The sequence below is a fragment of the Adiantum capillus-veneris genome, chromosome 18 (genome assembly GCF_014529385.1).
Source record: "Adiantum capillus-veneris isolate H3 chromosome 18, ASM1452938v2, whole genome shotgun sequence".
Taxonomy (NCBI): Eukaryota; Viridiplantae; Streptophyta; class Polypodiopsida; order Polypodiales; family Pteridaceae; genus Adiantum; species Adiantum capillus-veneris.
In genome coordinates, this window is record NC_140948.1 from 38,032,624 (window position 1) to 38,176,802 (window position 144,179).

Here is a 144,179-nt window from a genome sequence, read left to right on the forward strand (position 1 = left end):
AGGGTGCATGTGGTTGTTGCAGCCATGGAGAGCTTGGAAAAGGGTTTGTAAAGAGAGAAAATCACTTTTAGCTATAGAATAGGTTTGGAAAGACTTTGGAGGGTGGAAAATGATGTTTTGAAATTTTTTGAAAAAATTTAATTTTTTGGAATTTTTTAGTGCACGTTTTTGACTTTTAGAGGTCAAAAATACTTTTTTGACCATGAAACAGGTTAGGGGACCTTTTAAGGAGGGAAAACTTGAAATTTGAAATCTTTTGAAATTTTGAAATTTTTTGAAATTTTGAATTTTTTAGTGTATTTTTAAATCCGAGCCAAAAAGTGGGGGAAAAAAGGTCAAAGTGGTCCCCCCCCCCCCCCCCCCCCCCCCCCCTTTCCCCTGGCCACCTCCCTTACCTTCTCACTAGGTAAGAGGCCATTAAGAGGTGTAAGGTTACCTTGTCCCCCTACTTTTTTGAGGGTATAGAGTGTGTTCACCACCCTCTTCCTATTGGCTGGCCTCTAATTAACCTTAATCCCAAAGGGCCCCTAGAGGGTTCATATTTTTCCTAATGAGTGGCACAAAACAATAGTAGATTATGGAAAAAAGTTGCATACAGCTTGGGTAATACTTTCAAAAAGGGTTTTTAAGATTTTGTCGTGGGCAGATAAAAGATGAGGTTATGAAGCAGACTTTTACATGGGCTAGGTAATTGTTACAAAAAGTTTAGATGCAAGTGCAGTGACAAAATTGGGTTAAGATACTCGACGTGATTGACGAAGCTTTTCCATCCTGTGTCTTCGCGCATAGGCTTGATAAGGTAGATCAATGTGAAGTGGCTGTAGCCGAAGACCCTGTAATACTGCCCCACCTTCCCATAGGATAGAGCGCAAATGATCCTCTGCAATTTTCTGTTGAAGCTCCCAATGTTTCCTAACCTGCTTTGCTTGTTGAGCTTCCGTTCGACGTTGTCTAGCAACATCTCTCTCTGCTTGAGGTTGTAATTTTCTTTTCTCCCTTTCAAGTCGCTTCTCTTCCTTTGCTCCAGCCACCTCCTCTTTCTTGAAATGTTTGGCTTTCATACTCTCAATGTATTGTGCAGATGTGAGAATCAAACTATTCGTGTAATCTACAAATGGCTCGCGATTGATTTGTCGAATGCAAACCTTTGTAGGCGGCACCCTTAGAATGTCAACAATCCGACTGTTCTCTTTGTCTGATGGTTGAGTTGTTAGAGGTGATGTATTGGCATTTGGAATTTGATTGCAATGATTTAATGTTTGTTGTGTTCCTCCCAATGCTGCTTGTGTTGGGTGTGATGTTGATGGGGTTGAAACATCATGTTGGCCTTGATTAGAGTTCTGCAATCCCTGTTGCATGCTAGCTGTGAACACTTGTGTTGAAGCTGGCGTTTGTGGCCTTACTACATATGCCCTGGCTGGTTTTGGTGTTTGAAAATTGAGCAGGCTGCTTTCTCTTGGTGTTGCTGCTTGCATTTCATCCCTGCTTTCTAGACCACATACATCATCTTCCAAAAGCTGAGTAAATGGAAAAGCTTCAGGAGTGTGCTCATGTTGTGAAGACATGCTTTCCTCATAGTGACCAACCATTCCGTTCAATGCTTCAACAGTTTCATTTTCGTTTGAGATATGTTGGTTATCAAGTTGTGCATACATACTTTCTTCAAATTGATTAGCCATTCAGTTCAAAACTTCAATTGCTTCCTCTTCATTTGAGACATGCTCGGGAGTAGTTGGTACTCGAGATAAAATCTCCTCAGCAACAAAACATGTGTTTTCAGCCAGATTTATGTGGTTGCATGGCATTCCTTCAAACTTTACAGCAATAGGATCGAGAGGCCAAATTCCTGCAGCCCGAAACAAGGCTTTGATGTTACCCTCCGTGAAAGACAATTGCATAGCCTTTGCGATGATTGTAGCTAATTCTTGCTTGGTGGCTTGCTTGGATGATGCCTTTTGTTGCCAAATGTCCCTCTCCTTCCTAAACTGAACTTTTAAAGATTTAAATACAGAAACATCTAAAGGTTGAAGCTTGTGAGAGGTGTGTGCCGGTAAAGTGACTATATCTATGCCTGAATTAAATGCTTTAGAGACAACCTCGAGTGATATATGACTTCCGTGACCATCCAAAATGAGAAGATGTCTATGATCTCTCCCAAACCTTATAGATATTGAATTTTTGAAGTGTTCCAGCCATGCTTGGAACAACTGGCCTGTCATCCAAGCCTTCTTCACATTTTTGAATGTAGTTACCATTCGGTCGTTGACCTTTGAAAATGTAGTACGAAGGAATTGCATGGCCTACATTAAAATGACAGCGATACTCAAGTGTGATTCATCAAAATAATATTCTTTGAGATTATTATATATAAAAGGATGGGTTAAGAAGTTACTTGCTGCATTTACACAGCAAAGAACAGTCACCCATTCCCTTGAATCACATGTGATGCTGTAGACTACCTTCGTGCCTTTCTTTGCTAGAACTTTCATCCCCTTGTCACGCGAGCCTTGGAATCCTGTCTCATCAGCATTCCATATGTGGGTCGGTGGATAGTTATTCTCTACATAAAGTTTGTGGAGGTTGTCATGAAAAGATCTTACAATCTCTGGTCTAAATCGGGTGGCCCTTGATTGATCCAAACCCTCCAAAACACGAAAAACAAGCTTTGGGTGAACTCTCCCACCAACTTTTGCCAGGTATTCCATTAGAAAATAATGTATGTCTAGTCTGGCATATTTCAGCTACTTTCAATTTAGCATCTAAAACGGAGACGCCATGACCCATCTCACACTTGAGAAAGATCCATTGTAGCAAAGCAGACTCCTCTTCTGCCGTTAATTGTGTCGGTGGCCCTTTTTTCTTTGAATGAGTCCGTCCCTCCTCCCAATTTAAGATCGTTGTTCTGCTCATTCCAAATTGGAGCGAGCATTGTTGCAAGGAAAGACCATTTTCTCTAGTTTTCAATGCCTTGGCCATGTCTTGTTCCGTCCAAGATAGATTGGTGCGTTTTTTACTTTTTGTTGTTGTGGCTTCTACATCCTCGGGGATATGTTGAGAAGTTGAGGGAGGAGTTGCAAGCTGGTGTTCTGCTTGAGGTTTGGGTTTGGGTTTGGGAAATGAAGGTTTAGCTTGAATAGCAAGTGGAGGGTTTCTTGATGACTTCTTCACTCTTGAAGAGCGCTTTCTTAATGTTTCAGCTCTATTCTCATTGTTTTGATCTAGCTCTCCAGATGACACTAACCGCAAGCACCATTTAGAGATTTGTTTGGATAGTCTTCTCGTTTGTGGTTGCTGTGGTAATAGCATCTTCTGTCTTGATTTCCCCATGTACGCTGCATACACGATGTATCTAGATTAGGTATAAGTAATAAGTGTCCTAAGTAAGCATCATTGAATCTTTTGTTGGGTAGTGAGAACCATGTTTGAGGATATTCTACCTTTTCAATAGTCAGCCTTGAAAGTCGGAAAGTAGATTAGAGTACTCTTTAACTGAGAACTTCTTCGCTTTGGTGGCGGTTTGGGAGCGCTTTTCTCTGGACTTTTGACCTTCGGAGCTGTGTTTGATGAGGATGGTTTTGGACTAATGAAGGGAGGCTTCTTTCTTGGTATTTTGCACAAAATTATGGGAAGTACGTGTACCTTGCCACAACAACATACACGACCACCATTTTTGTGCAACAATAGAGATGTGCAAAGCAATCCTTCGAGTTGTGGATGTTGCTCTATTAAGTAAGCCTTGCACTCACAAGGCGATGTAGATGCCATCTTGGTATTTGAAGCATACTGCACTTTGGTCCTTTTGAATATTTGCAGATACAACAACAACACACGGGCAAAGTGGTACACCTAAGAATGAGGGTACTGATGTCTATGTGTTTGAGGGCGCTCTTTGTGTGAGGGTGATGATGTCTGTGTATTTGGTGCACCTGGGAATGAAGAAGGTGATCTATGCTTCAATGCTTGTAGGAGGTCGTATGTGTGAGAAGGTGTTTTCTGCTTCAATGCCTGCAAGAGGTGATCCGTGTTGGAGTGCTCTGGTAACGAAACAAAGTCGTTTATGGCTAAGTGACCTTTTATAGTTGTTTGTTGTAATGCTTTCTTGCTGAGGTGATTTTGGAGGGAAAGCTGGTTGATTTGGGATTGATCGCATTTTCTTTTGAAGGCTATTCTGCGTTTAATGTACATGGCTGGTTATGATAAAATATCGACCTGTGTGGATTCTATTGATTGCTGATCACGTCCTTGTTGAGTGCAGGTGCAGGTGATAATAATAACTGGAAGAGGCTTGCTAGCTGTAATGACTGGCAGAGGTGTGAAAGCGGACACAAAATCTGGTTCTAGTACAGTGAAGGGCGTGTCGAGGGCCTCGGTTGTTTGTTTTGATTTATGAACTTCTTCTCAAGGCTTTTTGAAATCCACGTTGTAATCTCGTTCTTTTACTGGAACATTCTCTTAATTTTTTTAATCTATTATAGTCCCTTAAAAATGTTACATCACTGGTACCTATTCCCCTATTGGCCCCCTTACCCTAAGCTCACTTGATGAAAACTCACTTGGAGAATGGAAATAAGCTCACTTGATGAAAACTCTATTTTAGAATGGTGGACGGCTTGTCTCATAGGGATCCCCCATACGCCATCTAAAAGTGCCATTGGAGGGCCCTTTACTTGCCTAACCAGTGCCCCATACCTTCGAATGCTTGCAACTTTGTAGCATAGAACTCATCCCTACTCTTTCGTTGGAGGGTGCCTCAACCACCCCAGTCTATTGAAATGCCTTTATAACAAAGTGCTACGGTTAACGTCTGTGATGTTGTGTGTACATTCTTGTTGCGCGTTGAGTCTACCAATAGTAGCCTCCGCATAACAAGAGTCGTCTGGTCGACCTAAATATTAAGTCCAACCAGGTAACCTTATACCTAGGGAAATGGGTACAATTTACATTCATAAGCATAGTTTCCCTCCCTGATATCATGAGATGCATGCAAATGTGGTGGTTAAGCCACTACAATGCACTGAATTAAAGCATGCTCATTGTGTAAGTGCTAAATCGCAATCTGGAGGGTAAAAAATGGAGTTGGTTGGGTGTCACAAAAAAGTGAAATTTTCATCACAACGCACTGTTGTAAGAGCTTGACGATGTTTTTGAAATCGTTAATGTAGAGAAGGTATTGAGTCATACTATAGACAGAGAACAGTGAGAGTCAAGCTTGCACAAGAGCAAGAAAAAGATTTCCACAACATCACAATCATTGCGCTTCCAAACTACTATCATTCTTGTTTTGGGACAAATGCATGATCAATGATTCTGCTTCTTCCTTCTATCGAGGTTTTTTTACTCCCTAACTTCATGTAGTGCACAACTTCAAGACCTAAATCATGAACTTTTTTTTATTCATTTCATTGCCTTAAATTTCACATGTGGCAAAGTCACCAAGCTTATATTAGAGGCTACTTTCTAGTGAATCAATTGCACTTCTCTGCTCTTCTAACATTTAATGGCCTAGTAACTTCTGTGAGCGGAAAATAGCATAAACATAGTGAGCATTTCATTAGAATAGATTCCTAACGATCATAGCAAGAGTGCTTGGATGGAGAGAGCAACAAAAAGCATAACACCTAGTTAGATAGGCATGAACAATACTCCAAAAGAGAGAGAAATTAAGTTATTGACAACAATTGAGGACCAGATTTTCCCCCTCCAAAAGGCTTTTGTATTATAGGTTTTCCCCATCAAAGGAGACATTTTACAATACAATACTTTGTGTTCCTTCAATAACTTGCTGGTGCAATGAAGATGGAAGCTTCAAGCACCATGCACACACTTATAAAACACAACATCAATTCCCTCACGGTCTCAGACCCAAGACCTCACACACCTTCATAGATGGTGAGAGCTAGCGGAGTATGAGAGTAGATTGAGAGGAAGAAGGAGTATTCTTACGAGAAAGAAGTATATCTCCTCACATAATCACTCATAAAAGCTTAGCATAGCTTAGTAATTAGCATGGGAGAGGAGATGAGCGTGCATTGGAGCTTGGCTCTTGGTTGGATTTGCATCACAAAGCCAAGAGTTGTTGGTGCAGGCATCCCTTCTCACGAGCTTGGAGTAGATGATGAGCTTTCCATTAAAGCTTGAGAAGGACAGAGAGAGAGAGAGAGAGAGAGTCCTCTTGCTTCCACATGAGATTGTGTGAGTGTGTATGTGATAATGCCTTCCCAAAATCAGTCCCCCTCTCTGTCTTGGTCAACCCCTCTTGGATTTTACTCATGCTCGCACCCCATTGTACCCTGCAAAGCTTAGCCAATGATAATTGAGAAGCATAAGTGAGAGCCTTTTGACATGTGTCCCCCTTTCCCCTTTTGTGAGAGCTTAAGGAATTTAATTAATGCAATTAAACTCTCATTGGACACCTTTGTTTTCTGGCCAATAGGAATCGTGCAAGCCATTGGGCCGCTGAATGCTCATTGGACCCCTTGGGAGACTGTCCAATAGTCTACTAGAGAGCTTTATTATGTTGGTTCCTTTATCAAGTGTTTTAAAATGAATTAAACTAAATGTACTCTAGCCTAATTCTCATTGGTCCACCTCTATGGCCATCCAATAGGATTTGAGTGCACCTTGGGGGCAACTAGGCTAGGGAGCTGACATGTGTCCCCTATTCCCTTTGTGTAAAGGGAGCCTGTGTGAGTGTGTGTGTGTGTGTGTGTGTGTGTGTGTGTGTGTTTCTCTCTCATCCCCTACTTACAGGGCTCACCCCCTCCTCTTTAGGAGTCTTTGAAGACTTTTTGCACACTACAAAGCATCCAATTTTCCTAAGGAATGACCATTGGACTAAACCTTTGAATTTTGGAACCTTCGCATTTTGGAAGTCTTAATGGGTTGAATTAGATATTGGTTATTATGACATTACCTCTCTTTTAAAATCATAGTCGTCCTCGACTATGGGGTAGAGAAGATAAAGCCTATTCATTAGTCCTTTTTCTAGCGGGTAGAGGATCCCTATCTTACCCTACAACATTGTTCCAGAATGGATGACTAATCCATTTGGCACTTGAGAGCCTAAGCTGCCGCAAGCATGTCTACGCATTAGTCCTATCAATCTTTCATAGTAGAGTGACAAGCTCTACTTGGTGTTTGGAAGATGTCGTTTTCACAAACTTGATTCTAAGCATGCATACTACTTAACATTTGTGCACAATAAAGAAAAAGAGAGTCTTATAAGACAAAAAGTTTGCTCATTTTAAACATTTTTACATTTGCTTACTCTAGGGAAGCATTGTAAGCATTGATGAGGTTTAGGTTATCCTTTAATTGTATGCCTTGCATCCATCTAGCATCTTCAAAAGGATAGTTCTTAAACTTAATAAGATACCGTCGAATAATCTTACCGCCTCTCAATACCTTGTCTTCATGTCGGAGAATGGACTCGGGTTGCATTACCTCTTCTTGGTCCTCGATCTCCGGTGGGACTTCAATAGTTGGTTCTTGAGGTGGCTCTCCTTTGTAAGGCTTTAGTAGACTCACATGAAAAGCATTGTGTATGAGCCAATGACTGGGCAACTTGAGTTGATAGGCCATGTCATTTGATTGGTCTAGGATCTGGAAGGGACCATAGTACCTTTTTGCTAACTTAGCATAGTACTTTTGGTGTCCTTTAGGATTCTTGCCCATCGTGTGCCTGAATCGAACCTTGGGAAATTTAAGCAAGACCCAATCATTTTCTTTCAAGACTTGGGCTCTTCTGTGCTTATAAGAAGCAGCCTTTTGCCTTTGCTGTGAGATAGAGATAGCATCCTTAATCTTTTGGAAAGATTAAACTGCTTCATGATGGAAGCTCTTAAATCTTTCTATGTTGGTGGAGCTTCACCGTTTGCCCGTAGGCTAGACCACCATTACCTGGCGGATTTTTGAGAATGCATAGCTACATGGCGTAGCTTAGAGGACTCCGTGAAGCCCTCATCTCCAAACGCCACATCGAATTGCTGGATGAAAGCCAAGACTTTGTCCGTAGCACCAAAGGTGCCATCGTAAGTAAGGAAAGAGATGTTCTTTCCTCCCTCTTTGAACTTCTTGAGCTTGGACGACCTCTTCCACGTGGAATATGATTTCCTCTTGCCTCTTCTTTTTGGTGGTTCAAAGGTGCACCATCACTTTCTTCAAAAGATGAAGAATTTGGGGAAGATGGAGAAGAGGGTTACCTCTTTCTCGCCTTTTTCTTGCCTTGGTCCTCCTTGTCTGCACCATCACTTTCTTCATAAGAGGAAGAGGATGAAGAAGATGGAGAAGAGGGCGACCTCTTTCTCGCACTTTTCTTCTCTTGTTTTTTATCATCCCTCTTTGAATTATGGTGTGGAGAGGTGTGCGATGGTCATCTCCGTTTAGGAGGTGATGGAGAGCGTTTTGCCCACCGTCTTCGTGGAGCAATCTCCGTCGAGGTGGCAGGAGACTCATTTCTTTCTTCTTCTTTTGGTGGGGTCTCTTGAGTTCTCCTTTGGGAAGGAGATGCATCATCAAGGAGTAAATTTTTGAGCCTCTCGTATGGATCCTCTTCTTCTTCCCGAATCGGAGAGAGACCTCTTTTGGAAGTCTCACAAGGAGGCTTCCTAGGTACTCTCTCTTCTTGGTGGGGAGTTTGGAGAATCCCATGAGCACAAGTTGCTGCTGCACTTCACTCTGGAGAGATGGATTGCCCATGGCTTGTTGAAGCCTAGAAACAAGGTAGTTAACAAGCATAGGGGCATCATTAGTAGCCTGCTCATTAGCAAAATCAAAGCTATCAACATTAATTTCACTCTCTTTACTATTGCTAGTCATTCTAACAACTTTTAGGTGTAAACTTTTTTAGGTGTACTTTGGCACTTCAAGCCCTAGTTGCTACTCCTCTTTACTTCTTTAGAAAATCACTCAAGCTCCTATACCCGTAGCTCGAATATCATTAATTGCAAGGAATAGAAGAGAGGGTCTTTCAACACCAAAAAAGTACCGGCTCCTATCAAGCTTCTAATAGCTCAATAGTGGTTATAAGCCGTAGGCAAGCCCCGTAGGACTCCACTATTAAGACCATAGCTCTCGACGTTGATGCCCCATTATCTGCATGAAGCAGGCGCGCTGCAAGCTGAAAAATCCCTATTCTACTTACTTAATTGCAATTAATAATACCAACCATTTATAGCTAGCTTGACGACCTCCCTTCTTGAGCAAGAAAATAGAAACATTGTGCTGCAATACCAATGTAACATTTAAGGTCCTAGTAACTTGTGTGTAGCGGAAAATAGCATAAACATAGTGAGCATTTCATTAGAATAGATTCCTAACGAGCATAGCAAGAGTGCTTGTAAGGAGAGAGCAACAAAAAGCATAACACCTAGTTAGATAGGCATGAGTAATACTTCAAAAGAGAGAGGAATTAAGCTATTGACAAATAGTTGAGGACCGGATTTCCCTCCAAAAGGCTTTGTATTATAGGTTTTCCCCATCAAAGGAGACATTTTACAATACAATACTTTGTGTTCCTTCAATAACTTGTTGGTGCAATGAAGATGGAAGCTTCAAGCATCATGCACACACTTATAAAACACAACATCAATTCCCTCATGGTCTTAGACCCAAGGCCTCACACACCTTCGAAGATGGTGAGAGCTAGCAGGGTATGAGAGTAGATTGAGAGGATGAAGGAGTATTCTTACGAGAAAGAAGTATATCTCCTCACATAATCACTTATAAAAGCTTATCATAGCTTAGTAATTAGCATGGGAGAGGATATGAGCATGCATTGGAGCTTGGCTCTTGGTTGGATTTGCATCACAAAGCCAAGAGTTGTTGGTATAGGCCTCCCTTCTCACAAGCTTGGAGTAGATGATGAGCTTTCCATTAAATCTTGAGGGAGGGAGAGAGACAGAGACAGAGAGAGAGAGAGAGAGAGAGAGAGAGAGAGAGAGAGAGAGAGAGAGAGAGTTTTCTTGCTTCCACATGAGATTGTGTGAGTGCGTATGTGATAATTACTTCCCAAAATCAGCCCTCTCTCTCTCTCTTGGTCGACCCCTCTTGGATTTTACTCATGTTGGCACCCCATTAGACCCTGCAAAGCTTAGCCAATGTTAATTGAGAAGCATAAGTGATAGCCTTTTGAGATGTGTCCCCCTTTCCCCTTTTGTGAGAGCTTTAGATATTTAATTAATGCAATTAAACTCTCATTGGAGCCCTTTGTCTTCTAGCCAATAGGAATCAGGCAAGCCATTGGGCTCTTGAATGCTTATTAGACCCCTTGGGAGACTGTCCAATAGTCTTCTAATGAGCTTAATTTCTATTGGTTCTCTTATCAAGTGTTTTAAAATGAATTAAACTAAATGTACTCTAGCCTAATTCTCATTGGTCCACCTCTATGGCCATTCAATAGGATTTGAGTGCACCTTGGGGGCAACTGGGCTAGGGAGCTGACATGTGTCCCCTATTCCCTTTGTGTAAAGGGAGCCTGTGAGTGTGTGTGTGTGTGTGTGTGTGTGTGTGTGTGTGTGTGTTTCTCTCTCATTCCCTACTTACAGGGCTCGCCCCCTCCTCTTTAGGGGTCTTTGAAGACTTTTCGCACACTACAAAGCATCCAATTTTCCTAAGGAATGACCATTGGACTTAACCTTTGAAATTTAGAACCTTAGCATTTTGGAAGTCTTAATGGGCTTAACCTTAAGTCTTTGAAGCCCATTGCTTGCACATTGCTCTTCTGCAAATGGTCCCTCTTTGGACCTCTGTTTTTCCTCCTTTGGATCCCTATTGTGACCAGTCTGCTAGCCTTACCAATAATCTAGCCTTTTCTCCCCTGGTACTTCCCTATATTAAATGATCAGTTTAACGTGAGAAAATCATTTAGGAGAATTAGATATTAGTTATTATGACAGCTCTTGGCATAGCTTAACCCTAATCTTTATATCTCTAACCCTAACCCTAACACCATAGTTAAGCTAAGGATTCACCCTCCATATCCTAATGCTAACCATTGGCAATTAGGGAGTACGCTTCTGAATCAACTAACCCATCAAGTGGTATGAGAGCCGACAATTCACACCTAGGCTTAATTAACCTCTCCCTCTCCCTAATCACTAGCATTGCTAATTAAACTTGGGCACGTTCTTGGCAATACCAATGAGCCACTACCCTTCTTGATTAGTGAGCTTTTGATTAGAGACTTTTCAATGATTGTGTGTGTGTGTGTGTGTGTGTGTGTGTGTGTACATAATTTTCTATGTGCTATAGTGTCCACTTTCGACTGATTTTGTATTAGCATTGCTATCATTGTATTATCTAATTGCTTTTTCATTTTATGTGTGTGCATAGTACTCATCAAGACCATTTCGTAGAGCTATTGAATGCTGACATTGCTTGTGATTTGACACTTGAATTGTGTGGCCAAAACATCATTGCTTCAAGCTTCCTTTTGACTACTCAATCACCGATTTTTGGTGTCATTAGAGCTCCATTAGCCACTCTCTAACTTTAGGTGTGTATGTATGTCTGCACATTGTGAAGCCCCGCATAAGAAAGTTTATTTTCAAAGACCTCACGTGCAAAGTTATAAGACCTCTTGGCTAGCTCTCCAAATATACAGCTTTGACCTTCAAGGTCGTGTGGTCAAGCTCTCAAATTTTAGCTTGTGGGCTCATAGGCGGACAAATCCATGTTGTGATTTGATTGTGTAACCCGTTCGAGTCCACCAAGCACTGATTCATGCGCCAACCCTTTGCCTATCTACCAAGTAGCAATAAATTTAAGCTCATATTCCCCTAGCGGGTCTGCAAGCAACAGCTCATGTGCCATTATATTCTAACCTCGCACCCGGATGCCCAATTGCATGAGCTCTATTTTAACCTTTGGTCGGGTGTGTAGCACCTGTTCTTGCAAGGACCCTTGGCGGATATCCATGATCTCAATGCTAAGGGCATATTCCTGCCTGCTACAAAACCTTGAGCCCAAAAGGCCCTCAACACAATAGAGAACCTTGTCCCATGAGCCTTATGACTCAAAGCCTCCAAGGCACACCCAAAGCTTCAAGGTAAATCAACAAAATCTTTAAAAAAGAGCTTTCCAAGCCTCTAAGGGCATCCCCGTTTTTGTGAAATATATGTAATATTTGTGCACAAAAGCACAGTTCCATCACATGAAGCTCACATTACAATGTATGTATACATATGTGTCTTTGAGGATATTCTTATGATTGTGCCAATCCATGTAAAGGGACTAAACACTGCCACTAATTGTGGTAAGACCTTCCCTATAAGACCCACACACATGAGCATGAGTACACACACAAGTATACAAAATGACATGTATGTGTGTTTTGCATCATTAGCCATGAAGGTTGCACCTTCAACATGATGATCAAGACATGAAGATGAAGATGACAAATGACAACATGAAGATGACAACACATGAAGTCAATCATGTGAAGATGAGAAGACAACAACGAATGACAAGAACAACAAGATGAAGACAATTTTGAAGGGGATGCACATGAATACCGATAAAAAGCGTTATGGATGCGCCAAGTGCTAGGGAGTCTTACCGTAACCTGAGCAAGATTTGTCGAGCAATGAGAAACCTGAGTAAGTAGCAAAGTTCATGATCCACAACAACAATCGACACTACAATTTTAATGCAAGATTTGTCGAGCAATGAGAAACCTAAGCAAGTAGCAAAGTTATTTTACAAGTATGCAAACCATGTCATGATCCACAAAAACAATCAACACTATAATCGATCAATCTTATGCAATTCAACAATGCTCCTACATCTACAAAGTTTCTAAACTATATCAATAGACAATTGTCATATCCTATATCCAAAAAAGAGAGATTTTTTTAAGAATTGTAAGATAAAAAGTGGAATATTGATGCAAAATAGAGAGTAGCATGTTGTGCCTTTTCAACAACAACAACAAAAAATGTTATAGTTTTCTCTAGTGACTATGAAGAGTCACACTCATCATCACTAAAGACATTGCGCCTCTGACACTTCTCTTGGATGTCAAAACCGTATCGTTCATCGTCCACCATGGTTTTTGCAATCCCTTTGGCATAAACAAGCAACACACTTCCATACAAAAAGAAAAAGATAAAACTCACAATCCACATGTAAGCAATACAAAACGTACATCATAGAAACAAGAAATCTAAAATTGAAATTGTTGTTTAAATCATTACATAATTCCTAGATAATGAACAATGATAGAAAAGTGACAGAATATCATACAAGTACAATGGGAACATAATTTAGAGAGCAAAAGGAAGAGTAAGGTGGAGTCTCACTAGTCATCGTAAAGGGGTTGACACGCAAAGGCATGCCACCCACATCATCAACATCAAGAGAGGTGGAAGCCCCCTCGTTCTCTACTTTTTAGGACGAAGTAATGGTTGCACATAATCTGAAATCAAAGCATCATCACTATCAATCGTTGCACACACCCGCCCTGTACTTAAGCATGTTGCCAATACTAGAGTTGTACCACATCCCAACTCCAAACAAATACCTCCATGCCTACAAAGAAGCTCCACAAAACATGCAACAAAAGAATGACTTCGTTGAAGGCCACCGTGCCATGGCTCCCCTAATGATGATCTCGCTTGAGAGGACTCTGGAAGGTGGTGCATCATGTAAGAGTCAAAAGGATTCATGCCAGGTCAATTGAATAGTGGGATGCTCTCAACCACAAAGCAAGGTGGTTGCATGCCAACCCTATGCACCATAAGTAGGAGAGAACATTGACACTACACCACAACATAGACAATAAGAACAATAACACTCAACACACCAAATGAGAAACAAACAAGTTAGTATATAGAAGATCATTACCTCAATCTGACCACCAAAGCTATTGCCATACCCGTAAGCTCCATAATGGAGGACCGCAATGCGACGATGAATAGCCATCTCTGATGCACGAAAAAATATCTCAACCCAGCCAATGGTATCTCCTACGAGGGACTCTCAAAACTAATATAAAAAACACACAACCAAAAAATAAACAAGTATTGTATAGAAAATATGATGGTAGCACAAACCTCCCATAGAGACCATGATCAACAACCACCCAGAGTTTGACAAAGTCGAATATGCAAGTTGTATGCCAGCACGAACATGATCATCACTACAAATGTCCCAAAGGGTTACAACAGAGGAGGCTAAGTGGGAACCACCAAAGGGAAGATCCAAAAAAATGAAATCAGTAGCCCATGCGATTGTCCTCCCACCACGCACGCATAAGCTCCCATCCGAGCATGTAGATGCCATGTGCTCATGGACAAGGGTCCATGCGGAATGTAAAATCTCAACCTTAAATTCGGCATCAATGGCAATGTAGTCCCCCAGAAATGGCCATGCATCGTGAGTCAGACAACGATGACAAAGAAGGCAAGGGAATCTCAACGATGTAAACAAAAGAAACCGTTTTCTTTACAACAATCTTCCCCAGAGCTACTGCGACACAAGAGGTCTAACAAAATGACTAACACTAATAAATGAACAAAACAAACCACTACATAGCAAGTGATAGCTCACCAAGATCTTGGTACATGTTCTCATCCATCCTAGTGTCAACAATCACCTCCTTTTCCTTGCGGGATGTATTTGTAGCTTAGAAAATGTAAAATAACTCAAAATTACCAAAATGAAAAACAAATAATGTAAGAGTTTAAAGCTCTTCAACCAATTATGTTTGAGATTTTTTAAGGTAACCATTTACCAGAAATCATCTCATCTACTCCAAGATGAGGAGGAGGCACATCGGATGTGGCATTAGCTCTCATAGTGTTGTGAATCTCTCTCTCTCTCTCTCTCTCTCTCTCTCTCTCTCTCTCTCTCTCTCTCTCTCTCTCTCTCTCTCTCTCTCTCTCTCTCTCTCTCTCTCTCTCTTGCCAAAACATGCCCAGTAGCCATGTCTATCCACCATGGGCATGTCTCCATCTCCGAAGTAGTGAGCTTATGCATGGAAGGGCATTCTTCCCTAGCAGATAGCTGCACCCATTGCTATGCTAAGAATGGGATTCCTGGAAGAAAGCCTTTGCCAACCAAGAATAATAGAAATCTAAAACAAAAATATAAAATAACATCACTATAACCTCCATAATTAGCTAAAGCTAGTTGATGCTAGTATGATGAGCCCACCTATAGGCTAGTCATTGAGATGCCATGTGAACTGTGTCCACTCTCTTCAAAGTTTGCTTGTCAACATCTTTTGTCTTAGCTTCAAGAGAGGTTTCCAAAGGATAAAGATAGGGACGTGCTTCAAACTTGAGCTCCTCAAAGTAAGAGGCAAGAGATCAGTCATGGGGCAACAAAATACCACTAGCAATGTCCTCCCCACAAACTTTGTGGCCCTGTCAAAAATTCTTTGAAGAAGGCCCTCTCTACGAATCCAACTACATAACAAACAATAAGAGAAAAAATTAAAATAATCGCATCTTGCAATTCCATCTCAAATATTGTCAAAAATCAACGCAGCCTTACTTACATGCGATACACATGATCACCTTTCTTTAAACCATAAGATACTCTTGTGATCTTGTCTGCCTTGAGCAAATAAACCCATAATAGCTTGCTCAAAACAGGAGCATCATGCATAGCAATCAAGTTCGGTTTCTCAAGCATAGCCCAACTATCACGACCCCACTTGAGTGCAAGAACTTGAACCATCCAATCCAGTCCAAGGTTCGGATCAACAATATTTAACAACTTTCATTTGTTAGTGATACAAAGAAACCAAGCTTTAATAAATATTATCACTATGCGTAAAACACATAAACAAATACATTGCAACCACCTTTCCAACACGCTCTCCATATTTGAGTGCTAAATCATTTTGAATCTTCTCCTCCTCCTTTTTAAGTTTTTCATTTGTCATTGTCTGCCTAGCATGATCTCTTTTTTTGGCTCAATTACTTGCACATTTGCACCTTTACCACATACTTACAAATATATAGTTTGTACAAAAACAAAATATAATGGTTTTAAAAAATCAAGCTAGGGATACTTACAGCATATAAGAGCTTTCCCAAGTATTGACAATTCAGTGGATACCAAGGCTCCACACCCTTTGAGTATCGCACTCATGTAGCAATCAACTTTTGATCTTTCTTTGGAAGCCTCTTCACATAGGCTTCATAATCAGCTGCACAAATGTGGGAGCAGTTGACAATCTTATCCCTAAGATGAGTGACAACTAGGGCATGTGTGTTCATGCTATGCCAAGTTTATATAGAACACATACCAAGTCAAAAAAACATAAAAAGACATTATATAGAAAGTCATGAAACTTACAAATTCATTCTTTGCAAGCTACTAAGTAGAGCTATCTCTTGCACTCGTGTAGGATCAATAACTGTACAAAGGATATTGCAATGTTTCTCTTGATTAGAGGAGAATCTCTCTTTAATAGCAGCCATCCAAGCGACTGTTGTTATGTGGTTGCCCTCCAACACATATAACAAGTTATTAGAGAGAACTTGAAGATTAGGTCTTTTAGAAAGCTCTATCTCAAACTCTTTCTGTATATCAACCCATATTGGGTCCCATGATGAAAGAAGGTCCTCTACAAAATACATAAGCACATACAAAAAAGAACACTTACCAAAGTAGAAAAATGAAATACTTGTCACATAAGCTTTCTCCTTCTTACAATTCCAAATTGAAACAATGAAAGCTCATTTTCCTTGCATATAGCCCTCCTTTGCAAAAGCATCTTTCAATCCACTAACATCATCCCTTAAACCTCTCACCCTTGCATAGGGCATCAATCGCATAAAGGATTTGGTAAACAATCAAAACAATTGAAAATGCGAGTAGATTGAAGAATATCTTGTCCTCAATGCATATAGAGCTTGTGCTCATCCCCCGACTCTGTGTCTACTGCTACTTCATCTCTTACGACATATGGCACTATTTGTAAGCATGCCTCTTGTGGAGCAAGAGACTCATCAACTTCATGTATGGAGCCAAGCCCCAAGTCTTGACTTTGCATCTCCTCCTCTTGTGTCTCAAAGCCTTCTGTCATATCAGTGACACAGACTGCACTTATTTGATCACTGCTTTCTAAAATACTTGAAGCTTGATTTGAAGAAGGTCATCTTCCTCTCCGACCTCGTCCACGAGTAGAAGGATCAGCATAACACAACAAAAACCAATTTTCTTACTTCACTGCAATACCAAACCAACTTCACTTCAATTTAAAAAATTTAAAAAAACTAACTCAGAAATTCCTTCTAGCCAACCATGTTGGCAATATCTATGCTTCCTTGGATGTCTTGAAGGAGCTAAACAATTCTAGCAAGTGTTGACCAAATTTAAAAACAATCTCGTGTGTTATCACAGTGGTTCGTTTTTTATTTTCAGTAATGATTCAAAAACTTTTGAGAATCATGGCCCATCAGTAGCTATAATTTCATTGATTTTATAGTTCTTAAAAAATCAGGAGAAAAATTTTCTTGTAGCCATCCATGCCAGCATGGATGGATACAGATAGTTTGTAAGGGTAACCTAATGATTAAGCAAGAATACCACTCTCATGATAATAGTGCCTCTTCTCATGTTTCGGCCAAGAAACCAGCTCTTCATTATCATACTCAACTTAATATGGAAGCAACAGCAGTAGCTCTGTCATCCCTGATCAGTCACAACCTGCCTTGTACTATTGCAAAACTACCATGAGATCGACCCCCATTTGCAATAGCTATGCAAACTAGAGCACTATTAGCAACGAAGATAAGATTAGCACCATTATCACCATGTTGTTCATGCAGTAAGCTATTTTTGGGATGCTTATTGCCATGTTGTTCATCAACAAGCTATTTTGGGATGCTTATTGCCGTGTTGTTCATGCAGCAAGATATCAAGGTAAGTGCCACTCAATTTTAGCACTTCAGACTCTTGTTACCATGTGAAAGGAAGCCACTATTAAAGATGTTTCCTTTACTTGCAAAGGGTGCCATTGAGGATTTCAAAATACCTGAAAGAGATGATCCGACTCATCCAGAGTTCCAGCCTGCTTGGCGTTTTGCAAATGGGATGTTTGGTCTAGTTCTTTCCTTTGGACTTCTCCTCACAGGATCAAGGAGTAGGCAGGCTCACGCATGGCACTACGAAGTAGGCATGCATATGTGCTATCTGTGTTTTGGCTTGCTTCATGTAAATTGAAAGACTATTTGTCATCACAAGTGAAAGCTTATACTAACGGGCAAAGGGATCTTGTAATGATAAGCTTGGTTTTTTGTTTTTATCAGTTTGGCTAAGAGCACTAATAGCGGATTATGGTATGCCAATCATGGTACTTGTTTGGACCGGAATATCATATGCACCCCCACAGGGTATGTGCCTATTGGCATCCCTCGACACCTTTACAGCCCAAACCCATGGTCCCCTAGTGCAACCCAAAACTGGACAGTAATCAAGGTAGGCATCCAAATGAGTATATATGGAGGCATCCTCCTTGTCAAGAGTGATATCTGTATAGGGTTGAGCATATTAGTGGTGACAATATGTCATCTTGTTGTGGCACGAAGAAGCTAGTGCATGTAACTCTTATGTGGGTACATGCGATCATGGAACTGCAGTAGCTGGGTGTTATGAGAAGGCCTACACTCCTTAACGCGATTTTCTAAGATTTTACTTACCAAATTCTTTTGGCTTAGGAAAAATAACTTCATGTAGCCATCCACGACGGCATGGATTTCTACAGGTGGTTTGCAAAGCTATCAAGAGCACGCCATGCTTAGTTTTCAGGACACGCTCACCTCACCCACCCAACTCCAGTCATTGGATTCCAGCCACCAAGAGGCATGTCATCCGGCTCATACAGCCATGCTGTGGTGTTGTGCACTAGCACTCACACTGTGCTATTGAAGTAGGCGGCTCTTGCTCGCCACCGCTATCTTCACCAGATCAGGTTCCAAACATGTATAAAACCTGTGCTAGGTGGGTGAATGAAATGAAGATCCGAAAGCTTTGACAAGCTGCCACCACCATTGCTATCTCCCCTCGCACCGCCACCAAGATATTTTTGCTCATAAACTCCTCATAATCGCCCCACAGGAGCTTGCAGTAGTGACCTGCAAGGACTTTTGAGCGACCTACTACTACTACTACATCACACTTCAATTAAACCCACCTTAGCGAATAGCTAAAGCTGCATTAGAAACATGGTCATGCACAATAACCTGAAAAGTATGTTAAAAAATTTGCATGTAGTCATCCACGCCGGCACCGATGACCACAAATAGTTTTCAAAGGTACCTTGGAGGAGGTTTCTACGCAGATGATAACTCCCACCTTGCCATGAAGAAGCTTAAACGATGCCGTTAGATGCAGTCAAGATCTTGGTGGAGTGCAAACCATAGGAGCTTGTGATTTTGAGACAAGGCAAGCGTAGAAGGCTTGTACCAATGCAATCGTCAAAGAACAAACAAAGGGCATGCTTGCAAGTAATGTTGAATAATGCTAGGATTGCAGATGACGCATTAGTATTGGGATTAAACTTTGGAATTAAGGGTTTTGCAAGAGGTTAGGAAGGATGCATCATAAAATGAGTTAGCCTGAGAAGCAAGATGGTCCATGATATGGGAAAATCAAAAGTTTCTTCTGGAGATTTGCGCAGGAGAAATGCAGGGCAGACGGTTGGGTTTTAGGAGGGTAGGTGAAAATTGCCATTATTGTATAGTAATGACAGAGCAAGTTTTTGTTTGGACAATTCAGTAAAAACATTTTTAAATATTTGATCTCACTTTGTAAAAATTTCATATAGTGAGAATCATTCTTTTAGAATATATTTAAGAAAACCATGATTGGTGAGTATGAGTACATGAACGTGCGAACTTCCTTAGGTGGCTTGTAGTTATGACTATAATTTCAAGTAAAAAATCTAGAAGAAACTTACAAATTTGATTCAACCCGTTGTAGCAATTTGTACACTAGCACTGCTTCCCTGTCGTTTGTATCAATATTTCTAAAATTCTGCTCGTCACACTATTAACCCATGGGGAGATGCATTATAGTTTTTGGGCCACAACATGGACATAAGCTAGTGCTAATTTTTGAAAGTACATTTTATTCACTAGCAGTTGCTTCTGTGCAAGAACATTTTGAGCTTCATGATGCCAATTTCTATCTTCGACCACTAACATTATCTGGACTGCAAGGAAACTTGGAAGCTACAATATCAAATGATGGTGAGATAACTTTTAGGCTTGATCATGGGCTGCACCAGTTCTACAAGGTAGATGTTAGAAGTGACGATCAAATTGGTGCAGACATCGATAAAGTTGCTCAAGACAAGACAGACAAGAATGGAGAGCATTTTAATGATGATCTACACAAAGTAGATCACTCAAAGATCAATGCAAGTGTGATTGACATGATTAAGTACATGCCATTGCAAAGCAATTTATATATTGCACTCCATCAAGCCAAGAAGGTGGTCCAGATTGATGAGCTCCTAGCTAAATATGACGGCTACATTGCGTTTGAATTGCCACTAGCTGGTGATTCTTCAGGTATGAGTGGTATGGAGCAAAGACATGATAGTCACATGTGGATAGAGTACATCACTTGTAGTAGTGATAGCTTTAGTGGTGTTGCTAGATTTAGCAGAAGCTCTAGGAATTTGTGTTGCATTAACATTGATTGTCCATTTTATTTGCGCTTAAATATGTCCAATGAGTCTCACTAGCGAGGTCGGCTTGTTAAATCATGTCCTAAAGGATTGGTCTCCTCTCCATATCGCATATTGACATGCACTCACTGTGGACAAATGCCAGAATGTGTCTCTACACGTCCTGTAGTTATTTACTATTGTTTGCCAAGAGATAAGCACCATTGTACTAGGTGTGATTTGCATCTTGGAGAACATAATCATCCATGTTCAGAGGGAGGAGTTGTACGATTGAGAGTCACATAGATGAAATGTTGCTTGATCGTGCAAGTCGAGATCCTTTGGTGACTACCAAGGTGACTGCCAAACAGTTGGAGCGAGCCACTACTCATGATATTATCATGAAAAAGCTTATTGGAGCCGGTTCAATGGCAAGAGGTGTGCTTGAAGATTTGGAGTTTCCTGAATTCTTGGACAGTAGGACTCCCCTTTCAAATAAAAAGAGAGTAGAGAGAAGTTTGGAGTGTGCAAAAAGATCAAACAATACCACTACAAAGGGTATTGAGGCAGTGCTTGACCTTGAAAGCAATTGCAAATATCCTTTTATCCATAATGTCCTCTTCCCAGGTCAATTAATTGATAAGGTGCAGCCCCATGTATTTAAAATATCTGCTAAAGGACCTGGCAGTGGAGTTCATTTAGTGAATTGGATGCACCCTAGAGGCAATTTGGAGCAAATGTGGGTGCACTTTGATCATGTCCATCGTGTTCAAGGATGGACGACTATGTCAGCCCATGTCTATGACCCTTACGTACGAGAGCTGCTCACCATTGCAACTGCTGAGTTTACTATGGAAAATAAATATGCTCAGATTGAATTTTTGAAGATGCTAAATAATGTGGTTAAGGGACAAGGTTTGATAAACCAGAATTCAGAGGATTCATGGAAGATGAAGCAAGTGCCAAATGGATTGTTGTCTGTACATTTATTTTGGAGGACCAAAGAAATCTATTCCAAACAAAGAGAGATCATGTTTGTTCCATTGAGAGCAAACTATGGTTTGACATACTGCCAAGTGCATCCGTCCAGCATTTCAAGAGGAACACAAGATTTTGTGCCGCAAATGGAGAATTGCACCAATAGAGAATGCGGCTAAGGATTGTAAGGGAGAGCTTAGGAGATTTTGGAAAACAAGAATGGTCATTGAAGGGAAGGTTCCTTCATTGGAGACATGGTTGGCTTGGTGGGATGTACGAGTCCTCATTGGAGAGAAATATTTGTATCGCAAGATGTTGAAGGTACCTTTGTCCCTAACACAAACTTGTCTGAATTAAACATGCTAGTATGCATGCCTCTATTGGTTACAAGGGTCACATAAGTTTGTATGAGGTCGCATGTGCATATATGGCTTCAGTTGTGCTTCAAAGTGTGAAATATAATGCCTATTTAAAAGGTGTTGGTAGCTCCATTGGTCTTGGCATTAAAGACTTGGTAGATCGCTTCATGAACCGACCTTCATCTGCTGCAACAGCGGCGGGGCAGGAAATAAATTAGTTGACTTGACACACTCTTCAATGCATGAAATGGGTTTCAATAGTCTTGAAATGAATAGAACTATACTTCAAGAAAAGTGTATTATAAGAAGGAGGCCAAGTATTGCTCATGCAAATATTATCTTGGAGGAGGATAGCCACCGGCCAAAATATGTTACAGTGACAACTTCAATTGGTGACAACTTCAACACACAAAATCCTTCAAGGAATGTCCTGTATCCAGAGGTAACTGTAGCAAAGTCAATTTGGGCAATAAGAAGAACAGGACCCGGGTGAAAGATGACTTTGGTGTCAAAAGATGGAGATCATTGTGGGAGGTTCATTAATGATTGTTCTATGGATGTCAAAAATGGGATGCTAGCTCCTTGCTTATGGGATCGCAAGAAATATCCTCAATCTGGTTAAAACCCACGAGGGCTCGTAGAAGGGTTCATTTGGTTTTGTAACTCCAATAACATGCACACTTGGAAGGTTCACAACATAGTTGAAGGGCCACCTAGTCCAACTCTTAGTGTTTGGGTGGTCGCAGAGGGCACAAATTTGCAACATCAAGAGGTAACCCAATTGCAAGCCAATGGTTTTGTTTTGCAAGGAGGAGCAACTTTAGCAACAAGAATTCATGAAACAATTGTATTGAACCAAAGAGTTGCTAGCGGCATACGTCCCAAATTCAAAGATGGCAAGATTGTGAAGAGGAGATCACAATTAACAATGGAATCTCATGGCAAGATTGAAGTGGGTAGAACCATGGCAGCAGAGTTGGTGCAAGAGGTCATTGTGGTTTTGCAATGAAACACATGTTTTCTATGTTAAGACTGTGGGGTCAAGTGCAAAGTGAGTAACATACTCTCTAACAATGTCAGATTTTCCTAGATGTACTTGCGAGGATTTTCAAAATCAAGAAAGCAAACTCCTTGTATATATGCCATGTAAGCACATTTACTTTATATATTTTTTGCAAGTCCATGGCCTTGACCCTCACGCTCATGAGTTCATGCATCAGGTTGCTCTAACAAAAATAGATCATTAGTAATGTTAATCGAACGCCATATTCAAAAATCCTTTTAAAACAACCAACTACTACAAAAAAAAATGCCAAAAATAGGTTGCAGCAAAAGGCTCGCCACCAACCTTAGAAGTGGTGCATTATTTATGTAGGGTTATTAATAGTATGCAACATTCCTAATTGAAATAGATCTGAAATTTCAGTTTTTCCAAACAAGGATGGTATTTTTTCAAACCAAAAAAGGAACCACCATTTTGGCCTCACTCCGTATTGCAAAAGCTACCATAATCAATCGTTAAGATACTGAGAGAGACACATTTTTTTAAAAATCCATTTGTAAATAATAAGTCAGCATGCAGTCAATGACCCTAACTCACAAAATGAAAGAGAAGACAAGATTCAAGGCTAAGTGAGGGGAAATCACCCTCACCTCTCTTTAAATAGAAGTAGGAAGCACCCATCACCATCCACACCACTCAAGGCCCTTTGGCTCGGGATCCGGATGAGATCTGTAGATGCAAAGACTAGAGAGTGAAGCGTAGCATTCCAACCAAGTCACTGCTACAAGGGAGCCAGAGAGAGCGAGCATAGCCCACGCGACAGCGAGGGGGGGGGGGGCAGAGAGAGAGAGAGAGAGAGAGAGAGAGAGAGAGAGAGAGAGAGAGAGAGAGAGAGAGAGAGAGAGAGAGAGAGAGAGAGAGAGAGAGGGATATTTTTAAGTTTTGCAGAGCTGATTGTGAAAGGTCTAGGAGACTGTGATGCCGGATCCACCACCCTATGTATAGACTGTCTCCTAGCCCTAGACATAATACGGATCCCCAATCCACACTGGTTTAGTCCGAGCCCTTGGCTCAGGTCCCTGACCCCCTAGGTCGAGCCTTGCTCCTTAGGATCCTTGTCCTGACATTGCTCCCCCCTTGGAGAAGCATTTTTGTCCTCGAAAACAAGAGTGGCATCCTTCATGGATCTAGCTGTTCGCTTGACCAGAACACGGTTCAATAGGAGGTTCAATAAAACCAATACTAATATCTTGATTTTTCACATTGTTGTCCATTTGCAATTGTCAAGAGTTACCGGCTCCTAGAGTGTGTAAAATCCTTTTAGAACACAGACGAGCAGGCTAAACGAGTTATCACAACAAAGATGTACCCAAAAGAGTACCTCTTTTCACTTTTAATAAAAGTATCTGACTGATGTAACTTATCAGCAAAATATAAGTCCTTGACTTGCTCTCAATTTTCATCAATAGGCAACCCCACCATAACTAGTGTTCAAGGTTGAGAACCTAACTTACACATGAAAAGACTAAACCTACTTGCAAACATGCTTTAACTTATGGTAAGCAAACTCCAAGAAGAGCAATAAATGCTTATTAATTGGATTGCTTGGTTCTAATGTACGCACTTTGCATATCCCTTAGCACAAAATTACACTTTGTAATCTGCCTATGTCCTTGGATATTGACAGTGCTGAGTTCCCCCATGGTTTACAGACAGTCTTCCGAGATGATTGGTAAACGGGGATCACAAGATCATATAACATTGCTGAGCAAACAACAACGTCCTGAAGAACCATCTAGGTAAACTTGAAAGATCCGCATGCACCCAAACTGAGCCATGACCTTTATTGGTGATTTGTAGACCCAAAAGGAATCTCATAGAGATACTGCACATAGAGTGCAAAATGCTTCATAAGCAACCAATGTGATGAATATGCATGCCGTTCCAAATCAGCCTTTGCCAAACACTAGGGCCCATAACACCTAGTGTGCATGCTTTTAGCAAAATACAGATCCGAACCTGTATATCCATGATTATCCTTGCCAATACTCTTAGCATCTATGTACATATCTTTTTCCCTGAACCTAAAGTAGATTTGCCTTTCAGGGAATTTAACATTGGCAGCCATGCAATCAAACCATGGTGCCCCTAGGATTACATCCTTGAGATCCTTCTTGTCCACATAGCTTTGGACATGGAGCCTCAATTTCCCAATTAAGGGAGTGACTGAGGCTTCTTGCCCCTTGAAAGCACCATCGGTAGGTAGGACATCTCCCATCTCATAGGCTTGGATGCCTAGCTTGGTGGCCAGCTCTGTGGATATGAAATTGTGAGTAGAACTAGGGTCAAAGAGAATAAAAGCATCATGTTCTCTTACCTTTCCCCAAGCATGGCATAGAGGAGATCCTTTGTGATGAGCATCCTCTTCTTGAATTTCGACCAAGGTAGCTCTAGGAGGCTCATTACGTGTATTCTTGTGGGGGCAAGCACGATACGCATGCCCTTGCTCCCCACACTTGAAATGACGGTTATCTTTTCGATAACGCTCTAGCTCTTTAGGAGAGATTTTATTTTTGCCTTTATAAACTCCCTTCTCCTTAGCTTTGTTGTTGTTGGCGTTGCCTTTCGGCGACTTTTGGATGTTGTCCTTCCCCTTAGGCTCGTTATGATCCTTGTTTTCCATGGGCTTAAGATTTCTCTTAGCCCCTTGTTGGAAGTTGATTCATGAAGCCACCATGGTATGGTGTACGACCGCAGATACTCTGCCATATCCTCGGTTAAACCCGCACAAAATTGTAGTTTTTTCTCTCTAAAATCCATCTTTTTGAAGACAGTGGCTTTGAGATGTAAATCCCAAAACTTGTCTACATATTTGTGAATCGATTCGTAGGGGGAGAGCTTCAAGCTTCACCATTTGGTGAGTACTTTGTCTTTGGCATAGATAGCCAAAAACTGCTCATAATGGAAGCTCTTAAAGCTTTCCATGTTTGTGGAGCTTCACCGTTTGCTTGTAGGCAAGACCACCATTGCCTTACGGACTTTTGAAAATGCATAGCTACATGATGTAGCTTAGAGGACTCCATGAAGCCCTCATCTCCAAAACGCCGCATCGAATTGTTGAATAAAGGCCAAGACTTTGTCCGTAGCCCCAAAAGTACCATTGTAGGTGAGGAAAGAGATGTTCTTTTTTCCCTCTTTGAACTGGTTGAGCTTGGACAACCTCTTCCAGGTGGCATAGGATTTCCTATGGCCTCTAATTTTAGGTGGTTCAAGAGCTATACAATCACTTTCTTCAAAAGAGGAAGAATATGAGGAGGATGGAGAAGAGGGTGGCCTCTTTCTCGCCTTTTTCTTCCCTTATTCCTCCTTGTCTGCACCATCACTTTCTTTAGAAGAGGAAGAGGGTGAAGAAGATGGAGAAGAGGGTGACCTCTTTCTCACCTTTTTCTTCTCTTGTTTTCTCTCGTCCCTCTTTGAATTATGGTTTAGAGAAGTATGCAATGGTCTTCTCCGTTTAGGGGGTGTTGGAGAGCGTTTTGCCTGCCATCTTTGTGGAGCCATCTCCGCCAAGGTGGCAGGAGATTCACTTCTTTCTCGTTCTTTCGGTGGGTCTCAAACGATTGCTCACTCCAAAAGAATCATCTATGAGTTTCTTATGTGAAGTTGCAGAATTTCCTATCTACGGCTTGAAACGTCACCAAAAGACTGTCAACCATTGAAACCAGTTGGAGATTATGCTCTTAAAAGTTGTATGAACCAACCGGGTAAGCTTAAAGATGCATTTGAGGTAAATTTTCAAGAGTTTGCAAAAACTCAGATTATTTACATTTTCTTGAGAATTTAAGCCAAATTAAGTTTTGACTTGACTAAGAGGCTTAAAACATGTCACAAAAAGACTGACCGTTGAAAGAATTACAAAAAGTGTTCATTTAAGGCCAAAAGTATACAATCGCAATTATTTACTTTTAGCTCAAAATTGACCAAGGTTGATACCAGAGACTCTGCATGATTACAAACATCTTTTGTGAAGGCTCATAGAATTTGGATCACAAAACACACCAAAAACTTGATAAAAACTGAAATTTGTATTGATTGTCGACAAATTGAGTTTGACTTGGTAAATCTTGGTCAAATTCGGTGAAACTTGACTCGGAGGCTTAGTTTAAAGTGTTTAACATGTGTCTATGCTGAGATGATAAAAAATAAGCTAAAATTTACTAGAAGTAAATAATTACGAGTATTTACTTTTATCCAATTTTCTAACTTTTTTGGCCAACCAAGCATACCATAAGTTCTATCATGTTGTATTGAGCACACATATCAATTTTGGTAAGATTTAGATCTATAAAGTGAAAATTGTGGTCAGATTTATAAAGTCGATCTGTAGACACTAAACAGTTGATAACTTGGACAGATCTTATTCAAACTCGGTAAAACTTGTCTAGAGACTACGACAAGATGTTTATATGGCAAAACAATTCTAAAAAGTGAGAAAAACTAAGAAAAGTAAATAATCTTATTATTTAGTTTTGAGCCCCAGAGACAAGATTTTAGACTTTCGAGCTTGTACGGTGTTAGAACAACATAATACAAGGCCACTGGTCAAGTTTGGATTCCATAAGGTCCAAATTGGTACATGTTAACTTAGTTTTTAGGTTGCAGATTAGTCCTTTAGCTCTTTGCAAGGGTAGAATTTGAAAGTCTCATTTATTGACTCACTTAGCTCAGATTGAGGTGATATACATAGACCAATCACAATAGTTAGCAAAAATTGTACAGTCTTTAAAAGAAAACAACTGACTTTGTTAAAACTAACACAAAACCAGGTTGCAGGCAAAGAATTGAGAGATTGACAGGAGTTGAATTTAAGTCAAGTGGAAAAACAGATAACAATTCAATCCACCGGTAAGTACTCTATCCAGGGCTTAACAAGTTTATATGAACCTTAGATTTGGTCGTACACTAGCAAATCAAAACATATTTGGAGAGACCGCTAGTGGGTATCCACCAAAGAGATCGTGAATCAAGGTGATCACTTAGGCACTATCTTTGGAGAAGTCTCAGACATTTATTCAGACTCAACATCTGAAATGTATTCCTATTCGACTCAGTCAGGAACCGGAACAACAGTGCAATATAAGCACACACTCACCTTTTATAAAACTAATGTCCATGGAGCTGAGGTTTACCTGGATCCTAATGAAGAGTATGCCATTCACATTGATGACCATGACATAGAGTTTGAAGAGGAAATCAGGGCAAATAAACAAGGAAAAATGTATATAGATAAAAACAAGAATCGGTATGTAAAAGTTGAAAATCCTGATGTGATAAACAAATGGGGGTTAGAAGTGAATACAATAATTTCGGATATGGCAGCAAAAGAAGATCCACTGACTTTAGAATTCGAGGAATACGATCAAGTTGATCTGAAACCTTTGAAACGGCTTAGCATTGATAATCCTAGGATCGAAGTCTATTGTTGGGAGGATAAGAACGTGAAGGATCTCTCATGGACCTCTCATGCCAAAGCAGGGCGGTTAACACCCATGAAGATCATCTATATCTTCAAAATCAAAGACAAGGGTTCAACAGATCTACCATCTTACCTATTTAGGGATTGTTATAACAATAACTTTGTTATGATGAATCCTTTGAGGAGGTAGAACAGACTAGATGCCAAGGGTACTCTATAAGATATTGGATACAGGGACAGGGACCTGATCTTATTCCAAGAGAGTAACTCCGCAAGAGATCTTTTGGAGCAATGTTAAAAAAATCCGAACGTAATTTGTCGCGAAAAAAATCAAGTGACATTAAAGCCAATCCAAGGCTACAAGAGTCACTATTTCCAACATATTGGTTTGAAGGACTCGAAACAGGACCAACTGCCAGAAGAGTTGGAGCTGATCCAAAACAGACATGTCAATCCAGTTGATTTTCAAAAATGGATCAAAAAATACAGTGGACTGGGGATCCATATGACCACTTAGCTAACTTCAAGCAAGTGCTAAGAGTAGAATGCATATTTGATTTTCACACTCAATTTGAGGGATTTAGAATGACTTTAGAATGAAAAGCTTTGGCATGGTCCAAAACATTCCACCAGGGTCAATCATGGATTTAAATATAGTAGCTCAGGCATTTGTACTTGCATGTTCCAAAACTCGGATCAAACATAATATGGTAGCCCAAATCTATAGCTTCAAATAGAAACAAGGTGATTCTGTTAGGGATTGTGTAGCTAGGATGAAGCAATACATTGCAAGATGTCCAGAATTATAAATACCAGCAGAAGAAAGATTAGTGTCATTGTTTCTAGAAGTATTGCTCAACGAAGAACTTCATGCTATACTGTATAACAAGAAGCATGTGACCCTAGAAGAGTGTGTATCAGATGCTATTGACTTGGGAGACAATTGTGATATTTTCAATGAAGAAGATGTCCCTAAAGATACTCAGAGTGAGAAAATAGCATCCACTAAACCAACACAAGTGGGAATGGCTGCTATAGCACCGCTTACAGCAATAGAAGACATGCTCAAAAGGATGAATGAAATGATGAATAATATGCAAAAAGCACCTACGAGAGGACCAGGGCAAGGGATACCTCAACAGGGACAACAAATTAGGCCACAAAAATGGTGTGCTATTGAGGGTGAATGGACCATTCATGAGACCAATGAGTGCTATTACTGACCAAAGTATGATGGAAATGTTCAATATGTACCTATGAGACCATAAGGACAACCCATGTACAAATATCAGCCTAATATGGCCCTAGCACAAAGACCACCGATGGGTATGAAAAGACCACAACCAGTGTTGGGTAAACAACCTCCATATTCTGGACATAATGCAGTGCCTGTAAAGTACATGCATTCAGAAGGAGTCATGGATGAACAAGCACTAGTGCCTGTTACACCTTATGTTGAGCCAAGCCCATCTACAATAATGGTAGAAGGAGAGTGGTATAATTCACATCCACCTTCAATGGAAGAACCTGTGACTTATGCTACACCATAGCTTACACCAATGTACTTTGTAGCTAATCAAGGTGTTAGACCCCCAATGGTAAGACCCATGATTAAGCCAAGGACTGGAAACTGCCATAATTGTGGTGCAGATGATCACTGGAAAAATGAATGTCCAAAACCTGACAAGAACATTAAGGCGGTTGAAGCTTTTTGTACACAATGTTTCAAAAAAGGAGGACGCTTCCCCGAAGACTGTCCAAAAAATCCATTAAACAAAGGAAAAACAATGGTAAATGTAGTCCAAGTGCTATCTAGTAGCTCTTTGGAAAGTGAACCTATTGTTCCAATCAAGGTGATCACTAAAGCCCAAGCTATAAAAAAAAGAAACATAACTCCTCTGATGAATCAGAGAATACCAAAAACTCCTCTCAAAAGACCAAGAAAAGGGTATGAGATGAGAAAACAGAAACAAAAGGATGAAATTGAGGAAAAAGCCAAGAAACTATTCCATGAGAAAATGAAAGGAAATAAAACTGAAATCAAGGAAACCACAATAAAATCTGGAGGATCAATTTTGGTAGATAATTTTTTTTGAGTCCTTCAATGCAGCCTTGAAAGCTTTCCAAGCGGAACTTAAAGCAGGGCCAAAACATGGAAAACAAAAGGAAAAAATGTCCTTTTCTAGATATGGAAGCAGCTAAGCTTGAAGCTTATCAAAATTTTGTAAGAATTACTCAAGAGATGCTGGAAAGACAAAAACCCAAGCTTGAGAGTATGGCAAAACCTAAGGAGCTTGTGGTAGAAACCAATAAAGAGAAATCCGAAGTGGTGATAGAACCCCACCTTGAAACTAAAGAGTAAAACTCATAGTGCGTGACAATGAAGATGCTTTAGATGGAATTTCATTTGTGGAGGAAGACTGGCCAGGACATTTATGGGAAAAAGTAAGAGAGATTAATGATGGGAGCATAACTTTGAAATCAGCTCCTATAGAGGAAGTTTGGTTAGACAATTTACCTCCTGATATGGATATTGATATACAATCCTTGTATGGGGATTGCGGCTCTGAAGCATCAAGAATGTCTAAACCGATGACTATAAAAACACTACCCTCTTACTTAGGACGAGTCCATAGTGTGTAAAACCACTCAAATACAAAGAGCGGAACAAACCCTAGAGGTAGAGAACATCCATTCAATCATGTCAACACCCATTCAATGTACTCTTACCTTGGGAGAACTGAATCGGACCATATTTATGGAATGATTTACAGAAAACTCTAGAGAAGGTGGGGATAATAGGGCTAATCGCAAAAAATTTGGGTAATTTAAAACATGAAATGGATAACAAAGAGATTAGATCCATCCCCATGAACAAAGTCAGAGAACACTTCGAAGGGGAAGAAGGAAACGCAACCCTTTTGGTGAGATATTATGATGTAGAAACCATGGCAATACTTGACAGTGGAGCCGGCATAGCCATAGCCACAAAAACAGTATGGTAATCATGGGGAAGATCAGTCATTAGACAAACTTGAATGAAATTACAATTGGCGAATGGACACATAGAAAAACCCCTAGGACTGCTTGAAAAAGTGATAGTTAGTTCCTGTGAAATTGATTATCAACATACTTTTGCGATAGTGGACTTTGGAAAGAAACTTAATTATTATGAAATCATCTTGGGAAGGCCATTCATGCGGCAAGTACAACTCATTCAAGATTGGGGAAACAATTACCTGTACTTGAAGCAAGTGGGATCAATCACAAGGGTTAATATGAAAGATCAGACTTATAGTGATGTAATGGAAACACCCATTCAAGAATGTATCTTAGAAAGGGGATTGCACAAATGAAGCATTTGTACTTGAACCCTTTCCAGAGCATTTGTTTGAGCCATTTGAATGGACTCAAATTTTGGCAAGAATGGATGTATGTGTGAATATGTCGATGCCTACTCAATTTTGCAATGAGGATGGTTATGACATAATTCCCATAGAAATAATCTCAACCATTCACATTGAAGATGAAATTCAGGAACCCAAGGACTTACTGAAAGCTCAGCAAATCTTTTTAGACCTATTATGATGCTACTGATGAGTTTGAAGAACATTCAGCTACATCTAATGATTCTGGGTCAGAAAAAGAACATGTGAGATCATAAAAGGAGGAGAGATTTTTTTTTTTTGACTTTCCAAACCAAAAAACAAGAAGACAAAAATGGTATAGAAGAAAAAGAGACACAAAAAACTTGAAATCTATACCTATGCCATCAATTTCTAGTAGAACATAGTTTTTCATGCAGATTGTGTGAAAGATAAAATCACCGATAGATATCCTTCATACAACAAGCAAGGAACAACAAAAACATCAAGGAAAATGAGAAAAGAAACTCAATCAAAACCTAAGCACCAGGATGACGAATCATCCATGACACGAGTTGTTGAACGAAAGAAAAAATATCAAGAGTTGAAGAAAACTCTAAAGGAGATGTATACCATTGAAATGGAAACAATCGAGGAAGAGAGTAAAGATGTAATGAGTGTCCCATCCCATTACAAGAAATATACCCTCCAAGACCGAAAGATCATAATCGAGCAACCTGTAAGGGAATTAGGAAAACAAGGCAAGTCATATGAAGGACCTGAAAATGCAAAGAAAATAGATCCAGCCAAACCAGGAGAAGAGTCTAGACTTGCCTACATTGCGAATGACTTAACTGAAGAAGAAGAAGAGCTATTGCTAAGCTTACTGAAAGAATACCTAGACACCTTTGCTTGGTCTTATAAAGATCTCAAGAATATTGATCGAGAAATTTGTCAACATTCCATACCTATGAGAGATGATGCAAAACCAAGTAGACAACGCCCATATACTTATAATGAAACAAAGAAGAGATAGAAAAGCTCAAGGAAGCTGAATTCATTTATGAAATTGAACACACAAATTGGGTGTTTCCAATTGTGGTGGTACCCAAGAAAAATGGAAAATTAAGTGTGTGTCAATCTCAAAAAAGTGAATGCAGCCACCATTTAAGACAACTACCCTCTTCCAATCACCGAGCATGTTTTAGAATGAGTTGCAGGAAAAGAAGCATACAGCTTTTTAAACGGATTTTTAGGGTACAATCAACTTTTGGTTGATCCCAAAGATCAACATAAAACAGCCTTTGCAACTGAATGGGGTATTTTTGCCTATAGGGTTATGCCTTTTGGGTCAACTAATGCTCCTTCCACCTTTTAAAGATTAATGAGCCATGCTTTCAAAGAATATCTTAAGAATTTCTTGGAAGTATATATGGATGATTTATGTGTACATTCATCAATCCGAGTTGATCATTTTGAACATCTCAAAAAGGTATTCGAAAAATGTAAAGTTTATAGATTTGCTTAAATCCTAAGTGCACATTTATGGGCAGACAAGGAAAAGTTCTTGGACATATAGTGTCTAAAAACGGCATAGCGACCGATATGGATGAAATTCATGCTATTGTTGAATTGCCGAGACAAACAACAATCAAAGGGGTTCAAGCTTTCATGGGACATTGTGGATATTACAAACGATTTATTTACATGTATGTTATAATCGCAAAACCCATGTATGGTCTGATTACACTCTTTGCATGGAGTGATGAGTGTGAAGAATCCTTCATGAAGCTTAAATAAGCTCTCACTTCAGCCCCAATATTGAAAGCACCAGATAGGAATAAGATATTCCATATACATGTTGATGCTTCCAATTTTTGCATTGGGTGTATATTAGCGCAACCAGGAGACGAAAATTTTGATTTTGCCATTTCTTATGCTAGTAGACAGCTGAATGTGGCAGAGAAAAACTACACAACCACCGAAAGAGGAGGATTAGGGATGATCTAAGTTGTAAAAAAGTATAGACATTACATGTTAGCCAACAATTTTCTGTTCTTTGTGGACCCAAGCTTTATTGTACTTGATCATCAAGCCATGCAACACAGGGAGAATAGTGAGATGGTTCACCATTCTTTTGGAATTTGATTTCATTGTAGTTGTGCAAAAGGGTACCACACACCAAAGAGCAGATCATTTATCAAGGATTATTTCAGGAGAACCTCCAAATGGATAGACGATGATCTACCAGATACATATGTGTTCTCCATGGAAATGATACCATGTGGGTCAGAAAATATGGGTTCATTGATGACCATAGCTCAAGTGGGTTCTCAAATACCACTTCCTATTACACTAGGACTAATTGGGCAATCGGCTATGTATCAATTATTAACTGGAAGGCTATACAAAAGAAATCGAGATGGAATATTACTTTTGTGTATTAATCCTGAGGAGAAAACCTCAATACCTAAGTCAAGCTCACATTAGCATAGTAGGACTTCACTTTGCGAAAGACCAAACTTTGCAAGACTTGGAGTATTTTGGCCAACCATGAGAAGAGATGTTCACTCATTTGTAAAAAATTGTCTTCAATGACAGAAACAAACATCCATACCTCATGTGACATTATTCCAAATCTCACTAGTTCCTAAGTGGAGTAAATATATAGTTACTTACTTATGAAGCAATAGATATCCACAAGATATGGACTACCACTAGAAATTGCCAGTGATAGGGGAACTCATTTTCTCGATGAGGTAATTGAGTATCTGCTGAATGAATTTATGGTCATCCATAACAAATCCGCTCCATATCATCCACAAGCAAATGGGCATGCTGAGCACATGAATAAAATTCTTAGCTTGGTATTGACTAAAGTGGTTATGCCAGGAAATACAGTGCTTCCCCTAGAGATTTGTGTGGCATAGGCCCACATAAATCGCTATGAACCAAATTCATAGGGTTTTCCAACTTTCGACATAATGGCAAGGAAAATTGTGTAGTTTGCTTGCCATAGATACAATGCTCGCATAAATTGAAATCAGAATAGTTTAACACAGGCAAGTAGCCCAAACGTTGAAGGATTTTCATTCCTTTTTGGCTCATATGTCCTAGCCGGCTATGCCACAACTCAGTGGAAGGCTACTCGCCCACATAGATAGAACTCTGTAAAGAGTACAATGAACCAGATTTGTGGTCTTTTACGACAACCAAATTTTCCTCATGCACCATCTAAGAACCATTGCCAATAACAATAGTATAGCCTAGAGCATCAAGCTGACCAACTGACACCAAACTCTTAATCAGTGTAGGAACATGTCTGACTCCACGAAGCATAAATTTAGTGTCATTCATCGTGCATAACTTGACATCTCCCATACCGCATATATTAAGCTGATAGGAATCTCCAACCTTGATTGAACCATGCATAACATCATATGTGGAGAACCATTCCCTATGGGGAGTAACATGGAAACTGGCACCTAAATCGATGATCCAATTCTGTGCATAACACTCATCAAGAGCCAATAACGCATCAAGAGTCAAATCAAAAGTGAAAACAAGCACACCTGATGGCAGTTGCATGCTAGGAATGACTTCTAGAGGTGGACATTCAACAACATTGATCTCCTCTATCCTTACACTGCTCTTTGGAGCTTCAAACTTCACAATAGATTTTCTCTTTCATGCTACAAAACACGACAATCTTTCTTTAAATGGCCTTTCTTGCCAATGGCGATAATGGCCACTTGCCATATATGCATCTCCATGCCCACCATTATCAAAGGATTGACGTCTAATCTCTTCAGTGAGAAATGCACTACTAACATAATCAAATTTTAGTTTACCGCTTGGTGAGGAGTTATCAATCGCAGTATTGAAAGTATTCCAAAAAGAAGGCAACGATCATAATAAGAAAATGGCCTTCGTTCATCATCAAAACTAAGTCCTTTCGATGTCAGCAGAGAAAAGATGCTATTGAACTCATTCAAGTGTGCACTAACACAGCTACCTTTTGTCATATTCAAACACATAAGTTTCTTTATCATGGTGGAAGCACTTTTTCCATCCCAAGCTCTACATAGAGAGTCCCAAAGCTCTCTTGCTATAGTTTTGTCCATAATCGTGAAGAATATGGTCTTGCCAAGCTATACTCTAATCGTGGCCATATCGCGGGCATCCAACTCTTTCCACTGATCATCAGTCTAAGCATTCTCTCTACGCTCTTTCAATGGCACTACCATGCCCTCGTTGACCAAGACATCAAGCATACGTTGCTTCCAAATTGTAAAATTTGTGCCATCAAACTTCTTTATGTAGTAGTCTTCCCTTTTCGAAGCACTACTAACAATCATAACTGAAGGGAAAATGACCAAAGATTTATGGCAAAAAGTGATGGGAGATTTTTGACAAAGGTTCCCCTAGAATGGGAGCAAAAACGCAAGACAAAGTGTAGTAACATCACTTGCTGTAAGCACTCAAATGTGCCAAGAATGCATATGGTTGACTGGCGGGAAAAATTCGGCAGAGTCTCCTCTGTACGAGGAGAAAAATCTCAAACCCAACAGGACAAAAGCAACACATAAACTAACAAAAGCAACCACTAGCATAAAACTGACGTAACAAATTGTCATGTGACCAATCAACACGGCGTCAAAAGTAAAAGTGTCCGTCTAGAGACATGGCCTATGGCAAGGATATAAAAAAAAGGGATACTCCAGCAACTTGTATCACCAAAAGTGTCTCAACATTCGAGAACACCCCAACTCAAGAAAACCTCACACAAACGACCCTCCAAAAGCTAAGTAGACTAAAGACTAGCCACAGTTTCAGAAAGGGCTCTTATGGACCGAGTGTCAGAAATGACCGAGAAAACTGTCAAAATTACCAAAAAATGGCTCCACACGAAGTACAATAGGCAGTAATTGCAACTGAATGTACATGAGGAATCGCACACAAACAAGCACCAAAAAACTATTGCATGTAGTAAACAAATGCCTGCGATGATATCCGCTCTCAAAAGAGCTCAACAACACTGTGTGTGCTCAAGAAAGTAAGCATCTGTCAATGCATGACCATCAACGTAGAAACTGGTGCCAAAATGACTACCAAGAGAGCCTGTGAAGGCGTTGTACCTGTGTGTGTCTCAATACCTGTAAGCTGGGTGTATGTGGGCTCAAAAGCCCCCCTATAAACGTGCGTGTCGGTGTAGACTATGCAAGTCAATGCTAATTTCTGCCGTTGGACGAAAATATGCTAGTCAAGTAGTTTCCAAAAGATCAAAGCCGAAACTATGCCATAAAGCAAAATTGATGCGCTTGATGCCGATGCCAGGTGTCACTCCTATATGATAGAGGTACCTCACCTGCGCATGTCATGAACACAATCGTCCACGGGAAAGCCGATGTCGGGTGAAAATGCTCGAGAAAATTGCCAATGATGTTAGGCCGATGTCGATTTTGTAAAAACCGATGTCGATGCCAAAAACCGAGTGTATCCGATATGGAGACGATGTCAAAGTTGAATGTGCACATGCACTCTGTGTGTGTCGATGTCGGAGCTGGAGAAGTCGGACTCGATGTTGGAGAGTTCGGAGTCGGAGATGTCGATGTCGGAGAAGCCCACACACACAAGTTGTGTGGTAATCTCCCTCTCTCCCTCTCTCTCTCTCTCTCTCTCTCTCTCTCTCGCTCGTCGGGTGTGTGTGAACAAGGGGCCGGACTGTGGAGCCGATGATGTGGAAAGAGGGGGTGTGAAGTCATCCTAAGGTAGGGACATTTAAAAAATATATATTCAATGTTCAGTCGAATAAATTTTTATGTCGAAAAAATAGCTGATGTTGATTGATTTTGTGTGTGTGTGTGTGTGTGTGTGTGTGTAAGCACACAACACTCCTTTGATCTATTGAGCTCGGCTCTGCCCGGCCTTACACACAAATTGCTGCTTATCGATTTGCTCTTCGACATGCCTGCAGACTCGATGTGTGTGTGTGTGTGTGTGTGTATGTGTAACCACACACCCAATCACTGTGCCCAATTTCGAGCTGCAATGCCGACGATGAGGTGCAATAGGAGTCTGGTTCTCTCCAGTGATGCTTCGACCAACACTATTGCCTTGCTATGTGTCGGTTTCTTGTTCATCTCAATTTCCTTGCTCTGTTCGTGAGTTCTTTAAAGGTTCCATAGAAGCCTTTTTACACTCCCCAAAAGGTCCTTTGCTTTCAAATTCTTCAAGGCTTGCTCACGGTTTGCACTTGCTCGATTCTACCTGCACTGCCACGATCTGCTTGCTTACTTGCACTGTATGCACTCCTCGACTACTGCAAAGAAAATCTGTTGAGCTACCTGTTGAGATTCCTTTCTTGCTTAGATTGCTTGCACACGCGATGATGGGCAGGGGTCGGGGCTCAGGATTGGAAGACGGCTCTGATACTAGTTGAAGGGGCTCAAGCCCCGTGTGCGTGCATGCAAGGAAGGGGGAAGGAGAAGAAGAAGGAGATTTTGGGGGAAACACGCAACTGTAGTATGAGCATGTTTCTCTTTATTCTTTAGTATAAGAGATATAAAGGGTTAGTTGAGTTAGTGTATGTAGGGAGATTTCACGCGGGTCACGATTGTGGCCTTTACCCAACAAGGAGCCCACCATACTGGCATGCCATGCATGCATATCATGCAAATAGTGTGACAAGCCCTTGGCTTCAATGACGGTCTCAACAATTTGAGCCGATGACATATGTGCCTTGTACGATTTGTATTGGTATGGATACATCTCAATTGGTCATTACCAACCATAAATGTGAGCTTATATCTTGTTATTGTCCATTTACTAAACCCGTGTGCCATTATCCTTAATCCCAAGTCAATGGATAACACTTTGGCACATAATAGAAGCCTTGCTTTGCTTTATGTCTATCAAAGAACTTTGCTTTGCACAACAGAGAAATCTTTGTCAAATGAACAAAAAAACAAGTAGAACTTGGAAAGTGGCTAACCTTGTCGCCCTTGTAAGAGCAATTGCCTTCACTTGAATTTGGCTCATAGCCATGTATGCTGAGAAATTTAGTTCTACTGGATGTGCCCCGCATGCCATCGTGGCTTGTTCTTAATGACCTCCAAGAAAAAAATATGGTAGACATGTTGCCAAGTTTCCCCAAGTTCTTATGCTAATAGCATATTCCAAACTTTGGAAGCTTACATGAAATATGTCCTAAAGGCAAGCTTTTCTTCACATAAGTTCAATGAAAAGGTGAGACAGAACACAACATGAGTGCTCATAGCTAACAAGTGCTCATGTTGATACACAAATGCCAAAGCAAATGAGAGTCGACATTGTCGATCTTTCATAGAGAAACGGCCTTGCCAAGATCTATAGTAATAATGGAACTTTGCCACCTTGGTTGTATAACTCCGATGCATGGAACATACCAAAAAAACACTGTCGTTGGTTGCATGCATTAGGTGTGCCATGGGGAAAAACCCTTACAAACATGGGAGGGGTGCCCTAATGTGAACCAAAAGAAAACTCCTCCATGGCGGCCGCTTGCAGACAGTGCAAAGAGAGAACGAGGCATAACACCCTGTGTACCGAGTTCTATGTTTCTTGCATGTGATGAGGCAACAATTGCTTTGCGTACCTCGTACATGATTTGTATGAGCACTAGGATGGCGCCCTTACAGCATGCAACCCACCTTTCCCCTTGCCTTCCTCCATCCTTAAGGTAAGAGAGAGAGAGAGAGAGATAATGAGAGGGAGGGAGAAGATCCATGCCTGGAAGTCGCTTGCCCTACAAAACACTAGGAATGTATGTGATTTGGATTCAAAACACTTGGCTTCTATGGAAAGCCACATAAGAAAGCTCCAAGCTTCTTTGAAGAGCATTAGTTTTATTTCAAAATTTTTTAGACTTTGTAGTAAGCTTCAAAGGAAATGATGATTTTCTAAGCTTAAGTATGGAATCAAATAAAGAAAACTTGACCAAATTTTTCTTGAATATTCTTTTAAGCACTTCTAGTCATTCCCATGAAAGGGGTGAAGGCCTCTTGATGATAATTAGGATCCAAAATAGCACTTCTTAAAACTTTACTTCCATATTGTCCATGAGGGATGTATATTGTGAGTGGGCCTTTCTCATAAGAGTTTTAGCCCAATCGAACTTGGAATCAACATTAATATTAATATTGTGGTGATTGCTTTTCACGATATATACATTACACACTCGATTTTTTATTTCATATTAAGCTTTTATTCATTATCTAGGAATTTAATTTTGGTGGCAATTTCTTGATCGGGATAGTGATGCTTTTTATAAGAGAAGCTTTTGTCATGTGGTGTCACAACTCTATTGGATTATTATAAAATTAGAGGTTTGTGGACAAGGTAGAGGTGATTTGCAAACCATGCAATGACCCGATTTCAAACCCTAGAATACTTTGATATGCATGACCGAATGGGATGTCAATTTGGAAGGTTCCATACTTGCAGTAAAACCATACCAGTAAAAAAAGAAGGCCCTAGGCTGGGTTGAGAGGGGAGATGAGGCAAGGCATTGTGTCTGCTCTTGTCTTGCTATGCATGCATCCCTCTGGTTCACACCATAGCAACACATGAGGGACGAGTGCTCACTTGATTAGCTTAGAGGAACTTGCTGTGCCAGTGGAGTGACGAATCATGGAAAAGTAGGGGATTACTTTTGACATGAGAGGAGGGTAATAAGAGGAGTGTCCTCTTGAACGTGGTACAACGCTCGTATGCACTCACCAAGTTGCCTTCGCATCATCTGAACCGAACGTTAGCTTGGCAAGGGCCCAAACATGTAATTCTTGAACTTGATAAAGGCCTCAAAATGTGCTGTTCAACTTGAGTGTCGCTAAATGTAGTCCAAAGGAGGTAGCTTGGTTGGTTGAGTACTCGATTGCAGTGACCCGGGTAATTGGGTTTGATTGCGATCAGGCGACCCTCTGTGCTGATAAGGACGTTTGTTTCGTCTTACACGAGATCTATGCGATTGGAATGGGAAAAAAAAGTGTCGCTAAATGTTCTCTTCAACTTGAATGTCGGTAAATGTTTTCCCGTGTTATAAAGAGGTTAAGACTAATTTGCCTGGTTGCTCACTGTTGCCGTGTTTACCCCCGAGAGCGTTTAGGTTCTCGAGGCGTTCACGCACATCAAGCTTCTCTCTCTCTCTCTCTCTCTCTCTCTCTCTGCGCACAACCCTCACGAACTTGCTCTGTGTTGCAATAAACGCAACACATGACCATATGCTTCTCCTCCTCCAAACCCACACACACTTTTCAGCATCACTTGACCCTCGTCCTTGAAGAAACAAGCAAGCTTGCTGTTGCGGGGAGGCTTAAATGGATTTAAATGAGCTCCCAACAGAGGAGCGCGAGACTGCTGTGGAGACTGCGCGTCGGGTAATCGCTCAGCCATCTTCACTTTTCGCTCGTCTAACAGCAGAATTTTGTTCCCTGGTCCGTTCATAATGCGGATGTGAATTTTACAGGAACGCGAAGAGCGGCGCATGAAGATGTTACAAAAGCGGAAGGCAAGTGCGCTCACAGACCCCGTTCTTCCTTCCCCTGACTTCAACAGTAACAGCAGACCCGTAGACCGAGTCAGGAGCTACAAAATCTCACTTCCCAAGTTACCTGAAGGTACAACACTGCCACATTTCTTAAAGCCCATGCGTTGAACCCGTTTTCAGTTTTATGTATGCTGAAAATCTGTAATGTGGTTTACAAAGTTTGAGGAGTTGTTTTAGGCAGATGAAAACCAAGAAACTAGTGCAAAGGAAGTTTTGGTTCATTCATATTGTTTACCTCTTCACAAATACTTCATTTGCTCCTTGAAACAAAAGCATTTTCTTCTGCATCTCTGGAGCCTGACTCCCTCAGCCAATTAACTTGGCATCAGGTAGCTTCCTTGCATTGTTGTCATCATGAAGTTCCTTGCATGCTTGCCCATTGAGCCTCTTGTGTAGCTGTTGCGGGGTGCCTATCATTCGGAAGTTGCTAAGTTCCTCTCTCCGTTGGAGGTGGCCATGGGACTTTTTTATATATCTGGGAACACCCTCTACCTTTGTGGACACACCAACCCCCCAATCGCCGTAAGCCTTCAATTGGCCTCATTGTTGATATCATTGGGCTTTCCCTAGGAAGACTCTTGTGAGCTTTGTCGAGCGGTTCATGGACAAAAAGCTTGGAGCTTGCAATTTGGAAGATTGTGCTGCACTCTTGAAAGTCAATTTTTGACAACGTGCATGTTGAGTTAGCCACAATGGATCTTACAATTGTGCACCACTCACTGAATCATTGCAAGTCGAAATTCAAGCTTACACAGGACTCGTGGATTTCATATCATGAAGTTACCTGTATGTTCTTCCGGACACCTTGATTTTATAAAAACCTTGGAACTTTGGATGTCCGAAAGAAGTAGATCACCCTCTCACCATGTGGCAAGATCATCACTTTGAATATGAAGCTAAAATTATATGATTTTTTAGCATGCAAAAGCTTCTTAAGACCCTTTTTGACAATCTTCCAACAACTTTCTTTCACGATTCACATTACATATTAAGTAATAACTATAATACAAAAAGAAAAATTCTTTCTAGCTTAAGGCATGTGCCACAAAGTGATGACGTGTCAGGCCAAAATACCCAGTGAGTCAGATCCCATATCCCAGACTAGACTGTACGGATCCTGGTATAGTGTGGCAATAATCACGTTGTTACAGGCTTGGACACTCTAAGCGAGAAATCAATAGCAACATACGAACAAAATGTGCAAAATCACTGAACTTGTGAGAGAGAGAGAGAGAGAGAGAGAGAGAGAGAGAGAGAGAGAGAGAGAGAGAGAGAGAGAGAAATGAAATGTAATGTAATTTTAACGTCTTCAAAAGGCCAAAATGACCTATGAGACCAAAAGGTTACATGTGGTGAATCTTATACCAGGTCTGGGTACAAAAATTACAAAGAATTGAAAAGAAAATAGTGGGTAGGGGTGGGGTGAAAGCTGACAAAGGGAATACAAAGGGTGAGCTGATACAATGGAGCTCTTTGACAGTTGAGGCATCATATACATATACATCAGTATCCGGGACGGCTCCTATGTCGTGCCAGTATAGTATGGATCCTTTGTCGCAATCTGCGTCGATATCGAGAGGGCCCCCTCATCCGTGGGCGACGGGACCGCCCCAACTCTATTGCCCGATCAAGCTCTGGTGCCTCTGGTGTTGTTATGTTGTGGTGGCTGCTCGAACTCTGTTTGTGACTGAAAGAAATCTGTAATCTTCTGCTATTGCACTGGATCTCTCTCATTGTGCCCCTCTTCAAGAGGTCCTCTCTCTGTTTGCGAATCTCCAGTAAGTATAATCCGAGGCATCTTTGATCCTGGTATCTCATGACTCTAGAAAGTGGCCCAAAACCCTCTCTGAATAGACAGTGAAAGCGGCCTCGTATCTCATAGTATACAGTGTAGTGACTTATGTAATGTAGCTCTGTCTCTGGCTCTATTTGGCACACTTGACAAATCCTGGACTCAGCGGGTACTCCTCTAAATCTGCCTGTCTCGATCTCTTGCTGATGTGAGGATGTGCGTATCTGACCAATAGCACATCGTATCCCATGGGATAGATGAGTATCCATGTATCCTGGTTTGATCACAAAACCATCCTCCGTGAGTTGGAGAAGATGCTCTATAGAAATTCATCTTCGTACCTAGCTCATGTGTAGGTTGTATCCCTGTCCTCTTCGTATCCAACTGGATCAAGTCCTGTCTGATGAGCCTGGTAATCTCTGCCCTAGTGAGGGAGATGGAGGGTGCATCTAGAGTACTGAAATTGGGGTAGCAGGTCCATACTAAAGCCATGTAACTGAAACCAAGATGCCATCTCCGCATACCAACATGATCTATCTCCCTGTAATGCCAGCTGTCGGAAAGACTCTAGTGCTAATTGAGCATATCAGTCTCTAGGGAGAGCCCAAGTGTTATGCATAAATGAAACTGATCGAGTGAGTGCCTCCACTACCAATGGAGGAGCAGCGAGCTCCGCCCTAACAATGTCATGTGGTACTGAGGCCTTGGCCCTAATCATCCGAGAAATCATAGGCACCAAGGGCTTCTCCATACATCTCCATCCATTAGTACTGCCAGCTTTGCTATGATGATCAATTGAGGGCCCCCATATCTCTACTCCGTACAGCATGGCCGAAGTGACCAAAGTGTCAAAGAGCCAAAGCTTTGTCCGAGGTTCCTGGAACTGAACCTGTGAACATATCCTCTCAAGTCTCCCAATGCTGCATAGACTCTGGTCAATCGCGTATCTGCTGCACACCTCAGGGAAAATACTGGACCACTGAAAACCGCCCCAAGATAAGTGTATGTATCTACGTACTCCACAGTCTCTCGACCATATGTAAAAGTGGGGGCGGACCTTCTTACCCACTGCGCCATGGTGTTAAACACCATTACCTTGGTCTTACCAAGGTTCACATACAATCCACTGTCCCGTGCAAATACATGCAATGCATCCAAATGACGCTGCATCCCCTCTGAAGAATCGGAGATCAGCACAATATTATCATCATATAATAGCAACGGAATCCATGTCCTTGCAAGTTGAGCACCTCTATCACCCTTTGTATGTACATAATCTGAAAACTCATCTACATATATCCCAAAGAGAGTTGGAGATAGGGGACAACCCTGCTTCACCCCAATGGTGGAGTGAACCATGTCGGACATGCCCTGAGTAATGCGTACCTGTCCTACCACTGTCCTATATAAAGCTAAGATCCCCCAGATCAGCTTTGTGGGCACCCCCATGTCTTGCAATCTGCGTATGAGTCTGGCTCGTGGCACTGTATCAAAGGCTTTGCAGAAATCCACAAAGCTACAATATATCCTTCTGCCATGGTGTCTACCCTCCTCAATAATGGCTCTGAGTGTCAAAATCTGGTCAAGAGTGGAGAAACCTCTCCTGAACCTTGCTTGTCCTGCTGCCCGTATGCCCTCTCTCTCTGCCCATCCACTCAACTCATGCTCAAGAATTGATGCATATAGCCTAGCCAGAGTGTGACCAACCATGATGGTTTGGTAATTCCCGGGAAGCATAGGATCTTGTAACAGACTTGGACACTCCAAGTCAAGAATCAACCGCGACAGCACCAAATAACCACTTCAAAACAATTCACATATCACAATAGATTTGCACTGGCCCGGCGGAGTTCCGTGCCTAGAGATATTGGCCCAAAGACTGGCGTCCCTCTTTTTATATTAATGAGTTCAAAGTACAAGAGAGTGGGTCGGGATTCAGTCTCAGACTCTGCGTCCAGATGCCCTGAGAAGTGAGGCCCTCACCACTAAGTAAAAGGTTACAAGGGACGCCCAAAAGCAGAGCCCCAAAAGCTTGAAAGCAAAAGCAGATTCTCTCTCTCTCTCTCTCTCTCAATGAGAGTCAGTAAAAAGCAAGTTCTCTTTTTCTCTCTCTTTCTCCCAAATTATAGCAAAAAGCTGAGATTTGTGTCGCTTAAAATTTCAAAAAAAAAAAAAAGAACAAAATATTTTTTTTTTAGCCTCCGCGATTTCCGGAAATTAGGGTTTTTGGCAAAAATTAGGGTTTGCAGGAATTTTAGGGTTTTCGGCAGAAATTAGGGTTTTTGTTGTCCGTCACGTCATCACTTTGTGACATACCCCCCTCTTGAAAGCATTGTAATCGACCGCAATTACGCCTGCAAAACCGACAAAAGCCATAGACCGTCTTAGCAGACACTGACTGTTAGTACCTATGTACTAGGAACACACATCTAGCACGTGTACAAAATCGACAGTCACATCACACGACATCACAGGACATCACCAGACATCACAGGACATCACATAACATTCAACATTCATTCGGATCTTAGAGCATGATTTATCGGCAATGTAGCTAGCAATCACATCTAGGTCCAATCGGGACCTCATCGATGTCCGATTGACTAACCCCTATTGCAACCATGTCTATTCGAGATCAAGTAGACCAAAATGTTGCAGTCATTTTGTCTATCAGTTCCTGCACTCAAAAGAAGTGAAGAAACAAATCAGTATCATTATCAGGAATTCCATTTCATAAAGTCATCCAACAGAATACTGTTAGCTCTCAGTATCCTGAAGCTCAAAGAGACATCAATGACTTTAGTATCAAAATCAAGGCATCTGTTGACAAAGGAGCGGAGTAACTCCCCTCTTGTGCATCCCACTGCACCAGATCTTCGGCCAAGCTGAATTTCTGGGTTCCGTTTGGAGTAGACTATGCTAAACCAAAACATCGAGGTAAAGTTTCACAATCCGAGGGGTATCTGCTACGTCCTCCTCCTCCATCCACTTCACATCAAATGCAGGAAAGTTCTTGAACTTAACCAAGAACCGCCTTCAGACTTTACCTTTCTTCGTATCGTTATGTGCCAAAACCTGTTCAGGAACAAGGATCTCCTCGTTTTCTTCCACTTCGGGTTGCTCATCAGGCTCACCATCATCAAGCACATCACCCTTAACGGGTTTCAAGAGACTCACATGCAATGCATTGTGAATCCTCCAAGCATCTGGCAGTTTCAATCGGAAGGAGACATCATTTATCTTGTCAGTGATCTGGAAAGGTCTGTAGTATCGCATACTAAGCTTTGGAAAAAGCCTCTCCTTTCCCTTTTTCGTTCGTAGGCGTGCCTTCTCAAAATGTACGAGCACCCAATCATCTTCCTTCAATTTCAAATCGCGACGATGGAGATCCGTTGCCTTTTTTTGTCGTTCTTGAGACTCCTGCAAAGTCTTGCGAACCGGCAAAAGCCGTATCCAAATCTCGCGAATATTCATCCGCTTCAAATATCTAATCTTTCGTGCTCAGGAAGGATGGAACCTTCGCAGTACTTTCAACAATCTCAAATGGCGCCTTCCCCGTCGAAGAGTGTATCGTGTTATTGTAGGCAAATTCCACCAAGGTAAGTATCTTTCCCATTGAGCCTTCTGATCCGAGATACAAGACTTCAATAAATCTAAAACCATTGAATTGGCAATCTCAGATTGTCCGTCAGCCTACAAGTGGAACGATGACGAGAACTGCAACTGCGTGCCAATGTTCTCCCAAATTGCCTTCCAAAACAAACTCATAAATCTGGGGTCTCTGTCTGAGACAATCGTCTCAGACGTGCCATGTAATCGGAAAATCATCGTGATCATTCTGTGTTCTCGGGAGATCAAAAATGAAATCCATTTCAATACTTTTCCAGGGGCGGGTGGGTATGGGTAAAGGCTTTAACAATCCCTGTGCCTTATGCCTGTCTGTAAGGTGCAGCGGAATGAATGTTGTATTTTCTCAAGATTAGTGATCTTTATTGCTCGAGGTTCCTTTTAGTTCTTAGGGAAAGAGAGAGCTTTCCGTCTTGTAGAGTGCTGTGGTCACGAACAAAGTGAGTGGATATTGTGTGTGCAAGTGAATGAGACTGAGAGAAGGAGAGAGAAGAGATACGACACCCGAGAGGTTGTAAAACCCTCTTCCGAAGGCCCCCCTCTCGTTGGTGAGAGTGGTCTACTTTGATTGCACAAAGGTGTACAATGCGTTTGCAATGGACTGAGGCAAGTTGGACTATGCCGATGACGACGACGGTGATGACGATGGCGACTTGATGGCTGAAATCTGAGATCCTTTATTTGCTGATTTTGGGGACTGTTTCGGTGGCTGAAAATGACTGTTTTGGCTGCGTTTTTATGGCTGAAAATGGGGGAGCATTTGCAACCAACTTTGGGGTGGTTCTGCTACTGTGCATGTGGCTGAAAACGCTGTGGATCTGAGGCGGTTTAGGGCTGAAAACTAAAACGCTGGCTGGTTCTGCCTCCTTGGCAAAACGCTGGCCTGATCTGAATCTGCAAATAAAAAACGCTGAATTGGCTGCTTGGGAAAAACGCTAGCAATGCTAATGAATTCTGGTGGCGTTTTTGCATGAGAAAACGTTGGCTGAAGTGGGGTGAGGAATCGCTAGGTAATGGCTGATCTGGCGATGGCTGGGGATAGCAAAAACGCTAATGCTGCTGGGTTCTGTCGCGGGAAAAACATTGAGGGTGATGGGAGGTATGGCGATGGGGGGTCATGAGGGGGGGTACTGCTGAGAAGTTGCCTGTTGAGCGGGAAGCTCCTGTTACCTCTTCTCCCAGAAAGTGCCAACTTGGGTTTGCTTATATATTAACTTAGCAAAATTGCCCTACCTACTTTTGTTGGAAAGTCACTTAAAAATAATAAGTGAAAATACCAATAAATAGGAAAATAGGCTAAATGCATTGGAAAATTCCCCTAACTGATGCTAATGGATTCTGATGGGAATTCCGATGATCATGTTGTGTGCAACCGGAGGATATGCATCTATGCTAAGTGACTGGGCATGCACGGTCTACGAATAGACTCACAAAAGTGCCAGATCACTGCTAATCTAGACTTGACTTGACTTGACTAAACCCTGCTGTGGTGTAGCTTGTCCACGGACACATAGGGTTGGGATGTGTCACGTGACACTGTCAAAGTTGACCTTCTGGCATACTGAGCAATTGCGCACAAACTCTTCCACATCCTTTTTGAGTCTCGGCCAAAAAGTATCTCTTCATGGTGGTAGCAATGCCGCGGTGACTCGTAAAAGGTGGACAGTGGCATTCAGTCATAACCTTTTCCCTCAACGGTTGTGTAACGCACAACATAGTCTTTTTCATCAAGTAGCCTTCCCAAAGAGAGTATTTAGCTACTGTCTCCCCATCCTGTATCCGTGTGAAAATATCTGCAAAATCTGTATCTGTGGCATATTGATTGACCATATCCTCGAAGCTCCTATGATGTATCGTGGAAATAGCCAGATCCAACGGCTTCTGAGACGAAGTATCTGCCACCACATTCTTCTGTCCCTGCTCATGGACAATCTGGATGTGAAACTGTGACAAGATGTTCGCCCACCGCATCTGATTTTCCGAAAGCTGCTTCTGTGACAAGAAGTAGCGCAAACTCTGATGGTCTGTAAATACAGTAAAATCCGCTCCGAGTAGGTAGTGCCGCCACTGAGTAAGAGCATGGATCACTGCCAAAAGCTCTTTCTCATATATCTGTGCTGTCATCTCTGGCCTAGAGAACAATCGGTTCTCGTAAGCAATGACATGGCCTTCTTGCATCAAGACTGCACCCAGACTACGACCACAAGCATCACAAAATACTTCAAATGACTTCTGCAAGTCCAGCAAAGTCAAATCTGGTCCTATAGTCAATTTCTCTTTCAATGTCTGAAAGGCAGTCACCTCTGTGGATCCCCACGAGAAAGGGACTCCTTTCTGTGTCAAGATATGCAAAGGGGAAGCAACCTCTGCAAACTTTCGTATGAACCGCCTGTAGTACGAACACAGTCCCAAGAAGCTTCCAACTTCATGGACATTCTTCAAATCGGGCCAATCAGGTATAGTCTCTATCTTGGCCGAATCCACTTGCACTCCTGCTGCTGAGACAAAGTATCCCAAAAAAAAGTGTATCTCTGAGGCAGATGATCTCTGTGTTCTGCCTCATTCTTGGAAAAAACAATAATGTCATCAAAGAAAGTGCCAACAAATAGCTTGTACTCTCGAAAAATCCTGTCCATCATCCGGTTAAATGTCGCAGGAGCATTGGTTAAGCCAAAAGGCATCACGAAAAACTCAAATAACCCAAAAGTCGTCCGAAAGGCTGTCTTGTAGACGTCTCCCGGCACGATTCGGATCTGATGATATCCACTCTTCAAGTCAATCCTGCTAAAGCACGAGGATCCGTGTAACCTGTCGAGTATCTCATCGATCCTAGGAATCGGAAATCTGTTCTTGCTGGTGATTTTGTTGAGAGCGCTATAATCGATGCACATGCTCCAAGATCCGTCTTTCTTCAAATCCAACAACAGTGGAGAGCAATACGGTGAAGTATTATGCTGGACAAGACCCTTTTCCAAGAGGTCTTTCACTGGGTTCATAATCTTTTCATTCTGTACTCGGCTCACACGGTAAGGTGGCCGGTTCGGTGGTGTGCTTCCAGGTATCGGCTCAATGGTATGATCTTCAGGCCCTCTAAACAGCAATCGGCATGAGTGTGGAGAAAAATCTTGGCGTTCTTTTGATCAAGTCAAAACATATTCAACCTTTATCCATCGTTCAGTTCTCTCCCAAAAGAGTGAGTAAGAAACTGAAGTTCATCAAGTACAATCTCTAAGCCCTTCATTTATCAAAGTCGCTTTCTCGGCCTGGTAGTCAACCACAGCGTAGTTCTTGTGGTACCAAGGGATCCTGAGTAGAACGTCACTCGCTTGCCCTGAACACCCGTGTCATTGCAAACGAAGTTTGCCAATGCTCGGTGTAATGGCAACATCCCATCTGGGTGCCAGTCGAGCTACCTATGCTTGTGTTGTCAGTCTGTCGGGCGTAATTCCAAATCGAGCCGCCAATTCCAAGTGAAAAGAAGTTGGCCTTGGCTCCTGCAAAAGAGCTTCCTGATCCTTCACTTTGCCCCAAAAAGCGGCAAAGTTTGTACTTTCATTCATTTGATTCGGTGCAAGTCCCACACCATGTGGTACCAGTTCTGCTTTTCTATCTGCCTTTTCTGCCACGTTCCTCAGCTGCTCTCGAACTCTCAGGCCTGTCGTCGTCTTATCATTCTGTTCTTTCGGTGCCTGTTTAGGGCACTTCGCGGAGATATGTCCATGTTCCCCGCATCCAAAGCACTTCCCCTCTCTGATGAAGCGAGCTCTTTCCTCAGGAGTAAGCTTGGGTTGTGCATCCTTTTTCTCTGGGTTGCTCTTTTTCCTTCTACTTTCATTCCCAGAAGTCTGTTTGGCTCGTTGTGTCATGGCCTCATCTGTGGGGTAGGTCAGACTGCCGAAGTGAATGGCAAAGCCCCGCTTCGCACGACTCATCAACTCCTGAATAAAAGTTGACTTCTGTTCTAAGCAGTGATCTCGGATCTCTGTAGGTAGACCCAAGGTAAACCGCTCAATCTGTTCTCTGAACGAGATCTTCTTGAATGAAGAGGCGGGTAGAAAAGAGCTCCAGAATCTTTCACAATAAGCATTGATTGTATCTTTCTTGGTCATCCGAAGATGGTTCCAAGCAGCTCGTACATCTCGTTCATATTCTTGCGTCAACCAAGAAGAAATAAAAAGCTTCTTAAATTTCAGCCATTTAACTGGCGCAGTCTTGTTTAAGAGAAGAGTGGACCACCAAGTACGAGCATTCCCCTTAAAGTAAGAGGTAGCTCTCCGAATCTTGGAGTGCTCTGAATAGCGTCCTCCCGCGAAAGCGATGTCAAATTGTTGTATAAAAGACAAAGCCTTCGAAGCATCTGAGTATCCTGAGAAAGTATCAAACTTGATCGAGTTGCCACCTTCCTTAAACTCTCGGACTTTCTTGCTTTTATCTTCGAGAAAGTCATACTGGTTGGCTTTGTAAAAATTCTTCTTGTTCGCATAAAAGTTTCTGTCATAGGAATCTGAGCCGTCTGTAGACGAGTCCTCAGTAGAACTTTTAGTCTCTGGGCGAGATTTAGCCTTCTTTGTCTTTCTCTTGCTCTTTCCGAAGCGTTGCTTCTTGCTTCGCTTTTTACCTTTTCTGTCTTCTTTGCTCGAATCCGAGGAGCTAGAAGAACTGTCAGAAGCAGAAGAAGAAGAACAATTGGGTACTCCTTCAAATCGAACACGCTTCTTCTGTTTCTTTGCCTTGTCAAAAGTCGATTGACGACCCAAAAATCCCGGGAAGTCAGTGCCTTTCTTCTGCTTTTTGCCATGCTTTTTGGCTTTCTTCTGTGCGTCAAAAAGCTGAGCAATCTGTGTATCAACCACCTCTTCTAGTTCCTTCTCTGAATATTGTTTGGGATCAGAAGGTTTCTTGAAAGCAGATTTCGGGGGGGTGGTGTAGTGGTTTTCTGCCACTGCTCATGGACTTCTTGAAAAGAAGTCTCGCTCATGTATTTTGCAAATTTCGGGTCCTTCGCGAAATTGAGCATCATCTTCATTGCATCGCCGATCAATTGGCGACACTCCATCTCTCTTTGCTCAGCCTGAGTAGGCCGAAGCGGGCCATACTCTGTCAAAATCTTCGTTGTGATCCCTGCCCGCATCTCCAGATGCAGAGAGAGTTGATTGATCCTTGCGTGAAGCCATAGGTGCCGCGGAAAAAAAATTGGGGATCGGATTTCCCGTAGAAGAGAAATCGGCCGTACTCTGATACCACTGTAACAGACTTGGACACTCAAAGTCAAGAATCAACCGCGACAGCACCAAATAACCACTTCAAAACAATTCACAGATCACAATAGATTTGCACTGGCCCGGGGGAGTTCCGTGCCTAGAGATATTGGCCCCAAAGACTGCCGCCCCTTTCGGTATTTCTTTTTATATTAATAAGTTCAAAGTACAAGAGAGTGGGTGTCATCAGGAGGTGTATTTTTCCTGTTGCCTTTCGTAAATAAGTATTAGATATATTTATTTTATTTTTACTTGTTTGTCCCAAAACCCTTGAAAAGGTGCAAGTGGACATTGCATGGCCAGTGTGAAATGGCTGCAGCCAAATGGGTTTCTCACATCGGGGATCTAGGCAGGTCAGACAGGGACTGCCCGGGCCAATTAGCACTGAATTCTGATGAGTATGGAAGCTCGTGTGCGCCAAACTGGAATTTGGGCCACTCGTCAAGTCACTGCAACTTTATAAGTTGAAAGGGAGATGGTGGTCAAATGGTAGTCTTCAATGATGGTCAGGAGACCGATAGGGACGCCATGGAAGCATCTCCTAAAATTTAGGGAACTGCTATTTTTGACCAGAAAATGTGTTCGCGTCATTAGCTCTGGAATGACAAGGGGAACATTTTATTGCTCTGCTGCCAAGTCAACTGACGCACCAGTTGAGATATTTTTACCAGGGAAAGCCCAAACTCGGAAACTGGGCGACGTGTCAGCCTGTGAGCGATTCTGCCACTCTGGGAGGCAAAAACGAGCTGCATATCAACAAAGGGGGCGCCATTTTCAGCCTCAGGTGGATTGTAGCAGGTACAGAAGCTATGGAATGCTTACCTTGCCCTCTATGCACAGTATGGTGACGGGAGTGATGCCCCGCACGCTACATGCTGCTCTCTTTCTCCCCTACGTACAGTATGTTATGCCCCACTAGTGGGCTTCTCATTTGACCTATGTACAGTTCTTGGGGTTTATGCACGTTTGCCAAGGCAAGAGCCTTCTGAACAGGAACCGGATTAGCTAATTGCTAATCCCCCACAGGTACGCACAGTTCCATCACGAAAGATTGCGAGTTTGGAGAGTTTTCTTGCGTGAAAACTCGTCCAATTCACAGGGGAACTGTCCCATTGCGTGCGGGAGCCCTTGGGACACGCGTAGGCGTGTTCGCTCCGCTAAAAACGATCCGAAACAGGGAATTACAGCCTGCTGTGTTTTTCTGCAGGTTTAGGGTTTCGCACCTAAACTGCAAGGGAACATCGGGGGAGCCTCGTGAGAGCCTTGGGATGCGTGTACAGGCTTTTGGGCTCCCGGCAGTGAAAAACAGAGAATTACAGCCCGCTGAATTTCTGTGACAGCTCACCAGAAAGCTTCCAGATATCGAGGGAATCCGTCCTAGACAGGTTGTTTTGACCTACAGGGGTTTTTGTGCCGTTATGTTGTCGAAATCCGGTCGAAAACTTGCGCTTTCAGCCCTCGCCAGGTTTGGACAGCTTTGTGAAAGCTTGTGCTAAGTGGTCGGATCGTCTACCTTAATTTGAATAAAGAAATACCGAAAGGGGCGCCAGTCTTTGGGGCCTACAGGGTGTCGGTCTCTTGTGTGCAGTGACATTCTAGTCGCTGGACGCAACTGTGTTCTCTTCCCTGCTCAGTGCTCTGTGTAACGTTAACAGGTAATTGAAATAGTACTGCCCTCTACGTTGTACGGGCCAGTTATATGGTTCCATCGACGGGATAGTCACTTTTTCTTCAAAAAGTGCAGCGTGGATTGTTGTGGGTGAAAGCAACACAGAGCTTGTCGATATGGCAGAGAAGAGAGACCAAGTACCAGAAGAGGGATCTTCCTCACATGGCACAGAGAAAATTCCTTCAACTCTTCAAGAAGAGGACAGGTTGTTTAGAACTCAACTGCGTTGTTGCATGGACATGTTTCAGCAGTTGGCTAACAACCCAAGGATGCAGGAATTCTTACAGGCTCCAACACAGGGTTTTCAGCCTCCTACTGTAACTAAGTCAGACTTTGTAAATAATTAATTTATTTACGAGATCAGAATCATCTAATTAGTTGTGTGCACACCAGAATAGACCTAGCAGCTCTAAGGCCTCAGGTGAGCCTAAATGCGGGCCACAACACCTTAGAGGGACCTTAGCAAAAATTACCCTGAAGCCCTAGTGATTGGGAAATCGGGTCTTCAGAAAGGGGTAAGCAGTAGCCTCAGATTTTAGGCTTAGGAAAAATACGCGCGTCAGTACAAGCACATGAATGAGATGGGGTCCTTAGAACAGTGACCCTAAGGCTTATAAAGCTAATAAAGCCTTAGGGTAAGTTTCGTTAAATTAAATTGAACGGTCCGTGCCCGGGCAGGCGGCCGGACAAGTGTGAACAGGTAAAGGCGGTGCAGTGCAAGTGCGGCATTGCACCGGCAGACCTTTGGTGTTCTCATAAAAGAATCATTGGTAGCATTTGTTAGTTAGTTGCACATTTTTAATTAATGAGCTAGAAGTTTTTAAAGTCAAAAGTTGAATGGTTTTTAAGTTTTTAAAGTAAGTGTGCCAAGTGGCACACTTACCAATGCAAACTAACTCTCTCACTCTCACCCTCACCCTCTCTCTCTTCCTAGCGCCCCCTCTCCCTGATGGCTATTTAGGAGCCCCCCTCCCCCATTTTCAGGGCTGGCAGTGCACCTACCCCCCCTAATGTGAGCATGCTCTACGCGGTGGAGCCCTCCATTGAAGCTTGAGAGCAGCCTCTTGCGACAAATGTGGTAGCCTTGTGCTCCCATTGTCAAGAACAAGGGATCTCACAGTCATAGACACCTTCTGGTGAAGTTTCATCGCGAGAAGCTGCCGTAGACGCTCTCTTAGCTGAGTGCGGCTGCTGTAATTCTCTGTTTTCAACCCCTAATCACCTCGATTAGGGCTGTTTTCAGCAGATCAGCCATAGAAATTCTCTTCTCTCTCCTTATCCTAAGTCTACATCAAGTTTGGCACGATTCCATCGCGAAGAAGACCTCTGTTTCGGCGTAGGGGTGTGAACAGGTAAGAATTTCAGGTTATGTGCAGAAAATTACAACAAGCATGTGTGTGTGCATTTTGCTTGTTTCTCTATTGTGTTCGATGCATGAATGAATGAGCATGAAGGCAACACATAAGGGAAGATGGACTCTCCTCTGTGAGAGCTTCCGATGAGCTGTTTTGGAAGATAGACTCTCTTTTCGAGAGCTTCCAACCAGTCTCGCAGAAGAGGGAAATCCCCTAAGCAGAAAGAAAGTGGAAACACTTTCTCAGTCAGTAGTCGGAACAGAACAGAAGAAAGAATAGAGGACGGGCGTATGCCCCGTTCCTGTGCTTGTAAAGATTCTCCCTTAGTAATAAAGATATTCTCTTTATGGGGGGGGGACCAACCCATCTTCTGGTCCCCAATGGAGTGTCAAGTTTTCTCTCTCCCTCTAATTCTCTTGAGTATTTGAAGTGCAATTAAACGTCAGTTTACGCTTCCGTATTTTTGTGACAGTGGTATCAGAGCAAGGTCCTCTCTCTCTTCCCGAAGGGATTGACGACTCTTGGCAGACTGCAGAAATGGGAGGACTCGAGATAGAGTTCTCTCTCCTTCAACAACAGGTGGAAGAGTTGGAGAAAGCTCTCTCCCATCCAGAAGTCCAAAAGATTCTCCATACTCTTGAAAAAGGGAAGGAGAAAATGCCGATGGGGTCGGCAGAAATTCCGCAGAACCCAAAGGCGCCACAACCAAGAAAAGATCCTTTGATTGGAATTTCCCGCATGCACGAGAGGCAGAAGAAATCTCCAGAACGTCATGTGCGGTTTAATCCAAAAGTTCAAGAGCAGGATCCCCCTGATTCCCCTGAGTTCTCTTTCATGAAGGATCTGGAAGACATAGTTTCTCCGGAAGACATGTTTCTCGACGATCCGTCGCAGCAAGAAGTACATTCAAGGGAAAGGACTCCTGTCCCCAAGGAGTCTAAGCATAGAAAGAAGGAGCACCATAAGAAGAAGCACCACAAGCAGAAAACATTCAAGTCGGGAGATAGAGATGTGAAATTCGACACCTACAATGGACGGCGTGATAATGACAAAGCTTTGGCTTTCATCCGCCAATTTGAAGTTGCATTTGCTGAAGGGAATTTTAAAGAAAGATCCAAGCTTCGCCATGTTAGTTTGTACCTGAAAGGCACCGCGAGCAATTGGTGGTTAACCCTTATCCTGGAAGATCGCAAACCCCAAGATTGGACCGCTTTCAAGGAGGAGTTCTACGCACAGTTCCTTCCTCCAGACTATGAGGAAGAGGTAAAGAAAGAATGGGATCGACTTTCACAGTCCGAGAACGAAACTGTTCCACGCTATGTGGATAGGTTTTGGGACGTGCTCTTGAAAGTCACTCCATTCAAGAAGATTGACGATTCGGAGAAGATGCGCAAGTTTGAAGCAGGTTTGCATGAAGCCTTGCAAAAGGCTATGAAGCTTTACCCTCGAGGTAACTTGTAGATACTTATGGAATCAGTCCGCATAGTTGATGGAATACATGACAAGGGTACTCCCAGGAAGATGGAGCAAAGCACTTACCATGCTAAGCAGAAGGCTCTCCATGAGCAGCCTACCTCTTCTACTTCTTCTCAAAAGAAGAAAAGAACCGCCTCCGAAGTAGAAGCAAAGCCAAATCAGCCCAAGAAAGGGAGATATCTCTCTCCTGTTGAGTTGCGAACATACATTAGTGAAGGAAGATTCTTCAAGTGCGGACAAGTTGGTCATATGAAGGGTGACTGTCCTACCAAACCTCCACAACCACCCTCTTCCAATGCAGTCCCAGATGTACAGGGAAATACAACCGAGGATGGAAAAGAAAGAGCTCTTCTCAATGCATGGGGTAGTATCAACAACCAGCGGGCTCTTATTTTGTTTGACCCTGGTAGTACAGACAACTTCATCTCTACCAAGCTAGCTGACGACCTGAACTTGCAGCCCAATCGTTTTGGAGTCTCTATTCAAGCGCAATCTGCTTTCAAAGGGCAGAACTCAAACTCTACTCCAATCATAGGGAAGTTAATTCTAAAGGTCGACGACTACAAGGATCAAGAGTCTTTCTTACTAGCTTCACTTGAAGGATGCGATGTTATCTTGGGAATGCCTTGGCCCTACAAGATGCATCCCATTCCTGACTATGTTCAGAAAACCTTATCTTTTGCTCATAAAGGAAAGGAGTATCTTGTACTTGCAGATGCAGGTGATTGGCGTATTCCTATCACCAATCACATTGCCATCAAGAAAGAAATGAAAAAGTGTGTTTCAACGTACTTGATTTTTGCAAGAAAGAGAGATGTGTCTGTTTCACAACTTTCTTCCTCTTTAGAGCAAAAAAGACTTAAGTTAATAGAAAGATATAAAGATTGTTTTGCAGATGAACTTCCAAATGAACTCCCACCTTCGCGACCTGAGGATCATACAATTGATTTGATCCCAGGAAGTTCTCCTCCAAATCAGCCCCCTTATCGAGTTAGTCTAATGCAGCAAGAGGAAATTCTCAAGCAGGTTAACGAACTTTTGGAGAAGGGCTTAATAAGGCCTAGTACTTCTCCATATTGTTCACCTGTCTTGCTAGTACAGAAAAAGGATGGCACATTCCGCATGTGCATAGACTATAGATCTCTAAACAAGATCACAATCAAGAATCGATTTCCAATCCCTCGGATTGACGACATTCTTGATAAGTTACAAGGAGCCAGTGTCTTTAGTCGTATAGACTTGAAGAGCGGTTATCATCAAATCAGCATAGCTCCTCAGGATGTGCATAAGATTTCATTTAGAACAACCTTCGGGTTGTATGAATTTCTAGTGATGCCTTTTGGGCTCACTAATGCACCAGCTACATTCAACAGAATGATGGATAGAATCTTCCACTCATACAGAAGCTTTACAGGCGTTTTCTTTGATGACGTCTTAATCTTCTCAGAGACGGAAGACGAACACTATAAGCATCTCGCCTTAGTGTTTGAAGAATTACGCAAACACAAATTATTTGTGAATGCTAAGAAGAGCGAGTTCTTTCTAAAAGAAATCCACTATTTGGGCCATATAGTATCTCACAACCAGGTGAGAATGGACCCTGATAAGATTCAAGCAGTTGTAGAATGGCCTACGCCAACTACAGTACATGATGTACGAAGTTTCCTTGGCCTTTGTTCTTATTATCGGCGTTTCATTCGAGCTTTTTCCGCGATAGCAGGTCCCCTCCATGACCTGACAAAGAAGCGGATTCCATTCCATTGGGGGTCTGGACAAAAACAAGCTTTCGAAAAGCTTAAGTATCTACTCAGTCACGAATCTGTTCTCACCGTCCCTGATCTTCGCAAACCTTTCGAGGTATACTGCGATGCATCTGGAGATTGTGTAGGAGCAGTTTTGAACCAAGAGGGTCACGCGATAGCCTATGAAAGTCGGCGCCTTAAAGATGCAGAGTTGCATGCCTCCATATACGAAAAAGAGCTAATGGTAGTAATTCATGCTCTTTCCATTTGGAAACACTATCTATTAGGAGCTGATTTTATTATCAAGACTAATCATCAAAGTCTTCGCTACTTTCTCACACAGAGAAAGTTATCAGAAAAGCAGATGAGATGGGCCAACTTTCTTTCAATGTTTCATTTTCAGATTTTACACACTTCTGGAACAAAGAATGCAGTTGCAGATGCTCTCTCTAGGCGTCCAAAGATCAATGCACTAACAACAATTTATCATGAGGAACTAGAATCTCTCAGCGAGATGTATCCTCAAGATCCAGACTTCGCCACAATTTGGGCAGATCTTCAAGCTGGTCACTCAAAGCCACCTTATTCTATCAGGGATAATACACTCTATCGTCAACAAGCAATAAGCATAGCTCAGCCCTTACGACAAAAGGTGATGGATGAAGCACATAATTCTCTTTATGCCGGGCATCGGGGAATTGCTTCCACCACTAGTGCCCTCGAAAGGTATTTCTTTTGGCCAACACTCCGTGCGGACATTGAAAAATATGTACGTGAGCGTTTAGTCTGCCAAAAGGTAAAATATGACAGACATAAAGTTTATGGCAAGCTTCAGCCGCTCCCTGTGCCTAACACGCCATGGGAAAGTATTGCCATGGATTTTATTACGGATCTTCCTCGATCCAAGAATGGAAATGATGTAATCTGGACTATTGTAGACAGATTCAGTAAGCAAGCCCATTTTCTTCCAGTAAAGAAGACGATCAAAGCTGATCACATGGCTAGAATATTTCTAGCTCAGATTTTTAAACACCATGGATTGCCAAAGACTATTGTCAACGATAGAGATCCCCGCATGACTAGTCTATTTTGGCAGGCATTGTTTGAAAACTTGGGAACTAAGCTTGATTTTTCATCAGCTTATCACCCTCAAACAGATGGTCAAAGCGAAATCGCTAATGCCACTGTTTTAGATCTCCTCAAGTGCTATGTTTCGGAACGACAATCCGATTGGGAACAGTACTTACCAATAGTTGAGTTTGCGTATAATAATACCATACATTCCTCAACTGGTAAAGCCCCCTTCGAAATTATTTACGGGAAGGTACTCTTACTTCCTATTATGGTGACCAAAGAAAACATCTTTGCTGCAGATGAATTTGTGCGCAATATTGATATTGCCCATCAACAAGTAAAGCAAGCGATTCTTCGTACTCAAGAGCAACAGAAGAGAAAAGCAGACAAGCACAGAAGGAATCTCAATCTTGAAAAAGGACAATATGTCCTGCTTCGGTTTGAGAAAGCTAGATTGAAAAAGCGGGTCGGCAAAGGGAAAGTTGTCAAACTTTCCCATAGATTCTACGGCCCTTTCAAAATTACAGATAAAGTCAATGATGTGACTTTCAGATTGGATTTGCCTTCTAACTGGCGCATCCACAATGCTTTTCATGTCAGTCTCCTCCGACCATATGTTGGACCTTCTCCAGTGGCGCCCGTACAAGAAGATCCTCCAGAAGTCGAAGAGAGTGAGGAAATCCTTCAACCTGAACAGATAATACACCACTCGGAGAGACAACTCAAGTCGGAGAGTCTACATCGAAAGTATTTAGTCAAGTTCAAGAATTACACTCCTTTAGATGCAAAGTGGATGACTGAGTCCGATCTTAAGGACTACCCTGACATCTTGCACAGTTATGTTGACGCTCTACAGTTGAGGTCAACTGTTTAGAACCAAGAGGGATGTAACTAAGTCAGACTTTGTAAATAATTAATTTATTTACGAGAACTGAATCATCTAATTAGTTGTGTGCACACCAGAATAGACCTAGCAGTTCTAAGGCCTCAGGTGAGCCTAAATGCGGACCACAACACCTCAGAGGGACCTTAGCAGAAATTACCCTGAAGCCCTAGTGATTGGGAAATCGGGTCTTGAGAAAGGGGTAAGCAGTAGCCTCAGATTTTAGGCTCAGGAAAAATACGCGCGTCAGTACAAGCACATGAATGAGATGGGGTCCTTAGAACAGTGACCCTAAGGCTAATAAAGCTAATAAAGCCTTAGGGTAAGTTTCGTTAAATTAAATTTAACGGTCCGTGCTCGGGCAGGCGGCCGGACAAGTGTGAACAGGTAAAGGCGGTGCAGTGCAAGTGCGGCATTGCGCCGGCAGACCTTTGGTGTTCTCATAAAAGAATCATTGGTAGCATTTGTTAGTTAGTTGCACATTTTTAATTAATGAGCTATAAGTTTTTAAAATCAAAAGCTGAATGGTTTTTAAGTTTTTAAAGTAAGTGTGCCAAGTGGCACACTTACCAATGCAAACTAACTCTCTCTCACTCTCATTCTCACCCTCTCTCTCTTCCTAGCGCCCCCTCTCCCTGATGGCTATTTAGGAGCCCCCCTCCCCTATTTTCAGGGCTGGCAGTGCACCTACCCCCCCTAATGTGAGCGTGCTCTACGCGGTGGAGCCCTCCATTGAAGCTTGAGAGCAGTCCCTTGCGACAAATGTGGTAGCCTTGTGCTCCCATTGTCAAGAACAAGGGATCTCACAGTCATAGACACCTTCTGGTGAAGTTTCATCGCGAGAAGCTGCCGTAGACGCTCTCTTAGCTGAGTGCGGCTGCTGTAATTCTCTGTTTTCAGCCCCTAATCACCTCGATTAGGGCTGTTTTCAGCAGATCAGCCATAGAAATTCTCTTCTCTCTCCTTATCCTAAGTCTACATCAAGTTTGGCGCGATTCCATCGCGAAGAAGACCTCTGTTTCGGTGTAGGGGTGTGCACAGGTAAGAATTTCAGGTTATGTGCAGAAAATTACAGCAAGCATGTGCGTGTGCATTTTGCTTGTTTCTCTTTTGTGTTCGATGCATGAATGAATGAGCATGAAGGCAACACATAAGGGAAGATGGACTCTCCTCTGTGAGAGCTTCCGATGAGCTGTTTTGGAAGATAGACTCTCTTTTCGAGAGCTTCCAACCAGTCTCGCAGAAGAGGGAAATCCCCTAAGCAGAAAGAAAGTGGAAACACTTTCTCAGTCAGTAGTCGGAACAGAACAGAAGAAAGAATAGAGGACGGGCGTATGCCCCGTTCCTGTGCTTGTAAAGATTCTCCCTTAGTAATAAAGATATTCTCTTTATGGGGGGGGACCAGCCCATCTTCTGGTCCCCAATGGAGTGTCAAGTTTTCTCTCTCCCTCTAAGTATTTGAAGTGCAATTAAACGTCAGTTTATGCTTCCGTATTTTTGTGACACCTACACAGGGCATGGCTGAGCCGTTGCAGGAAAAGGAGATTTCCAATGCGCAAAGGACTCATGATGCTCGAGAGAAAGCCCATGTGGTTGAGCAACTAGCGGTGTCCAATGATCCAAAGCAACTTGCTTTAGCTGGACAGGAACCGTTTGTGAATGGTCAAGGGAGCAATGAACAGGCTATGCGTCAGACCCTTCCATTACCTAATACTTATCCTTGTTATTTTGGAGGTGGTTCAGTGTTTCAAGCTATGGCTGGACCTTCCACAGGTTATATGCCAGGGAATGTGTTCGGGACAATGCAAACAGGCATGGGTAACCCTATGTACGCGAACATGGGTGTCCAACCAGGTTTTCAGGGTGCATATAGTCAGTTTCGAGTGCCTGGAACACAATTTGGTATGGCTGGTTTTTCACAGCCATACGTACAAAATGCAGATATGACAGGGAAAACAGTTGATGCGAGTGCTGGAATGAACACTCATGGAGCACCACTGTTACAGGCACCTGTTTATGATAATGTGGCTCCTTTGAGTCAGCTCAAGGATTACAAGGAAGGTGGGCAAGGAGTGAAGTTTGAAACTTTCAGAGGAACTGAGGACCAATTAAAGGTTTTGACCTTTATACTGCAGTTCGATGCAGCTTATGCTGGAGGCAACTTCACGGAATCTTCAAAGATACGCAAGGCTGCCACTTTCTTGAAAGGGAATGCGCTTCAATGGTGGACCGCATTGTTGAACCAAGGTCAAGCCCCAACAACGCGGGTCCATTTCAAACAACTTTTTGCGCCTGCATGGTTGACAAACACTTTTGAAGTGGATGTAATGACAGAATGGCACGAGTTGAATGCTAAACAGTGTGCGAATTTGGAAGAGTACAATAAACAGTTTTGGGCCGCACTGTTGCCAGTCACCTCTTACAGGTTTGTGCCATTGTCAGAATAGATTGAGAAGTACTGTTGCGGATTGCCCAAGAAAATCAGGGACTACTACACAAAGACTACTGTCATGAATATTTTTCAGTTGATAGAGAATGCAAGAGTGGCCAGCAATCTGTCGAAGGGAGATTCCGATGGATTTAATAGCCACAAGAAAGGGTCCCAGGGCAAACAGTTTTCAGCCAAGGGCAATGTTGCAGCAAAGCCTTCTGAGCCTCCCACAAAGAAGCCCTCCACGAAGAAGCTGATACATCCAAGAAGCAGTCTAAATCTTCTTCGGAACGAGGACAAGGACAAAAAAGGCATTTTTTTGGCAAAACTTTTCAAGAAAGGAAAGCTCTTAGGGAGGCCAAGAAATGCTACATTTGTGAACAGGAAGGACACTTTGCAAATGAGTGCCCACAGAAGAAGTCACAGGATAAGGATGACAAGTCAGACCATAAAGGGAAGAAGCCAAAGCCGAGTGCATGACTTGTTCCAGATTTGGTTGGAGATCAGCCAAACACAGATGCCACGGAGCTGTGCAGAGCTTGGAGCAAAGTTAGAGACCAGACAGTGCTGGTTTTCTTTGATCCAAGAGCCCGTGCAAATTTCATATCACCAGAATTGGCATCAAAGTTGGGCATTCGTGCAGAGGAGACGGGTATGACAGGCGAAGCAGGTTTGGCATGCCCAAGACATTCAGAGCCTGTTACTCCCATTCTGGGAAAGCTTCGTCTGCACATTCAGAGCTATGTGGATGCAGAAGAATTTCATATTATGCCGCTTGAGGGCTGTGATGTGTTATTGGGTATCCCATGGTGTTACAGGTTGCATGCTATGGTGGATACTTACAACAAAAAGATTACCCTTGTACATAGAGGAAAGACTCATGTCCTTGATGTAAAGCTTAAAGGCGAGTCTGTTCCAGTTGTTTCTGCTTCTGCTATTTCATCTGTAATAAAGAATCATCTTTCTGCGTACTTGATCTTTGCAAAAGAAGTACCTCAAGTTGTATCTAATTTGTCTACCTTAGATAAAGATAGGTCAACTTTTTTGAGTGGTTTCAGTGATTTTTTTTCGGACTCTTTGCCAGGGGAGTTACCTCCTGAGAGACCTGAGGATCATACTATAGATCTTGTGCCAGGTTCTAGTCCACCGAATAGACCACCATACAGGGTTAGTGCAGCCCAGCAGAAAGAGATTATGGGTCAGGTCAACGAGCTTTTAGAGAAGGGGCTGATTCAGCCCAGTTCATCCCCTTTTTGTTCGCCTGTACTCTTAGTGCAGAAGAAGGATGGTTCATGGCACATGTGCATTGACTATCGCGCCTTGAATAAGAATACTATCAAGAACAGGTTCCCCATACCGAGGATAGATGACATTCTTCATCGGCTTGAGGGAGCGTCATTGTTTACAAGAATAGACCTAAAGAGCGGGTATCATCAGATACGCATTAGACCGGAAGATGTCCATTAGACTGCGTTTAGGACAACATTTGGTCTCTATGAGTTTCTTGTCATGCCATTTGGTCTCACAAATGCTCCTGCCACATTTAATAGAATGATGGACAGAATTTTTAGACCACATAGAAACTTCGTGGGTACCTTCTTTGATGACATGATTGTCTACTCAAAGTCTGAAGAGGAGCATAGGGATCACTTGACTGCAGTTTTCAATGAGTTACGTAAGAACAGGCTACTCATTAATGCGAAGAAGAGTGAATTCTTTTTGCAAGAGATTCACTTCCTTGGGCACATTGTTTCAAAGGATGGGGTACGCATGGATCCCGCTAAAGTGGAAGCAATTAGGTCATGGCCAGACTTGAAGTCCGTACATGACATTCGAAGCTTTCTAGGCTTATGTTCCTATTACAGGAGGTTCATCCGAAATTTTGCTGAGATTGCTTCTCCACTCCATGCACTGCAAGGAGAAGGAGTTACTTTCAAGTGGACAGCCAAGGAAATTTTAGCGTTCAAACACTTGAAAGAGAAGCTGACTTTAGATCCGGTAATTATTTTGCCAGATCTTTCTAAACCTTTTGTGGTTCAATGTGATGCGTGTGGCCATAGTCTTGGTGCAGTTCTAATGCAGAATGGCCGAGTAGTCGCATATGAGAGCAGAATTCTTTTGAAGACTGAAAGGAACTTGCAAGTCTATGAGAAAGAATTGCTGGCAATAATTCATGCTCTCACTAGTTGGAAACACTATTTGCCAGGGGTTGATTTTGTTGTCCAAACGGATCATCAAACCTTGCGATATTTTCTTACACAGACGAAGTTGTCTAAGAAGCACATGCGATGGGCAAACATCTTGTCAATGTTCCATTTTCAGATTGTGCATGTGCAAGGGAAAAAGAACGTGGTGGCTGATGCGTTGTCACGAAAGCCCCAAATTTCAGCAGTGTCAATTCCGTACCATTGTGAAGTAGACGAAATGAAGACACAATATGCTGAAGATTTAGATTTTGCAAGGATCTATGACCAGCTTGTTGATGGGCAACATCATGAGCACTATATGCTTAAGAATGACTTTCTCATGATGCATGGAAAGTTATGCGTTACTAAACAATTACGGCCAAAGATTTTGATGGAAAGTCATGCTCCACCTTATGCTGGGCATCGTGGAATTGATGCGACAGTGAAAGGGGTTGAGGCATTCTTCTATTGGCCAGCTTTGCGTCAAGATGTTGACACATTTGTAAGATCATGCTTAGTATGTCAAAAAGTCAAATTTGACAGACAAAAGCAACCGGGATTGTTGCAGCCATTGCCGATCCCTGATAGGCCATGGGAAAGTATAGCAATGGACTTTATCTTTGATCTTCCAAGGACGCAAACAGGAAATGATGGGATTTGGACTATCATTTGTAGGTTCAGTAAGCAGGCCCATTTCATTCCTGTTAGGAAGAAGATAAAGCCAGAACACATGGTCAAGATATTCATGAGCAATATCTTTAAATATCATGGGATGCCTCAGTCAATTGTCAGTGACAGGGATCCACGTATGACGAGTCTTTTCTGGAAGGCATTGTTTGAGAACATGGGCACTACGCTCAAGTTCTCTTCTTCGTTTCATCCGCAAACTGATGGACAATCAGAAGAGGCAAATTCTACTGTCTTGGACCTGCTCAAATGTTATGTCTCAGAGCACAAGGCAACTTGGGAACACCATCTCCCATTGGTTGAATATGCCTACAATAACACTGTGCATACGTCAACAGGTAAGGCACCATTTGAGATAGTGGAAGGAGGAAAGAAAGTCCCGCCCATTTTGCAGACTAAGGACAAGATATTTGAGGCAGACAAGTATGTGCAAGATATGGATGAAACATACAGGAAGATAAAGATTGCTCTTGAGAAGACTCAGGCTAAGCAAAAGAAAGGTGCTGATCGTCACCGTCGTGAACTTGTATTTTCACTTGGTGATCGGGTACTTTTGCGCTTTGAAAAGGCCAGGTTAAGGAAAAGGAAAGGCAAGGAACGCTTGTTTCCTAAGCTCAGTATGCGATATTATGGTCCTTTTCAGATTTCAGAAAAGATCAGCGATGTAGCTTACAGGTTAAAGCTACCAGAAGGCTGGAAAATACATAATGCTTTTCATGTCAGCCTTCTGAGGCCCTTTGTTGGTGATGTGCCAGAGAATATGCTTGATGAGGAACAATCCGAAGTGGAAGAATTGGATGAAATCCTTGTTCCTGAACAGATATTGACACATAAAGAAAGAAAGGTTAGAGGAAAAGTTACAAGACGCTATTTGGTGAAGTTCAAGAACTATCCATCGTTAGATGCCAAATGGATGGAAGAGTCTGAATTGTTTGATTCACCTCGGCTATTGCAATTGTATCTTGAAGCCTTTCAAATGGAACCCACAGCGACTTGATGCAGCCTTTTTGGAGCAAGGCAAGGGCATGGTTCATGATGCTCAAGAGAGTAGTTAAGCAATTGTATCTACTCTTTCCATACAGAATTTAGCTAGAGAAGTTTGTGCTCAAGAGTACACTAGAAGACTTCTATGCTTGATATATGTGTCGTAGCCAGGTTGGTGGGATTGTTTAATCGTCCAACGCTACATTTCCGGAAGCATGTATATCTTGGATTCCCATCATAGAATATATGTGATATCAGGAGATATCTGCATGTATTATTGGCATGCAAGCGAGGTCGCTTGCAATATTTCAAGGGTGGGGTGTGTCACCAGGAGGTGTATTTTTCCTGTTGCCTTCCGTAAATAAGTATTAGATATATTTATTTTATTTTTACTTGTTTGTCCCAAAACCCTTAAAAAGGTGCAAGTGGACATTGCATGGCCAGTGTGAAACGGCTGCAGCCAAATGGGTTTCTCACATCGGGGATCTAGGCCGGTCAGACAGGGACTGCTCGGGCCAGTTAGCATTGAATTCTGATGAGTATGGAAGCTCGTGTGCGCCAAACTGGAATTTGGGCCACTCGTCAAGTCACTGCAACGTCAAGTCACTGCAACTTTATAAGTTGAAAGGGGCCAGTAAATTAACCCACATTGTAGATGGTGGTCAAATGGTAGTCTTCAATGATGGTCAGGAGACCGATAGGGACGCCATGGAAGCATCTCCTAAAATTTAGGGAACTGCTATTTTTGACCGGAAAATGTGTTCGCGTCATTAGCTCTGGAATGACAAGGGGAACATTTTATTGCTCTGCTGCCAAGTCAACTGACGCACCAGTTGAGATATTTTTACCAGGGAAAGCCCAAACTCGGAAACTGGGCGACGTGTCAGCCTGTGAGCGATTCTGCCACTCTGGGAGGCAAAAACGAGCTGCATATCAACAAAGGGGGTGCCATTTTCAGCCTCAGGTGGATTGTAGCAGGTACAGAAGCTATGGAATGCTTACCTTGCCCTCTATGCACAGTATGGTGACGGGAGTGATGCCCCGCACGCTACATACTGCTCTCTTTCTCCCCTACGTACAGTATGTTATGCCCCACTAGTGGGCTTCTCATTTGACCTATGTACAGTTCTTGGGGTTTATGCACGTTTGCCAAGGCAAGAGCCTTCTGAACAGGAACGGGATTAGCTAATTGCTAATCCCCCACAGGTACGCACAGTTCCATCACGAAAGATTGCGAGTTTGGAGAGTTTTCTTGCGTGAAAACTCGTCCAATTCACAGGGGAACTGTCCCATTGCGTGCGGGAGCCCTTGGGACACGCATAGGCGTGTTCGCTCCGCTAAAAACGATCCGAAACAGGGAATTACAGCCTGCTGTGTTTTTCTGCAGGTTTAGGGTTTCGCACCTAAACTGCAAGGGAACATCGGGGGAGCTTCGTGAGAGCCTTGGGATGCGTGTACAGGCTTTTGGGCTCCCGGCAGTGAAAAACAGAGAATTACAGCCCGCTGAATTTCTGTGACAGCTCACCAGAAAGCTTCCAGATATCGAGGGAATCCGTCCTAGACAGGTGTTTTTGACCTACAGGGGTTTTTGCGCCGTTATGTTGTCGAAATCCGGTCGAAAACCTGCGCTTTCAGCCCTCGCCAGGTTTGGACAGCTTTGTGAAAGCTTGTGCTAAGTGGTCGGATCGTCTACCTTAATTTGAATAAAGAAATACCGAAAGGGGTGCCAATCTTTGTGGCCTACAGGGTGTCGGTCTCTTGTGTGCAGTGACATTCTAGTCGCTGGACGCAACTGTGTTCTCTTTCCCTTCTCAGTGCTCTGTGTAAAGTTAACAGGTAATTGAAATAGTACCGCCCTCTACGTTGTACGGGCTGGTTATAGTGGGTCGGGATTCACTCTCAGACTTTGCGTCCAGATGCCCTGAGAAGTGAGGCCCTCACCACTAATTTAAAGGTTACAAGGGATGCCCAAAAGCAGAGCCCCAAAAGCTTGAAAGCAAAAGCAAATTCTCTCTCTTTGTCAATGAGAGTCAGTAAAAAGCAAGTTCTCTTTTTCTCTCTCTTTCTCCCAAATCATAGCAAAAAGCTGAGATTTGTGTCGCTCAAAATTTCCAAAAAAAATAAAAAATAATTTTTTTTTCCAGCCTCCGCGATTTCCGGAAATTAGGCATGTATTAGGGTTTCCCTGAGACTTGGAGTATGTCCACTATTGTGCCTATCTTCAAGTCGGGAGATCTGTCACAAAGTGATGACGTGGCGGACATCAAAAACCCTAAATTTTGCCAAAAACCCTAAAATTCCTGCAAACCCTAATTTCTGCAAACATATCTCTGGCATGGACGAAGTGCTTTGCTACTAGACCATCATGATCCTGTGCTCTTCCTGTCTTCATCTTGTCAATGGCTTTCCTTACCCTCTCAGTAGTAAAGAAAGTACATGTTTCTGGGCATGCCTCTGGAGGGTCAAGCAAAGGTGGCTGCCTTAATGCTGTATAGAGAGATGTAGCATATTCCTCCCATATCTTTTTTGAAGTGATGGCTGGTGGTAGAGAGTGCTCATTGAAAAGCCTCCATGCCTCACTAGAGTCTTGACTCATAAATAGCTGATACAGATCACGCTCTAATTGAGATAGGTAAGCCCAGCTTTTCTGCACTCGTCTGTCCTTTCATGTTTCCACCGCGTCCTGAGAGGAGACTCAATGGCCTCACACCATCTCGAGTGAATCTTATCAATTGGGTAATTCTTTAGGTGTTTCGCAAATCTCGGGCCTCTGGAATACTTGATCAACCTTTTCACACACGTGTCAGTCATCTTGCAGTTAACGCATATACTTCGCTTTGGCAAACTTCTCCGTCGAATTTTTTTTTGCCCAAATCTTCATTCTTTTCTTCTGTTCCCGCGTTGGATTTCGACTCTTCTTTGCCTTCCTGTTGAGAGGTGCTATCTCTCTCAGGTTCTCCACGAGAACCCATGTGTAATCTGGGTTTCTTTATGGCTTATGCCCCAGAGTGATGAAGATGGGATCGCGCCCGATGCGCGATGAAGTAAGGGTGGGAGTGCGTAATAATTCCGGGGTCGGGGCACGGAGATTCTTCAATAACAATTTCCAAAGTGCCCAAGTGCAATGTCTGCTCTTTGATAGGACCGGTGTGCTTTGAGAAAAGCACACCCCTAATGCTCCGATACCACTGTTATAGTCTTGGACTTCCCAAGTTAGAAATTTGGCACGACGTACGAGAGAATCCCTTTAATACTTCACAACTTTAAAATTTGAGTCAACATGGCCCGGCGTGGTTCTGTGCCCAGAGATTGGCATCATTTTGTTAGAGTCTCATAGGTCACTTTGGCCTTTTAAAGACGTTATACAACATTTCATTTCTCTGTGTGTGCGTATGTACGCAACAATCTCTTTTTGGTTTCAGTGTTTCAAATTGGGGTATTCCTTCTTGTGTTTGCTGCCGTTCTTCTTTGCAACCGGATTCTCTCTGTACACTTGTTTTCCGTCTAAATATGTCCTCCGGTGTTCTGAACCTGTGGTGACGGTAGAGAAGGGCCACAAACTCTACCCCTAGCTGACTGAAGTGTTACCCACGGGCATTTCAACAATGCAGATGCAGATGAAGAGAGATGAGGTTCTGGCTACATCTACTTATGTAGAGACCATCACGGAGAAAGGTTAGAGGAGAGTTTATGGCAAGCATATGGAACAATAAAGTTACCCTACTCGTCAGGTCAGAGCTTTGAAGGTGATTTGTACAGAAAGAAATTAGTTCCTTACGCATGCTGGAAGGATTTTTGAAGCGTCTGTTTATTCCCTTTTTTGGAAGTACGTTGTTTGTCATGTGTCAAATTTGAATGAATCAATGAAGCTTTGGTGTGACTATGTGTCTCTTGAATGGGATTTCTATTTCATGTTACAGGATGGGTAGAGTGTCCGCGGAGTGGGCAGGCGATTCATGGTCTTATACCTTCCAAAGTACCACTTGGAGCTCATTTTAATGAAGTCGTAGAAGCGGGCAAACGATATTCTGTTAGAAATGCTACTCAGCAATTACGGGCAAGGGGTAAAGAGGTCTGTTGACTGGATATGTGATGATGTTATATGCGTCAACAGGTAGGAAAGGCATTTTGCATCTTGATGAGGGTCTCTCTTTTGTAGGTGGGAATGGTAATTGACCTAACTAATACTACAAGATATTATCAAGCATCAGAATGGAGAGATCAAGGAGGCATCAAGTACGTGAAGGTACTGAAGTAGGAGTAAACATGTGACATGGTTTTCTCATTTATTTTTGCATTCAAGCTTGTAAGTGTTTTATGCAGATACCATGTAGAGGGCGAAATGAGGTTCCAGATAATGCGTCAGTCAATATTTTCGTGTTTGAGGTGTCTACTTAGCATTTCCTGACTATGACTCTTTTAAAAGTTTCTTCTGTAGTGATTGTGATGATTTAAAGATTAGTCCTCTCCATTTTTTCAGGTCATGCATTTCATGAACGTACAGAGATCAAGTAACACCAATAAACATATCTTGGTGCATTGCACGCATGGCTTCAACCGGACTGGCTATATGATTGTGCATTATTTAAAGAGGTGTCAGCCGGGCATGACTGTGGAACAGGTATCCTCAAGGTCGTCTGTAAGCAAGTGAAATAGGGTCCAGTATTTTGGCTGTTATTTCTCATGCTTGCATGTGCTTGTAATTTACAGGTTATCGCTCAGGCAGTCCTTTTCTAATTTCTGGCTGCATATGACATACATCTGTAATGCTTATTGCACATAAGGAGAAACTGTGCACTTTTGTTATGAAGTGGGCTCTGTAGTTTTCATGAAACTCATTACTTTGCATATTGGGCTGGAATGTGATTCAATCTTAAATAATGACCGTCGTCCGTAGCTGAGAACAGTGAACTAGTAATTATAGCATGTCTGGCATTTTCAGGGCTGGATTTTTGAGGACATATCCCGAAATTTATCAACTCAGAACCACTCTTGTAAGCACTTATTTATTATTCCAAAGTCTTTAGTCCAAGAAAGGTTACATATATTGTGGAAGAGCCAATCTATAGAGATTGTTTTCAAAAGCCTTCCCCTCATTGTGGCAAGGACAAAGACAAAGCAAAGGCCAACCATGTAGGCACTCCCTCCTATGCTAAGGAATATTCAGATTCAAATATATTGTTTCACCTGATTACTCAAAAGTAGAATCGACCCCCAATTTTCTCTCATAGGTATAGCAACTAAACCTCCCAATTGTGGACACGTATAGTCAGCCACCAATCACTGGTTGTGTGGAGGCCAAGTGCTTATAATCGTTGTACTCTTACCACTTTAAATTGATGCAAGTTTCTAGTGTTTCTATCAACATGAATGGCTCTCGTTTTCCCCAGGGCCCAGATAGCGTCAACAAAACCTTCGAGAAAAAAAGTACGGAAAGTTCTCATTCAAAGCAACTATCCAGGCCATATTGATTGAGGAGTTTCTGAGATTCCCTGTGCTTGATAGGAGAACTCAACTGGCATTGTTGCATCACTGCATCCATCTGATCAGGCATAGACAATCCATCTCTAAAAAGGTGGTCCTAGCGAACATCTGATTTAGAGCAAGAATCCCCTCAACACACTGACTTTTTCTCTCTAAAAGATTCTCTCTCTGGACTCTAGAGCAACGTTTCTCTCTCTAGAACAGGCTGAGATATTCTTCTTTAAATCTGTCAGCTCTGTAGAGCAGAGCCCACTTTCTCTCTAAACTTATTCCAAACTTCTTATTTGATTGAACAAATCTTCAATTCCGATGCAATTTTTCACGATGAAACTCTTCCAATGTTGACATAGGTTGAGGAGAGTGCTTCCACATGATCTCCTTCGAAGTGGGATGGCTGAAATTGCAAGAAAAGTGGTGAAAAACAGGGATTTAGTGATATAATGGACCGTTTTGATAAAAATCTGCTCTGGCTATGTAGATAAGCGGCGTAGGATGATGACAAGAGGCTCTCCCAAGGTAGATATGGCTATGGAAAGCTTCAAAGTGCAGAAAAATCGAGTTTTCTGCCTTCTATGAAGGTACGTAGTAGGAATTCCAAACCATAATTTCCAAAATTATGGGTATTTTTAATGTACATATCATAAACTCACTCAACACAGTACTATCAGCCCGTCAACATGCCCAAAATCTCAGAGAGAAATTGGTCGACTCTGTTCTCTTCTTGGCGATCTCCGACGAAGGAGTGGAGCGGCTCCCCTCTTGTGTAGCACGCAGTGCAGTGCACCGCACCAAACTCAACCCGCTAATTTGAGGTGGACTTCTTTAACAGACTTGGGCACCCCAAGTCGGGAATTTGGTACGACACACGAGAGAAACACTTAAAAATACTTCACACTTTAATCACAGTTCAATTGAGTCCACACAGCCCGATGTAGTCTCGTGCCCAGGGAGATTGACCGCAAAGACTGGCGCTCCTTTCGGTAGTTACTTTTATATTAATGCTTGAGCAAAGTTACAATGCCTGCGGGTCCTCTCTGCTCTGAAGCTCATCAACAATCTGAGCTAGAGATTAAAAGGTTTCAAGAGACTCACATGAAAAGCATTGTGAATCTTCCAAGTGTCTGGCAACTTGAGTCTGAAGGGTACATCATTTATCTTTTCTTGAATCTGGATAGGGCCATAATACCTCATGCTGAGCTTTGGCAAAAGCCGCTCCTTCCCTTTCTTTTCCTCAGGCGTGCCTTCTCAAAGCGTAAGAGCACCCAATCATCTTCCTTCAACTGTAAGTCCGTGTATGTTAATCTGCTGTCTTCTTATGACGTGCTTGAGACTTCTCTAGAGCCTCGCGAACCTTGGCAAAAGCAGTGTCCAAATCTCTTGTGTACTGATCCGCTTGCAAAATCTTGCCTTTGGTGCTTAGAAATGGAGGAACCTTCTTAGCACCTTCGATTACCTCAAATGGCGCCTTCCCCGTCGAAGAGCGAACTGTGTTGTTGTAGGAAAATTCCACCAAAGGCAACCACTTTTCCCGTTGAGTCTTCTGATCCGAAATGTAAGACTTCAATAAATCCAAAACCGCTGAATTGATTATCTCAGATTGCCCATCCGTTTGTGGGTGGAATGAGGATGAAAATTGCAACCGCGTGCCAATGTTCTCCCAGATTGCTCTCCAAAACAAACTCGTGAATCGGGGATCTTTGTCCGAGACTATCGACTGAGGCATGCCATGTAACCGAAAAATGTGAGAGAGGAATAGTCTCGCCAAATGGTCAGGCTTGACTGTCTTCTTTACTGGAATAAAGTGAGCTTGCTTGCTAAATCTGTCAATGACTGTCCAAATGCCATTGTGCCCACTTTGGGTCTTGAGAAGATAAAAAATGAAATCCATAGCAATGCTTTTATAGGGGTGGGAGGGAATGGGTAATGGCTGTAGAAGTCTTGGTGCCTTATGCCTGTCAAACTTTACCTTTTGGCATACTAGGTAACTGCGAACAAAGTCTTCCACATCCTTTTTGAGCCTCGGCCAGTAAAAGTAATGCCCAACACCCTTCAAGGTGGTATCTATGTCGTGGTGGCTTGAAAAGGGTGGACTGTGGCACTTTGTCAAAACTTTTTGCCTTAACGGCTGTGTAACACACAACATTGTTCTACGCATCAAATAGCCGTCCTGTATAGAATAGCGTGTAACTGTCTCCTTGTTATGTATCCGATTAAAGATGTCTACAAAGTCAGGATTTGTGGCGTATTGATCTACCATATCTTGGAAGTTTCGATGATGGATCGCGAAAATAGCGAGAACCAAGGGCTTCTAAGACAATGCATTTGCCACTAAGTTCTTCTGTCCGTGTACATGGACTATCTAGAAATGAAACCGTGACAATATGTTAGTCCACCTGATGTGTTTTTCCGAAAGCTGTGTCTGCGACAAGTAGCGTAAACTTTGATGATCTGCCAAGACTGAAAATTTCAAAATCAGCTCCGAGTAAATAGTGTCGCCACTGTGTGAGAGCATGGATAATTGCCAATAGCTCTTTCTCATGTCTGTGCTACCATCTCTGGACGTGAAAACGTCCTGCTCTGCAATAACATGGCCTTCTTGCATTAAAACGCTCAGAGACTACGACCACAAGCATCACAATAAACTTCAAATGGCTTTTGCAAGTCTGGCAAGGTCGACGTTGGTCCGGTAGTTAATTTCTCTTTGAGATTCTGAAAAGCGGTAATCTCTATCGATCCCCAAGTGAAAGGGACTCCTTTCTGAGTTAGTAAATGCGAAGGAGAAGCTATCTCTACAAATTTTCTAATGAACCACCGATAATAAGAGCATAAGCCCAGAAAGCTTCGAACTTCATGAACATTCTTTAAGTCAAGTCAATCGCGAATGGTCTCAATTTTGGCTGGGTCCATGTGTACTCCTTCGGTTGAGACGATGTGTCCCAAGAAATGTATGTCGAGAAAGAAAAATTCACTCTTCTTCACGTTGATAACCAATCTATGCTTCCCCAATGCTTGAAAGACCTGTAGCAGATGATGTTTGTGCTTTGCTTCATTCTTGGAGAAAACTATAATATTGTCAAAGAAAGTGCCCACAAAAGATCGATACTCTCTGAAAATCCTATCCATCATTCGATTGAATATTGCTGGAGTATTCGTGAGTCCAAAAGGCATAACCAAATATTTGTACAAACCAAAAGTTGTCCAGAAAGCTGTCTTGTAGACATCCCCCGGAGCAATTCGAATCTGATGATATCCACTCTTCAGATTAATTGTGCTAAAACAAGAGGATCCCTGTAGTCTGTCGAGTATATCATTGATCCTTGGAATAGGGAATCTGTTCTTGATGGTGATTTTATTGAGAGCTCTATAGTCAATGCACATCCTCCAAGATCCGTCTTTCTTTAATACTAGCAACACTAGAGAGCAGAAAGGTGAATTGCTAGGTTGGATGAGACCCTTCTCAAGAAGCTCTTTTACTTGGTTCGTTATCTCTTCATTTTGGGCTCTACTAGCTCGATAAGGCGATTGATTTGGTTGGTGTACTTTCGGTAATCAAATCAAGCGTGTGGTCCTGAAGATGAGGTGGAGGTAACTCGCCTAGTACTCCTTCAGAGATCGTTGCCTTCAGAGAAACGATTAGCCTGTGTGTGCAGAAATTCTTGTCGTTCTTTTTCCAGACATAAATGATCGTTGTTCATCATTTAGTTCTTTCAAGAAGATTGAGTAAACAAAAAAATTGGATTTCTTTGATTTGGAAATGGCCGAAGCCGATACAAGTGGGCCGGACTCGCCCTTCAATTTTACATCAAGTATAATTCTTTGCCGTTCTCATTCTTCAAAGTCGCTTTCTTGGCCCTATAATCAACCACAACATTGTTCTTGTGGAACCAAGGGATTCCTAGGAGGATGTCACACCCTTCCAAAGGCATGATGTAAAAGTCCTTTTGCCCTAGATACCCTTGACAATGCAAACAAAGTTTGCCAATGACAAGTGTATTGGCAACATCTCGTCCGATGCCACTACAACAGTCTCTGCCCATGGCCCTTGTCACCAGTGTGTGACTACTATCTATCCTTTTTGTTGATTTCTTTCTTATTATCTATTTACTTTCACTTTTTGGAAACACCCCTCGGGAAATCTAACTGCCCTGCATTGCATAGCTAGTGTGGAACTGTCCAGAGGGAGTCCAGGCCTGAGGGCAAGAGAGCACTAAGGTTGGACAAGGACTATGGTTAGCCAAGTGGGGTCATTGACTAGCCAAAGTGGAATCCTTTGCTACAGAGGCTACATTTCAGTTTTGGATGTGGCCGCAGTGTACAAAGAGGGTCGGATGACCTAGAAAGATACAATGGCAGCATCTCCTAAAATTTAGGGAACTGCTATTTTGGGACCTGAAAATGTGTTGGCGTCATTACCTCCGGAATGACAAAGGGAACATTTTCTTACTCTGCCGTGAAGTCAACTGGGCAACCGGTTGGGATATTTTTAGGCGGCAACCCCGAAACGGGAAAATGCTTGTAAATGTGCCAAGTGGCACATTTTGGTGCACTTGCCTTATGCAACAAGAAGTGGCGCTGAATTTGAAGAGGGGAGAGCCTCATTTTCAGTTTTGTCACAGGTTAAGAGCTATGGAGTGCTTGCTTTCCCTCTTATGCACAGTGCGGTGCCAGGAGTGATGCCCTGCACGCTACGCACTGCCCTCTCTCTCCGCTTTGGCAGTATGTTATGCCCCTCTAGTGGGCTCTTCATTTGACCAATGTACAGTTGTGTGGGTTCATGCGCGATTGCCGAGGCAAGAGCCTCTTGCATAGGTACTGGATTAGCTAGCGGCTAATCCCCCCGCAGGTACAGGTGAATTCGGAGAGGTTTCACGCCAGAAATCTCGTCCGATTCAAAGGTCAAGTAGCCCTACAGGTGCGGGAGCTCGAGGACTTGCTAGGGATGCGACCGGCACGCGGAAACAGTGAATTACAGCCTGCTGTGTATTTTTGCAGGTTTAGGGTTTTGGCCCTAAACGGACCCTAATACCCCCAGGAGGTTCGGGGACGCAAGGGGACCGCTGTACAGGCGATCTGGCGCATTTTCAGGGCTGAAAACAGAGAATTCAGCGTGCTGCAGATTCTCGCCAGGTTTGGCAAAGTGCCCGTATGCGTCGGGAAAGTCATCCAATGCGTGGGAATACTGACTGTGAAAGGTTCTAGTACAGTTATGCTGCCGAAATCGGGCTGGAACAGTGGAAATTCAGCCGAGTTTGTGCGGGGCAGCTTGTAGGGAACCTCAACGTTTATTCCCTCTTTTTAACAATAAAGAAATACCGAAAGGGGCGCTTAAGTTAGGGGCCAATCTGGTGTCTGTCTACTCATACAGGTGCAATCTAGCAGCCTGTATCCCTCTCCCCTTTGTGGTGTCTTGAAAGTACAGGTAAAATAGACGACTAATAATGGGTGAAAGCTAAATCAAGGTTTAAAGTAAAGTCTACCGCCCTTTTTGGATTGAACAGGCCGGTTACATGGTTCCATCGACGGGACTAAATCACTTTTTCCCATAGAAGTGAGCCTTGGTCAGTTTTGGGCTTGAAGACACAGGGGATCATAGACCAGACACAGGGAATTGCAATTATGGCTGACAGACCAGATGATGTGACTGAAGAGGTTTCCTCTTCACAGGGGCAACAGACACATGAAGTGGGTGAGTCCTCAAGACCACCACAGATGGATGATGATATATTCAGGACCCAGTTGGCTACTGTTGTGGCTATGTTCACACAAGTAATGCAGAACCCAAGGTTTTTAGCCTTTCTGCAACCTCCTGTTCCGTCTCAGCAAGTTGGGTCACTGGATCATATTCAAAAGCCTGTTAAGGCTCGAGCACAGGTGATTCATACCGCACAGTCAATGGAAACACCTGTACACTTGACGGAGAATATGCAGTCTCCACAACCTATGCCTAAGGTGCAAGAACAGGTGGCTGAGATGCCAGTCTTTCAAGCTGTACCAATTCAGCCCGCCACCTTTCAGCAGCCTATAGCTGGTTCTAATGGGCAGGGAAGCAACCTACAGGCTATGCAACAGGTCTTCCCACCACCTTCAGTACACCCTGGCTATTTTGGAGGTGGATCGGTATTTCAGAGCATGGCTGGTCATGCACCTGGAAATCAGTTTTATACGCCAGGAACAGTGTTTGGGGGTGCTCAAACGATGATGCCTAACCCCATGTACAGTGTCATGGGTATGCAACCAGGGTTTCAAAGCACTCAGGGACAATTTGGGATGCCACAAGCAAATTTTGGTATGGCTGGAATTACAAATCAGCAGCCAAATATGGCATTTCCAGGTCAAGTTAATAGCGGCCAAGGAACACAGATGAACCCTAATAGTGTTCCCATGTTTCAGTCACTTCCATATGACAATTTAACGCCGCTGGAGAGGCCAACTCCGTACAAAGAAGGTGGCAAAGGAGTGTCATTCACGACCTTTACAGGGTTTGATGACAGGAAGAAGGCTCTTTCATTCCTCCAGCAGTTTGACAAGGCCTATGCAGGGGGAAACTTTACACAGGCTTCAAAGGTCCGCAAGGCAGCCACTTTCTTGACAGGGAATGCGGGACAATGGTGGACAACTTTATTGCTTCAAGGGCAAGCTCCGTCCACATGGATTTACTTCAAGCAGATTTTTGCAGCAGCATGGTTATCTGATGATTTCGAAGCAGATGTCATGACAGAATGGCACCAGCTTAATGCTGCCACTTGCAGAAATCTGGATGATTACAATCGGAAGTTTTGGAAAGCTCTACTTCCAGTAACTTCCTATAGGTTTGTGCCATTGACAGAACAGATTGAAAAATACTGTTGTGGCCTACCTAAAGGATTGAGAAAGTACTATACGAAGACAAAAGTCACTACTTTGACGCAGCTCATCGAGGTAGCAAACACTGGCAATGGTTTGCTCAAGGGAGAAGATTGTGAATTTAACACTGGCGTCAAGGCAGGATCAGGCAAGAAAAATTCAGCCAAGAAGCACGTTCCCAATGAGGCTCCTAAAGGGACTCAGGAGTCAGCCAACGCAGGGAAAGACAAAGCTACGGCTGAATCAGAAAAAGGACCAGCAAAGAAATGGAAAAGACGTTTTCCTCGCAAGTTAGAAGAGCAAAAGAAGGTCCTGAGGACAGAGAACAAATGCTTTATATGTGAGCAGCCTGGCCACATTGCTTACAACTGTCCTACAAAGAAAAGGCCAGCTGATTCTGAAGACAAGGAGGACAGGAAAGGAAAGAAGCCCATGGCTGGTCTAGTGCCAGATATGGTGGGCGACAAGCCAAATTCAGATGCAAGTGAGCTTTGCAGAGCATGGGGAAAGGTCAGGGATCAAACAGTGCTTATCTTCTTTGATCCAGGTGCAAAAGCCAACTTTATTTCCCCAGAATTGGCTTCAAAGTTGGGAATCAGACCTGAAGAGATGGGGTATACAGCAGAGGCAGGTTTGGCATGTCGTGGCCATACAGAGGCTGTGACACCCATCATTGGAAAGTTGCGTCTACATATCCAGTCCTATGTAGATGCTGAAGAATTTTACATCATGCCACTGGACGGATGTGATGTGTTGTTAGGTATTCCTTGGTTATTTCGTGTACAGGGAATCATGGATGCCTACAACAAAAAGATCACTGTACAAAGCAGGGGAAAGACTCACATTCTGGATGTAAAGCTTAAAGGGGAGTCTATTCCTACTGTATCAGCTTCTGCTATTACTTCTGTAATGAAAAAGCATCTTTCTGCGTACTTGGTTTTTGCACGTGAAGTGTCAGATTGTGATGAATCAAATTTATCTGTGCTAGATAAAGAAAGGTCAATGTTTTTACAACAGCATAGTGACTGTTTTTCCGATTCATTACCGTCTCAATTACCGCCAGAGAGACCCGAGGACCATGCGATAGATTTGGTGCCAGGCAGTAGCCCACCAAATAAGCCTCCGTACAGGGTTAGTGCGGCTCAGCAGAAAGAGATAATGGGCCAAGTACAGGAGTTGTTAGAAAAGGGGCTGATTCAGCCCAGTTCATCTCCATTCTGTTCTCCAGTGTTGTTGGTGCAGAAAAAGGATGGCTCATGGCGTATGTGCATCGACTACCGTGCACTGAACAATAATACCATCAAGAATAGGTTTCCTATACCTAGAATTGATGATATTATGGACAAATTAGAAGGAGCAGCTATGTTTAGCAGGATAGATCTAAAGAGTGGGTACCATCAGATCTGCATTAGATCAGAGGATGTGCACAAGACTGCTTTTAGAACAACGTTTGGCCTTTACGAATTTTTAGTGATGCCCTTTGGTCTCACAAATGCTCCTGCTACGTTCAATAGGATGATGGACAGAATTTTCCGTCCACACCAGCAGTTTGTTGGTACGTTCTTTGATGACATGATAGTCTATTCAAAGAATGAAGAGGAGCATAGGCATCACTTGGCCATTGTGTTCAAAGAGCTACGCAGTCATAGGTTGCTCATCAATGCAAAGAAAAGTGAGTTTTTTCTGGAAGAGATTCACTTTCTGGGACACATTGTCTCAAAGGATGGTGTCAGAATGGATCCTGCAAAAGTTGAAGCGATCAAGTCATGGCCAAATTTGAAGACGGTGCATGATGTCCGAAGCTTTTTGGGACTATGCTCCTATTACAGAAGGTTTATCCGAAATTTCGCTGAGATTGCTTCACCTTTACATGCTCTTCAAAAGAAGGCAGTCACCTTTAGATGGACACAAAAAGAGATTTCAGCTTTTAATCTCTTAAAGGAAAAGATGACTTCAGATCCAGTCATTGTGTTGCCAGATCTTAGGAAGTCATTTGTGGTCCAGTGTGACGCCTGTGGTAGTAGCATTGGTGCTGTGCTAATGCAAGATGGCAGGGTAGTAGCCTATGAGAGCAGAATTTTGCAAGGGCCAGAGATGACCATGCAGGTCTATGAGAAAGAGTTACTGGCTGTGATTCATGCGCTCTTAAGTTGGAAACACTACCTGCTAGGTGCAGATTTCGTTGTCCAAACGGATCATCAGACCTTGCGATACTTCTTGACACAGACAAAGTTATCTGAGAAGCATATGCGATGGGCAAATATCTTGTCCATGTTCCATTTTCAGATTGTGCATGTGGAAGGCAAGAAGAACGTTGTGGCTGATGCCTTGTCAAGGAAGCCACAAATTTCAGCTGTGTCGATTCCTTATCATCATGAACTTGATGATATGAGAGAACAGTATGCAAATGATGAAGATTTTGCAAGGGTCTTCGAGCAACTAATGGATGGACAACGTCATGAACACTATCTTCTTAAAGACGGGTTCATGATGATGCATGGCAGATTGTGTGTCACAAAGCCATTGCGACGCAAAGTTATGGAAGAGAGTCATGTCCCACCGTATGCAGGGCATCGTGGTATCGATGCTACAGTTAAAGCGGTTGAGACATTCTTCTATTGGCCTACATTGAGAAGGGATGTGGATGCCTTTGTGCGAGAATGCCTAATATGCCAAAAGGTCAAGTTTGACAGGCAAAAGGCACCAGGGTTATTGCAACCACTACCTATTCCAGATAAACCATGGGAAAGTATTGCTATGGATTTTATCTTTGATCTTCCGAGAACGCAGACAGGAAACGATGGTATTTGGACCATTATTTGCAGATTCAGCAAACAGGCTCATTTTATTCCTGTCAGGAAGAAGATAAAGCCAGATCAGATGGCACGCTTGTTTATGAGCAATATTTTCAAGTATCATGGCATGCCACAGTCGATTGTTAGGGACCGTGATCCACGCATGACAAGTTTGTTCTGGAGAGGCTTGTTTGAGAATATGGGCACCACGCTCAATTTCTCTTCGTCATTTCATCCTCAAACAGATGGGCAGTCAGAAGAGGCAAATTCTACTGTCCTAGATCTGCTGAAGTGCTATGTGTCAGAGCATAAAGGAAAGTGGGAGCAGTATTTGCCATTGGTGGAGTATGCATACAATAATACAGTGCATTCATCAACTGGCAAGGCACCCTTTGAGATAGTTGAAGGTGGCAAGAAAGTTCCTCCCATACTGCATACAAAGGACAAGATATTTGAAGCAGATAAGTATGTTCAAGACATGGATGAAATGTACAAGAAGGTCAAAGTGGCCTTAGAAAGGACTCAGGCAAAGCAAAAGAAAGCAGCTGATCGTCACCGTCGTGAAGTGGTATATTGACTTGGTGATTGGGTGCTTTTACGCTTTGAAAAGGCAAGGTTAAAGAAGATGAAGGGCAAGGAAAGACTGTTTCCAAAGCTCAGCATGCGTTACTATGGGCCTTTTCAAGTATGCGACATAATCAGTGATGTTGCATATAGGCTGAAATTGCCTGACAGTTGGAAGATTCACAATGCGTTTCATGTGAGTCTTCTCAGACCCTATGTGGGTGATGTGCCAGAAGATATGCCAGCTGAAGATCAGCCGGAAGTCGAGGAACTTGACGAGATCTTGGTCCCTGAACAGATTTTGGCACACAAAGAAAGGAAAGTGAAAGGCAAGGTTGCTAGGCGTTACTTGGTAAAGTTCAGAAACTATCCACCAATGGATGCTAAGTGGATGGAAGAAGGTGAACTTGCAGAGTCACCAACTGTGTTATCACTTTACCTGGAAGCCTTCGATTTGCAACCTACCTTGACCCCTTGAGTTTCAAAGCTAAATGGATTGTCAGTGTGACAATGGCTTCTGAGACAAATGATGTACATGGTATTTAAAGTGAGCTCAAATCAAATACCTGTTACATGAATGTTAGAGCTGTACAGATTGTCAGTTTGGCAATTGCTCTTATGGAATGTCCAAAAGTTTGATTAGTGCTATAGAAGTGAGTATTTCTTGTCAGTTTGTCAAGGATACAGTGATTGCTTCTATTGAAGAGTACATGTGTAACTGCATTCTTAAACTGTCGGTTTGGGTATGCTCGAAAGTGTTACGGGATCCAACGTGTACTATAAGACAGTGGCAAAATGTGCAGCTACCATTTTGTCATTGGAAAGTTAGTGACTCAAAGCAATGGCAGAGTGCGAAGCTACCACTATGTCATTGGGACAGGGTTCACACGCAGGCAATACATGAGTCGACGAGGTGTTGAATACACCAGGGTTGACAATGAGCATGTATGTGTCGTACATGTGTCGACAGGTGTTGAATACATCAATGTTGACTAGGAGCTTGTACGACATAGATGCAAACGAGGACGTTTGAGATTTCAAGAGGGGGGTATGTCACCAGTGTGTGACTACTATCTATCCTTTTTGTTGATTTCTTTCTTATTATCTATTTACTTTCACTTTTTGGAAACACCCCTCGGGAAATCTAACTGCCCTGCATTGCATAGCTAGTGTGGAACTGTCCAGAGGGAGTCCAGGCCTGAGGGCAAGAGAGCACTAAGGTTGGACAAGGACTATGGTTAGCCAAGTGGGGTCATTGACTAGCCAAAGTGGAATCCTTTGCTACAGAGGCTACATTTCAGTTTTGGATGTGGCCGCAGTGTACAAAGAGGGTCGGATGACCTAGAAAGATACAATGGCAGCATCTCCTAAAATTTAGGGAACTGCTATTTTGGGACCTGAAAATGTGTTGGCGTCATTACCTCCGGAATGACAAAGGGAACATTTTCTTACTCTGCCGTGAAGTCAACTGGGCAACCGGTTGGGATATTTTTAGGCGGCAACCCCGAAACGGGAAAATGCTTGTAAATGTGCCAAGTGGCACATTTTGGTGCACTTGCCTTATGCAACAAGAAGTGGCGCTGAATTTGAAGAGGGGAGAGCCTCATTTTCAGTTTTGTCACAGGTTAAGAGCTATGGAGTGCTTGCTTTCCCTCTTATGCACAGTGCGGTGCCAGGAGTGATGCCCTGCACGCTACGCACTGCCCTCTCTCTCCGCTTTGGCAGTATGTTATGCCCCTCTAGTGGGCTCTTCATTTGACCAATGTACAGTTGTGTGGGTTCATGCGCGATTGCCGAGGCAAGAGCCTCTTGCATAGGTACTGGATTAGCTAGCGGCTAATCCCCCCGCAGGTACAGGTGAATTCGGAGAGGTTTCACGCCAGAAATCTCGTCCGATTCAAAGGTCAAGTAGCCCTACAGGTGCGGGAGCTCGAGGACTTGCTAGGGATGCGACCGGCACGCGGAAACAGTGAATTACAGCCTGCTGTGTATTTTTGCAGGTTTAGGGTTTTGGCCCTAAACGGACCCTAATACCCCCAGGAGGTTCGGGGACGCAAGGGGACCGCTGTACAGGCGATCTGGCGCATTTTCAGGGCTGAAAACAGAGAATTCAGCGTGCTGCAGATTCTCGCCAGGTTTGGCAAAGTGCCCGTATGCGTCGGGAAAGTCATCCAATGCGTGGGAATACTGACTGTGAAAGGTTCTAGTACAGTTATGCTGCCGAAATCGGGCTGGAACAGTGGAAATTCAGCCGAGTTTGTGCGGGGCAGCTTGTAGGGAACCTCAACGTTTATTCCCTCTTTTTAACAATAAAGAAATACCGAAAGGGGCGCCTAAGTTAGGGGCCAATCTGGTGTCTGTCTACTCATACAGGTGCAATCTAGCAGCCTGTATCCCTCTCCCCTTTGTGGTGTCTTGAAAGTACAGGTAAAATAGACGACTAATAATGGGTGAAAGCTAAATCAAGGTTTAAAGTAAAGTCTACCGCCCTTTTTGGATTGAACAGGCCGGTTACAGCCCCATTTTGTCGGGCGTGATTCCAAGTTGAGCCGCCAATTCGGGCAAAATGAAGGTGGCCTTGGCTCCTCCATCAAAGAAGATGAGGGCTTCTTGACCTCGTAGTTTGCCCCATGCACGGCAAAGTTTTGAGCTTTCATCGATTGGATCTGGGTTGTTCCCCACACAATTTGGGACCAGTCGTGTCACAAGACGGGCACCACGTAACAATAGAAAAGAACAGACTGAACAGACTTTTAGCACTTTAATAACAATTGAACTGAGAGAGAGAGAGAGAGATGACACGCGACATGGAGTGGCGGAATTCCACCCCAGAGAGGTTTGGCCCCAAACCTTGGCGCCCCTTTCGGTATTTCTTTATATTGCATCGACACAGTACAAGCCGCTACTCAAGACTTTGCACCTTCTCCAGGAAGCGTGCCAAAGAATGAGCCCATGGCCTCATATTTAAAGGCCCTAGGCCCCAAAAGCAGTTTACATGAAAAGCCTTCAAACTCAAAAGCTTATGGTCCAAAAGCAATGCCAAAAAGCTACCAGCTTAAATCACGGAATTTCGTACAATTGCCACATCAACAGTCAGCGCAAAACGTGAAAATCAGACGAGGTCACTTAAGTTGGTAGGACTTCTTCTGTTGCTTATTCTTCTTAGGGTTTAGGCCCTCCACCGTGATCTGAAGATTGGCTCTGCTCTTTACTGACTTGATGTCAACAGTTTTTTGTGACATCCCCCCTTCTTGAAAGAGAGTAATTGTGCGCGATTACAACATATCCGCAAAACAACTCAAGTTGGCTTAATTTTTTTTTTCCGAGGGTCATTCCGAGGGACAATCAGTTTGCTTTTTTTTTTTTTTGTTAAGGAGTTGGCTTCTCCTTTTGGCTCTTTTGATCAAGGAGTTGGTTTCTCCTTTCGACTCTTTTGATCAAGGAGTTGGCTTCTCCTTTCGTCGAGTTCGGAACTCTTGATATGCGGGCGTAGTAAAATTAGCCATCACACCCAGACCGCACTGATCTTCCACGGGTGTCTTGATGCACTAAAATTACATACCAAGGCAATCTCATCGTGTTAGGAATATTTAGTAGTTGGCACATCTCAATGCAACACAAATGCTTACATATGCATGTTACAAGACACAACAAACTGCGCCGCTGAGCACTCAACTTAAAAAGGTCCGGGCCATGAGTTTAGAGGATTGGTACAACCAAATGCTCCCTACACATCTGTTTGCGTCGTTCGGAGGTTTTCTAGCATACAACGGAATGCTCCCCCGACATTGGCCTGCGTCGTTCCAAGGTTTTCAAACATACAATGAAATGCTCCCAGACATCGGCTTGCGTCATTCCGAGGGAGCATTTGGTACAACCAAATGCTCCCTAGACATCCGTCTGCGTCGTTCGGAGGTTTTCTAGCATACAACAGAACGCTCCCCCGACATTTGTCTGCGTCGTTCCAAGGTTTTCAAACATACAATGAAATGCTCCCAGACATCGGCCTGCGTCATTCCGAGGTTCAAACAATACCAAAACAGTCTTTCTCACTTCTCCACCCGGGAGTACAATCACCAATGATTGAAACCAGTATTAAACCAGATTCAAACAATTCAAATTGGCACCAAGCCAGGTTTAAAACAGATAGCATCCATTTCAAACAAATTTCAAACAATACTTTCTCAAACAATGTTCAAAAGTATCTAACTAGAAAGAGAGTTGCATCATTCTTGTCATGCCAGGGCATGTGCAAGAGAACTTGCCCAACTTCATAATGTGGAAATCGGCTTTTCCATGATAATCTTGTATAGTCACTGGAAGAGCACCAATGAGCGATACCACTTTCCGAGTTTGCCCCGTAGCTAGCTCAGCTTCTATTTCTCCACCCTCTGCATCATAATCAAAGTGCATCTGCTTCAAGAATTCTGGATGGATGAAGTTCTCCATAGCTCCGGGGTCAAAGAAAATAAGGGCTTTCAAGCCGATGACTTTTCCATAAGCTTTGCATAATTCATTAAAACTCTCGAGGTGTATACCATAAATATCGGGTACGAGTCCAATAGCAGGTCTAGTCCTATTGGCCGGAGGTGGCCCCGGGATCTGTCTGACGTGGGAGCAGAAGGTTGCACTGAGGACGTCGAGGCTCGCTCAGGACATGTATTGAATGTATGCCCTGTTTGGAAACATTTGAAGCATCGTCCTTCTTGTAACAAGGCGTCTCGTTGGCAGCGTGTCAAACGAGGCCGTTGAGGTTGGTTTTCACGGGATTCCCGAGAATTCGTTCGTTGTTGTCGGGAGTTCTGGTTAGTGGCTGGAGGTTCTTCTGTGATAAACTCAAACTTTCCCTTCATGAGCTTGTAGTCGACCGCAGCATGGTCCATAAGCTCTTGCATGGTAGAGACTTGCTTGGAGAGAGAATATTCTTGCAATGGTGATGGTAGTCCAATGGTGTAGCGCTCGCACTGGTCCTCCAAGAAAATGAACTTAAAGAAGGACACCGGAAAGTACATGTCGAGAAACCTTTGGTTATCGTCGTCCATGGTTTCGGTGGCAAGCATTTTCAAGTTGCCCCACTCTGCCAAAATCCGGACTTCAAACATCGAAGTCATGTAGCTACGTGCAAAAACTGTCTTGAAAGCTTGCCAGGTCCTTGGAGCATGAGGTTGTGTCGCGATTGAACTCCACCATTGCATAGCATTATCTTTAAGAAATCCCGTTGCTCGAGAAATCTTGGATTCTTCTGTATAGTTCCCTAAAGCATAGCTGTTGTCGAATTGCTGTAGCAACTGCAATGCTTTCTTGCGATCTTTCACCCCGGAAAAAGTGAAAATTTGATTGTCGTGCCGCCATCTTTGAAATCTTTGGGTGTGTTAGGGGCATATCCCGGGTATGGATAATAAGGGTATCCATATGGGCTCCAATCATCGTAGCCTGGGGGCAGTGGTGGTGGTGGTGGTGGGGGCAATGGTGGTGGCAAAGGTGGATGCACTGATCAGGGTTTGATGGCTGCACCATATTCCTGAAGACTCCCCCGATCGGAACAGACGGCTGAGAAGGTTGCCGGTTGGAAGCTCTCGTACTTTCTGGTGTCGGAGGAGGAGGTACCACCTGGGGCATCAGAGGGGTTAACATGTAGTTCAAAAATTGTTGAAAATTTTGCAGCATCAGAAGATTCTGTTGAGGAGAATGTCGTGATGAAACTGGCCCGTGGGCGGTAGGCTTTGGCTTTCGCTTGAAATTCTTTACTTTACTTTAGACACACAGAGAGAGAGAGAGAGAGAGAGAGAGAGAGAGAGAGAGAGAGAGAGAGAGAGAGAGAGAGAGAGAGAGAGAGAGAGAGAGAGAGAGAGAGAGAGAGAGAGAGAGAGAGAGAGAGAGAGAGAGAGAGTACTTTGCAAAAGGAACCTGCGACGGGAATTAACACTCACACACACTGCTCGGAAGCTAAGCAAACGCCGACAATCTGTAGGCCCCAAAATTGGCGCCCCTTTCGGTATTTCTTTATTCTTTAGGACGGTAAATTACAAAGAAGAGCCCTGGGAATCCTTTTTCTGTATCGAGCTAGATACCACCTGTTTTGGCCAAATTTCGGCAGCATAACAGCCCCAAAACTTGCGCGAAACCAATTCCCCTGCTGGAACTCTCTTCCACCGGCATAAACCCTCTGATTCCTGCCCAAGAACAGTAAATTCAGCACCCTGTATTTATTGGTTTTTGCCCTGTTTTCAGCCCCAAACAGTCCCCTAACTGTCCTCTGCCAGTGGGGCACTATTCCCAATGGTTCTGGCGTCCGTACGACTGAAAAACAGTCAAAATACAACACATACACAGCGCTGAAAACGCACCTGTACGGTGAGGTTATGACCCTCCCCTGTTCTTGCTCAAGGAGGCTCTTCCCTCAGCACAAAAGCATGAACCCACACAGCTGTACATCAGTCAAATGAAGAGCCCTCTTGTGGGGCATCACAATGATCACATAACTGCACGTAGGGGAGAGAGAGAGCAGTGTGTAGCATGCGGGGCATCACTCCTAGCACCACACTGTACATAGAGTGGAAAGAAAGCACTCCATAGCTCTTAACCTTTCACAAGTTCTCGATGAAGCATCCCCCCAGCATAAATCGAGCGCCCCCTCTTCTGCGCTTGACTTGTAATGCATCTGTGAACAAATAGATGCAAAAAGGGGAAGATTTCCATGGCTGCCAAAACCTGCGTATCGCTGAAAACGCAGCAAAACAGCCCTGTAAACACGCATCTGATGCCTTCCAATGCAGAAAATGAGCTCCTTGGTCCAAGCAACTCTGATTTTCAACTATTTCTCTCCATTTTTTAGCTTCCCATGACTTGCTTAAAAATCTCTTAACTGGTGCATCAGTTGACTTTGCAGTAGAGCAATAAAATGTTCCCCCTGTCATTCTGAAGCTAATGGCGCGAACATATTTCACGGCCCAAAATAATAGTTCCCTAATTTTTAGGAGATGCTTCCGTTGGGCTCTCACTGGTCATCTGACCATCTATCCTCATTGGGACCGCATCCAAAGGTGCAATGTGGCCCAACTGTCGGATACTTTCCGTTGGTGATTCCACCTTGACTTTATGCCTTTATTGAGTTCACTTCCTAGTATTCATCTCTTGGCAACGCTTTTTCCACAAGTCGCTTGGCGAGAGAGGGGCAACCTTTCTTGTGACCCCCCCCCCCCCCTCCTCTAATGCAGAAGTCTCCCTTTGCAGCAGTTCCTCGTGGATTGACGAGCTTCGACATTCGTCGTCGATGGGACTTTTTTGCCTACGACTTCACACGTTTTCTCGGTGACCCTTCACCAGACTTTGAGGCAGCTTGCTTCAGAGTTCACGTCTGTTCCTTGTAGCTAGAGGGATAGAGGCCATGGACTCATCAATTGGCTTCTCTTTTCCCCTATGTGACAGGGACTAGCCTGAGTGGACCTTGGACTCAGTGTTGGAGTGGCTGTAGGCACAGGCCCTCGAGTTCTTTCACCACATGGGAGACCTAGGGGTTACAAACTTGGTCAGACTTTGTGGCCGTTGGCCAAGCTCTCAGTGACACCTCCAAACTCGACAGGATGTAGATACATTGTGGTACACTTCTTTGCTGACACGCAAAGCCTACCATGCTATGTATACGTACATGAGGATTCCTGGACAGAGGAGGTTGCCCTGCACACGGCACACTCTTCTTAAGCTTGGGCTAGATATTCTTTGCAGTCACGTCTATCACGCTCAGATGCGGATTATTCCCCTCCAAGCTAGCCTCGAAGATAGCGCGGTTAGTTGTTGCTGCAACATCAATTCTTTTTCGTTTTCCATGAGCATTGTGTCATGGAACGTGCAGGGATTAGGTGGGCCCTAGTTTCAGCTCCAGCAGGGTCGATTGGGTCAGGACTCAGGAGCTTCAACGATGCCTTGTGGGCGGAGACATTGATCTTCTTATGCTGTAGGGATCATCATCTTTGTGAGAGTGGCATTAGACGATGTGGTCAGCTTTTGCGTGGGCGATATGAGACATTTTGGTCAGTTGCATTTTTGCATTTGGACCTGGTGGTATCTAGGGAGAGGTATGTACGACTATTGTGGACGCTTGGCAGCAGGCCATTGTGGGCAGAGGTATTGTTGTGCCTCTTAGGGCTAGTGGATTACTATGCAGGTTCAGGGCTACCTATTGGGCTTCTTGAACATCTATGCGTCCAATGTGACAAGTGCACGTGCAGAGTTTTGGTCTCACATTGTAGAGTCTCTACCGCATGCAGAGCAATGGTGCATTGGGGGTGACTTCAACATGCTGGAGGACCCCTCTCACAGGATTGGAGGTAGCCATGCTACTATGCACGAAGCTAAGTTGGCAGCTTGGGAGAGGCTATGAATGACTTTGAGGGTTTCAGATGTTTGGCAACACTGTGGCTTTGTCAGGCAGTGTGAAACCGGCCCGTGGGGCGGTAGGCTTTGGCTTTCACCCGACATTCTTTACTTTAGACTTTAGGACACAAAGGAACTTCACGAATAAGCTAGAGCGCTACCAGGCAGACAACGACACCCTGTTGGCCCCAAAGACTGGCGCCTCTTTCAGAATTTCTTTGTTCTTATTATACTTGAGAAAAACATGTAAACTTCCACAAGATGTCCCACTTTTATCGGGCTGAAAACCCTCTACTCCAACCCGATTTCGGCAACATAACCACAGTAGAAGTCTCCACGGACAAAATCCCAAGCAAACATAGATTTTCCACGCACTTTAGAGCTCTTTGCAAACCCCGGGTGAGAAATTGCAGCTCGCTGAATTCTCTGTTTTGCGCTCTAATCCGCGTGCCAATCACTTTTCTGGGTAGCCCTCGAGCTGTCGCATCTGTAGGGTCACTCGCCCCTTGAATTAGACGAGATTCCTCACGGGAAATCTCTCTAAATTGACATGTACAAGCACCCAATGCTTTCCCGAGGCTCCCCTAACAAATAAACGATCTGAACCCTTGCACCTAGCCCACACCAAGCTGTCCAAACCTGTCCATGGCTGTAATTGCAGGTTTTAGACCCAATTTCGCCAGCATAAGGGCGCAAATATCCCTGTAGGGTCAAAAGTATACGTCAAGGCACTTTCCCTTATAGTATGGAAGCTTTCCAGCGAGCTGCAGGTCAATTTCAGCATGCTGTAATTTTCTGTTTTGCCACTTTTAGGTGCCTACTGCCCTGTACACGCATCCCCAAGGCCTTTCCGAGGCTCCCCTGGCGATTCCCTGCAGTTTAGGTGCGAAACCCTAAACCTGCAGAAAAACACAGCAGACTGTAATTCTCTGTTTTGGACTGTTTCAAGCAGAGCGAGCATGCCTATGCGTGTCTCAGGTGCTCCCGCACGCAATGGGACAGTTCCCCTGTAAATTGGACGAGTTTTCACGCGAGAAAACTCTTCGTTTTCGCGTTCCTTCGCGATGGAACTGTACGTACCTGAAGGGGATTAGCAATTAGCTAATCCGGTTCCTGTATTGAAGGCTCTTGCCTTGGCAAACGCGCATAAAACCATAGTTACAGGGGACGGGGGACGGCCGTAACCGGGCCGGGAACGGAAGGGGACGTTGTGGGACGGATGGATTTTGGGCCGGACGGGCGGGTCGCAGGGGGGACGGACCGGGAACGGCAAGGGTCGGCTGCAGTCAGGCCAAAAAGTGACCGTTTTTTACCGTTTTTAATGGCTCTGTGCAGCCCCAACTGCCACATTTTGGGGGGCCTTGGCCCTTGGGAGGCTATAAAAGGCTCCCTTGGGCCTCTTAATACTCATAGTCTCATTCCAATTTGCAATTTCCCTCAAGCTCAAGCTACTCACTGCTTTTCTCTCTACTCAATGCTCATTGCTCAAGCCTCATAGCCTCATTGAGTCGTTGCTCAAGCCTCAAGGCTCAAGCTTGAAGCATGACCATTGACTACTCTACACTCTAGTCTCCACTCTCAAGTCTCTCCCTCTTCTACCCACTTTGAAGTTTGAACTTTGAAGCTCTCCTCTCCCTCTTCTACCCACTTTGAAGCTCTCCTCTACTCTCTCTCCACACAAGCTCTCCTCTAACTCCTAACTTCTAAGCTCTACTCTCTCGAGTCTCTCCACCATCATGTCATCTCAAGCCAACTCCACTTCTCAAGCCGGTTCTTCTCGAAGGAGGCCCGCTGTGCAAACGTGGTCGTGGTGGGATGAAGTCAACTTTAGCTCGCGTGGCAAAGGTGGCGGTGCAAGACCATGGACGTGCAAGCTATGCCCATACAAGAGAACTGGTGGTTCAAACAAAGTGCGAGCCCATCTTCTTCATGAACCCGGTCACGGGCGAAGTTTTGCCCTCATGTAGCTCCCGAGAAGAGGTTGGATCTTCTTGAGAAGCTCACGGTGTATGAGGTTGCGGAAGCGGCCAAGACGGGCCGTTTTGTTGCCGTTGATCCCTCCGCCACGGCGACACCGCGAGAGCAAAGGGAAGCCAACCTTGACGACATCTCTCGAAGCTTCAAGAGCCATGCATCTACACCGTCCTCTTCCGTTCCGCATTGCTAAACCACTCTCAATGAAAATTGGAATCCTAAATTGAAAGAAGAGGTGGATAGGTCGGTTGCCCGATTCTTCTTCCACGACCACATTGCCTTCCATGCTTTGCGGTGAGTTTCCCTTGGCATATGCACATTGCAATCTTCCATTTTGTATTCATAATGGGTTATAACTTCTCGACTCTCGACTCTCCATACTAACACAACATGCTCTATTTTGTGTGGATAGGTCTCCATACTTTCGAACCATGGTTACGAAAATAGGGGAATATGGCTCCTCTTATGTGCCACCTTCATCGGAGAGGCTTCGCACCACCCTCCTTGACAAAGAGAAGCTTGCCGTGGAGCAAGCGGCCCAAGCAACAAAGGATTTGTGGGAGACCAATGGCGTCTCTCTCCTTGTAGATGGATGGAGCGACACCCGCAAGCGGTCCATCCACGGGGTGGTGGCCTACTCTAGGGGGAAGATGTACTTTGTGGAGTCACATGATGCATCTGATAGTGGCAAGGCCGCCGAGATGCTTGCTGCGGAGTGGACAAGCACCATAGAGATCACTCGACTCTCGAGTCTAGACTCTTGAGTCTACGACTCTACCTACTACATAGCCCTTTGTACTTTTTGTTATCCTTGAGGCCTCAGGCTTGTCCTAAGTCCTTTAGACTTTTTGACTCTTGAGCCCTTGTGGCATGCACTTCTCATTTTGTATCCATCGATCATCGATGTTTAATTAGCACATTTCAGCCTATACAACTTGTGTTCTTTGGTCTATTTAGTGTAAATTTATGGTCAAAGGGATGCTCTATGTGTGTGGCATGTGTGTAGGTCAAAAAATGCCAAAAAAACTCTCTGTTTTTTTTTGCCGTTCCGACCCCCGTCCTCGTTTCCTGACTTTTGCTGTCCTGTCTCCGTTCCCGACCCCGACCCGCCGTCCCATGTAACTATGCAAAAAACCCCTATAACTGTACACGGTCATCTGAGAAGCCCAACTAGTGGGGCATTACCATATGTGCTAAGGGGGGAGAGATGCTCGAGAGCAAATCATCGTGCTACATAGAGCAAGGGAGAAGGCAAGGATCACCTGCACCCACTACTTACACACATTGTGTAGCACTTAATGGGCTGAAATCAGCCCCCTCTTGAAATGGGCGCCCCCTCTTGCTGATGCTTTTGTCAATTGCATCAGGATCCGCCAAGTGTCCAGTTTGCCTCTTTTGAGTTAATTCCCTAGTACCCACCAACTTATAAATGTCGCGAGGGGCCTAAATGACTTTGAACTGAGCCTAGACACCCTTTTACTGCTCGGATGCCGATTAGCCCGACCAACTCGTGGTTACCTGCCCTTCCCGACTGTAGGTGAAACTCTCGGCCGTTGGCCATTTCACACTGGCCACGCAATGTCCGGTCATTTGCAACTTCAAAAAGAGGGTCCCAAAAATTAAACAAAAATCATCGGAAAGAAACCACTACTCAAGTTAGCAATTCCCACGTCCTCGTGACATACCACCCTCTTGAAATTGCAAACGTCCTCGATTGCATGCCATATATACATGCCATAGATGATCTTGTGTGGTAAGCACCCTTTTTTCATCGCATGTATCCGCAAGAAAGACTGTCAAAACATGTGTACAAATGACTTAATGAGACCTTCATACTTTTGTCAAACTGTACACTGCTATTGCACTGAATCCATGAGTACATTTGATGTGCTAGCTCTATCATTACTCCTCCTTTGCATACGTTTGTTTGGGGCATACATAGGTTGTAACCCAAAGGCCTCAAGGTAAAGCTGCAATACATTTGGTGACTGTGAAATTCATGCTCTTCCATCCACTTTGCATCCATAGGTGGATAGTTCTTGAACTTCACCAAGTAGCATCTTCGCAACCTGCCCCTTAACTTTTACGTGTGCAAGAGGCTCTTGCCTCAACAAACGAGCATAAGTCCACAACCTGTGACATACCCAGGACCAAGTAAGCTCAAATTTCAAGATGATTTGCCGATGCGTCAAAGAATCCAAGCAATCGCCTCAGAGAATCGGCAAGCAACGTGTCACCTGGCAGACCCACATCACTCCCGCAAGAGATCTAGTGGTTAATCTACCACCGTGAGACCTCTCCCTATCCCATCTTGGTTCATACTTGCAAACCCTAAAAACGTAGCATAATATCAGCCCTAATTTGACCACTTTTTGGCGGGGCGTACATGCAAAATTTCTTGTCTTTCCTATGAAGAGAAACCCTCTTCCTTGGTGTCATTCATCCTGTTAGTCACAGTGTAATTCCAAGTTCCTGTACTCTGTGCCTTTACCCAAAACAACCGAGGCTCACTTCTTGAGAAAAAAGTGATTGATGTTTCGGCAACGGAACCTTGAAACCGACTTGTGGGGTGGTAGGCTTTGGCTTTCCCTTGCGGTATGGAAGGTTTTCCGTGAGTTGGAGGTCAATTTCAGCATGCTGTAATTTTCTGTTTTGCCACTTTTAGATGCCTACTGCCTTGTACACTCATCCCAAGGCTCCCTTGGCGATTCCCTGCAGTTTAGGTCGAAACCCTAAACCTGTAGAAAAACACAGCAGGCTGTAATTCTCTGTTTTGGACCGTTTCGAGCGGAGTGAGTATGCCTACACGTCTCAGGTGCTCCCACACGCAATGGGACAATTCCCGTGTAAATCGGACGAGTTTTCACGCGAGAAAACTCTCCGTTTCCGCATTCCTTCACGATGGAACTGCAGGTACCTAAGGGGATTATCAATTAGCTAATCCGGTTCTTGTACAGAAGGCTCTTGCCTTGGCAAACGCGCATAAAACCCGCATAACTGTACATGGTCATCTGAGAAACCCAACTAGTGGGGCATTACCATATGTGCACAGGGGAGAGAGAGATGTGCGAGAGAAAATCATCGCGCTACATAGAGCAAGGGAGAAGGCAAGCTTTCCATTAAAGCTGTGATCACCTGCACCCACTACTCACACACTGTGTAGCACTTAAGGGGCTGGAATCAGCCCCCTCTTTTGAAATGGGCGCCCCCTCTTGCTGATGCTTTTGGCAATTGCATTAGGATCTGCCAAGTGTCCAGTTTGCCTCTTTTGAGGTAATTCCCTGGTATCCACCAACTTATAAGTGTAGTGAGGGGCCTAAATGACTTTGAATTGAGCCTAGACACCCTTTTACTGCTCAGATTCCAGTGCCGATTAGCCCGACCAACTCGTGGTGACCTGCCCTTCCCGACTGCGGGTGAAACTCTCGGCCATTGACCATTTCATACCGGCCGCGGGTCATTTGCAACTTCAAAAAGAGGGTCCCAAAAATTAAACAAAAATCATCATAAAGAAACCAACAATTCAAGTTAGCACTTGCCACGTCCTCGTGACACAGTGACCACATCTGTGACTTGGGTGAGTCAATTTGCATTTTGATTGGGACATCTTTTTCGGACCATGCACGAGTGATCCTCACTGTGGCAGATAGATAGAGAAGGGGGAGCACGATGCTACGCATCCTCAAGAGGATCTTGTTGGACTCAGTGCTCAGAGAGCGAGTGGTGGCTCTTTGGACAAAGGGCTTGGACACGCAGGACTCCCTTGTTGACAGAGTGGCCTCTGGACTTGCTTAGCTTAGTCGTTTCTTTCTCCAGGAGTCTACGGCCCGCCTGGTTGCAGCGAGGGAGGAGCAGTGTCTCCGACGGGGCGTTGCTTCCTTGCTTAGGATGCATGAGCAACACCCAGACAGTCCTTGGTTGGAGGAGCAGTTGCACCAGGCTCGTCAAGAGCTTGCCAGCATAGAGGAGAGGCACCATGAGTTTTCTTTCCATCGACAAGCATCTCAGTGGACCTAGGTGGGTGACAAAGTGACTATGTCAGCCAGTTGAGGAGACCTGACGGGTCAGTTGCTTCAGAGCCAGAGGATATGCGTGCAGTTGCTACTGACTTTTAGCGTGACCTACTGTCAGCTGAGCCTCAATCAGAGCGTTAGGATGCATGCAGAGAGTAGGTTTGGGCATAGATGCATTGTCTTGTGACCGAGGAGATGCGCCAAAGGCTTGAGCTGCCCCTTCAGCTAGAGGAGCTCCATGCGGCCCTCAGAGAACGTCCCCGAGGTAGTGTCCCGGCAAGGATAGTTTGACTCCCAGTTTTTTCTTGGAGTGTCGGGACTTGCTTGGGTTAGAACTTTGCAGCGCTTTTCAGTACATCTTGCACACAAGAGAGATGCCTGATAGCATGAGTGAGGGCTTGATCTACCTCATTCCCAAGGAGGGTGGCTCCTTGGATGAGATTCGCCAATGGCGGCCCATCACCATCCTCAACTCAGCCTACAAAATTCTAGCCAAGGCTCTGAGTTTGAGAATTAAAAATTTCAGCCACTTCTAGAGAGCATTATACATGGGACCCATACATGTTTTGTCAAGTAGCGCAGTATCCTTGACAACATCTTACTTTTTGGGAGGCATCTGTCCTTGCGCACCTTCGAGATGAGGATGTGGTGATACTTCTTCTCAATTTTGAGAAGGCCTATGAGAGAGTTGACTGGGACTTCTTGGAGGGCACTCTATGTAGGATGGGCTTCTTAGATGCTTGGATCAGAGGTGTGTCAGGTCTCTATAGATGTGCATACAGTCAGGTGCTTTTGGCAAGAGGTAGAGGGGACGGTTTCATGCTCACACGCTCGGTTAGACAGAGCTGTCTTCTAGTCCCCTTCCTCGTTCTATTCTATGCTGAGGCGATGAGCAGATGATTGGTTTCACAGCAGGTTGGTTTACGTGGCTTAGCGCTCCCTATTCGGGGCGATGAGCTACTCGATGCTGAGTTTGCAGACGACTCAACTTTGTACTTGGAGGGCCAGGAGGCCAACCTGCACAGGTGTGAGCAGACTCTAGAGACGTTTTATTGTGCATCATGCGCACTGATCAACTGGAGGAAGACAATGGCTTTCTGGGTTGGCAGTGCTCCTACCCTTGATTGGCTGCAAGGTGAGGGTTTTAGATGGATTCCCCCAGGGACTGCAGTTCGCTACTTGGGCTGTCAGGTTGGCGTGGACTTGTCTCATGAGCAGCAGATTGCTCCCCTCCTGTTGTCCATCAGGAGGAAGTTGCTACATTGGAGTTCGGCACGACTCTCTTTGGTAGGCAGAGTTGTAGTGGCCAACCAGGTGTTGTTGGCTACTATGTGGTACATTACATCTTGTTGGATCTTTTCAAGCTCCTGCATCAGCCAGGTAGAGAGGCTTATCAGGAACTTTCTTTGGTCAGGGCGGGACACTCAAATAGCCCTGGCAAAGTAGCATGGTAGGTCATCACTCTACCATGTTCTTAAGGGGGGTTGGGGATCATAGACCCAACACAGCAGAGCAAAGCTTTTCTTGGGAAGTTTGTTGTCAGAGGACTGCTTCCAGGGGAGGACCCCTGAAATTAGTTTTTTGCTTTAGCGGCTTAGAGCTCGAGTGCCTCAGGCAGGAGGCCCTTGGAGACCTTCCATCAGATGGATCTTTACAAAGATGCGCAGAGTTGGTTTGAGCAGGAGATTGGAGGATCCTTTTGCTGTGAGCTTGCTTAGCTCTTGGGAGCTGCTACGGAGAGGCCTGGAGAAACACTGGCCCACTCACGGAGGAGCGCTTGAGACAGCCCCTTGTTTGGAACCCCATGGTTAACACTCAGAGAGGCCACTTGGTTGGTAGTAGGCCTCATGTTTCTTGGGGTCCCATGGCAGAGGGTCCAACACACACTCTAGGTGATTGGCTTCAGTTCTCAGGTTTGCCAGAGGAGTTACATAGCATTCAACTGTAGGGCATGAGAGGGGTGCGGAGCATGTGTTGGGACATCACAGAGTCAATACCAGTTGAGTGGCTCACACCTCTAGAGACATCAACTCCCAGATGAATGGGAGCCTTCACACGACTAGAGGTTCTCATCGTAGTTCGAGCTTGCTCAGAGACTGTACCCTCCATGTTGTGCAAGATACAAGGCGAAGGTCGACTACACAGAGTCTCAATATAGGGCCGAGGCTCCATAGATTGCAGAGTGTCCGAGTAGTGGGCATCTGCGGAGGACTTGTGTCATTGATCCCTAGCAGCTCTTGAGACAGGCCATTGGAGGCTTTGGGCTTGGGAGAGTTGTCCATTGGCACTAGTGCAGTGGGATCGTGGAGAGTGGGTTTGGAGGGACCCTTTCTCCTCAGTCGACCATCCAGGGGTCCCTTTCTTTTAGTACATTGTTCGACTGGGATGTCACATACTGGCACCACGGAGAGAGGCTCGTCCTGTTGCAACACCTCATTGGCAAGAGGAGGGTCTCACAACTGAGTTCTTGTCAGCCTTTTGGGCGAGGTTGTGGGACGCCAGACAGCCGCGGCGAGTCACTTTGCTCAATGGCTAGTTGTTCATAGAGCTACATCAGCGAGGAGCTGGCTAGTGCATAGTGGCCTTTCGGCAGCATGTGTAGCTTGTGACCATCCTTTGGAGAGTTAGCATCACTTTCTGTGGGACTGCCTATGGCACAACAGGTTTGGCTTCGGGTCCTTCGGCTGATGCCAACTCTTTCCACAGCACGACAGTACACTTGGGGGGCAGCGGCTTGGTCCACTCTCATGGGCCCTGCACTACAGTTTGAGCTATCCTCCACCAATAGGATGATAGTGATACAGGGGGGTCGACCTACACTCCAGCCTGCTACAGAGCTTACCCCATAGGAGTGGTGCAATGAGAGAGAGGTGTGTTGGGAGCTCGTCTGTGGCTTGACACTCTGGTTCATTTGGCGGGCCCGCTACTTCCGCATCTATCGCGAGGCTCGCCTTGTGCCACCAGCTAGAGCTGATCCATACTCTCAGGGGACAGTTCGAGAGACTTCAGCCTTCTTCAGGGCAGCTCCAATTGCATGCGGGAGCGTAGACTCTAGGGAGGACTTCCTTCGACTCTGGCGCCCTGGGCCTTTCTTCACCGTGGCCCGGGGTGAGCTTAGATGGCACTACCGTCCACTTGTGTGGCTTTTCCCTCTCCCAATCTCTTGATTTAGCCCTCATTGTACATATGCTGTTTTTTTCATTGGGAGAGTCCCCCCTTATGGTTGATGTAGCCCTCTATAGTAGAGGTGGTTGTAGCCCTATGGGCAATTTTATTGGACTACATTAGTAGTCCTTAGTAAAAGGTGGATTTTTGGGTGCAAATCTGGACCATTGGAAAAAGCTTGCCGATTAATGCCACATGGCAAGTTAATGATAATAAACTTTATTTCAAATTATTTATTTTAAGCACTTGTGAGAGTGTGTTGACATTTGTGTACCTCTCTTTAAAGAGGGGCATTGAGTATTGTGTCAAACATTCTCTTCTAGCTTTTGTAATATATTGTAAACTAAATAGTTGATTGTTGTCACACTTTTTTTTCAAAAAATGTAATCTTTTATTGTGATACCGCATTTTCCCTTTGGGAGAAGTACCAAAATACCCCTCTGTTGTGAGATCAAACATTTCCAAAAATTAAAAAAGTTGTAGCTGTTCATAAGAAGAGTGATTGTCTGTCAATACAAGATGCTATAAGTAGAATTTGAGTTGGTTATATAGGTTTTGGAGATGAATTGCATCATTGTTTTAAGACATAATTGCTTTTTTTTTGCTATGTAATTTGTGATAAATTATGTGCTAAGCACTCAAAAACAGATCTCAATTTTCTAGAAATTTGAGGGGTATTTTGGGAATTTCCACAAACTAGAGGGGTATTTTGGTAATTTTCCCTTTCAAATACTGGTATCACTTTCTATTCTTTTCTCTCACAAAGAATCCTTTAATATGAAAGTCTTCTCAATAGCCTTATGTAGGCCATAGTGAATTTTCACCTTGTTAACTAATAGAAGGATCTTTTTCTCGGAAAAAAAAAACAAGTCTAAAACCAATGAGTCGGTTATTTGTGATGGTCCATCGGTTTGTGGATGAAATGAAGAAGAGAACTTGAGCATCTTGCCCCCTTTGTTACACTGCTCTCCAAAACAAACTGGTAAATCAGGGGTCTCAGGCATCACGTGCAATCGATTGATGTGAGAGACAAATAGCTTTGCCAAATGATCGGCCTTCATTGTCTTCAATTGTACGAAATGATATCGTTTGCTGAATCTATCCACTGTAATCTAAATACCATCATGCCCACTCCGAGTCTTGGGAAGATTATAGATAAAAAATAAGTCCATCTCTATACACTCTCCTATGGCCAATTTGGAATCGATCACTCTATGCCTCACTTTCTGACATGCCAAGCAAGTACGCACAAACTAGATTGCCACCTAAGCTACCTTTGGGTGTAAGGAACTTGTTCATTTGGGTCATCCACTACTAGAGCTTCTTTGATAACTTTGACTTGTGGCCAATAGAAGTATCTCTCAACACCCTTAAGTGTCACCTCTATGCCCCTGTGCCCAACAAAAGAAGAATTGTAACACTCTGTCAACATTTTTTGCAACTCGGACCACAAATAACACACAACCTGGTCTTTCGCATCAAAAACCCTTCTTTGAGAGAGTACCCTGAAACTCCGTCCCCACTCTCTCAAAGAAGTTTCTTATTATTGTAATTATTATTGATATCAGTGACAGTAGGCGGACTCCTGAGTTGATTGGCTGATTGTAGATGTGTCCAGGTAGATTAGGCATGTTGCTTTCTGCACACTTGTCCAAAGTGATTTGTTTGAGCTGGAGCCATAAAGCATACTTGACTTGCAGCAATCTATCTGCACTGCCTTGCAAAACTTATGTAATGCATAGATGATTGCTCCCAGCATGCATTCCACTGCGTACTTGGTTATCTTTGTATCCTTCAAGTTTTGTTTGTTTCAAAGTTAAATGTTATATATGGCTGTTTTTGCAGGCATTAGGAGAGTTTGCAGCTGCCCGGCCACCCGGAATATATAAGTCACATTATATAGATTCACTTTTTACCTTTTTCCACGAAAGACGACCAGAAGCACTTATAGCACCTCCTACCCCGGAGTGGAAACGTGTGGATTTGAATGGCGAAGCTAATGTGGACGATGATGATGGAGAAAGTGATGGTGGTATTCTGGCTGCATTGGAGGTAGGGTGGTAACTTTTTGTACCTTATGCTTCAATTTTCTGGCTCTTCAGAGAGCCTGATACTGTGTTCATATTGCTTTTATAAAGAGCTGGATAGCATCAGCCTCTGCTGGACTCTCTAAGTTGATTTTGGTATCGACCTTCAGGATATTAATGGAGAGACTATGACAAATGATGATGTTCTGGGTGACCCTATTCCAGATATGCAGCAGTTTGATATGCAGAGAATGTGTTACTATGGCCTTCAGATTAATCTGGTAAGGTAGGTTCTAGTGTACAAGACGTTTCCCTATTATGTACTATCTCTGTTCGTTTCATGGAAACGCTATTCTTTGCTTGTCACACTAATGTTTCTTTCTGAAATTTGTTAAGTTTATAACATGCCCTATTGCTGTGCATGGCATTTTTTGTTCTGTTTAAGGGAGTTTTATTCAGGATCAGATTTGAGAGACTGATTTCAGAGTCTTCTGAATTTTTTCGTTTGAGACCAAGCCTTGTCTGGATCGCTGCATTTGTGCCAACAAAAGGGTCATGCAATTATCTGAAGGGCTATGCGATTTTCCATCTACAATTCTGCCCATTTGTAAACCATTTCGTTGAGTACTTGGTCATAGAGATTTGGACTGGAGATTGAACTTGTAGCTTTTTATCTGATGGTGAGCTCATTGACGATTGATGTGCATTGTGGACATGTTACTGGTGTAAATGCTTCAGAATGAGTATGTGAAACAAGGTGTCTGGAGACGGACGTTGGCACTGAAAGAGAGAGAGAGAGATAGAGAGAAGGAGAGGACAAGCGAGAGAGAAGGAAACGAAGAAGAAGAGAGACTATAGATTAAAGAGGAGAAAAATAAAGAGGAGAGACTAAAGATTAAAGAGGAGAAAAATAAAACATACCTTCCAAAAATTGGAAGGGTGCTCCGTTGTACACGGGCTGACACTCCCTTTCTGCCGAAAGGCAGTGCCAAATTTGTGGGTATTTGTACCTGTTCTTTCTTTGATGCGATTGAGAACAAATTCTCTGAAGCCCACCCCATTTTGATACCAGTTTATACAATGGATCCGCTTGTGAGCAATCAAGGCAAGATTTATCCCCCAGTGATATTTTAAGGTTATTCATCATGGCTAAAAGATACGTATACCTTTGCTTGGACCGGTTGTTTATCAGGCTTCCAATTTATTTGAACCAATGAGAGCTAATGTTTCTCTTTTTTGTGGTTTTTGCTTGTTTAAGGATTATATATTCTGTAAGTACGTCAAGATTAATCAGTCATGTGGGGTTTTTTACACTTTGTTTAGACTTCACCAGTGTAATTATGCTTAAAAAAATAGAGTTTATTATTAGACGTGTGAGCGATTTGTGTTCTGCCAGCTTTTCATTTATGTTAGACGAATAGCATATTATTTTCTGATGCTGTAGACAGATTAGTTTTGGCTTCATACATGTAACATGAATTTGTCGTTGTGGCTTAGGCAGCCTTCAGGCACTAATTATCTCCATTTTCCGGGATCACAGCCAGTGTCCTTGAGCAGGTAATGTACAACCGTAATATGGTAGTGGTTGCATTTTTGCGCGTAAATGTTAGCTATATATTTAACAAAAAGTTATGCGATCACTGAGGAGTAAATAGGTAAGTTTCTCATGTTTGTCTCTCGAGCTTTCATGTAGAAACCATATATTTTTAAAGTATTAAATTGTCTTTACAGTGCAAACCTGCAACTGCTTAGGCAACGGTATTATTATGCTACTTGGAAGGCAGATGGGACAAGATACATGATGTTTATTACTCGAGATGGTTGCTACCTTGTTGATAGAAAGTTCCATTTTCGAAGAGTTCAGATGCGCTTTCCTACAAGGGTAGGCACATATATATTTTGTTTTGACATTCTGAAGAACTGGGCCTTTATTTACAAGTGCCTTGATCTTTGTAGCATGGAGGGCCTTCAGACACACATCATCTTACTTTATTAGATGGTGAAATGGTGATTGATGAGATCCCAGAGACGCATCAACGGAAAAGGAGGTACCTAATCTATGATATCATGATGCTGAATCATGAACCTCTTGTGCAGGTATGTTGTATACCATTTTTGTGTTTGTAACCATTTTATTTAGATGTGTGCGTTGTGTGTGACTGGCATGCTCAAGTCTTTTTCTTACGACAAAGGTGTGAGCATGGGCATTGCTTACAGCTCTCGGGCATTGCATGTTAGTACGAGGATGCAAATGAAACTCCTTCGAATTAAAATTGCTTGGGTTCAGCCTTGGCTGGTTGAGCATTCCACCCGGGTCATGGGTTCGAATGTGGCCAAGTGACTAGGATGGGGCTCACGGATGCCCTTTTTGTATCATCACGAGCTGGAATGCTCGTACTGCTACAATTTTTTTTTTTTGCTGGGGTTTAGTCTTCCAAATTTGTGCAAATTAATTTTGTTACATATGTTGTGTTCATTGTAAGTTGCTGGGGCATTCAATCCTCATGAGTGACAGTGTTCGATGCTGGTAAGGATTGTGAATTTATAAAGGAAAGCCTACTTTGTGAATAGTTGTATGGGGCTCCCGTTTCTACGTTTAATACATTGTTTTACCAGTCTTCCTATACATGGGCCCATTGTTCTGGAAGGGTAACCCCCACCTTTTGACATTTTTGTCTGGTAGTTAACTTATGAAGGCATCTGATAATGTTCAATTGAATCTCTGATAAGCTCTGCTGTGGCTGTTAGTTACCGTTTCATGAAAGATGGAAAAGAATTCAAAGAGATGTAATCGAGCCACGGACCATTGATCGGCAAACGAACACCTGGTATAGCTATGAAGCGGAACCATTCACGGTGGGTTCTTGAATGTGATGTGGTTTGCAACATCCTTTTTCGATGAATGCTTGCATTCTTACCATCCCACATTTTTGTATCAGGTCAGAAGGAAGGACTTCTGGCTGTTGTCTACGACAGAGAAATTACTTCATAGTTTTATTAAACGTCTTTCCCATGAAGCAGATGGACTCATATTCCAGGTATCAAGTGCTATGCTTTTGAACGATCTTTCATAACTCTGTCTTGTTTAAGATGTATCAATTGGTCTTATGTGATGAACAAGCTACATTGGAAAAATTATTTGTTGCTGAAGGTGCTACAGAGAAATCAGATGGTAGAGTGACCTAGATGAGAAGAGTGATCTAGGTGGGTAAAAGAGTGGGGTAAGGGTTTTTTCGGGGGAAAGAGTAGGAGCTGGATCGTTTATGTCTATAAGCAGAATTGAAGTAGTTTTTTTCTTCCTCCTAGTGAAATCAAATTGCTTTGGTGCTTTATGTTAAAGATCTGCTATATGATCAGGAAAGAGAGCTCATGTCCAAACAAGCTATGACTAACAACCTTTCATTATGGTTAATTTGCACTTTATTTTACAGGGTTGGGATGATCCATACCTGGCTCGCACAAATGAATCCCTTCTAAAATGGAAGTATGCACACATGAACTCTGTAGATTTCAAGTTTCAGGTAAATGTTTTGGTGTGATTTCAACATTTCATGATTAGGTTATAAAAGGGAAACTCACGGCAAGTTACATGCATATCATGGTTCTCTAAGAGGTAAGTCCTCCCATAACTTAGGTCATCGGTCTCTTGCTTCCTTTTGGTTTGTGTGCTCTTGCCAAATTTTGAAGTGCGAGTTTGCATCGTGTGCCTAAAATGTGAATAGTTAATTGAAGTGCCTGAACATGCGTATTTTCCCCGGACAGCGTACTTAGGTTTTGTGGCTTTGGCATAACTCAAGATATGAGATATGGTTTGTCAAAAAGTACTGATGTGTTGTCAAGCCATTGCTCTACAGATTTCTGCAGATGGAGGCTCCCAGCAACTTTTTCTCATAGATAGGAACAAGCTCTGGCCGTTGGAAGGGGCCACAGTTGTTTTCCCAGGTAAGTGTTGGGGTCGTGATCAATTGTTAAGAAATAATTTTGCACTCAAAAGTGAAGGATCACAGGTGGTCTTTGATACAATCGTATTCCTAGGTGGAGAAGATCCAAACACTTTGTCTGGGAAGATTATTGAATGCTCTTGGCTTCCAAACGAGAAAAAGTGGGAGTACATGCGTGTGCGGACAGATAAAGACACACCCAATGCCGTCAGAACGTATCGGAAGGTCATTAAAAGTTGAAAGAGCATTCTAAGAGCTTAAGAGATATACTTGCATGTATGCTTAATGTTTGTATTTCTCACTTGCAGGTAATGGAAAGCATAGAAGACAACATCACCGAAGAGGTCCTACTCTCAGAGATACAGGAAATCTTACATCTGCCTATGTACCGGGAAAGGATTCAACAAGAGCAACGGAAGATAGCCATGCGAAGAGATTAATTTTACCATAGCTTGTATACCCTGCTTCTGTGACCACGAGTTGCTGATAGATTATCCAGGCCCCTTAATGAGTAACATAGGGCTTTGGACATTTCTGCTTTTATAGGCATGAAAATATATCAGGACCCTCGCATTCTGCTGAGATCATTTGAGGATCTCATGTATAGATTAATTGTATAGTGAAATTTAGTGCTGATTTATTGCGAGGCCTTTCTTTCTTTATTTTTTGTGTATCAATTGCAATATTCGCCAACAAAACCATGTATATATCAGTCGCGAATTGGTCTTATCATTTGTCGTTGCAGAATGCGGCATCTGACTATTGCATGAGGATCGAGCAGCGCATCAAGAGATGGTCATCGCTTTAAATGCCACATGGATTATCATTGCGGTCTAGCATTGATTTTCCTTCATGGTGAGGTAGTGGAAAGGTCTGGTTGCTTTGGGGCAACAATGCCTTTGGATCTGTTTTTGCAAATGGCACTTGTGTAATGGTGTATCTCAAGTGTTTGGCAATTTTATTAGATGTTTCTTGAACACAATGCTTGGGTAGTGAGGTTCCTGTGTGTGTGGCTACTCTTGGTGCAGAAAAAAGGGAAGAGAGAATTGGTAAATCGAGTTTGTATTTTGTGGAAATCCTGAATAGAAACCCTGAATTTCTACGTTTATCAAAATGCCGTTGTGCTAACTTTTGATGGATCACATTGTGTATTCTTTTTGATAATTGAGATCGACCTTTTCAGCTAGTTACACCAAGTTCACCGGCACGCTTCAAGACTTTGGACAACTAAGATGGAATCTAAAGATGACAAAGTGAGTGATGTGATCAGTGTTGCATCCCATGGAGAACACAATTCTCCTATGAAGAGTTGCAGAATATAATGTCTTGAGAGATGTTTATGAGATTGATGAGGGGTATTTTGGGAATTCTATAATTGCTTGGGTAATGACTTGGCAATTTTTTTTGCCATCAAACATGGGGATCGTTTGGAAAATTTGGAAGGGCAATTGGAATTCCAAGCAATTTCAAGGGCATTTCGATAATTTGTCTTGGAAATTGTCTCTGCAATTCATCCTACGTGCTGCTCCTTGAGGGTCACCCTCTAACTTGACAAGTCTTTAGTGAAACTAAACCTAGATAGATATCTTCATTCTCTGTAATCCAAGATTTTGGGGAGCTATGCAAAACCCTTCTGAGGAGCTTGTGGACATGTCTCCATATCACATGGTAGGTTGAAAGTCATCTATATTATGCCCCTTATTGTTGGCTTTTTGTCTTGCTTAGGCGCACTACTCTCTACCTACCAATCTCTAATGAGTAATGTGAGGAAGCTCTTTATTGACCAATGCATGTGTCACTAAGGATTTAAAAGATCTCATTGATACAAGGCATACTTCATCCCCAATTCCTACATTGGTAATTGCCTTTTTTGTAATTTCCTATTGATATCATTCCCTGTAGCTACTTTGTAGCATAACTTAAAATAAGCGATGGTTCACCGATAGAGAATTGAAGGAGGGGTGGTGGGGGGGTTAAAGTATGCATTTTAAACCCATGTAGTGCAAACTAGTTGGACATTCCTAGATCAAAAATTTCAAAGGATGTCTATCCACTTGGTTTGAGTTTCCCTCGCTAAAAAAATTGTCTTTCATCACGTTAGGACGCATGTGAAGTCCTTATGTGAAGCCTCTTGACTTAATCTACAATTTGAGGTAGGTTGGTTGCAGTGTTTGAAATAAATTTTTCTAGAAACTACACATCGAAATTTTTAGACATCATTTGACTATATATGTAGGCTTTTATGTTGAAGTTTGAGTTTGAGAGAGACTGAGGAAAGAGGGATCTATCCCACTTGAGATAAGATTTGCTTGCAATGAACAAGGAATCACACCAAAAAAATATATATCAAATTGATGAAAGAACAGGAAGACGCTCTCTACTTGGCATTAATTGTTTGCTTGACATGCTGCAATTATGGATGAGGCTGTTGGAGATTGAATTGCATCTCACTCAAGAGACAAGTAGATGAACAGGAAACTAATTACTAGACTTGATTAGGCATTAGTCCCTTTATTTAGGATAGTGGCCCAACTTAATGAGCATATCTACAATTAAAATAAAATGAACCAATTAGCTTATCAAAATCTGAATTTGCCCAAACCGGCTTTGATACCGCTATTAGAACAAGAGAGAGTAATATAATGTGTGTGCACAACAAAGTGATATTTAGGTCAAGTCAATTAGGTTGTAAGATGGAGTTCTTGGAGTCATAAAGCCAATCTTTAGACCAAGGTGTGATCACAAATTCACAAGTGTTGCACTAAAGGAGAGAAACTTGGATGATGCGTTGAGAAAAGCTTTTGTATGGGGCATTGGGCAAGTACATGGGATGTGTGATAAATGCTCTCTTTTACTCTCAAACTCAAAAGTCTAGCATTTTACGCACAATTCCTCTCAATTTTATCAGTTTTCTCAATGTTTGTTGGGCTCGTCATGCAACCTCTAAACTATGCTGTTAGAACTTGGAGGCCATCACTCTCAAAAGTTTAATTTACTAATGTTGTTCTCTTTTCATATTCAATCAATGTTCTTTTTTGAAAAAAGAAGCATAAAAACTAGAAAACAAACTCGTGCTAGTTGTAGTTTGACCCCACATAGAATCTCTTTAATATTATCAGCTTATGATGCTTCCCTCTCAAAGATCGAGTCATCCAATGACACGTGCCTGCCTTTTGGTGTCCCTTGGCATGCACGTGCCTATTCCCTCACGTGACTCACAGACATGGTCAACCTTTTCAAACGCTATCAACGCTTACATAGTTTTTGTGGTATGGATTGGACTTCATGGAGGTTGGGGATATGGGACCTTGGCCAAGACGGGGAGGGAGATCAGTTCCACTTGACCCCCTAATCAAAGGGCATCCCATTTGAGTACACTCTATGATAGTCAATTTGAATGTGTCTTTGATGTAGAGTAGGACTAGACCATGTTGCATCACATTTGTAGGTGGTTCAATGCTATGGTCATTATTTCATCATACCACAACTCTTCGTCAATTCCCTATCACCTAGATTTACCAAATGTTGGCTCTTTGTCAATTCCCTATCATCTAGATTTACCAAATGTTGGGGATACAAGTCGCAACACTTGTAGCTAGTTCATAGGGAAAGCTTCTAGCTTCCCCAAGAACATTATAGTAGGCCTTGAGAATGGGATCTTCATTGACATCTTTGTTGAGCGAAGAGGTAGACATTGCCTAGAAGCCTCCCCTATGGACTAGCTACAACTCTGCATTTTTGGATATCAATACAACATAATTGTTAAGGTAAATATCCATTAATGTGTAGCTAATCCCTTAGATTACAAAACATTGTTAGTGTGCCCCAGCCCATCCTCTACTATATATGCTATCATTTACATTTATGGTGACAAAATTATGCTAAATTTTTGTAAGAGAGTTAGACGATGCCCTCATTTCAAAGGGCAAGGCCCCTCTTCACAAATAGGTAAGCAAAGACATTCAATGTTCAAAGGCTTTAGATTTCATACTCGAAAAGTCAAGACCAAAGGCTACCTCATGAGAAAAAACTTTTTGGGTGTTGTCAAATCGATGCAGATAGGTGAGATCATCCGAAATAGGACTGCTCAAGCACATTTTTTGCAAAGAATGAACAAGCACTTGGAATCATCCTCACTACTATGGATAATAAGTTCTTGCATCACTTGGAAAATATTAACACAACCTCCAAAAGCTTGGCAAATTATGGAGAGGTGTTGTGGATCCAAAGCCAAGAATTTTGGGATTACTTTGAAAACGTCTTTCTTTGGCTTGATGTTGTGGGAAGGATAAGATGTGTCTAGCCTTGTCAATAGGGTAAAGCGGCCAAGAAAAATCCACCCTCTAAAGAAAGGACAATGAAACCCCCAATAATAGGACAAAGTTGGACCTACTTTGTACAATTCAAAAGGATGCTGAACCATCAATTTATTTGAAACGAAACCTTTTCATTGGGCAATGGATGAGTTCAATCCTTGTTGGTACCCATGTCTCTCTTTTGCGGTTGGTGTGTCTCCTTTTTCACACCCATCTTTGTTAGACGAAATTGCACGAATGGAATTGTAACTTTCGACTCCGATTGTCAAAAAGCTGAGATCAAATCTTTCGGAAAGCTATCGACGAGACGAATCAAATGAGCTACTCACCCGGTATAATTGAGATCGGAGATCTAGGCTCCCTTTCTTACGTGGCCTTATATTGGCCCCTTTACCCTAGGTTGAGCTCCATTTTTACTCAATGGAACTATTTAGACTTGGCTGCCATTGTGAATGTTAAAGCTTCAAAGGGAAAAGGGCTAATTTCTCTAGTTTCTCTCCTAATCTTTTTATAAATATTTTCACATATAATTTGGCTAGAATATCGTATGCATGGACTTGTAAAGTTTAATTGATTTATGTTATTTATAATTATTGATTAGTACACGCTTGTCTCACTAGATTCATGTGTGTGAGGATATGTTTATATGATTTTCCTTTCTATGATATTGCTCCTCCACTGCCATTGAGCCTTTCATAGAGTTTTCTCCTCTTTTTTGCATAGTGATTTGCGCACTATTATTGTGAGTGCCTCCGTGTGTGAGCACTAGGCTTTGGAAGAATTTTTTTTGTAGTCACATTTGTTGATTTGTGAGTACATCTATGCTACTTGTAGGACTTTTGATTAGGTTATGTATGCCATAATATAGCCATATTCTTGTTATATTTGGGTGGCGTGCATTGTAATTGGCATATGTGGATTATCGATTTAGTGCACTTAAGCTCCGTGTGTGTGCACGCGCGCGTGTGCATGCACGCTTGAGATTGACACGCACGTGTGTGTGTGCGCGCGTGCGTGCATGCACACTTGAGATTGACATGTGTGTTGTGTACGTAGTGCCAGTAAAATTGCTATTTTTAAGCACTTATTGCATTGATTTTGGTAAAAATGAGGCAAAATAACTTCTAGAGGCATGGTAAACCCCAACAACAACCATATAAAGACATACCACAAGCCCAACTAAGCATTATACCTTGAGATTTGTGTGCAAAGTGTTGTTCAAAAAGAATAGAAGTAGAGATAGGGCCACAAATTAGCACCGGAGCGGAAGAGAGGGGGGGGGGGTTGCTACCTAAAGCGACAAACTAACACTTCTAAAACCACTCCCTATGTAGTGTTGTTTAAAGGGGCTAACTACACCAGGGTGGCATGCTACCTAATCCAACAAAATTTCACCCTATAAAATCCTTGATGGCGCTACATAGATCAATAAATCATAACGAAAATTTGTTCATTGTTGAAAGTGAAAATAAAGGTGCATGAGATCATTGGACTAAAAAAAGCATAAGTTGCATTAAATTTGTTACTTGTTTGATGTAGAATTCACATAAGTTTGACTAAAGAAATACGTATGACAATGCTTCCCATAGTTCCAAAGTGCATTAGCTTGTCTGCTGCTCTCGGGCCTCGCTATCCCCATCTTGGTAGTTCCCGAAATTGTAGACATTTTGAAACCCTACGCATGCACAGTGACAAACCTCCATACCACTCACCTATGGGCCCCCAAACCGTGTGCAGCAGCTGAAGGTGTCAATCACCAAGCGCGCACAGACTGAGAGGGTGCGAGCGCACATGCAGACGTAGAGATACTTCTTGTTGCCTATTTCATGTACATATGCACACACATAGCTAGCTTCTTACAATTATTGATAGGGATACCATCTTAGATGCATAGTAACCATAAATTAATTTGCTGCTTCTTCCCTTTCTGCAACAATTGATAGGAAACTTCTACAACATGAAAACAATGAGTTCTCCAAATCAAATAAAAGACCCATGTAGCTGAAAACCTTCAAATTTCTATAACCAAAGTGCAAATGTTTTTCACCTTTTGAATAGCATCAGATTTATCGGGCTTTGTATTCTACCAGATGGTCCACACAATTGGCCCAAAATAAAAGATTATTGCACCCCGAACATAAACTTTTTCCTAAAAGAGAAAGGTTCACCTCTTCAAGTTTGGATAATATCCTATCATAATCATTAAAAACAAATTTCTTGCACCTCCTATTTTTCATTGCCATATCCTTTTCAAGTATGGAGCCTGATTTACCATTTGTAATTTTTTGTATTAAAAACACACATTTGTAAGGCCCTCGTTATGAGGAGAAGCCATCGTGCATGAAAAACAAATTACTTGTCGAAAATCAAAATTTTCATAGCCTCAGATCTGACAATGGAGGAGAATATTGCATCCAAGCTTTCGAAAGCTTTTGTTAACCACTGACGTCCACTTCTGGGCCGCACTTGTCGGTTCAATAGGAAAAGGGTAAGAGTGATCGCCGATGAGAGGCGCACTCTAACAGGAACATTCAAGCGTTAGTTGGCTAAATATGGGCGCCCAAATGTGAATGGGGCAAGCTCATATAAAAGTCACCTAAACCTAAAAATCATATTCTTTCATTTGTGCAATTGAAGAGTGCTCTTCCTCCATCTCCATCTTCTTCTTCTTCATCTCCTTATGTGTGTGTGTATGAGAGAGAGAGAGAGAGAGAGAGAGAGAGAGAGAGAGAGAGAGAGAGAGAGAGAGAGAGAGAGTGATTGAGCATTGCGACGATGAAACGACAGCGGTGAAGCGGTTGAGCGCGGCGCAACGGCGGTAGCTCCTTCTTCTTCGCGGGAGGAATCCTCTACGAGTCGAGCATAGGACGGTGAGTGACACACCTTTGCTTTCTTGAGCTTGCTAGATTAGTTTAGTTGTGTGTTTGGAGTCATTTGTGGCTCGCACACAGTGTATCGTCAAGTCCCTTGCATTGACACGTGCGACAAACACGCACATTTTTGGTGCCGCTATCGGGAATCGCCTTGCACTAAGCTCAAGAGGCACTCTGTGCTTCTTCTGTGAGTCTTTGAGTTAGAAACGAAGAGGAAGAAGAAAAATTTATTTTCTGCATAATCCCTGTTTTCTGTTAATGCCTGCTTGCACAGTTAGTAGTTAGTGTGTTAGTAGTGAATGAGTGTTTTCTGTCAATGTCTGCTTGCACAGTTTTTTACAGAGTTAGTAGATAGCTTGTTTTGTGCCAATGTCTGTTTACATAGTTTTTTATTTGTTTGCATAGTTAGTGTGTTAGCTAGTGAATGAATAAATAGACAGCTCAAGCCAAGACATGCATGCCATGGGCCCGCGGTCCGGGCCGAGCGTGCTTACCCGCTTGAAGGAAATCTTTAGTAGAGCCACTCACTCCGAACATGGAACTAACGATGTAAATGAGGGAGGTGGGGAAGTAAATTTGCCATTCATGACCAACGTAGACCCTATGCCCTTAGAGAATGTGTACGTGAATACTCCATTCACTGCCACCCCTGACTCTTCAGAACTATTTCCCTCTGAGGTTATATTACCTGATGGTAGAAGCCTTGCGAGCGCTATATCATTGCGGCTAGGGAAAAGAAAATCGAGAGCTTACGCAAGGCGGAGCAATGAAGAGATTTAAAAGCGAAAGCTCCTATGTCAATATCTTTGCTAGGAGAGCAATCAAGTGCTCCTGAATTAACGACTACTAAGGGTCAACCCATAGAGAGCCACATTGCTTCTAGTTCAAAGGACACCCCTAGCACCTCAAGCCTAGATGGAGCGTTCCTAAATGAGAACTCGGAGTACGAACTACAAACGGAAACTCTAACTGATCTATACACAGGTCACACCTATCATGTGGGTTGGTTAGATGTCCTACAATCCACAACGGTTGCTACTAGTGTGGAGGATCAACAACAAAGAGTTTGTGAGGTCATCCATAGGGTTATTGAGCTACAGAGACAGAACAAGGGGATCCACATGTCTTCAACGGGTCTTTATGAGATTCTTGGATACAGGGAAGGCTAAACAACTGACCCTATCGCAAATGGAGACTCCCTTGATAAGTCCGATGGATCCTCCATATGTTGTTTCGCCAGTGGTCTCAGTGCAATCTGAGCCCACAAGTGATAGCTTTACTTTTCCAAGTCTAGCTCATCTTTCTCTTGATGACACCATGGCTACTATGCCTACTCCAATGATGGGCATGCCAAGAAACACGCCATGGACCTCATTTGTTAGTAAAGCACTGCTATATGGTAGCTCAATGTCGACAACAACCCCTACAAGAGTGTATCAATCGTATGCACCTATGGGTCCTCACACTCATGTAGCCCCTACCCCTCCCATTGTTTCAACAACTTATGGTCCAAAACCACAACACCCAAGATCTTATTTCCATGGACCATACCGGCTAGCATTAGCATGTCACATCCGATGTCTGCTATGTCTAGGGCCACACATATGAACTTTGGGCCGCCATATGGCACCACACCGTATCAAACGTGGAACCCAAGGGCTTTCTATGCGCCAAGACCAATTGCAATACCTACTCCACATGTAGTCTCTGGAGCGCTTTCACCCATGATGCCTGCTCACTTAGGTGACTTGTCAAAATTTGCTCAAGCTATTGGTCGATCTATTGCTGAGAATATGCGTAAAACGCATGATAGAGAGTCTAGAAGTAAGGAAGTACAAATAGCCAAGCTCACACAAAAATTAAGTGGAGACGGGGATGTGCAAAAGCATATCAAAGTGTTTGAACAAATATGCGATTTTCTAGGAGAGTACAATGACCTGCATAAGAGTAATGCTTTAAGCTTAACCTTAAGTGGGAAGGATGGGGAGTGGTATAGAATCCTAAGGGTAGAAGAAAAAACGATTTACCCTACTCTTAGGAGACTGTTCTTAAAAGAATACATACGAGAGGAAGTGCTTTGGGGTGTAGCCTATTAGCTCCAGAAAGCCCAACGAGAGGAAGGAGAGTGGGTGAGAGACTTTATTAGTTGCTTGAATTATTTGAATTCCCGTTGTAATCCAAATGAGCGCTTCAATAATAATCAATTGCTTGATAGATTCATTAGGGGATTACGACATAAGGATATCTACAATGGCCTAGTCATTAGAGGTATCATCACTTGGGAAGCGGTTACCACCAATGCGATCCAATTGGAGGATAATTTAATGATTCAAGAAGAAAGAGTGTCTATTGAGCCTAAATCTATTAACTTACAAGCACCTGGGCATCAGCCAATGACCCTAAAGCCTATTGCTATGGAGCCAAAGATATCTGAGATGACTTTAGCAGATCTCACCAAGGCCATTGAAGAGAGTCTTAGAGAAAATTGTGCTCCACAAAACAATCATATGTATCCAAGAAGGGAGCAATAATGGTGTTCAGTATGCTATGGACCACATAGTACCAGTGAATGCCCTACTTTTAGGGTAAAATTCAAACGCTATCAACACTTACATAGTTTTTATGGTATGGATTGGACTTCATGGAGGCTGGGGATATGGAAGACAACCTCCTTGGCCAAGACGGGGAGGGAGATCAGTTCCACTTGACCCTAATCAAAGGGCATCCCATTTGAGTACACTCTATGATAGTCAATTTGAATGTGTCTTTGATGTAGAGTAGGACTAGACCATGTTGCGTCACATTTGTAGCTGGTTCAATGCTATGGCCATTATTTCATCATACCACAACTCTTTCGTCAATTCCCTATCACCTAGATTTACCAAATGTCGGCGATACAAGCCACAACACTTGTAGCTAGTTCATAGGGAAGGCTTCTAGCTTCCTCAAGGACATTATAGTAGGACTTGGGAATGGGATCTTCATTGACATCTTTGTTGAGCCGAAGAGGTAGACATTGCCCAGAAGCCTCCTCTATGGACTAGCTACAGCTCTGCATTTCTGGCTATCAGTACAACATACTAGTTAAGGTAAATATTCATTAATGTGTAACTAATCCCTTAGATTACAAAGCATTGTTAGTGTGCCCCAGCCCTTCCTCTACTATATATGCTATCATTCACATTTATGGTTGGCGACGAAATTATGCTAAATTTTTGTAAGAGAGGTAGATGCTGCCCTCATTTCAAAGGGCAAGGCCCCTCTTCACAAATAGGTAAGCAAAGACATTCACTGTTCAAAGGCTTTAGATTTCATACTCGAGAAGTCAAGACCAAAGGCTACCTCATGAGAAAAAACTTTTGGGGCGTTGTCAAATCGATGCAGATAGGTGAGATCATCCGAAATAGGACTGCTCAAGCACAATTTTTGCAAAGAATGAACAAGCCCTTGGAATCATCCTCACTACTATGGATAATAAGTTCTTGCATCACTTCGGAAACATTAACACAGCCTCCAAAAGCTTGGCAAATTATGGAGAGGTGTTGTGGATCCAAAGCAAAGAAATTTAGGATTGCTTTGAAAACGTCTTTCTTTGGCTTGATGTTGTAGGAAGGATAAGATGTGTCTAGACTTGTCAATAGGGCAAAGCAGCCAAAAAAAATCCACCCTCTAAAGAAAGGACAATGAAACCCCCAATAATAGGACAAAGTTGGACCTGCTTTGTACAATTCAAAAGGATGTTGAACCGTCAATTTATTTTGAACGAAACCTTTTCATTGGGCAATGGGTGAGTTGAAGCCTTGTTAGCACCCTCTCCTTTTTCACACCCATTTTTGTTACATGGAATTGCAAGAATGGAATTGTAACTTCCGGCTCCGATTGTCAAAAAAGCTGAGATCAAATCTTTCAGAAAGCTCTCGACGAGATGAATCAAATGAGCTACTCACTTGTTATAATTGAGCTCAGAGATCGGAGATCTAGGCTCCCTTTCTTAGGTGGCCTTATATTGGCCCCTTTACCCTAGGTTGAGCTCCATTTTTACTCAATGTAAGTGTTTAGACTTGGCTGCCATTGTGACTGTTAAAGCTTCAAAGGGAAAAGGGTTAATTTCTCTAGTTTCTCTCCTAATTGTTCAAAATATTTTCACATATAATTTGGCTAGAGTATCGTATGCATGGACTTGTAAAGTTTGATTGATTTCTATCATTTATAATTATTGATTAGTACATGCTTGTCTCACTAGATTCATGTGTGTGAGGATATGTTCAGAGTGTGTAGGCTAGATATTTTTTCTTGATTTGTGCAGCATTGTCCCTAGTGATGAGATGTGGCACCTCCACTGCCATTGAGCCTTCCATAGAATTTTCTCCTCTTTCTTCACTCAAATGACCGAGTTACAATAGAGCCTGTATAAAACTCGGTCATTTTATGCAGCATTGTGAGTGCCTTCGTGTGTGAGCACTAGGCTTGGCAAGGATTTTTATTGTAGCCACATTTGTTGATTTATGAGTACACCTATGCTACTTTTAGGACTTTTGATTAGGTTATTTATGCCATAATATAGCCATATTCTTGCTATATTTGGGTGGCGTGCATTGTAATTGGCATATGTTTATTGTGGATTATCGATTTAGTGCACTTAAGCTCCGTGTGTGTGTGTGTGCACGCTTGAGATTGACGCGCATGTGTGCATGCACACTTGAGATTGACATGTGTGTTGGGTACGTAGTGTCAGTAAAATTGCTATTTTTAAGCACTTATTGCATTGCTTTTGGTAAAAAATGAGGCAAAATAACTTCTAGAGGCATGGTAAACCCCAGCAACAACCATATAAAGACATACCACACGCCCAACTAAGCATTATCCCTTGAGATTTGTGTGCAAAGTGTTGTTCAAAAGAATAGAAGTAGAGATAGGGCCACAAATTAGCACAGGGGCGGAAGAGAGGGGGGGGGGGGGGGGTCGGGAGCGGTTGCTACCTAAAGCAACAAACTAACACTTCTAAAACCACTCCGTATGTAGTGTTGTTTAAAGGGGATAACTACACCTGGGTGGCATGCTACCTAATTGAGAAAAATTTCACTCTATAAAATGAATCCCTTAATGGCTCTACATACATCAATAAATCATAACGAAAAGTTGTTCATTGCCGAAAGTGAAAATCAAGGTGCATGCGATCATTGGACTAAAAAGAGCATAAGTTGCAGTAAATTTGTTACTTGTTTGATGTAGAATCGACATAAGTTTGACTAAAGAAATATGTATGACAATGCTTCCCATAGTTCCAAAGTGCATTAGCTTGTTTGCTGCTCCCGGGCCTCGCCATCCCCATCTTGGTAGTTTCCGAAACTGGAGACCTTTGAAACCCTACGTAGACATAGTGATAAACCTCTAGACCACCCACCTATGGGCCCCCAACCCGTGTGCAGCAGTTGAAGCTGTCAATCACCAAGCGTGCACACAGTGGGAGGTAGACAGACGTAGAGATACTTCTTGTTGGGGATACCATCTTAGATGCATAGTAACCATAAATCAATTTGCTACTTCTTCCCTTTCTGCAACAATTGATAGAAAAATTCTACAACCTGAAAACAATGAGTTCTCCAAATCAAATAAAAGACACATGTAGCTAAAAAACTTCAAATTTCTATAACCAAAGTGCACATGTTTTTCATCCTTTGAATAGCATCAGATTTATTGGGCTTTGTATTCTAGCAGATGGTCCACACAAGTGGCCAAAAATAAAATATTATTTCACCCCGAACATAAACTTTTTTCTAAAAGAGAAAGGTTCACCTCTTCAAGTTTGAATAATATCCTATCACAACCATTAAAAACAAATTTCTTGCACCTCCTATTTTCCATTGCCATATCCTTTTCACTCTCTTCACACTGTTAAGTATGGAGCCTGATTTACCCCTTGTAATTTTGTGTATTAAAAACACACATTTGTAAGGCCCCCGTTATGAGAGGAAGCCATCGTGCAAGAAGAAAAAATCACTCATCGGATACCAAAATTTTCATAGCGTCAGATCCGACAATGGAGGAGAATATTGCAGCCAAACTTTCGAAGGCTTTTGTGCTAGCAATGACATTTGGAGGTAAAGGAAAACCCCAAGGACACCTCAACAAAATGGAATTTTCAAAAGGATGAACAGAACAGAATAATCATGGAGTGAGCACGAAGCATGCGGCTACATGCATGCTTACCGCTTGAGCTTTGGGTGGAAGCAGTAAGTACGTCTGTGTACTTAATCAATCAGTCACCATCAACGACATTGGATGGGGGAGTTCTAGAGGAGGCAGGGACAGGTAAACCGGTTAATTATTAATTTCTCAAAGTGTTTGGGTGTAAGGATTTCATGGACATAGATAGAAGCCTAAGGTCAAAAGCTAGATGCAAAGTTCAAAAAGTGTTTCTTCATTGGTTATGGAGAAGGTGACTTTGGGTATTGCCTATGGAATCCTAAAGATTGTAGAAGTAGGGATGTAATTTTCAATGAAAAAAATATGTACAAAGATTACTTGGAAAGAAAGAAAGAAAAAAAAGGCGATGAGTACATAGAGCTTGAGGACGGTGAAGACTCAAGGAGTGCAAACGATGACAATGTACAACAACTTCAACCAAATGAGAAGCCTCAACCTATTCCCCGAAAATCTACAAGAGCAAGTAGACCTCCAAAAAGGTTTATTCCTTCCTTCAACCATCTCTTGATCTCAGATTGTGGAGAGCCGGAATCATACGAGGAAGCTACGCAACATGAATCCAAAGAAGAATGGATAAAGAGCATGCAAGTGGAAATGGACTCATTACATCGCAACCAAACATGGGAGTTGGTTGAGTTGCTTAAAGGTAAGCGGACACTTCATAACAAATGTGTGTACAAGAAGCTGAAGGAAGAAGAAGGTCGGAAGAAAAGCTACAAGTCTACGCTTGTGGTAAAAGGGTTTTCTCAAAAGAAAGGTATTTACTTCAATGAAATATTTTTACATGTTGTAAAAATGAACTCAATTAGGCTTGTCTTAAGCCTTTTGGCTGCTCATGATTTAAACCTTGAGAAAATGGATGTAAATACGACATTCTTTCACGGTGACTTAGAGGAGGAAATTTACATGCTTCAACCAAAGGGTTATGAATACTTCAAGGGTCTACTGATGCAGATATGGTAGTGACAAAGATACTCGAAGGAGCACTATTGGCTATGTCTTCATGGCTGGAGGCACAACAGTAAGCTTGGATTCAAAGCTGTAGAAAGTGGTATCACTTTCTACCAGTGAAGCAGAGTATGTAGCAATGACAGAGGCAAGCAAAGAAATCATGTGGCTTCACATATTCTTAGAAGAGCTCAGATTCAAACAAAACAATTGTGTTTTGTACAGTGATAGCCAAAGCGCTATCCATATTGTGAAGAACTCAGCCTTTCATTCAAGGACAAAGCACATTGAGGTGAGATATCACTTCATACGCACACTTTTGGAAGAGGGACAACTAAAGCTAGGAAATGTGCATACAAGTGAAAATCTTGCAAACATGTTTACAAAGGTGGTCAACAACGACTACATATCTTTATGGAATTCAATGCTCCGTTAGTTTTAAAAATTGTAAACCACCTATTGGAATATGGAGCACAAGACGATTCCAAAATACCCATCTTGATCTTTTCATTGAGTAAGTCAATCAATTTAGGAAGATGAACCTTTGGAATTGAAATAGGCTGCAAATTCCAAGGCATATGAAGAACAATGAAAACAACCATTCGAGCCACTACATTTGGATCCAAAAAACTAATATCACCTTGCTAGAATGAAAAAACTTTCCCATGATTCTACAACATCTCCCGAAGCACTCCATTTTTGCTTGATTCAAGAAGCCTTCATTACCAATCTCCAACTCCTATAGTGTTTCTTTGGTAAACTTATGTCCCTAGATCCGTAAGAGTAAGGTGTTGAGAAGCCTTCTTCGTAGCCACATCACTTGCTTTTGCCAAAGGTTCGGCTAGAGAGTGGAATTTCTTTGCTACCATCTTGTATTTTGTGTTAACTTACACTTCTTTTGTAAACTCCATAATAAATTCACACTTATCTACTAAATTTACCTTCACAAAGTCAAATCCAGATTGAGCTAGCCATAATTAAATTTTCAACTTGCTTTTGCCTCTTAACACTCATATCAATAGATTCAATGACCTCCTTCTAGTCTAATTTCAACCCTAATTCATATTCCAGATCTTTTAGAATATCCAACAAGATGTTTTTAGTTTCTTATCCACAGCTTGCACAAAAAGCTCCACTTTCTCTAGTGTAAGTGATCTCAGTTTGGATGTGGCCGGCTGATTAAAATCTTTTCCAAACTTATTAGAGAAAAATAAAAGAGCCTGAGCCAAAAATCGATATCCAATTTCAATTATTATTTTTTGATATCAAATTAACATAGATTGATAATATACATAACAATTAGTATACACCTCAAGTGTGTAAACCAAACAAAAGTCAATCCCAAATCAATTTAATAGCTCTAAATCCAATGAAAATCAATCCAATCGAACACTAATAGCTTGCACAAAAAGAACTCATGAAATATTTGCTTTTGAATGATGGGCAAAGCCTCCATTCAATTTGAGAGCACAAGGAAGTGTGTGATAGAGTGAGAAAAATATATCTTCTTTGCCCCTTCTTCTCCCCTAAGCTCGTCCTCTTCTTCTCCTTCCCAAGCGCTCTCCAAAACAGCCCAAGAATAATGTACCAAAGTATTCTCTTCCTCCTCTTTTTAGCTCGTGGCATAAAAAAGATGTCACTTTCTATTTTAGGCATCTTCTATTGAACCACATGTAATTCCAACTTAGATTCCCAATTGGGGTTTGTCACAACGTTGTGACAACCCCCTCTTGCATATTCCACCATATAAATATCCTCATGCATAAAGGACAGGCCCCGACAATGCACGCTCACAACATTTTACCACAACACAACGACGACTATCATTGGCACCTTAGTGTTAATAACACACAGTGCCATGCGCATCACCCACGAGCTTAACACCATAGCCATGGATCCACAAGCTTCTCCAAGGAAATTTTGCCCCTTGTGATGCCCACACCAAGGCCACAACCCTCTATAAATACCGCACATACCGCTTCTTTTCCATGACTTATGGGTTTTGGAGGTGCCACATGACACCCCCACATTCATCCTACACTTAGAACCTCCAAAACCCACAAAGCATAGCCAAAAATATTGATTTCTTGGCCACGAAAAATGCACTTTGAGTGAAAACGGAGTCCTTGAAGTCCTAACCAAACCCCAAATTCAATTTTGGATTGCAATACATCAAAATTACTAGTTAATATATCACTATAACACGCATACATGGTTTCTTGGAAACCATTAAAATCACTTGAATTCATCAGTTTTGGATCCAATTGGAGCCCATAAACATCCAATGCATTCTCCAATCAAATCTCATCCAATTGGCATCATCCTTGGTATAAATTACTTCATCATTTCTAGCTGCATATGCCACACACACCAAGCACTAACTACATTGACTCAATAAAATGCATCATTTTAACTGCAAAATTTGGCCAAAAATTATCCGATACGTCATTTGGAACACTTTTTAACAAATGTTGACAATATTGATCCCCAACCACCATATATCTCAACCAAATACCCATAAATGTAACCCAAATTTTTTCTTTTCTCGCCGTGCTCACAAAATGGCATGGCAACACTGCCTTCATGAGCTCCCTTCTACACCTAATATCTCAAAGGAAAACACAAGGAGGCTACCATGCAAATCATACAAAGGCTATCTATTGACTCTTTTGATGGTCATTTGTAGTAGTGCATGCGTTTGACCATTTCTTTCAAATCATCCTCGTGATCAAGCCCCACCTCATTGCTTCATCCACAATAATGTTTGAGAGCGATTAATTAAGATAGGTTTTGAAAAACATTATGGCTAGACTATAGCTTTCAACCAAATTAGTGAGTGCTTTCTTAAGCATCCAATCTCGTAGTTTGAGTCATGACTTAAGGGTTGGCTCTTTAAAGCAGATAGAGTGTTGCTTCCTGCTGTACCATCTTGATTCTCTTGCCTACACAACTTGAATCACTACTTATAGAAAACTCAGCTCTTGACAAAATTTTGGCCAATTTGCAAACAAAGAAGCATATGCTCCTTTAATTTCTGTGCTACATTCTTCTTCACTTTTCAAATACACAACCATATCTCAAGCAAAACATGTTGGTTAGTTTCAACCCACTATGTGAAGAGAATCCATGACTTCTTCATTATTTTCCCTTACCCATATGTGTACAATTGCGATAACAATAGGTACACTCACCTTGTCTCTCCATAAATTTAAAGGCATATTAAAAGAATGCATGGAGCAGACTTATTTAGGGTTCTACAGAAGAAAAATCTCCACCACCTCTAAGGACTGAATCAGAGCATTGCCCATGATTTAATACCATTGCAATAGTTACACGCATGACCATATAGATATTCATTTTTAGCAAACATAATACTATTACAAAATCATACACTAGTTTTTCCAATTTTTCTAAATTTTGGGTGAAATTTTGATTATGATGTAAGCACTATGTTGGATTTTATTGTGGTTGAGAAACATGTGATAAATCTTTTTATTTTTTGAGAAATTACTTATTGTTGATTATTGCACTAGTTGCCAATTGAGTCCATAAAGCTTGAATTAAATTATTTTTTGAGCTGATTGTGTACGCACAACATGTTTGTGTTTGAGTTTAAGTTTTATTTGATGCATTTTGACATTTTCATGGTTCAACATTATTCAAACTGGATGAAGCCCGCATTTTGTGCCTACAAGTGTGCATCTTGATTGAACAAATTTTCCATTGATGCAATTTTTTTTCAAGAATCTTTGTGGTCTTTGGCTAGTTAATACGCAAGCAAATTTTATAGTAATTGACGTTTTTTGCAGGAAAAACTCATAATTTTTTTTCCATTGACGCAATTTTTTTTTGAAAATATTTGTGGTCTTTGGCTACTTTTTGGCATTTCTTACATACTCAAGCAATTTTTTTTTTCTTTTTTGGCAAAACTCACAATTTTTGGGTGTATTGTATTAAGCACAACATGAAATTACAAAACAACCCAAAGCTCCAGCTGAGTCTTGAGGTGCTGAAGATTACAAGTTGGATTCACAAAGAAGGTGAACTATAGTCCTAGGCTTTACTTATCTCGCAGGTTGACAATATAGCATGGGTAGCCCTAGACTAGTCTTTAGAGTCTTGCTTGCCTCCAAGAGTATAGACCACCACTCTACTTTCTTGTACAATATATATGAAGCTTGCCACGTTTAAATTTCCTTCAAACACACAGCGGTTTCTCGCCTGCCATATATGATGGAAGAAGAAGTACCTAACAATTTGAGTGCAGATGAGAAGAGAAAGACTTCCTAACTTCTTTCCACCAAGGAACATATCACTCTTGAAGAATCTGACCTGTGATGTCCTTTGGACCCACTTGCAGATTTTCCCTGCAAGGCCGCTGATCGCTTGTCAATCCATGAATAAATGGGCAAGATCCTCACTAGCTATTCTGCACTCTAGGCATGGATCTGACCCAATTACTCTCTCTAGGATCTTTACACCCATCGGTAAAGCACCCGGCATCACCTTCCATAAAAATGTCTTCATGAACTGCGGCCACTTTGGCTTTGAGATGTTCTCCATAACTTTCTCCCACCGTTCTTCCGGCCATTGTATTTTCCATATTTTGTTGAGGGGGATAGAACAATAATTCTTGTGTATAATTGCATGATATATGCCTTTAGAATGGGGTTTCCATAAAGACTACCTTCGGGCCATCTCTAAGCATTCCACTCAAACCTGGATTCATAGATTGACATTACAACATTGTCCAGCTCTTTTATCACTCTCTTGACTAACAATATCTCCAAGCCATTTGGTTCATAATGGGTTTCTAGAAGGTCAATGGTTTTTTAGCTCTTATTGTTACCATCTCAGAAATGAGCTAGCCGATTTAGACCCTTATTATTCAATTTCCTGATAGTTTCTATCCAATAGGGGTTTTGTGGTGGTCCTACAACTTTAGAGAGCCAAGGGGACCAATGCAAGATGGAGTTCTTGAAGTACCTGGTTTCTTCACCCCACTCCAAAACCCTAGCTTCTCTTTTGCACTTCCTTACCAGTTCCTCTAAGATGCCCCTTAGACTTAGGCTAGACCACGTCGGGGCTAAGAGTTTGTCGTGAAGCTATATCTAACATATCTTTGGTCATGATAGCCCAAGCTTGGTCTTGTTTATCCAATGAGACCACAAATTTGGCACAGCGGGCCTCAACATGGACAAATGGGCTAAGAATTCCAAGACCTCCTTGGTCCACTAGTCAAGCAACAGACTCCCATCTGGCCCACTGCCATGGTACATAGGATTTCATGTTATTTTTCCATATAAATCATTTTGTTGGAACTCTTTCCAGTGACACTTTATCGCTTTAATCTTGCTCGGGAATGGGAGAAGAGCATACTTCCACCTTCTCCTTTTGTTATGATTTTTTTGAGGACCCAATGAAATCTTTGTTTGTAAGTTACATCCACCATCATGGGGACCCTTAGGTGCCTAGAGATATTTCCTTTTGAAACAATCTCACCTGACCAGGCAAAAGGGTTGAAGGAGCCATTTTCGATAGGGAGATCAACCTTCACTTCTCGATATTACATTTGGAATCTGAGGCCATGGCAAACATTTCACAACCTCCTGAGCTTTTCTCAGGACCTGGGACATGCCTTCAAGAAGAGGAGTGAATCGTCTGCAAATAGTTTTGCCAAGAGCTGGTCATTGCCCGGTAAAGTTAGACCTTGTAACTCCCCTCATGCAAGATCGGCTTTGAGCATCGTGATGAGAGGATGATACTCACGCATTTTTTTTTTTTTTTGCAAAACTTACAATTGTGAGTGAATGTTTTATAAAGTCACCAACAGATATACAAGTCAGCCTCAAACTCATGCCAAGCCTTGAGGGTCAGAGGGATACAACCTAGCTGAGTTGCAAGTACGAGGTAACATACTATTGTGTAGGGCAGGACTGGATGGCGAGGGTTACCTTAAGACAATCATCCGAGCTATACCTTTTACTTACCACATAAATAATATCCTTGCTTTCTTGCACAATCTTTGAGAAGCTAGCCACAAAGAGGTCGCTATCGAAGACACAATAGTTTTTGGCCTTCCAAATATTACTGAAGAAACAGTATTTGACAATTTGAGTACAAATAAGCAGTGCAGAAGTGCGAAATCGCTTGCCACCAAGGAACAAATCCTCCTTGAAAAAACCTATCTTCCACATCCTTTGTATCCATTTGCGCATCTTTCTTGCAAGGCCTATAATATCTGGGAAGTCCATGAAAAGATGACCGAGGTCTTTGCTAGCCAATTGGCACCCTGAACATCTATCGGATCCGATACTACGCACTTGAATCTTAACCTCTGTTGGCAAGGCCGCCCAAAGTACCTTCCACAGAAAAGTCTTCATACACTAAGGCCATTGTGGATTCTAGATCGTCATACTCAAGCAAATCTTATAATAATTGAGGGTTTTGCACAAAAAAACTCATTAAAACATTGCCAATACAACAAGGTATATATATTGCTTCAATACAAATATCCCACATAATGTGGGAATTGCAAAAGAAAACATTGAACATAGGATGAAAAGAACATGTACATGGCTCCCCCCCCCCCTTAAAAAAAAAAAACCCCTTATTCCTCTCTTCTCCCTCACTCTCTTTCTTTTCTTGAAGTATGTATGATATGTTGTAAACAAGGTGAGATTTCACGATGGATTTCTAAAAAGGAAATCAAGATATGAGGGAAATACACATAAAATATATAAATTAGTATTGTATTTTGGCTTTATAAAATACACATAAAATATATAAATTAGTATTGTATTTTGGCTTTATAAAATACACAATCAAGAAATGAACAAGAATAATTTAAAAAGAGAACAAAACAAAAGGTGGCTGAATCAAAATCATTTCCAAAAAAACGATAAACACAAAAGATGTACAATAATTATATTTTTACTTAAAGAAAAAAAAAACGAGTACTGAGCAAGAAAGAACTAGATTGCTACAAGGTCAAATCTGATGATGGCTTGCTTAAAACATGAGAGAGAGAGAGAGTGTGTCACAATCGCTGTCCTTGTGAAAAAAGCTCTTTACTCTTTAAAAGCTTTAAAAATAGAATGTACACAAAATAAAAGCAATGCAGTCCCATCCTAAGAAAAAGAACAAGTATAGATTGTGCATTCATGTTGAAAAGAATATTAGATGAGCAAGGAAAGCCTTAAAAAGCCATGTAGGGCTATGAAATGAAGGGACCCATTTGACAAACTAAAAATAGAACAAGATTTCAATTGTTCATATCTATACTACATATTATATATGAAGCACCTTAAAATTTTCAAGGAAGGAGAGACCCTCCATGTGTCACATTCTGCTTCATTTCAAGAAGCATCTTTAAAAAACATTTAATGGAAAATGTAAAAGTGAAGGGTAAATACTAGAATGGTAGAAAATGAAAAGACTTGAGGGAGTCTTGACAGTGGAAAGTCAAAAAGACCTTAGTCCTCTATTTAAATTTATAATTCTCAGCTTATGGTTTTTGGGAGGCCATTTCACTCTGGCCTCAATTTCAAGGCTGACCACTAATTACTTTTATTTTTTAACATCATTTGAAGAGTGGTTTTCCTTTACAATTTGAAGGTCATAAAGAAATTTTCTCCATGTGCTGCTCAATGAACCTCCTTTCGGAGGTTTACACGGACCTTCTATGTCGTAATGATCTTTGACATCGATGTCTGAAGTTCAAAAGTTAGATGCATGTATTGGTGTGTGTGTGTGTGTGTGTGTGTGTGTGTGTGTGTGTGTGTGTGTGTGTGTGAGAGAGAGAGAGAGAGAGAGAGAGAGAGAGAGAGAGAGAGACCCATTCATTCGATGTGTATGAGTATAAGAGACAAAGTCAACATGCCATTCCCTGCGGTGTTGGCGCATTGCACGAAGGCTTTTCACATTTGGATTGCATTAATGGAGTACATTGAGCTTGATAATTCAACAATAGGAGTCCAACAATTTGTTCTGGATATCCTCCACGCATTATGTGTGTGTGTGTGTGTGTGTGTGTGTGTGTGTGTGAGAGAGAGAGAGAGAGAGAGAGAGAGAGAGAGAGAGAGAGAGAGAGAGAGAGAGCACCATTCACTACAGTTTGTGTGAGTGAGTGAGTGTGTGTCTATGAGAGAGAGAGAGAGAGAGAGAGAGAGAGAGAGAGAGAGAGGGGCGAGAGGGCTCTCACACCGGCACTAGAGAGAGAGGGAAAGGAGAATAAGCATTGGTTTTACAATCAGCAATCGACAAAGCGACAATCGACAAAATCCACAATCGAGAATCAAAAATAAAAAATTGACATCGACATTTAGGAAATTGAAAATAGACAAAAGTGAGAGTTGAAGTGATTTGGAAAGTTCAATCCGACAAATCCAAGGCAAAAGATGTGCAAGCCCAAGGTAGGAGCAGACCTCAACAAACGGCAAAGGTGGATGATGGGAGGGAATTGCGATAATTCTCAGCTATTTTTGCAGGTTTTTACACTAGATTTCTTTGAGCTTTGCTAGTGCTCTTGCCTTTGGGTTGACTTAACCTTCAAAGGCGAGTCTCAAAATTCGTAAGTGGGATTGTACTTAATCTAGCTTTTCTCGAGCGTTTAAATAAAAATTGTAATTTTTGATGCAAATCTCCAAATTTTGTAAGGGGGGTTACACTAAATCAAGTTGATGCATAGTGCTTTCTCCTAAAAACTTAGAAAACTTGCATATGAAAAATTTTAGGGATAACTTGATTATATTTGAAGGCTTTTACACTCAATTTCTCTAAACTTTGTAGGTTTCTTCAGCTTCAAATCTATAATTTAGAGATAAACTTTTAAAATTTGCATGTGGGACTACACTAAATTGAGGATTTTTCAAGCATTTGGATGCACTGTACCTTTTTTTCAAACATTTTAGAGGCAAATTTATTATATTTGAAGGTTTTTGCACTAAACTTCTGTGCACTTTATAGATTCTCTAAACATTAATTTATGTTCTCTAACCTTTGTAGTTTCTTTTTTTTTTTAATGCTCTTAAGAGCTTGATTTGAATTAACTAAAAAAGAATACATGCAGACCTTGCAATATCCTTTGCACAGGGGTCTCCAACCAGATACAACATATTCACACTGTGACCCAAAACATACCCAAACATTTTCACAAGTACACTATATTTCTATCAAGGGCCTACCTTCTTCTTCTCGGCAAGCCTCTTTCTCTTGCTTGATAAAAGCCATTCACAATTAGAGATAGATCTCAAAAAATTTAGATGGGATTAAAATAAACCTAAGGTTTTTCCTCCATTCGTTGTGGGTGTCCTAACATTCAAATTAAATCTTACGAGTGTGTGGCACTTCCTATGGAGAGAGAGAGAGAGAGAGAGAGAGAGAGAGAGACCCTTTTCTTGGCACCCAATCCACTCTCTTTCTTTCTTTGCCTTGGTCTCCCCCCCTCTTCCAAGCCCTTTCCTTCACAATTAGAGATAGATCTCAAAAAATTTAGATGGGATTATAATAAACTTAAGGTTTTTCCTCCATTCGTTGTGGGTGTCCTAACATTCAAATTAAATCTTGCGAGTGTGTGGCACTTCCTATGGAGAGAGAGAGAGAGAGAGAGAGAGAGAGAGAGAGACCCTTTTCTTGGCACCCAATCCACTCTCTTTCTTTATTTGCCTTGGTCTTCCCCCCCTCTTCCAAGCCCTTTCCTTATGTCACGTGGCAAGCGCCTCCAAGGTGCATAAGATATAGTTGAGAAAATTTATAGGTGGAATTATACTAAACTTAGGTTTTTCTTGAGCACTGAGGTACACAATAGATTTTTTCTATTATTCAATAGTCCATTATCTATACTCTTTATAATGGACTTTGAAAAATTAGAGGAAGGAGAGGGCCTCCACGCGTTGTTTTTTGATTGATTTTCATGGCCTGTGGATCAATACCGAAATTGAGTTGTTGAGTCCCTGTTGGGCCATCCTCCTTACCATGGACACATTAAAGAGCCTTTGAAAATTGAGTGAAGTAGTTCAGACTCTATGCGATTTCATCCTTTTTCAATGACCTGCAATAGTCGAAATTGTACGCCTGACAACCTATTGTGAGCCTATGTGTGTGTGTGTGTGTGTGAGAGAGAGAGAGAGAGAGAGAGAGAGAGAGAGAGAGAGAGAGAGAGCACTCTACCACTAGCAAGTAGACAGAGACAGAGAAAGAGAGAGGTGGGTCATTGGGACCAAGACGAGACCTTGATCAGGATAGCTACTAATGATGATGTAGAGGCAAACATGGGACAAGCACTGTCCATTGGTGGGGAGTGCTTGGTAGTAGAAGATGGGTGCTCAAGGAAATATGTGTGTATGGGTTTGCTTAAGCCACTAAGATTTTGGTCTGGTAGCAAGAGAGAGCTAATGGCTAGGTGGGAGCAGTTGTAGCCACAACTCGGACAGTGTGTGTGTGTGTGTGTGTGTGTGTGTGAGAGAGAGAGAGAGAGAGAGAGAGAGAGAGAGAGAGAGAGAGAGAGAGAGAGAGAGAGAGAGAGAGAGAGAGAGAGGACCCCATTCCATTGTCCAAACTTAGGGGACGTATTCTTCTTCATGCTCTCTCTCACCCCCCCCCCCCCCCCCCCCCCCCCCCCCCCCCCCTCCAACAATGATGGCACTTCCCTTGACATTAAAGCATTGTGGGGGCTGGTGTATTGAGAGATATTTATCTGCAGGTTATGATGGTGATGTAGTAATTGAAGCAAAAAAATAAAATGGGTCCTTTTCTTACAATGGTGAATACAAAAAGACCTTAATTGGGGATGCAACGATGGAGAGCATCTTAGCATTGGATGCATTTGGGCTTCTTCTATGGTTAGCAATGTTATTTTAGCTTTTAAGAGCCATTGTTGCTGCATACTTTAGCTTCGCATATTTGGAGAAGCTGTAGATGTTTTACATCTATCCCAAGGCATGTGTGTGTGCGCGTGTGTGAGAGAGAAATAACATAATTTTAAAAAACATAGAAACAATCCAAAAAGGGACATTGGTGTGCGTGTGTGTGTGTGTGTGTGTGTGTGTGAGAGAGAGAGAGAGAGAGAGAGAGAGAGAGAGAGAGAGAGAGATTGTTATCTTCCTAGAGTGATTACAAGGACTACAGTTTCATCACCCGTGGGCACACAGATACACACACACCTACCTATATATGACTTCGTATGTGTGTCTGAGTGAGTGTGTGTGTGTGTGTGTGTGAGTGTGTGTGTGTGTGTGTGAGAGAGAGAGAGAGAGAGAGAGAGAGAGAGAGATTCTTCCTTTTGGTCTACCTTGATCTAGCAATGCTACCAAGCTTGCTTATAGAGATTAGATAAGTTAGCATGGTGTGAAGAGATGAAAGCTAAGAGAAGTCAATGTAATAATAAAACTTTTTTTTAATAAATGGAGTGGGTTGTAGAATTGGTTTCAATGATAGGAACGCAATTGGATTCAATGTCTCTGCTCCACTCTCTTACTTGCTTCTATCCTTGTACGTATGTATGGATGTATGTATACATATATATCTATATGTACAGATAGTACACACACACACACACACACACACACACACACACACACACACACACACACACACACACACACACACACACACACATATATGTGCTTGAAGCGAAGATTTGTCACATACGTCTTGAGACATCTTGATATGTTTCAATCATGTCTATATGTACACATAGCACACACACACACACACACACACACACACACACACACACACACACACACACACACACATATATATATATATATATATATATATATGCTTGAAGCGAAGATTTGTCACATACGTCTTGAGACATCTTGATATGTTTCAATCATGTCTATATGTACACATAGCACGCGTGCACGTACAAACACACACACACACACACACACACACACACACACACACACACACACACACACACACACACGCTAATACACGAGTTGTTTCTCAAGTGTCACCACTTTATTTGGTTTGAAAAGAAACTTTTTTTCAAAAAAAACCCCCTCTTTGCTCTTCACATTTACAGGTCTAGTAGACCATCCATGACATGATCACACAAACAACTGTCACAGTAGAAACAGGTGTTTGGACGTTCTGACAAAGGTAGGATTCAAGTGGATAAGAGTACACCATACTCCAAGGTTCGTGGTGTGATATTGAAATAACCTCTGAGGGGCTGGCCATAACTACGATACAAAAAAATCTTTCGAAAAGGAAGAAACTGCGCTAGCAGGTATAATCGCTCTGAGAAACCTCGCTTCATTGAGTATTCTACATAATAGTATCGTGGCCCTATACCCATTGCTTCAGTTACCATCGCCAGACGAATGTTATTCCTAAAATGCTCTCTACCCCAAAGTGTCACCCTGGTCACTCGGTTCTGATGTGTCCACCACTTCGTCTGAGTCACAGATGTGTCTAACTGCGGAAATAAAAGTCGTTCGTAACGGAGGAGTGTGGCTCGCTTAGTAGACTCACTTGACTGCTGAAGATGTGCAATAGATATTGCTAAAACCTGTTCCCCAGTATGAGCCATAACAGAAGAAGACACCTGATAACAATGTTGGATATTTACTTATAAACTTGGAATCAGCTACTCTCAACAGTTGCTATACACTTGTTTTTTTTAAAAAAAGAGATGCTCGTCTTATATAGACTGATTGATGACTGAACCCAATGGTTGTGGTTAAAAGCACTATACTTTGTAGGCCTCATCTAGTTTTGCTTCAGCTTCTGTCTCAAAAAACTGTCCTAGTGTACGGACATTTTAACTTAGACTATGAAGAGATATGGTGGTATAGAATACTTGCGGTTTGTATCCAACATAGATTGAGGGCACTAGCTTGTATAAAGACCGTATATCGGTTTTTCTGGGCTTACATTCACTTGCTATCTAGTGCCACTTTATTGATTTAATAACTTGTTCTAGTGTGAGTGTGGGACCGCTTTTTTAAAAAAACAATCCTTGTATAAATCTCACCGTATGAGAGCTTTTCAGTATCTGCAGTACCCTATTATGTGTATCACGCTCTGGCGTTCTGCAGTCTGTAAGGTTTTCCCGTGCTTGGCTGAGCTGAGACGTTTCGTGAGCTCGCGTCTGGCTTCTCCTCAGGCTTCACATTCACAGATCTTATGCTGAGTAAGATCCCGGAGTAAAAGGTCTTGGAAGCCGGCCGTGATAGGGAAGCGTGCAGTATTCGTACCCGTCTGCAGAGTGACAGAAAGCTCGCCTATAAATGATCATCAGGTGAGCACCTATGCTCACTTAGCACTGTGATTCGTGATCTCTGTTTTACTTGCAATTCTGCGTTGCTGTGTTACTGCATCATGCCGAAAAAAAGTGATAAAGTGATCATGGAGACCTCTGCGTCAAGCTTACAGGTTATATTTCTGTTGATTTTCTAATCTTTTTAAACAAAGAGGAGATAATATGAAATGGATTCTGCCTATTTGCGTAACGGGAAGTCATGCTTCAAATTTATGATTGGTATATTTGTGAATGTTGGTAAAATGTAACTGCTCTTGGATCTGGTGCTTGAGGAAGTGTTTTGGACTGGGTTCTAGATGAATCTTTGAAATTATGGCAGGGGCATTTTTCTACCACATGATTATGATGCTAAAAGATTCAATAAGGGGCAGCCGAATGGGTTGGAATGTGATAAGGATGTTGATAATATACATATCAGCGAACGGTGTTGATTTGAAAGCATTTAAAACAAAAATTTATTTTCTGCTACCATGGGGTTTTTTTTGCCGGGGGTGTTGCTTACTAAGGAATAAATTGCAGGTTTTATCTCTGTTTTTTTTAAAAAAAAGGGAGGGTGATATTATTAATTAGATGCTGCCTGTGTACCTGACGGGAATTGTGGCCTTAAAAACTATGATTGAGATACCAGCTAACAATGAGAGATTGTGACTGTTCTTTTAACTTGACCGGGTGCTAGAGGAAGTGCTCGGACTGGATATTGGATGGAATTTTGAAACTGTGGCTGGAGTATAGTGTTACCAGATGACTGTGACTCGAGCAGTGTACTGTATGGCATCCTAGTGGGATGTAATGAGATGAAGATATTGATGTTATGCATTAAATGGGTGTTGATTTGAAGCAATTAAAAAACTTGAAAATGTCTGCTGACATTACTTTGTGCCGAGGTTGTTGCGTACTACTTGTAATCTGGAAGCTAAAAATGAAACTTTTTAAAGAATGGTTGTAACTCATTATTTGTATTAAGTGGACTTGCTGAAGATGCCGATTTCTTGAAGAAGGTAAGTATGATTCGGATTACTGCAGGGTTTTTGAATCAGGCTGATGGTTTTATAAAAAAATATATAAAATATGTATAGCTCAAAACTGTGTACAGAGACTGTCGGATTTTCTGATAAAGGTGAAAAACTTGAGGATCGGTTTACGATAGGTACATTTACTGACTGCCGACTTACTGTGTCCTTGATGCTTATACCTAATGTCGTGAAAAGTCTAATGAGACTCTGGCTGAACGGATAAAGCTGTTCCAAGTTGATTGCCTAATTGGATGAGGCTCGGAAAGCTGAAAATAAGCTTCGCATACCCTAAATTGTTGGAAATTTGGTTATGTTTCTTCTCCCTTGTTTGTTTTTACCATAATATTTCACAAGATGGTTCATGTAGTGTAAGGTCTGCTTGGCAAATCTCTGATTCAGCATATCAAATGAGTGCTTCTGGCTGGGACAGTGTTTTTTTCTTGAGAAAAAACAAATAAACTTTACACCGTATGACTCGCTTCGTAGATGATATCTCATATTTATGTGAACTTCACTTGGCCTACTGATATGCAATATGCTCTTGACTTGATACGTTTACTTCAAGTATATAAATTTTTTTCGAAAAGTGGCGGGACGTTCTCTAATGATTGAGCTATCTAAAAAACTAGCGTATGATGACTGGTTTTATTACAAACTTTGGCAAAAGGCTGTCAGTCATTGCATAATGACAACGGGGGTTTTTTTAAATTTTTTTTGATTTATAGCTTGAAAGGGCTTAGATCTGAAGAGTAGTTAAATTTTTCTGGTTTATAAAATATATATACTTGAAAAGTATTTTGGATTATGATCTGGTCCGAAAGTAAATTTTTTTTTTCATTTCGAATTAGGTACTATCCATAACTGAAAACTGGCCTTTCATGGCATTTAGTTTGTAGTGCTTTCGTGTCCGATTAAGAAGGCAGGTCGTGTCTGACTTGGATAAAACTACCTATAAAAAACCTACTAAGGTTTGGGAAATTTCCTTAAGTTTTTAAATCCTAATATTAGAACAACTACACTAAGATGAACTCCACTTTCCGTATTGGATTGGCAATAATCCATGGATCTGTTTTATTTTAAACAAAGATACTAGATAAGAACTGTGTGAAATTTTAAAAGTGACATGGATAACAACTGGGATGCCCAGCATCACCTGCGTACAGTCACGTGCTAACGAATTGTTTTCTTGTGGCTATGGGTGCAGGTGAGGGCTACCTTCTTTTAAAGCATTCAGTTCTAAGTTGGTGATGACTATGGATGTTCGCTTAACTTGAAGCTACATTACTCCGAAGTTGGGGATGGCTTCACCCCATGATTTACATTGATATCTATACTGCCTTGTACAATATTTGTTTTCAACTGCAAATAGATTATAGTACAATTCCACTGTATTGTCCTAGAATTAGTGGTCTGTGAACTGTGGTGTTCGTTTGCGTATATATAGGTTTATATATTTAGAACTACTACACACACAAAATGACATGAGTTCTTTCACTGGACAAAAATGATTGGCTGATAGTTATTTCGGGATACCTTCATCTACATCTCTATTATGCCGCACATTACATGATCACACAAACAACTATCACAGTAAAAGCATGTGTTTGGACGCTCGACTAAAGGTAGGATACGAGTCGCCAAGGCTACCCCATACTCCCGAGTGCGGGGAGTATTGTTAAAATATCCTCCTAATGGATGGCCATAACTACGATGCAAAAAAATCTTATGAGGAGGTAGGTACTGGGCTAGCAGGTATAATCGATCTCAAAAAACCTGGCTTTATTGAATGTTCTATGTAATAATACTGTGGCCCTAGGCCCAGTGCCTCAGTAACCATCGCCAATCGGATATTGTTTCTGAAATGCTCAAGACCCCAAAGTGTCACACTCATCACTCGGTCCTGATATGTCCATGACTTAGTTTGGGAAACAGTTGTTCCTAACTGCGGAAATAGATGAAGTTCATAACGGAGTAACGTTGCTCTCCGAGTAGATTCACTTGACAGATAAAGATGTGTAGTTACTATGGAAAAAATTTGTTCTTGGCTGTATGCCATAATATGGTTGATACACCGAGAGAAAACTAGTTGGAGTTGCTTACTCCGGAAAAGATACTCCGGACTGGGTTTTTATAAAAATATCACTTATCTTTTATAGACCCACTTTAAGACTCCTAGAACAGATTGGAAATTATAATAGAGACTCACCAATATTGATTAAATCTCTCACCTTTGAATCAGCACATGAATATGTTACCCTAGTGATAGCGGTATGGCATTAGCTTACTGTAGGGTTTTAGGAAGTATATGTAAATTGCTGTGAATGATCTTCCAAGGCTAGTTACAATAACTCGGACCGGGTATCGACTATGGGAATTGATTGTTATTTGTTGCCATGGTGATGTGGTGGACAGTGTGACTTGTCCTCGCTTTTAACATTAAAACTATCTTTACATCTTTTACATTGTACATTTAAAAAAATTCTCTGTAGTGGGTTTTCTCTGCATTAACTATTCCTGCCTCCTTCTGCATGCTACCGCCTGTACTGGGGTGTGGGTCTACAACCGAATAGGGTAGCAGAAGTTGCGCGATATGGCCTGTAACCTCCGGATCTTTGCCTGGGGGTTGGCTGGGGGTAATCCCTGAGGATATGCCCTTATTGGCGACCTCGATTGTAGGTGACATGTACAAGGAGGTGTCGCGTCTTCTGCAGATGGGCATCAACATGTATAAAGGACTCACAAGGTGAGTACTTATACTCACTTGGCAACGTGCTCTGTTATCACCTCTGTGTGTGTGAGTTCTAAACTGTGTGAGTGAAAGTTCTGCTGACTGCTGTGGCTCAACATGCCGAAAAAATATGAGAAGGTGATTGTGGAGGCATCTTCGGCTCCTAATCTACAGGTTAAGAAAAACTTGTTTTGTTCTTGAGTCTGTTGAAAGATTGTATGAGCCAGAATATGTGGCTTTGTAGAAAGTAGCCGATTTCTATGTAAAATGAAAGGGGTGGAAATAAAACATTTTTTCTGTCCTTTTATTGAAGAACCAGGTTCTGAAAAACAGTTTCTTTTTGATATATGGTAAGTAGCTCATATAGCTAAAATTTACTATTGGTTTACTTTATGGCAAATGGGAAGTAGTGAGTCTCGAATGATGCTATTTTTCCATGAAATATGCGGTGTGGCGGTTAACAGTTTTTTTTGAGATCATATCTGTCCCTTTGTGTAAAAAATTGCTGGTTTTGAGTGTAATTTGATGAATTACTGTACTGATTATTGGATGGCATGATGTCTAAATGGAAATGGGTATTTTTATGATACTTTTTTTTTCTCTCAAGAGAAGGTAAGCACTTATTAATTGGATACCTCAGGGCTCTGAATATAAGCTGGAATTTCATAGAAAAATAAACTTAGAAATAACTCAAAACAGCGAGCTGGATGGTTCGGTTACCTTAGTAAGTTATAATACAAATGTGTTGTAGTACTCTAGGTAAGGTAATAGATCCTGGATTGATTTGGTTTTTTTTTACTGAATCGACAAAAGGTTATTTTGAAATTACTGAATACTAGTGTCGGATGTGTAGCCCTACATTCGGAAATTTTATAGGAACTAAGTGGCATCTTATACTGGTTGGTGGTAGATAATTGGTTTCATATTTACTCAGTCTTTTTTACCATAGTACATCACAAGTGGTGAATATTAGTAAAAGTTTTCGGTTGCTGTTCACCAATTCAGCATAGGGACTGATTTCTACTGGCCATAGTTTGTTGGACCCTCGGGTATTCAATAAAATTTGCTTGCCATTGTCTGCTCGCCTTTTTCTTGCTCAAGTATATATTAACTGGTCTTTTCCTACCATCTCGCTGTATATACAACAAAATGCTTCTAGTGGGTTGGTTTAAAAGGTACTTGATACAATGAGGAATATCATAATTTTTTCCTTTAGCTAATCCTAGTTGGAGAATTTTATATCATTTCTTTCTCGGATGATGTCTGAGCTGGCTCTAAGGGACTGAGTCGTCTAGGGCAGTTTGGTATACAGTTTATGGCTGGCTTGGGGCAGCATTATGTTGGACATGACATAATAACATGGTTATTTCTTGATAAAGGAAGTGTATATCTAAACAAAAAAAAATTGGGGGTGTCTCTGGTTTGTAAATTGGTAAATACTTAAGGTTTTGGGGATATCTCAGCTTGGTTATAAATTGGTTCTTAAAATAGGATCAGTTTTTTTTATATATATATATATAATATACAAGGAAGTGGTGGTCCTTAATAAACTTAGATCTAGCTCGAGATTGCTTGTGCATAACTCTATAGTGTGAAATTCTCTCCAGTCTGTTTAGGAAAGATGTTCTTTTTAGTTTTTATAATCTCCCTAATATACTCCTAAGATCTTAGGATTGGCAAAGAAAAATTTTTTAATCAAGAAATTTACCAGATATTTAGCTGCTCTATGGGGTTTGTCACTTTCCTTATCAGATTGGCAGAAAGCCAAGAAACGTTTATATCTAAAAGAACAAGATATAAGTTAAGAACTATGTTTTTTTTATGGTGACATGGATAGAAACTGGGATGCCCAGCATCACCTGCGTACAATCACGTGCTAACGAATTGTTTTCTTGTGGCTATGGGTGTAGGTGTGGGCTACCTTCCTTGATTAAAACATTCTGTTCTTAACATATGGAGGATCTCTTAACGTGAAGCAAAATTTCCCAGACTTTGGGTTTGCGGTTTCCAGAGCTATATTTTGTTATGTTCATTACCTTGTACAAAATTTATTTTCAATTGCAAATAAATTACTGAACAAATCCATTGTATTTGTCTAGAATTGTTGTTCTGTGAACAATTAGTGTTCGTTTGCATATATATATATATATATATATATATATATATATATATAGATTTAGAATTGCTACACACACAATAAACGCAAAAGAGAGATTGACTTGGTTGTTGATCTCTCTCAGACAATGACTCTAGAAGTAATCGCATATTATAGTATAATTTATTATAATCTAGTAGGCTGGGGTGCTATCACACAGTCTCAATGGTTCTTTTTAACCTGATTGGTGAAAGGTTGCTAGCACGACCATTCCGCTGTATATTCAGGATTCTCGTTCTCACTTAACTTTAAATATTTCATTTCACAAGCTATTACTTCTGTTTACCGGGTTTTGGGAAAGCTCACTGCAAGGATGAAAGTCTGCTCTGACCCAGATAAAAGAGCTCTGATTTCGGAGAAGTTACGACTCGCTAAAGAAATAGAAAAGACCTTCCCTAATATCTCATTTAGGATAAGGCCTTATCTTCATAGGGCTGTAAAATTCAAAAAGATGTAACTCTTTGTGTTAGATCTTCAGGTCTACACATCTCCTCTAAAACTATGGAATTTTAACTACTGTTAATTTTGCAGATTGTTTCCCTTTCCCAAGGGCTTGCTCTTCCTATGAAACCCCTTTCCCTTGCTTCTCCTCTTGTACTAAAATGTATACAAGATAGAGAAGCCTCTACCTTAATTTTCGATGCTTTGAAGGAGTCTAGTTTGTCTCTTGTCCAACTTATTTCATTTGACCTATGGGTAAAAGTACTAGCTCTCCTTGTTAAGAATAAATCTGATGGTATCAACCTTTTGATGGAATTTACTTCTAATCTGGCTGGTCTTTCCAAAGCTCATATTCAAGACTTAGCATCATTCTCTTCCAAAGGCTCTGAACCATCCAATCTTCTTAGAAAATTTTGCGGGCTTAGTCCCATCTTTGTTACGGCTCCCTCTACTCCTATAGTCCCGCCACCGAATAGCCTCTTTTGCAGAGATGAAACTACATTAGAAGCTGTAAAAGAATTTCAGAATGACCTTTGTTCACTCAATGAAGCTTCACTTTTGGACATGGTACCGAAAGTCTCTAGGGCCTTTCCTTTTTTACCATCACGACAAATTGAGGTAGAATCCTTGGGGGGTAGAGCACAGGCTGTGGATGTTCCCAAATAAAGGATTTCTTGCACCCATTTCTATGGAAACCTGGGTCTTCCTTGCCAACCTAGCCCCTGCTACTATTGAAGAATGCAAACTTAAAGTTCTTAAAGGGATCCAGCCCTTGGACAAAGGGGATTTGATTAAAGCTCCTTTCAATATGAGTTTCCTTGATGATAAAAAATGTAGTTCGAATACAGGTTTATATGCAAGAACTAAAGGAGTGATGACCTTTAGTAAAAGTAATGCTGATTACTACACTGAGACAGTGTGGAATCTGTTCAGGCCTTACCTTAAGTGTGCTTGCAGATTCTTGGATCCCAAACCTGCTTGTAAGTCAAGCATAATTTAGTTTGACCATGCTATTTGGTATGCCCTCAACAATCTGCCTAGTTTCTTTCCTGACAAAGCAGAAGAATTTCACATTTCCCTCTTTTGCTCATGGCTTGGCGAACAAGCTAAGGATCTGGTCTTAGCTCAAATTGCCTTTATTCATTATAGATCAATTATGTGTGACACTCTTGAAGAGCTTGGATCGGATGGGTGTGGTACTCTTCTAACAACTTATGGCGGCTTTAAAGGTATCAAAAGTATGGTTGGGCAAATCAAACCAAATATTGAAGATGATGAATCTCAAGTTTCCAAATGACCTAATACTCTTGTCTCTCCGGCGGCATTGTGAGCGGGATGGAAACACACACAACGCCTCTATAATGACCCGACACACACTCTTGGGATGATACACACACACATTATGGGGCACCACTCGGCTTACACAACCAGCCTGGCCGAGACAGGAAACACACAGACGGAGTGAGAAGAGAGAGATTCCCATTTGCCCACTCAACACTCACACATACACACTCACACACACACTCTCAATTCAGCTCAAAGGAGGCAAATTTCTGTTGTTTAGACTCAATGAAGCTCAGCCCAACACCAATGGGGCAAATAGTTTACATAGTATTGAGGAAATACACCAGATACAACCACAAAGTTAAGCAGAGGCTTCACTCACCGGAGAAGATTACACAGAAAAACAGCAAAAAATCTATGAGGAATTTGGCAAAATGGACAGCGCCATTGCGTTCGGAACGCCCAAAAACCCCACCCTACAATGTCACAGTGCTCAAATCCGACCTCGGATGAGCAGTTTAGGGCCAAAAAATGCTCCAAAAACAGCAAAAACACACTTGCGACTGTTCCTCCTCTCTTCTCCACTTTTTTTCTGGTCTTCTCTCAGTTTTTTCAGTTCCCACACTTAGCTTTATTAGTTGGGCACCCGTGGCCTTTTAGATGACCTCAAACGGACCCCGAACAGGCCAAAAACCTTTTTTGCATCATCCGCACACCTGGCACTCAATTTTTCCAAATAATGCATCCCGCAACCACGTGAAGTGGCCCCAAAAAGTGGTCCTCATGATGACCTTTCTGCATAAGTATCACAAGAAAACACCCACGTCGTGTCCATACTTCTCCGCGTGCAAGTATTGACCCCGTTCGACCTCCTGACGCCACTCGATGCCATCTGATGCACCTGCTTACCTCATGTCGTCGGCCCGCGGATAGCTTCCTTGAGAAATTTTACGCGCTACCAACTCATCCTTATTGTAGAAAAAACACAGTGGTACTGGTAATAGTGAAAATCGATGCACTATGTACACCCTGTCCTACCTGTACACATGTGGGCCCCACCCACGTAACCACCTAGCTCTGAAAAATGGGCAATTCTTTATTTGATGCACCATGCATGTATATGTACATATGCACAATTCCTTGCTACAAAAACCTCCTGACATAATTTGCCCACCCCCTAGCCTGCTAGATCATTCATGATCAGCAGCAGCAAAAAGCGATATGAAACTCGGAGTGTCACAAGTCTCCTCATCCCTCACCAACACTGCTTGATCCACAGACAGCTCATCTTGCTCCACCATCATCAATCTAGCATGATACAATTTAAGATGCAATCCATTTACCCTTGACTTATGTAGAACACCATCCAGGTTAGCCAGCTGATAAGTGCCATTTGGAAAACACTCCACTACCTTGAAAGGGCCTTCCCACTTAATTTGAAACTTCTTTTGGAAGGTGTTGTCCAGCTTACTGTTGTAGCGCAAAACCAAGTCATGTTTCTTGATACCCTTACTTTTGAACTTTTCATTTATCTTTGCCAAAGCCTTATCCTGCATCTGCTCATAATGCTCCAATGCGCTCATCCTATCCAGCTGGATCTCTTGTAACTACAAGAGCCTCTCTTTGAATGCATCACTAGGCGGCCCAAGCAACTTCTCTAACATCTTGACCGTAGGCAACTCTACCTCCACAGGCAATAGTGCTTCCTTTCCATACACCAAATGAAATGGAGTAAACCCTGTACCTGTCTTCACCGAAGTACGATAAGCCCATAATGCACTAGGCAATTCCAAATCCCAATTCTTTCCTTAGTGCTCTGTCACTTTAGAAAGAATTTGTACCAACTCACCATTGAATCTTTTATTTAAGCCATTACACTGCGAGTAATAAGGAGTGGTATGCTGGTGCCTAATCTTCATCTTTGTGCATAAGAAGTCTAGCAGTTTAGCTCTAAATCCTGGCCCTTTATCTGAAAGTAGCTCTAATGGCACCCCAAACTTGCAACATATTTCATCATACACAAATTTTTCCACATCCTTTGCAGTGATCTGTTTTACTGCTATAGCCTCTGCCCATCTAGAGAGATAGTCCACTGCCGTCAAGATATAGCTTTTGCCCCTGCTTGTGATAGGTAACGGGCCTATTGCATCAATCCCCCACTTTTCAAACACATCAAACGCCATAATGGTTTTTCGTAGCTGTGACTTCAACACTCTCTTCGCAAATGCTTGACACCTATTGCAAGACCTACACCAATGGTGAACATCCTTGTGCAAACTAGGGCATACATACCCCTCTTGCAAAATCTTATGCACAGTGATCTTTAGAGAAAAATGGCCACCACATGCACCTTCATGATTCTCTTCCAGCACTCTGTAAAGCTCCTCCCGCCAAGGTACACGTCTCAACACGAGATCAACCCCTTTCATGTATAAGACATCACCAATCAATTTGTACCTGTATGCTCTACGCACAAAGCCATACTTCTTAGACTTCTGAATCTCCTTTGGAATGATTCCTGTTAGCAAAAACTCCTCTTCTTGAGCCAAAATTTCCCGGCCATGATAAAGAGGTAAAGTGGTCCTCAACACAAATAGCTCCCCAATCATGCTTTGAGCTGTTTCATGTGCCTCTCCATTTAGAGCACGTTCAATGTGTCTGATAATCCATGCTTCGAACTTTTTTAAGAGGCCTTTAATTCTGAAGCACATTTCCTTCAATGAGGTGTCCTTGTTCTTCCACACACCCAGCACTTGCTTCACCACTAACAAGGTATCACCTTTTATGCTCAACCTTCGAACCCCATGCTTCAAACAAATGTGTAATCCGGCTTCCAGAGTAGCATATTCAGCCTCATTGTTACTATGAGCATCCAGTTTGAACCCTCTCTTGCATACTAGCTTCCCCTCTGGATCATAAAGTGCTATACCCCCTGAAGCTGCATCATGGCTCTTTCTGTATGAACCATCAAAGAACAACACATGTGCATTGCTGATCTGTGGCACTTCTTCAACTACCTTTATCACCACCTCTTCCTTAACAATAAGGGGATTCTCCTTGTAGGTCAACAAATCAGCTAGGGTAGCCCTTGTACTATCTTCCACTAGAAAAGAGAACTCAAACTCTTGCAGCTCAATTACCCATTTCTTCACCACATTTGACATGTTAGTACCATTAATTAACTGTGGCAAAAAGGCATAAC

The 144,179-nt window shown here is 42.3% G+C and overlaps 1 protein-coding gene and 1 pseudogene across 2 annotated transcripts; one reads left to right on the plus strand and one right to left on the minus strand.

The window, feature by feature from the left end:
• Positions 1–1,918: 1,918 nt before the first annotated feature.
• LOC147435513 (MFS-type transporter clz9-like) lies at positions 1,919–2,489 on the minus strand (annotated as a pseudogene).
• Positions 2,490–40,906: 38,417 nt separating this feature from the next.
• On the plus strand, positions 40,907–106,465 carry LOC147435514 (uncharacterized). 2 transcript variants are annotated; one of them, XM_086488573.1, is made up of 17 exons: positions 40,907–41,223; positions 41,313–41,463; positions 70,478–70,629; positions 70,717–70,803; positions 70,881–70,943; positions 71,038–71,178; positions 101,614–101,820; positions 101,966–102,081; positions 103,293–103,352; positions 103,527–103,677; positions 103,752–103,892; positions 104,544–104,651; positions 104,735–104,833; positions 105,227–105,316; positions 105,650–105,737; positions 105,831–105,961; positions 106,045–106,465. In XM_086488573.1, exons 1-17 carry the CDS (start codon positions 41,164–41,166, stop codon positions 106,174–106,176), a joined length of 1,977 nt encoding a protein of 658 aa, XP_086344699.1. In that variant the 5' UTR covers positions 40,907–41,163; the 3' UTR covers positions 106,177–106,465. The 2 variants fall into 2 exon arrangements, with proteins under 2 accessions (XP_086344699.1, XP_086344700.1); XM_086488574.1 differs by having other exon boundaries at positions 101,966–102,076; positions 103,297–103,352.
• Positions 106,466–144,179: the final 37,714 nt, after the last annotated feature.

Coding starts and splice junctions, on each gene's coding strand:
- LOC147435514 (XM_086488573.1), top strand. CDS start 41,164: ATGGATTTAAATGAGCTCCCAACAGAGGAGCGCGAGACTGCTGTGGAG. Junction 41,224..41,312: donor CTGTGGAGACTGCGCGTCGG/GTAATCGCTCAG, acceptor TGAATTTTACAG/GAACGCGAAGAGCGGCGCAT. Junction 102,082..103,292: donor CTTCAGATTAATCTGGTAAG/GTAGGTTCTAGT, acceptor GTTGTGGCTTAG/GCAGCCTTCAGGCACTAATT.